This window comes from Stegodyphus dumicola, chromosome 4 (genome assembly GCF_044657685.1).
Source record: "Stegodyphus dumicola isolate Sdum_Otavi_A_Nest chromosome 4, ASM4465768v1".
In the NCBI taxonomy this organism is placed as follows: Eukaryota; Metazoa; Arthropoda; class Arachnida; order Araneae; family Eresidae; genus Stegodyphus; species Stegodyphus dumicola.
In genome coordinates, this window is record NC_140771.1 from 175,051,680 (window position 1) to 175,195,858 (window position 144,179).

Here is a 144,179-nt window from a genome sequence, read left to right on the forward strand (position 1 = left end):
TAATCCATATTAAAATCCAGCCTTTTTTAGCTTTGAATCGTCAATAACTTAACAAATTTCTGGTATGTTGGATGGTGGTGGTGTGGTGTATTTAATTATGGCAAAGCACACTAGGGCTATCTGCCTAAGGGAAGGGATGCCTTCGTGGAGGACTTTACATGGTGTTACTTAAAATACTGGTGAGCCAAAAGACCATTCGAGTGCTTCGGTGGTATGGGCAAACGGATGGCGGATGCTTGGATCTACCACCAGGATACTTTGCGTCCAAATTAGGGTGTAGCTGCAAAGTGGGACTATACCTGTAAAACTAATGATGAAATTTTGGTGTCTCGGCCACTTTTATCTCTACCTGTGAATAATTTGAATCGACAGTTTATATTCGTTATCTTATTTACATATTCCGTATCTGCAACTTTAGAAAGCCCTAGTCGAATGTTAAAGAACACACATGGATTTAAGTTAGAAATATATACCGCGATGTTGCTTTAAACATTACTTTGCATCTTTTGCTGAATTACTTATTGATAATGTTATGTTATTTACTAAAGTAAGTTTCCTCTATTTACAAAAGTATATTTCTTCTTTTTTATATCATTCTGAATGAATGAACGCTTATTTTCCTAACCTAATCATATCGTCTCTTTTATCGACATATCGTCACATTCACCTATCGTCTCTTTTATCACACGTTATACTCGATATAAGAATTTCAAGTATTACATGTATTCAGTAATTTTAATATCTGTAATGAAACGGTATTTTCATTATCAATAGAGCTCGTGATAAAATTTTAACAAGAGCAAAAATGTAGCAGACTGAAAGTTTTGTCAAGAAAGTTAATGAGAATTCTAATTTCTAAATGAATGGGTGTCTGAGCCTTAATCTCTATAAGAGCATTTAACAAGACTAGAAGTTTAAAGAAACTAGTAATATAGCTCCGTAGCATAATTATTAGTTCAAATTATTATTTTATGAATTATGACTTTAAGATTAGGACGTAACTCTTAATTAAAAAGACATAACATTCTAGAAATGCTTTTAAGACATCAGGTAAATGTCTACGTGTTATTAAATGTCTCATTTGATGCGGTAACATATTTCTAAACTTAATTATTTTAGTTTACTAATTAGATCCCGAAGATGAGATTTGTCATCTAGTTTCGAAAGACGCTAAGGGTACATTCAAGTAGCTAATAAATGAATTTCAGATTCAATGAAAATTGTTGAATAGTTTAAATCAAAGTAGTTATCAGTCTTCATTTCTGGAGTGCTACTTTCCGAGACTGCAATAATTTCAAATTTCATCTGCTAAAGTACTCAAACGAAATACTCAGTAAATATAGTGTTTATAAGTACAGAAAATAGAGAACAAACATTAGGTGAAAGAAAACCGAAATGCATAATAAAGAGCGGGTTTGCTCATGAAATTATGAGTCATTATAAATACATTAAGAAAAGTTAAGCTGTTTTATCTGCTGTACGGAAAATGTATAAATAATACATAAATAAAAATAGAAGATTATTTCTATCCTACCAAGATTATTGTTCTACCAAGTTCCACTGAAAATGATGCTGTGTAGCAAAAAAACTAACATAGCATATCAAACCTGGACTAGTGTTACTTACTGAAGGCAGTCAAGAATCAAACAAGACATGACGATAATAGTTCTAAATTCAGATTTCAACACTGATGTGTGCGAAGATTGCTCAGTAATGCATTGTATAAAATAATTGTTTGGTAATTAATTTCAAAAGAAAACTGAGTGTCTGCTTCGATTCATTACTTTTCCTTTCTGGTAGAATCCACTAGTAACATTCCAAAAAAATCTTCATTTAAATAGAGGACTAATTATTATAAATCCCAGCATTATGTTGAAGGTAACTTGCGCACGGCTTAGCATAAAATAAAGCAGATTACGACCGTTTCTAATATAATCATATCGTATGGGCTAACAATAAACAAAGATCAGTATCCTTTATGTGCGTCTGGGTTTCCTACAAGTTTTGATTATTATTATATAGCAGAAGATTTGCCTTCTAGCTATAATAATATTTTTACGATTCCAGTAATATTCTTACGATGAAAATTCTCCTTGGGCTTTGGCATGGTGATAAAATACAGTGCAAGTGGTTTCTTAGATTTCTTAAAATCTTAGTGCCAAAAAATTTAGAGATGCTATTCAACTTTTGCAAATGTACGTAGACTTTTCAAACTTCATTTTCCTTTCTCTAGTTTGTACAGGGCTTCCTTTTCTCCTGTAGGTGTTATAATAGATAGCTTTTGAATGTAATTTGTGAATGCAAATGCATAAAATTTTAAGGTATTTATTGCATTTCAACTTTATCAAGTTATTAATTAAATCTCATTATACAATACAGAAACAAACATATCAAGCGTAACATTTTCTCAAGGCATATTAATGGATTCACAAAATATGCAGATTCCAGCCATAGCAAGCGCAGTGATATGTGTTGAAAGAGCATACTGTTTGGGTGAGATGGGCGGCTCTACACGCATAAACATTTGATCGTCTTTGGAATATTGAACTGATAGTTTGTGAATTGAGATTTCTTCGAATAACAAAAATGAACTACACATAACTTTGCAAAATTGTGTGAAAAAGCGATTGAAGATATTGGATATCGCTTTTAAAGATGCCTAAGTACAATACTTTATGAAAGAAAAAATAATATTTGTTTTAAATATGTTTCAACAACTAAATATTCAAAGCGTGTTCTTTTTACCCACTTTCTTCTCAAACTCATCCTCGAAAACTGATTGCATGAAACTGGTCATGCAACCAGTTTCATCTCTTACTCAGCAACACTGAGCCGTAATACTTAGACCAATAACACTTAAATTTGTTTAGCACCTACTGGTGAAGAAATAATCCCAGATTAAACTGAAAACTATTCCTTTGATCCTTTATTTCTTTCATTAGTAACGCATTAGTTTAAATATTATTTTTGCCCTTTTTGAATGGCAATAATTTTCTCAATGAGCTCTGTAAAACCACTGCAGATTACATACAGGCTGGTGAACTCGGTAACCTTATCAAAATCTGATGGAAGGTAGGTAGGCCAGATTGTGAAAATACGATACTGCCTTTAACACAAAACACGATATGTATGTTTCTGTATATGCCTTTTAAAGATGCAGTGATATTAATTCAATATACTGAACAACTTGCAAAAATCATTTATCGAGGGTCTGCTTGTTTTGCAAGGGTGACCATCCTTTTTATGTGGTAACAGCAACTTATTTCCTGTACTGAAGTACATTATAAATTTGTCTATGGTCATACACAAGTTAATGAATGAAGCCAAGAACATTTTATTGTGTTTTTATTGTGTTTGTTTAAATGTGAAAGGAAGAGCATTCTATGATCAATTTTTAAAGTAATTGTTTCGTGAGAGACATTCAATAGGGACAGTTCCGTGAGCTTCTGAAAAGATTTCGCATACATAACTGATTTCGTATAGAAACATCTCAACATTTTGAAAACACGATAAACTCATATAGTTTACGCCTTGTTCATAATGATGATTTAAGAATGAGAAATAAAACTCCGTCCGTCAGTAAATGTTAAATTCAAGGATATTTGTCTCTAAAATTAAAAACATTATTCTTTTACATTTATCACTAGTAAGGAATAAAAACCCAATACCAGAAATGTTTGAATGGTTAGATAAGCCTATATATTCTAAACCATGAAGCACAACCAATGCAATCCTTGTTGTTTCTACCCAGCAATAATTTACTATCATTTGAAATACTGTGCAAAAGTTATTTCCTGTATTACCTAAGGACATGTGTTAGATGAACAGATGGATCCACATTATTTTACATTTAAAATATTTGCCAAGGCTCAATACGTAGTCCGTTTAATACTCACGATTTCCGAGTAAAGTTATACATGCAGCCACATCCGGCGAGCACAATTAAATCCAAACTTTCATTAACTTTGAGTGCAGCCTCTTTCCGGAACAAACGGAATAACAAAACCGACAAATAGCTCACTTCCATCCCACAAATATTATTCTCGTCACTGTATTGTTCTTCAGTTCATTTCGTATAGTAAGCACACATGCATATGCATGCCAGACATTGAAGATGCTTCCTTATCGGAATAATTCTCCACTGCGGAATTGTTTGAGTTTCTGCCATCCCAAGAATTCGCTTTGAGACAAAGGTAAGTTTTAATATTTGAATTGCATATTGAAAGCTGAAAGACTTGGCTGTCTCTTTCCACAACTCCCTATATAAACCCTTTTCTCTCCGAACTGCTGGGAGAATATTTTAATTACTTGGCAAGTTATTTAAGGAAAGAAGCGGATAATCGTTAATAAATAGTGTTTTAATAATCTACATTTAAAGTATAAAATTTTAAAGTGCAGCTTTTGGATGTATTTTAAACAATAGCTTAGAATTATTTGTTGATGAGAGACAGGCCAAAATATATCTCAAAACATTCTAAAAATCTGATTAAACGGTTAAGGTGGAGACAGGCGCTTTACACTATAGATTTAGTTAACTTAAATTTCTATATGCTTAGATAGTTTTAGTTCTACTCAGGATGAGTTTGCTCCTGTCGATAGCTCCCTCTGTCTAATATTTTTGTGCATCTTTCAAATCAGATAATGGTGGGTCAGTGAGTTCACTAATTTTAACACTTTTACATTGTTAACAATATTTTAATTTCTATATACAGAGCGTATTCTTAGGCCGCCGCCTTCAACATGAACAAACTTTATTCTCTTACAACTAAGCGAGCAACAGCGCCCTCTAGCCTTTTTCTTCAAATTACACAATACTCCCCACCTGAACTCGGTGGAGAGTTCATCTTTCAATAATATATTCTAGAATATTAAATTAATATTTAGACAATAAATCCTGGAGAAATGGTTAAATATAACAAACATGCATACATAATTATAAGCACATAAAATTTTACAAAACATTAAATGATACCTATCAGCAAGGTCAGGAGGATCAAACCTAAAAATACAAAATACAACAATTAGTTAAGTTCCATCTTATATAACAATTGTATAGGCCTTTTTAAGGTACCAGTAGGTGTTTTAATTATGCAAGATCTTATTTTACCATCTCTGCCTGGAATTAATTCCAAAATTTTACCTATTGTCCAGAGATTTCTGGGATGTTTGTCGTCATGAATCAAGACAATATCGTTGATTTTAAACTGAGATGCGTTAGAGTGTGGAGGACAAATATTGGCAGATCTCAGATTAAAAAGATACTCTGATCTCCAACGCTTCCAAAAATGATTTAAAATATCTTGATGGTATTTATATCGTTTAATAATTGAATTTCTTGATCCAATCAAATTATTTGATGTTATTTTATTAGCAGGCAGAGATAGGAATCGTCTACCAACCAGAAAATGAGAGGGTGTTAGTGGAGAAGGTTCATTGGAATCGGTAAACACGTAGGTAATTGGTCTACAATTAATCATTGCCTCGATTTCAATGAGCACTGTTTTAAGCTCTTTCACAGTAAGGGATGATCGACCAATAATTTTTCGCAAGCTGGATTTTATGGTTCGTACCATACGCTCCCAAAACCCTCCCCACCATGGACCCCTCTCAATAATAAATTTCCAATTTATGCCTCTAGCAGAAAATAATTCTTTCACAGATGAGTCACTCAAAGTTTTAAAAATATGTTTTAGTTCTTTATCAGCTCTTTTAAAAGTCTTGGCATTATCGGAGTACACGGTAGTACACAGTCCTCGGCGTGCTAAAAATCTTCGGAAAGCTAGCAAAGAACTTTCAGTGCTGAGATCAGTTACTATCTCTATATGTAAGGCACGAGTGATCGCACACGTTAAGAACAGTATGTAAACTTTACCTTGCCTGTCTTTCGTAAAAAATGGACCGGCGAAGTCCAACCCGGTCACAGCAAATGGAGGCGACTCTTGGATTCTGTCTGGAGGAAGTGGAGCGATATCCTGTACCCCAGGACGAGCACTATATCGTTTGCATATCACACATTTGCTGATGATAGTCTTAACACGCTGTCCTCCCTTAATGATCCAATATTTGTCTCTGATCTGAGTTAGTGTCGAATTAACTCCAGCATGGAATACCCTTTCATGCGAGTTCATGATGATCAACTCGGTAAACTTGCATTTTGAGGGTTTTAGAATAGGGTGTTTTAAATTCTCCTGACAGTCTGCAAATTGAATGCGACCTTTCAACCGAAGAATTCCCTCCTCATCAAGCCTTGGATTAAGAGAGTAGATGGAAGAATTGATTTTTTATTTGATAACTTAATTATTTCCGCTTGATACGATTCTCGTTGCGTAATTTTTACCCAATAATGTTCAGCTGCTTTAAACTCAAAAGCACTTAAAGGTCAATTCCCTGTAGACCTTTTCCGAAGCCTCCCAATAAATCTAAATACATAGGCAGTAATTCGAAGTAATTTTCCTAAAGAACTGAATTTTTCTATATGCAAAATTGGGGATTCATTGTTAATTACAGGTGCAGTCAAAATAACACTTTTTCTTAACTCCAGCGATTCTGAATTTGGTTTTAATTTCTTTTGTTTTGGAAAGTTTTCAGTAGGAAAACGTAACCAGTGTGGCCCATGCCACCACAGATCATTCTTAACTAGTGACTGAGCACTAATTCCTCGAGTTAGTAAATCTTAAGGATTTTGTTTTCCTTCGCAGTGGTTCCACATTTTTTTGTTGCATATACTCTGTATTTCTGTAACAAGATTGGCGATAAATGGTTTCCAATTATTTGGCAAACCTTTAATCCAAGTAATGGCGATTTCGGAATCACTCCAAAAATAAACATCAATTAAATCGCAAAACAAATTTTTCAAATATTTATACATTCGAGCAGCCACGAGTGCTCCCATTAACTCTACACGAGGAAGCGTGATTGATCTTAAAGGTGCAACTCTGCATTTTGCCATGATAAAGGAAGTTTTAATTTTAGAATCACTCGTACAATATCTGAAATATGCGATGGCTCCATATGCTTTAGGACTAGCGTCCGAAAATAGGTGAAGGCTTATATTCATTGGATCGTCATCAAAGAAATTTCGCTGTATCGATATTTCAGTTAAATCATTAATTTCCTCCCGCCAAATGTTGAATTTGTCCTTAATCTTTGCAGGAAGGACCTCATCCCAGTCAGAACCGGAACACCAGATTTCTTGCATAATAATTTTCGCCCGAATAACAAAGGGTGCAATAAATCCAAATGGATCGTATATTTGGGCGATGCTTTGCAAAAGTTTCCTTTTTGTAGAAAAATCGTTTCCAGTAGAAAAGTCAATTAAATTTTTTTAAATTTAACTTTATATCGTCTTCAATGGAATTCCAAATCATGCCTAAGAAATTCGATTCACTAGTTAATTTGTTGCCTGATTCCTTAATCCCATCTGAGACCCATAAATCGTTTAATGCTTTAAAATTAGTTCTTAATTTTCTGAAATTCATCCCAGCATCCTTAAATATGTTAACCGCATTTACAGATAACCGATATGCATCTTCAACCGTTCCTGCTCCAAAATATAGGTCGTCGACATAGACAGAAGAATTTAACATTTGGAAACTGTCCTGCATTTTATCTTTATATTTTCGAATGTGATATTTTATAGTGGCGGCCAAAATGAAAGGAGATATAGTCAAACCGAAAGCTACGCGACATATTTGCATAATCTTAAAGGAGTCATTATTTTCATTAAAACAAAGAAATTTTAGAAATTTTCTATTACCTTCAGCAATTCCTATCATCAAAAAGGCTTTTTCAACGTCTCCACAAAACGCTATCTTAAACTTACGAAAATTTAACATAATGTCTAGTATATTTGGATTTAGATTAGGTCCCGATTCAAGGCAGTCATTTAACGAATTCGTGTCCTCTGTCCTTGAGCTAGCATCGTACACAATTCTTACCTTAGAAGTTTCACTAGGTTAATTAAAGTGATTGAAGATAAATTAAAAATTGAAGGGGAGGAAAATTCGATTAAAGAATTACGAGAATTGTTTGAAATATTAACCGAAAAGAAAAATAATTTGAGAACGCTTGATGATGAAATACAAGAGTTAATTGATGTTAACTTAATTGAAGAAGATTGTATTATAAGCGAAGAATACAATGACAAATGTATAATTGCTTGTAGTCAAATTAAGCAGTTTCTAGGTGCGGTTACCGCAGTACCGCCAGCGAGGAATCCCCAAAGTTCTGATTTAAACCAGTCTAGTGGTAATGGAATTTTGCATGTAAGTTCCAGTTCTAGTGGGAGTAGTACGCTGAAATTACCTAAATTAATGATTGATAAATTTTGGGGAGACCCCAAACAATGGAATGAATTCTGGAATGTAGTTTATTCTGAAAGAATTAAAATATCTGAAGGGTTGTACGCAGTCAGTTCTGTGTTTGGTTGGGTTGCCGCAGGAGTCGAGAAAAATAAAACAAACAAAAATTGTTCTGAAAATTTAGCGGTAATGACAAACACTGTTGTGTTGAAAGATTTAAGATGTTTTTGGGAATTAGAACATATGGGAATTAATGATTCTGATGAATATTCCGATATTGACTGCGAAATAGTAGACCAGTTTGAAAGAAATTTGCAGTTTAAAAACGGAAGATATGAGGCAAATTTAATCTGGAAATACAGTCCGAATAACCTAGGAAATAATTTTGAGGTAGCTAAGAAACGATTCGCAAACCTTCACAATAAACTAAGTAAAACTCCAGAGAATTTTCAGGAATATAAAAATATAATTGAGAACCAGATATTAGAAGGAATTGTGGAGGAATGTCCGAATAATGATACAAATTTGGGATATTTTATGCCTTACCGAGCAGTGATACTCTGTAAGTGAAAATTGAAAGTAAATATTCGCCTGTCTAAATGAGGTTCCGTCTCTTTGAGATCTATACCCATGTCAGTTGTACTGCTAAAATTAGAGCACAACTGAAATTTCACTTAATTTTTTTTTAGAAAGGAAATGAAATTTCTTTATAAATTTACAGTTAAAAGTTGCATGAATAAATAGTAATAGATCTGTCAATCAGAAATAAAACTTTGAATTCTGTCAGCAATTAAAAACAAAATATCAGTTGCCTTTGAAAGCTTCGACAAATTAAGCAATGTGTGAAATTCTTCTTTTGCATGTAAAAATGCTTTTTCCACATATCAATGACAGATAAAGTACAAATAAAAATTCGTTAGCCTTCACTCTCCTGCTCCTGGCAAAATGTTTCAGAGAAGCATTATTATATAATTTCTGTTTATTTTGTTTAAAATAAGACTTATCATATTTGACAACACTTTTGTTTTTAACATGTATGTTCTACTTTATATACCTACTGTGTTCTGCAGAATTTCATTTACCTTATGGGCAAGCATCAGTAACAGCGTATCAAGTATGCTTTTAATTTCGAAGCACCATTACTTGTTCAAAGAGTGCGGAAGCTTCTCTTCTGCCTAAAATGAAAATAATTATTTAGCTTTTCTGACAATAAGTACGTCATTAGTACATGCAAAGTACCAGCTTTCGTCTTTCAAATTAAAGACACGTAACTAATTACCAGCCTCACCGACACAATATATTGGCTTCAAGTGCCAAATGATTGTTGTTAAAAATCAAAATAGAAGAACAGAAATTATTCTCAACGTCTTGCTAGGCACTCGTTTCAATGATGCTTGAATTATCAAGGAATATCCGACATTAAGGGATTTTAAGATTTTTAGATCCGCTAAGGTCTGGCAACAATTTTTACGGAAAGCAACGAATAGCATACAATAAATATATAAGTAGAAAACTGAGTTTTCATAAACACCAAAATAGGAAGAACGATTAAATTAAATTTTCCCAATAGTATGCTGTTTCGTAAAACTTTGTAATTAATATACTATTTTAAAAGAGCAAACAAAAGAACTTTCATTCATTCAAATATCTGAATAGTCAACAGTAAAATGCTATTACCCAAATATGATATCGAAAGTGAATAATTTTACTCTGAAAGAAGAGAGCTATATAAATATTAAACGTAAACATTTGTGTGTCTTACAGTAACGTTTTTCTTTTGACTACAAAGAAGTTGCTTTCATTATTAGATAAATAAATAAGTATCCTTGTGCATTTCCATCGATTTTAGTACCATTGGGTATATCTATGTTCCTAACGTTCTGAACTTCAGGTTAAACATTTTAATCAAATTTAGAACGTTTTAGTAGTTCATTGCATAAGTTGGTGATGTATGCAGATTACGATGTATAGCTAGGAATACTATTTCCTTAAATATCGATCTTATACGTGTACTTCCAGCGACTCGATATTAGGGAAAGTGGGATGGAAGACCCTCGAATTCCAAAGAATGTTCCTCAAACTGGGGCGGTATTATAACAGTTGGAAAGGCCCGGCGATACACAGTTATACGTATGTCTAATGGAAATACAAAGGTTCCGGTCTTGCTACTAACTGTACATGTATGTCGTTCTCGCTTCCCTGATTGGTATAAAAATGCTCCTGGATGCCGCATCGTTAGGCTCGAACTCGAAATGCAGAACAGGTGCTGATGTTTATATAGTTATAATGTTTTTGTTGTATGAAGGTACTCAAAATACACGACAAGCTGAAATTCCTTTTGATAGAAGAGAGAGTAAGGGATCAAAATTGGAGTGGAGTTTGATAACTGATGCTGCGGGCCTACCACACGTAGGATCAATGGCAAATTTCTTGTGCTGCGTTCTACTTATGACTCTACCTTTATGTAGCTTTCCGCAACTGCACTATTAGCAAAGAATTTTCCTATTAGGATACGCCTGTGGCGCATTCCAGGCAATATTATCGGCGATAAAACTGCTAAATAATGGGCATTCTTATTGTATGCTTTAGACCGAATATCCGGCTATTTTTCACAAAAGAGACTTCCAATTTCAGATACATTAAAGTAAAAAAAAACTTGGAAAATGTGGGGTCCCCCGTGTTCAAAATTAGTTGTGATGTTTGTGAATGAAGATTTTTGAAATTTGTCAAAACATTTGGGAAACCATTTAAGTAGCTAAAAGTAAATATTTTGGGTCATCACTATTTTATCCTCAGGAAGAAGTGTGCCGTTTATGTAATTTATTACTTATGTGTTAAAAATGATTTTTAAACTTCTTTCAACAAATTTCGTACTTAGAAATTTTAATAAATAATCAAAACCAATGCAAAAAATCAGTTTGAACATCCATAACTTATTAATTTTATTTTGAAATATTATTCATGTAAGCGTGATAAGAAATTTATCTTCTTTTCGTTATTTTTACGTAAGCTTATTTTTAATTCCATATCTAAGTAGTTATCATTTTTTGGGAAAGTTTGTGTGCCAGAATGTTTGTTGCAGATGGTTAGAAAATTAATACCATATTACATAAATAATTCTCGCATTTAAAATATTCACATCACATTTCTGCCGGCTATCCCATTTTTTTTTCAGTATTCGGAGCTCTCATTTCTCGAAACAAAAATAACAGATTCGTTTAAAGAATACATTCGTAGAGAAAGTAATTAGAATTATTACTAAATTACGCGCATATATTTGAAGATTTTATCTGATTTATATTTTCGTATTAATTAAATTTTAAAAATGTTATGTTAAAAAACCGTTTGTAATGATCATAATGCAAATTATTAGCTAACATATAACAAGTGACAAAAACTCCCATGACCGGATAAAACCGGTCATCTGGGTTTCATTATTCTGTTCAGTAAACTGTATAACCTCACAGATCAAAAGTAAAGGCTTAACAAAACCTGCAATAAAACTGCGTGTGATACGAAAAAAAGTTAGTTCATTTTCTCACTTAAAACTCCCAATACTATAGTTAAGTATTCATGTGCAATTGGTCATTCTGATAACTCTGGTAACTCTTTGAAATATGGAATAAAACAGACATACCAAAATAACAGAAAAACTCGTTTCAGAGCGATGCGTGAGATATTAATATTTAAAAAGAATGATAGCTATATTCTATGAATATTTTTACACTATGTTAAAGACCTCAGTATCTTGGAAACAACTTTCAGCAAAACAGTCTCTCAGGATATGATCAGCCTTATGGTGGTCCACAAGCCATTATCTTACAATAAAATGCGAGCTATCTACAGAGTGTGAAAACCACGGGTATTGGTCAATAAATCAACTTTCCGATATAATCGACATCCCAGCAAGCAATCTTGTGACGCATTCCCCATAAATACATCACTTCTCATATACTGCTACCACAGTGATCGATAAAATAGGTGATTACAGGAATTTTCGATGCCTATGTAATTTTTACCCGTCTTTGCGTGTTATGACTGGAGACATATGTCGCAATAGGTGGTCGTAATCATCACGAAATCCCTGAAATTAATTTGAGGATCCCCGTTTTCGTGAAGCGAGATTGTTCAAGCAATCGCGTGACTACGTCACTTTATTTTCGAATGATGATTATTCGTCATGGAGGGAAAGCTTAGTGATTAATGTTGCACGTTTCGTACTCTATAGCGCCCTTGCATAAAACACAAGCTTACAAACCCCACGAGCACAAAATAATCAGATGCTTGCACGCCAGAATAAAAACTAATGGTGATTGCTCTAAGTACAAAAATAACTGGCATAATTATAAATAAATTTTCAAAAAGCTATTTCATTTTCAATATTAGCTGAATTGCAGAGCTGTAAAGAATAAATAGAAACCACACTAAAGAGGAATAATTGAATCGATTTCTATTTTTAAGAAAATATTGTATTAGTTATTTTAAAGTTTCATTTAGCCTAATACTTACCCTTTCCTGAAAAACAAAGAACATCATTTTCAAACTTATTAGCAACTAACTGCTGTGTAACCTTAGCTATCAGTTCTCAAATATTACTCTGCTTTTGGAAATCTAACAATCGCGTGACGTATGTGTTGTTTTTAGATATAATTGTGCGTTTTTATCAAAAATAGGGTTTAGTGAATTAATCCTAATTACTGTTTGAGTGACGGATGCAAAACATATGCTTTCTGTACTTGGAGACATCCTAATATATGGTTAATGATATCGCCAGTTTCAAACAAGATTTTTCAGGTTACTATCCTAGTTGTAGGCCATTTGTACAATTATCGCGTTTAGTCCTTTAAATCAGATTTGTTGTGCCATCATATTTGTAGTACCTAATATTGAATGATTCGTACTATATTTATACTTGCTTCTCCATTTGATCGAACGGCAATTTTTACATTTTAGATGCATCCATGTAAACTCCATGGCATCAAACTATCCTGGGACAACTTTGTCCCGTCTACAGTAGATGCCGGAAAATGCAGTATGCATTCATAAAATAATTTGACACAAGATAGCATTTTGATTATTACAAACTGGTATCATAATCCTGCCCCCATCGCAGGATCAATTCAAGAATCGCATCTCCTCTACCGCATCAGGAATGCTTGCGAAGGTATGTGCAGCGATCTCAAAAAACAGTCAAAACGCTCACTAGTACAGTACGAATTGCGGTAGCTGTCACACGAGAGTTCTTTTGCAATAACGATACGTGGTGTTCGATTGCCACGTATAGACCCAGGATAAAATGCTCTGATTATTAACATTATCAGGGCATCTGAAACTCGTACGCTGCTGTACGTCCCATCGATGCTTATAGATAGCGACAGGAGCACGCAACTACCTACCGAACAGTAGTAAGATAGCATACCACCATCTGATCGCTACTGTAAGTTGCAAGAAATCAACAGTTTCCTGCAGCCATCTCATGCAAAGCTTAGAATGCGGTAGAAGGAAACTTGACCACTTCAACGAAAGCTATATTGTGTATCAGTTATGATACTTTGCTAGCAGTTACACAATATGCAACACTATACAGGATTATTATACAACAGAGTGAGCATCGGTTTCCTCCAAAATCTCGGGATAAACATGGAATGATTCTTACCGATTAGCTCAACAATTTGTGTCGAAATTAATAACTGAGTCTAGAAAATATAGAGTGACTTAAATAAGATATGAATTAAAAAATAATCCGAAAGCGCAAATTAAAAGCTATTAAATTCTCCATAAGCAAGAGAAATGACAATTTTCTAAACTGAATGTAAATGCTATTAATAACGTTCCAAATGTTGTTGCGAATAATGTGATAAAACAAGTAAACTGTACAACATTATTTGCTATATTATCTGGTGTACTTACATATATTGTAGAGACATTAGGTTATTTTTATACGGGAGACGTGAAACATAAGCAAGACTTCACCCGGACTCGAACCTAGACTTTTCGAATACGCACCGAGTGTGCTGACTGTTACCCCACGAAGGCATATAGAAAGGAGAAATAAAATGAGCTTAAATCTGAAACAGCGTAAACAAAGTCTGACCCGTTCATCACATAACCTCCGGCGAATTCCATGTTTTAAATAACAAAAAGCTTTTACTTGAAGTTCATTGCTATTTAAAAATGGCATTAGCTGAGTATTTGTAAGTAGTAAAAATTTAAATTTTCCGTAAGTGTGTCTAGTGTGTCTGTACACTCTTTTCCAGTCTTTTCTTACTTCATGATACCAATTTTCAATTTTTTAATAAAACGATAAATTTCAATTTTTTAGCATTATTTATTAAACTCCACATTCTTCGCTGTTACGCCACATAGAATTTAACAACAAAATCTCAAAATTTTCAAATGCAGTGTTTCTTTAAAATTTTCAATAGAGTGTTAATAGTTGTCATATTTCTTTCTCATGTTCGTTACATTTTTATATTTACTATATTATTTCATTAAAATAATATATAACGATGACATTTGGTGGCAGCATCTTTTTATTTGAAAAGTGATTCTACACAGGAAGTAAACGGGCACAAAACTGAAGAATAACTCTAATGTATTTAATTGTTTTACAACTAGAACTCGTCCTCATAATGAGTGTTTTCTCGTTGCATTTAGCATTATTCCAAGAATACATTTAATGCTTATAAATGTAATATATTGTTTTAAATCACATGCATGTTTGAAATACCAAATCTGAGAAGCTTTGGATTAGTTTATGTTTTTTAGTCCAAAGGGATTTGAATCCCGAAGGACTATTAGTTTCGTTTTGGCATTTTGCGTCGGACTCATAAATGTCGGTTCACTTTTCAAACTGTTGCCACAAAATGTTAGAGTCCTGCATTATATTTGAAGAAATTAAATAATGAAAAATCTGCATAAATGTATGTATATTTCTCGTATTGTGATAAAACAACGGTACATAGAGTCATCGAATTTTGAATAACGTAATCCTCCAACGAATATGAGCATGTGGAAGACCAAATTTGAAATTTGAAATTTGTTTTATGATCGATTTCCTATTTTTTAAAACTTTGACGAATTTTTGATTAACAAACTCAAGGATTTCAAAGCGAGCAATGGCAACGTTGTGCAGAAAAAACATTTTTATCTCCGGCGCGTGAGTCTCTGTATCGGAAATTCTAAAGATATGCTCGTTTTAAAACTATTTTGCGATATTGCTGTTGCACTGGATCTTATGGTTTAAGTGCGAGGAACATGATATTTAATAAAGAAAGGTAACACACAAAATGTTAAAAAACGTCCCTTTGGACGTAATTTAAAATCTGAAACATTTCAGATTTTCTTAGTATTATAATAGGTTATCCAACTTCCTATTTATTATTATTATTAATATTATTATTATTATTTTCGAAAATATTTTTAGAACTACAAGTAAAGTATCACTTCCGATTTATCAGTTGAAGCAAAACCTCATAGGTTGTTCCTTCCCATGTATTTAAATGTCTTACATACTAAAACATGAACATTTTGGATTCCATTTTAATATAACGTTTAAGTAAAAGCTGCTATTGGCTTCAACTAAATCACAACTTTCTGTAATCTATTAAAAACTGTTGTGCCCTTCCTGCTATTTCCCTCTGTAGAAACCCATTCTAATTAAGACCTTATATGAATATGGAAAGCTGAAATGGAGAAAATAGGTATGTTTGGAAGTTCCATATAAAAGTTATCGTAGATGATTCGTAAATTCTTCACACACTTAACACATAGGCAGGCAGACAGATATACAGGTATTCTTCTAAATTCGTTAAATCCTGTTGTGTGGACGGTTCTTATTCACTGAAAATTCATTATCAAAGTTTGGACCCAAAAACGTTACATTTCTTACCTACGTATACTTTGTATGTTGGCGGGAAGTAAAACGTTTATCTCATTTTCTTGCAGTGTAATGTTGTGTGGCACATTTCACGAAATCTACTTAAATAACACCAGGTTATATGAACATGAATATTTCGGATTTTATTGAAATAAATAATAGCACTTACAGTAGAGACAAACAGCCATAAATCAAGGGTGAGATAGACATAAGATAATATTCTTCAGATGTTACATAGCTCTGAAATGAGCTCTAAATATAACTAATGCTTTAACGCAACCTCATATATATAGCTCAGTTCAGGAAAGACAGCAAACGATTCTGGAAGGTTCTAGAAAAATTTCTTCAAGTACATTTTCTTAAAATTTCCGGAATGTCACCTTTTGAGCAATAAACTGCCAAAATTCTGAACTCAGCACTTAAAATTATCGCCAAGTCTCCATTGAAGGTTTTCTATTTATATCTCCGGCTCTACTTGAGCTGTTCCTATAACTGCCGTCATACGACACACAATATAAATTTGTAAAAAATAATAATCTGAGATAATCATATTCGAATTCTATAAGGAGATGTGAATTAAAGATCAAACAAACAGCTCACTAGCATCCGACCAGTAACACCGCTAAACACTAATAGCTCGACTCGAGTTTAAATCCCAGCAAACGGATTGGCATCAAAGACGCTTTCTTGTTTTTCTCCACCTGCAGCGTGAATACGAGTCAGCTTTCCTCAACATGTTCTCTACAGAGGCATCTCTCTCCATAGCCGAGTTGCCTTTGGCTCTCTTGGCATAAAACAAATAAGTAAAGTCTTAATGAGTATTAAAAAACTTGGAAAAGTAAAACTACAATTAATATAGTGTACAAAAACATATTAAAATTATATTACAAACAAATTATCTCGAATACTTACAAAAAATTAGATCTGTTTTATCCTTCTAATTCTAACTCAATAAAAAGGCGTACATGCCAGTTAAATGTTCAAATGAAGAATTTATTTTGACGACATACAATTAATAAAAATAAACTTTTCAAAAAACTACCACTATTATAGAGTCCATAAAATGAAAAATAAAATTTCTAAAAATATTTAATTTAATAATAAATTTATAGTTATAGGAATATATTAACTTATGTAAAGGTGTAACTTTGAGTTGGTTTAGACAGATGGTGTTGTGCCTAATGAAAACCACGTTGCTAAGAGTGCTACCCTAAGATAAGAGTTCCTGTCTTTCTGTCTTGCATTATAGTTACGGATATTTTCACGCTAGAAGCTTTAAGAGCCAACTTCGCGTTTGAATTACTCTGCATACTTTTGGCTGTTATATAGTTATATTTAGATTTTGCACTGAATTTCTACTCGTATTTTTGAGTTCTCGGCATACATAATAGCTAATTTATAAGCACCAGGTGACTTCTATTCAATTTACTTAGCTTAAATGAAAAGGTCTTTTATACCCTTCTCAAGTCTCTGGAGTATTTCCGAAGACGTGGCGATCAGTAGTTTGCAGTCGTTTTTAAGGATTAGCTTTAAGTCACATATAGTAATAGGTGCATTCCTTTACAAAACATAACGATATCCTTCAATTAAAGTGTGGACAGAAAAAATTATTTTAGTTAGCATGAGTCATTTTTCTGCAATTTATAGGACAGCAATTTAGTTATCCAAATTATTCTGCATTTGATACAATTCATTCATAGAATAAAATCATTCCTTGAGATTTAGCTAAAGATTCATTCATTATTTTTACCCTTTATGTATCTAAATAGATTTTTCGTCTGTGAATTTGAATAAAATTACTTAATCTAGATTTCCCCTTTTGATAAGATTAATAACTCGAGATAAAATGTTTAATGAGATTCTTGGTCCTATACAATATAACTGTTTCAACATAATTAAATAAAAATAAAATCTTGTATAAATTTGTTCTGCTTTCATTAGGTATTTAGCTTTGTACAAAATACTTTTTCCTTTTAAATAAATGTAACTAAAATTCTCAGCTTCATTTAAATTTGATTCAATGTTTTGCGTATAAAACTGTTTTTGTATTAAAATTCACCTGTCAATAGAAGCTTAAATTTGACTTACTAACACGCCAAATACCGATTATACCTTTAAACGGAAAACATCAACAACGTAGGGCTTACTGAGAATAAACGTACTTTTGTTAAGTCTAATTTATGTTTTCTCTTTTGCTATATTTCTGCTCAATGCATCAGCATAAATCACAGACTGCATTTTAGCTTTTGAATAGGACTGAGTTGGATTAGGAGAAAAAAGAAAGAAGCAATTCTAACAAAGAATTTTGTTAAGTTTTAGAACTTTAAAGATAACTTTTAATTTCAGTCAAGAGTTTATATTTCCGTCATTTCCTCGCCCTTCCATAATTTGATTTTAATTGAAGCAAAATTTCGATTAACAATATTGCTTGTAAATGCACTGTGCGAAACAAATAGAAAAATGCAAATGTTTAGAGCTCGAACGTGGGCTATAAAATTCATTCAAAAGCACTTATAACTTCAATATGTGCTATGTTCCCGTTTTACTTATTTATTTTCTTACGTTTTAAAACGTATGGTAAATAATTATGGCAGCTTCTTAGCAGGTTCAAGTGTGAAATTTTGAATATAGATCTATTGCGTTTGGAAAGCACTTTCTTTTAGCCTTAGAGATGAATTCAGAACCACTTTGCACGTTAATAAATGGTACTTTACAGGGTTTCTGTTCCTAACCAAATTGTTACAAATTTTATATCCAGTGTTATAAAAGAAGACAAAATGTACATTTAAAGATTGCCAGATTGTTTTTGTTGGTACTTATTGAACATTTTTTTTTGTTTTATTTTTGTAGTTTTGTATTTATTATAAAACTAAATTCTTTAGTTCATAATTTAAAACTAAGTATTTGAGCGAAGCAAGCGTCTATTTCGGTGCACCGAAACTAGAGTCTTTTTGCCTGTTGGTCGATTTGTTCAGTTTCGACGATAACATTTTAATTTTTGCTTAAAAAACCGGAGATTTCAATGCCAGAAGTCCCCTATGGAGCTCACATAATACGAACACATGAGGCCTTAAAGTACGCGAATTCATACCCAGCACTGGACTATCGATTGTCAACGAGATAGGGGATACACCAACCTTAGCAGGATTAAGGAGCAACAACTAGATTTACCTCACACTTATCATAAGTAGAGAAAGAACCAGGATGGATAATTGGAAGGTAACGGACGATTCAAACAATAACGATCATAATAATATATATTTTATCATCTCCAGCATTCATTTCTCAGCATGGCGAAGAACGAAAATTCAATGTACGACATACCCACTGGCTAAGTTTCAAAAGGGATGTCTCAAAATCTAGCAGACCCTAGAAATCTGACAACTGTCGAAGAAATCGATAATTATATAAGAGGTTACCACTAATCTCCACGAGATGTATCAGAGAACGGTTTTGTCACATAACTCGAAACCAAGACCGCGCACCTGCTCATGGTGGACAAAAGATCTTACTATGCTCAGGGAAAAGGTTAGAGCAACAAGGGAGAGATTTCAAAAAACAACTGGAGAGGAAAGGGCCCATAACAGGCTGCTTTACCAAAGGGTACGTGCACAGTATCGGCAAAAGATGTATGAAGAAAAGAAAAAAGCATGGGACATGACATAGAACAAAATTACAGTCAGCTCTCCGTTCGGAACATATTTCGATGTAGCCAAAGGGAAGAGCATAGATCCATTACAGATAGGTACAGTTCAAAAAGACGATGGCACAATGAAGAACACAATTGAGGATACAATTAGGGAAATAATGTGGTTCTATTTTCCAGAAGACGACCCCAACCAGGACTCTACATATCACGCAGATATCCTTGCCCAGTCAACCGAGATTCCAAACTCCGAAGACGATAAGCCGTTCTCGAAGACTCGAAGCCGACACTCGAAGAAATGCAACGTACGATAAACTCAACACGCAGAGGTAAAGCTCCTGGTCTGGATGGCCTCAGGATTGAAACCACAGAAGAGCTTAGGCTCGCGGACGACAAACAAATTCTAGCACGCTTTAACAAGTGCCTTGAATTAGGTTATTTACCAAAGGAATGGAAAAACGCAGAACTGGTCTTGTTCCAGAAAGAGGGAAAACCAAAGTCCATGTCCAATTCTTACAGACCTATCTGCTTACTCTCAGTGTGAAGTAAAGTCCTTGACAAGATGCTTACGTAGAGATTAACATATTAACTGGTCAAAAACAAACTACTAAACCCCGCCCAATACGGGTTTACTAAAGAGCGGAGCACCAGCGACACCCGCAACCGTGTTCAAGACATCATCTTAAATAACAGACAAAATAACCTCATACGTGTATACCATACGTGTATAAATAATCTCCATACCTCCATCGCTTGACGTACGTCAGCAATCAATAAGCTATGGTGGCCAGCTCTCAAAACAAAAGTAAAAGACCTGCGATGTCCAAAGAATCTTTACCAACTTATCAGAAGCTACCTCAGAGAACGTCAAGTGACCTACAAAAGAAACATCCTAAATATTACGATGAATTACCACAAAGGAGGCCCACAGGGGTCTAATATCGGATCCATACTGTGGAACATAATTGCAGACTCCGCGCTAATCATCAACTTTGAAGACAATGCCAAATTACAAGCTTACGCCGACGATATTATACTCATAATAAACGGAAGCAATAGGACAACAATAGAGCGTAAAGCAGACGGAGCACTCAAATTGCTTACAAAATGGAGTCAAGACAACAAACTGTGTTTCAGTATTGAAAAAACATAGATGATATTCTTTCCAAAGGGCTCAAAAATAGATGCGAATCCACCACGTATAAAGTGGGAAGGGCATCTACTGCGACGCCAGGATACCATTCAATACCTCGTATTCACGCTTAATAAGAAGCTCACTTGAGTATGACATCTTACAGAAGTCCGAGATAGGACGCATCGAATCATCAATAAACTAAACATGATAATCATAGACAAGTGGAGCCAAAAGGAGCGCCTGTTAAAACATCTAAACCTAAATGCAATTGAAAGCATGATCCTCTGCTGCCCAGTCTGTATGACTGGCACAACAAGAATATGTCAGAAACTTCAGAAAATACAGCGAGTAATCCTGCTAAAAATCACCAGTGCGTATAGCACCACATTAACCGCAGCACATTTGGTTCTAGCTACCCCGCTCCCACTCGACGTAAAAGCAGAATTAGAAAGATCAATCTACCAACTTCTGCATTACAAGGAAGACCTTCACACCAAAGAAGATTTATATCTATCCTATGCAAGCATAGAAAGCTTCCAAAAGCCCCCTGTCTTACACCCAGGAGATCTACCCATCCTTCCTTGGTGCAAATCACCACCCTCATGACAACTAAGAGAGATTTTCTCTGACGGATCAAAAATTTTCGGACGAGTAGGGTCAGCGTTCACGGTCTTTTCGAACAATGAAGAAATTTATCAAGCACAATTCCGTTTAAGCAACCACGCTTCAGTCTTCCAAGCCGAGTCGTTTGCTCTCAAAGGAGCAGCACTATAGTTAGGTGCGCAACCACCAGCTCACACTTCAATCTTCATAGATAGCATGAGCGTTCTGAATGCGCTGAATTCCTTTCCTCCACCTTCGACAGCATTCCTTTCCTACCGACTACATCACATGTCCTGTAAATAGACTGTTCAAAGAATATTACTGCAACAAAGGCATCTTAGACATAATGAAGCAAGTGAATAAAGATAACACTGTAGTGCGATTAGCATAATTTGGCGGAACAAGTTAAGTAAAGTGGCCATATATCTTTCCTGCTTCGAAATAACCTAATGTATCTACAGTTCCTAAAACTTTGGTTAAGCGTATTCTTACGATGATACGACGTAAATATGTTGTATTGAAATGTTAATGTTCTTAATATAACATTCCTTTAAAAAATAATTTTCACATGCGTAATGGATAAGTTATTTTATGAAATATTCAATAAATTATATTTATTTATTCATCGATTGAAGGAAAGGTGAACCTAACTCTCATTATCCAGACAAATTTGAAAACGCAAAAAATCCTATGACATATTGTTATTATTATGGATCCTTTTGAAATGGAATTATTTGGATAGCTCACATGAATTCGGGATAATCAAGATGCAGTAAAGGCTGTCGATAGTCCGAGCCTTATTCATCTTATAGGTGTTTGCCCGACATTTGCTTGACTTTATTACCGTTCTGATGTAAAATAGCCCCGAGAGCTTCTCTAGCGGTATTCCATCCTTTTGTTCTACCACTAACCTAAACAGGTAACGTTCAGCTCGATGGTATTTTAAATGTCCGGATGCCGCAAAGATTCCATATGCTTAAAGACGTCAGTGCCTTCTTCAAAATTCAAAATGTTTATTGCTAAATAAGAAATATAATTTTACATAATATATATCAAAATTTAAATAGGACAGAATTTGATAGTTTCTTGTCATATGAACGCAAGGTTCCAAGCCAGCTTTTAAGGGAGTTATTAGTAAGAAAATAAAAGGAAGAAAGGAAATCATTTCAAAAGTTAAAGAACTAAATAACATTAAAATGCGTTGGCGAACGAAATTCTTACATTCTATATATCCCTTATCTATTTTAGTGTAGGTGTATGTTTATTGGCCCGAGATAATTCAGTTTCGAAACATGAGACATCTCGGTACGGTAATCTGAAAATCATCAGATTACAGAAGTCAGTAAGAAAGATTTTAAATTGCTCTATCTGTGGATGCTTAGCCTTTAGACGCCAAAATAAAAGCGGCAATATCCGGTTAAAATAGCAGATTTCGTAGTTTCAGGAAAAGATTCAAGCTGTAAGCGCTGATCTTTTTCTCACAAACTGTGTATGTACATTTCATTATTGATTTTATTTTGGCGTTTCAAATTCTCATTTTCCTGAAATCTTGCAATTATTATTTTGATCTTTTTAATAGTGTTGCTGTTGTAACCTAAATATTAAGAATTAAGTGAAAACTTTGCTCAGATATTTAGACTTGAACACAACTAGTTTGTCATCGAAGTAAACTGAAACTGAATATTTCAGATAAACATTCTGCAGTAATTTATCAATAAGTTTAAAAATTTAATAATAGCATATTTAAAAATTCTAAAGGAGAATATTAGCAAAGATTTAATGTTGTTTTAATGCTAACAAGAAAACTTCATAAAATTTAAGATTAAATTAGTTGTAATGTTTAGTGAATCCTAGTGTTGCACTTAATGTTTAAATTTGATTCATGGGCCTCAATTAATCTATCACACGTTTCTCAGTTCTACATTAATAATTTTTCGTTGCGTTTCAAGGAAAAATGTAGGTCTAATGCGTAATTTACATTTTCGGAGCATAGATGCATATATTGTGTAGCGAGCTCATAATGGTGATTATCTATGCGGAGTTACCTTGTATGCCTTTGTATGATGAATTTCTTTTACGCTGTTATTTAATTAAATTACTCATTAATTTAGTTATAAATTATACTCAATTCAGGTGTAGCAGGAAAGAAGCAATTGGAGGAATAGAGTACATTAATTTGTTTCCATTTGCGTTTAAATGGCAATGATTCACACTTTTATTTTTGGCTGGGATGTTAACATACTCATATTTGTCGTTATATTGTTGAAGAATATATTAATAACCTAACATAAATTATGACATCTTAAATTGCTCTGTAATCTGTCTATTTTTAGGGCAAACGTTCGGGCTATTACTCTCGGAACGGCATTTTGCGCTGAATGACTGAAATCGTTGTATCACTTTTCAAATTGTTGCCACCAAATATTAGAGAATATTTGGAATAATGAAATTTTGAATAACGTTATCCTCTATTTTAACAAGAGTATCTTAAAGCCCAAATTTGCAATTTGCAATTTTTTTTATCGTCTCTTTCATATCGTGTAAAACAAAAGCGAAATTTTGATTAACAAACTTACTATTTCAAAACGAGCAGTGACAACACTGTACGAGAAAAAACATTTTTATCTTTAGTACGTGGTACTGTATATCGAAAATTTTAAAGACATGCTGTTTTGAAATATTTTTAGTCCAAGGGGGCATTAGCCCTAGTGCTCTAGAAACGTGTATATGTGTGCGTAAATGACAAGAAAGCTCATTTCGACATGATATATAATCTAAAATATTTCAGATGTATTTTTTTTTGTTTTCTTTCTCTCATGTGGTGGTGGTGTGGTGTATTTAATTATGGCGAAGCACACTAGGGCTATCTGCCTACGGGAGGAATGCCTTCGTGGATGACTTTCTAAGGGAAACTGGCTCGTATACACGTTACACATAGGGAAAACCATGAAAACACCCATGCAGCCAGCCCGCTCGCGGGATTCGAACCTCAGACCGAACTACCAGTGTTCAGCGACTTTACCTCTCGGCCGCTGGTGGGCCTCCTTTCTCTCAACCGCGAAAATTCCTGATATTACATAGGTATTGATGAAGACGTACTTTTTGTTAAACTAGGAGATCTCTGTTTAGAAGTATTTCAAATTCATCATTAAAATATGCAATGGTGAGTAAGAGGTCACTAGGGATAAGATACGAATTCAAGACTGAGTCCGTAATTCGAACATACTTATAGAAAAATTTCATAATGTTGTAGGTGTATAATTTCACTCCTGTTCTACATAGATCCGACACCTATAACACATGAAATTCATGATCAGATCAACAATTTAAATAACCATAGAATTGGAAATATGTCATTTCATTTCAAATAATTCCTTTGAATGAATCTATTTGAGACTTATTTAATTTTCTTCATTGTAAGTATCAACAAGAAGATAAACTCAACAACATGTTCAAATCGTATAATGAGCAGCAACTCGAGATACTGAAACAATTTTATTTGAAATATTTTGCAAAATTTATGTTGTAAACTAGAAAAACATTCTTTCCTCCCTAACTGTCCTATACACTTATACTTCATGCCTAAAGTGACTCAGGGTGATTATTGCCAACTGGAAGCATAGGACATTTGGTACGATTTATATATTATACAAAAAATATTTCTTAAGTAAAATTGTGCAATGTTCTGTATCGATCTAAGGGACAGACAACTGCGTTGATGTCACAACATGTAATGCTATCATTATAAATGATGTCAGTATTTTAAAGGTATTAGTATCTCTATTAATTTAAAACATGCATGGATAACCTTACCTGTAAGCACCTTGTTTCGGTAGTTAATGAAAAAAGTGTTTACTAGTACAAAATGATCAGAAGTTATCTTATTTTCGTCAAATAAAAACATCTTAAAAAAATCTGAAAGCTTTCAGATTTTACATTACGTCCAAAGGAGTGTTTTTCAATATTTTATGTGCTACCTTTAGTTATTGAATATAATTTTATTTGCACTTAAACCATAAAATTCAGTTCAACAGCAAGATCACAAAATAATTTGAAAGGAACATGTCATTAGAATTTTCGATAGACAGTCTCGCGCATTGGAGATCATTTTTTTTTTTTTTTTCATACAGTGTGCCATCACTCGCTTTGAAACCGTTGAGTTTCTTAATCAAAAATTCACAAATGCTTTACAAAATACGAAATAGATAATAAAACCAGTTTCAAATTCCAAATTTAGGTTTCCAGGTATCCATATTCGGGTGAAGACTACATTCTTCAAGATTTGATGGCTCTAGGTATAGTTGTTTTATCACTATGAGAGGAACATACATACATTTATGCAGGTTCTTCATTATTTAATTTCTTTAAATATAATACAGGGCGATAAAATTTGGTGCCAACAATTTGAAAAGTGTCTCAGATTTTCAAAGGTTGGACGCAAAATGCGAAAACGAAATTAACTGTCCTTCTGGGATAACGCCCTTTGGGCTGATAAGAAATATATTTTCCTTTGTTTTCTGTTTTAACTATCCCTAGATCTGCAATCAGTAGCTTCCATACTTCGCGATGTATTCCGACAAAATGAAAAGTAGCTGGTACTTTATCTTCGAATCTACGTGATTGGGCTGTCTGTATGAGAGTTTTCGTGGTTTCTTTCCATGTGAAACGTAAATAGGAGGCAATTTAGCATAGAAATTTCTCCACGTAGGCATCCTTTCCCTTAGGCAAATATCTCTTTCGTGCTTTCCCATAATCAAATAAACCAAACCGGTACAATACATTTTCGTGGCCGTCACTGAAGGGATTCTTCTGAAAAATACGTTATTCTAGTGCTTTAGATATATGCTGAAAACATTTTATATAATTATTTAGGTTTTATTTTTCATTTGGGAAAAATACATAGGTAAAGGAAACGTGCGTGTCAGTTTCAACAGTCGTTATCGGAATAGAAGGGAAAATCCAGAAAATAATCAGGGCGAGATGTTAAATTTATTGCGAACGTGCTTTTAGTAACATAAATAACCAATACTTACTATTTATTATCAGTAGCAATTATCAGTTTCTGTAATCTTTGAACAATAAAAATTTAAATCTATTTGCAAATACCTACGGGTACATAGAAGAGATTATTACTTTCAATAATGTTGTATATCTTGAGAAATTTCACACATATCCTTCTAGCTTAAAATTTCATAAAACAAATGCAAATCAACAAGAAATACATTTTGTTGATCTATGAATAGTTCGATGCAATAATATTAAATACTTTGACATAAGAAGAGAATATAAAAATACGACCATTAAAGTAATTAATTAGCTTACCATCTTACCAAGTAAAGTTATCAGTAACACAGCTAATCAGATAAATAATCTGTACAGAAATATCTGTACATCTGAAAAATATCTGTACAGAAAAATTGGCTATTTAAAAAAGAAAGTAATTATACTAATATAAGTTCTTTCTCATATATAATCAAATACCTTCCCATTTATTATTCATTTGATAATACTGACGTTAATTGTCAGATTTAATCTTTTAAATAGTAAGTTATGAAAGGCTTATTTTAAATCATCAACGAAGTATGTGACCATAGTAGTATTTACTTAAGTTGAAAATTTCCATGTTCTGTAAGTAATTTAAAATTACTTTAATGTAAATAATTCTGTTAATTGTAAAATTATTTTTATTAAAAAATAGGTCATTTAGTTTCTAAACTAGTTAAAGTAGTTCATATAACAAAGTTCCGAACGACAGCTACTTCAAAAATTATAAGAATGATTCTCACAAATTTGAGTAAATGAAATATTTCTCTCTTTGGATGGGATACAATCCGCATTTAATAAGATAATCTCAATAATATATATATATTTTTAAATTACACTTTTAAAGTCCATTCTTTTAAACTATAACTTCCATTCTGTTATCTTCGTTATATACTATCTAGTTCGACAATACATAAAATGGTTGAGCATAAAATGACATTTTAAATAAATTTTAATTTTAGTAGGCATGTTAATGAAATAGTACTTCTAGGCATAGACATTACATTCAATTATTCTTATTACTTCATTATTACTTTATAATTGGAGCAGTCTGAAGAAAAGAAATGACTCAGGAAGTCTGTAAAAAATAGTTTCTAAATTCTTATCTTCTTCTTTCTGCGGATCTTCGAAGCTAAGATAAGAGATGGAAGAAATAAAAATTTGCAGACTGTGACATCTTTCCACCGGCGTTGTTGAAATATGTTTCTTTCCGTAACGCCCCTTGAAAAATGTTCCAATTTTCTAACTGGAATGTCTGTCTCCGAGAAGAGCAGGCATTTGGACAGATCAGTTGGGTCTGAGTTTCATATTATGAAGCTTGGCATAAAGTCAGCAGTTTTGGAAACTTCAATTTGTTGTTGAGCAGTCTAAAAAAGTTTCTATCTGATATATATATATATATATATATATTTTAAAAGGAAAATAAAGGAGTCGCTGACAAAATATTTTGATGGAGAAATGCATTCTGAAAAACATATCTGGCTTTTTCGCAGCACGTTTATGTGAGAATAAAGGGTAGCTTCATTATACTATAAGAGATACATTGTTAATTATTTGTTTAAGTTTTTCCAAGTATTATGAATTATGGTAAATTTATTAAAATGTATCCCTTTAATTTAATATTTATAGTGGAATTTAAAAAGTAGTGTTTCCTTTTGTTCAATGAAAATAGTCAAAGAATTAGCAAAAGTTTAATCAAAACTGAACTACAGTATGCGGGCGAGATGAAAAGCAAAACTAGTGTACCAACAAACCACTACTCAAATTTCCTGCTGTAAGTTACATATATGCACTACAGAACATAAATTCATGACTTTATTTGAAACTTTCAAGGCGAACACTATGGCGTATTATGTCTTTTATCTATTATGCATTCGATGAAATGTACACTAGTGCCCTATTCTGATGAAAAATATTGAAATTGGATTCATCTATATATCTTCGGGGAAATAAAAATACCTTATTATTTGAAGAGACATACTACCTTTGCCATAGCCCATAAGGAAGTGTCTCTCTCCTTACCACGTGGCTTGTTGGTGTGACTAAAACGCACGTCTGGATAGCAATGGAAAGTTCTGGAATTCAAAACACCAACGAGAGCATTATACATTTTTCGCGTCTTCTGCTTTCAAATAAAATGCTTAATGGTTTCTTGACAGTCCACAATCTGAACATTATATTTAAAATATTTTGAATTCCTGAAAGATAATTTTTGTTTTAATTCGCTTAAGACCTTGTAAACGAAAAAGGTAATTAAAGAATATAATATGTACAAAACTTTTAGGCACACTAGTATTTTACCTATTTGTTTCCCAGTTATAAAAATTGCCATTACAAGCAAACAAATGCTGTACGTCAATCTTTTATGTACTTTAACCTAAATTAATAATGTAATTATGTAATAATAATGATAGTAACAATAAAACAATAACAATTTAATCAAATTAAATTATAGCAGGCAAAAAATGAAACATTTGTAATTTATTCAAATTACTAAAAATAATTAAGTATAGTAGAATCTATGAAATTAACCTGGACATAAAAGTAATAAGTAAATATATAAAAGAACACACAATATACAAATTATAAGTATAATTTGGAAAAAGTTGTATTATCGTTGATAGATTCAAACTTTTTCGAGAGGTAAGAATCTTCACTGGAAAAGCTGGAGTACTCTACGAACTATGAATTGTATTGTATAATTTAGCCCATTTTTAAACCTAGCAGAAGGAAATGATGCAAATAGATAAAAAAGATTTTTTTTTTTTTTTTTTTTTTTTTTTTTGTATAAAAGTAAAATTTTGTATTTTCTGTAAATTTGTTTACTTATTTTTCTACTGATGTTTCGTTGGGGCTTCCTTTGACTAAAAAATGGCCAATTTCAAATTCTGAAAAATCGCTTTTGTAGATGAAAAATCATGAAGATTGTTACGCTGCTCTAAAATTCTTTATTTTTATTTTCCTAGATTTCCCAGAATTTAATTACTTATTACATTTGCAAATTATAGTTCTCCTTTAAAGTATTTGGCTTCTTTCACCAAAATTTCTTGACGGATTAAAAATTGCCAATAGTAACACGAGTTTGTATTCTTTCATCTTCAACCAACCATTTGTAACGTACAGTTTTTATTTTATTTATTTATTTATTTTGACTTTTCAGCTTGGAAGAAAGTACTAATTTTCTTGGCCATTTCATCTATTCCTTTTGTATATTGACGGAAAATAGATTGAATTAGATGAAAGTTCAAGTTAATTTATAACAGATTGTAAATATTTCCAATATTTTTATCACTGTAATAGAATTTAATGCATAGAATTTCTTTTCGGGAGTTTAGTCATATTTTTATATACTTTATGAAAGTCTGATTCATTGAATTTCTCTTTGAATATTACAGTTTATTTACCATTGTATTAGCAAATTAGTTAATTAGAGGTGGCGTTTTTAATTTAGTTGATTTAATTGGAGACGAGAAACCATAACTGATACTGACAGAAAAGGCAATAATATCTAGGTGAAGAAAGCATCAAACTCTCGAAAACTTTCGAATATGACAATGATAATAAAACTTTTTCCTTATTTTATTTAAATAATTGTATTCTGTATTTTCTATATTTTAGCGTTATTAAGTGTCAGAGTAAGTACAGATCAATTTAATATATACTCCAAACTTTACTTAATTATTGTTTATAATCTGATTAAATCCCAACGGTTTAGTTCATTCTTTACCTGTTTAGATTTAATACAACTTACCTAAATAATTATTCTATGAAAATCCTTGTAACAATTGTAGAGATAATGTTTGAAAGTCCAATTTAAGTAATTTTTTATTTTTAATATTTTATGTATAGATATATTATACTATTAATATAAATATATTGGGCATATATGAGCGAGGCATATACTTCACCAACGTTCTTTTCTTCCATCTTTTCCATCCTAGGTACCTGACCGATCTTTTTAAATATTTTTTATCACTCATTCATAGGACCACCACCCATATAATTTTTAACATCCAAAAAAACATGGCGTTGCGCTTTTCGCTACACGAATTTAACTTTCATGAAAAAGGGAAATCGTTATCACTTCTTCAAGCAAATATTCATTGAAATGCTTTTGCTTGAGGGATAAACTGATGAAAGTAATTATTTCTTAATTACATTAAGTAAGTGAAAAATTCTCCAAGTGGGTTAATTTGTAATGCAATAGTTATAAAGTTTGTTGCATTATTCATTATTGGTATATTGAGCAATGTGCTTGAAATTTATGATTTCAGAACTGGTTGGTTTAACTAGTTCTAAAACTGATTAGTAATCGTTTAATTTAAAATTGTTCCAAGAGTTAGACTGGAACCGATATACAATTACAGATTAATTTTTTGATTCTCATGACATTCTAAGTTTTTTTATTGACAATTGAAAATATTTAATTTAAAAAACAAATTTGCCAAATTTTTCATTTAGATATCACATTGTGTTTGTTTTACAGTAGTACAATCTGTAATTGATAACAGCTGTACTTTGGCCTTCGTCTGGATAAACTTTTAATGACAGACTTAATCTCACAAGGATTAGACAAATCAGTTAAAGCAAATTTATACACTGACTACCAATAAGTATTTGGACATCTATGCAAATGACGATATCTGCTGTCCCAAGGTACGCCACGGACTCCGCCGGTATATATCGTGTAGGAAACAGCATCGGCTTTAGTCGCATGCAAGATGCCTCGCAGTTCGGAGCCCTCTGATTTCGAGAAAGGTATAATTATTGGGTATCACAAATGTGGCCGATTCTTAAGGGACATATCTAGCGATCTGAAGTACCCAATATCGACAGTGGCCTATGTGATTAAGAAGTGGAAGGTGAGGGGTGATTGTCGGAATGTGCCCCGAGTCGGCAGACCAACGAAACTGGGGATAGAGACCGACGACGAGTGCTGTTCAGAGAAATTCGGAAGAACCGCACCCAACCGATAGCCCTCATCCGCGAGGAGTTTCAACAGGCATCCGGGAGTATTGTTTCAATGAATACCAACCGTAAGGAGGCATATCTGCTTGGTTTTCATGGTCGTGCTGCTGCCCATAAGCCTTTGATCACAAAGTCCAACCGCGCTGCTCGGTTAATGTGGTGCAAAGCACATCGAAATTGGATCGTAGATCAGTGGAAACGGGTTCTTTGGAGTGACGAATCAAGGTTCACCCTTTACCGTTCGGATGGCAGGGTATGGGTCTGGCGTCTATCTGGAGAACGTCTCCTGCCAGAATGCATTGTGCCAACAGTCAAGTTCGGCGAAGGTGGAATTATGGTCTGGGGTGTTTCTCTTGGTATGGGCTGGGACCCTTGGTCCACATTCATGGTAAGCTCATCTCCGATGCCTACCGCACTATTTTGGATGACAATGTGCTTTCTACGTTGTGGAAGTTTTACGGGTTTGGCCACTGTTACTTTCAGGACGACAATGAGAGTTGTCATGTTTCGACGTTAACCAAGGCTTGGTATGGTGCCAATGGAGTTCATCGAATGGACTGGCCTGCCCAGAGTCCAGACCTGAACCCTATCTAGAACCTCTGGGACGAGTTGCATTGGCGAATTCAGGGCTGCACTATCCTTGCAAAATCGGTGAAGTAACTTCTATGTCTTCTCCAAGTCGAGTGGAAAAAAATACCACTAGCTGTCATACAAAGACTTGTGAAAAATATGCCTCGGAGGGTCCACGCTGTAAATACCTCTCATAGAGGCTCTACCAACTATTGATTTTGAATAAAGTTAGTTTTTCTTTTCTATGACAGGTGTCCAAATAGTTATTAGTAGTCAGTGTACTATCGCTACGCCAAAAATGGGAGGAATCTGGAATCCCTAGCACAAATAGCAGAATATTTTATGCATGTAAAATGTGCGTATGTTAAAATATGTTTCCTCATTTATATTTTATTTCCAAACTTTTAGGATCTTAATTTAAAAAAATCTGCCGATGTCTTGAACACCAGTTTGTGTTCCGAAATATATATATAATATCTTACTGTGTTATCTCGTGATATATAATTAAGGATACAGCAATTAAAAGAATGATTATTTCAAACTAATTTTGTAAAATATAGATAAATCATTGAAATCATCCTATTAGAACTTTCTTTAAATAACATAGTATAGCACTATTATTTGGCTTTCATTTTATATCATGGAAGCGTTTTCAGCTGCTCTACATTGCAGACGTTTTCCACTGCAAAGAAGGCAAAAGTAGAGAGAGATTTTTGGATATGGATATCCTCCATGAAATCTAGTTACCAGTAAGTTCTCGAAAATTTGCAGATTTCAATTGAGTTACTTGCCTTTCCATTATTAGCAGCTGAAGGAAGAGCTTTTTATAATAAAATATAAATTTTATAGTAAAATATATTTTTACAGTAAACTTTCTATTGTTAATATATCTAATAACGTTTGTTTATACTTACATTTACTTGGGATGTTATTATTTCCGATTTAGCAAAGCTCAATTCCTTTTGTATGTAAAAAATGATGCCAGTAATTATTTTCCAAAAATTATAAAAGTTTACTGTTTTCGCAAAATATATATTTAAGTTTCAAACTGTTCACTAGAACATTAGGTTTACTAGATTCAATAAATATTAAAGGCGTACCTGTTATTTCTTAATCCATAGAAGCAGTTAAGTTTTCAATATTCTACCTTATTAATATTACATGAAAGCATCCATTATTCAGTCTCGTATATTCCTTTCATGCGGTACTTTCAATGCAGATTTAATTGTAATACTTATGCAGTCAGTGCACTCCAGTGAAAGAGTTGATTTAATTCTACTCAACGTTCCGCAAGATGGCTGAAGCCGGTGGAAATTTCATTTCGAATTTAATTTCACACACGATTTAATGCTGCGAAAATACTCGTTTGTGAAGCAACAGACATTTTGTGAGTTTTATATGCAAATGAAGCTATCTGTAGAACATGATTTGATCATCTCTCAAAATGAGCTTTCGAAATACTGGAATTTTTCTTTACATCTCTGGTTCATGGAAGCGATAATCAGAGAAGCAAATAGTATTTGAAGTCCCTTATATGAATTTAAATAGAGCTTTAATATTTTTAACAGTAAGGATTATTTTAGAAGCAAATCAATTTAGTTTTGCATAGCCATGGGTGTAAGCAAATTTTTCATACTTTTAAAAACAGTAGTGTTTATCATTTTTAATGTGAACTTGCATTTAACAATGGTATTATCATTTTAATGTAAACTTGCATTTAACAATGGTGTTATCATTTTTAATGGTGTGGTGTGGTGTATTTAATTATGGCAAAGCACACTAGCGCTATCTGCCTAAGAGGAGGGATGCCTTTCGTGGAGGACTTTCTAAGGGAAACTGACTCGTATATACGTTACACATGGGGAAAACCACGAAAACACCCATGCAGCCAGCCCGTTCGCGGGATTCGAACCTCGGACCGAACTACCAGTGTTCAGCGACTTTACCGCTCGGCCGCTGGTGGGCCTCATTTTTAATGTATATAATAAAGATGCAATCGCAATTAACAGTAGTGTTTAAATTTGCAATATAAGCTGTATTATTACCTAAGTTTTCAGGTACGAAATTGTTTAAAATTTTGTCGAATATAAAATTATATACACATTCTGCTAGGAATATGTGTATATCATTTTGTATTCGACAACACTTATTGCTTATATTACACTTATTTGCTCAGTTCTAAGTATTTATTTAATTTATTACTATTACCTAAATTTTCAGGTGCGATTTTGTTTGTCGAATACAAAAGGATATACATTTATTGCTCAGTTCTAAGTATTTTACTTTTAAATGCTAATTAATAAAATTAGGAGAAAGAAAAAAGAAATTAATATAAACTTATTTCCCTTCAGTGATGGCTAAACGATAGTGATTGTTTAGGTAATGAAATTAAAATTTCCTCAACGAACAAAAATAATTTATTTCATTCATGAATTTCAAATAATTATAATTTAACCTTTGAAGGCACCCAAAGCTGTTCATTCCAAAATAAGAATTTGTACTTAATACAAAGGTTTAGAAATGTAATCAATTTAATTTAATTATTACATTTAGATTTTTTCTTTGCAATCTTCATTCTTATAGCGCTTGAAATGTTTTACTAACATTTTTGTTGTCAATACTTAAGACATATCCTTTAACACTGCCCGACAATTTAGACAACTTAGAAAACGATTTATTGACAACACAGATAAAAGCTTTGATTCTTATGAACTTCAAAATAAACGTATCTGTGTATGGGAGAGAAAGAGCTCTAGTTGTTGAGACTTTGCCTTATCTCATGTATTGTGATTTGTCTTTTTTATTGTCCGGTTGCTTTTAAACACAATTTTGACAGGTTTAGTAGACGATAATTGACATTTATTTCAGATAGTCAGTACATTTCTGCAAATTTTTATTAACCTATTAACTGAATTATATTTTATTGCGGTGAGAAAATAATTAGCTATTTAGATACAACAGAAACTTAGGGTCGCTACTGAAACTACTCTTTTGAACTCAGCTTAACGCATCGTTAAAATTCTAAATTTTATGTTCTATGACGTGATAAGAGTTTCATAGTTATTCCGTAAAAATATAAATGTTCTTTACTGCAGTAGAAAAATGTAATTTTTTGTCTTTTAAAATCCGATTTATTGGTGATGAAATACCTGATAAAGAAAAAAAGTAACGTATTTGTTCGCATATGTCTACACATAGCTTCCTTCCGCAGATTTCTCAACATATTATTTAACATTTATTTTTTTTACTTATGACAACAACAAAACGCGTGAACAGAAATAGGTGACTTTTTATATAAGGGAAGCTAATATCATTGAAATTAATATTTTTGTCTCCTTTCTTCGAAATATAGATTCCAGTAATGTTAGCACATCTATTTATACCTAATGTCCAATGTTCGTTATTTAAATCGACCTCTTAGAAATAGTAGACTCTGCGTAAATTCTGTCTTCTGCAACTTCACGGGGTAAATGATATAAAAAAGGAGAAACAAATACGAGGCAATAAAGTTTTCGCAAGCGTTATCAAGATGCCACACATTGTGCATAATTTCAGTAATTTATTCAATGGTAACTGCAGTAGTCATCCATACGATTCCCATGCGTAAGTTATGAGTACATGCATAGTACATACTATTATCTTGAAATTTAATAAAATGTGTACATAACATGATACGTACAGTATATAAAGGTGATTCTTCTAGAATTATATGAATCAGAGAATTTTTCCGAGTTAAATCAATAACGGTATGTATGAATTAATTTTGCGAGGAAATGCAAGAGAAGTGAATTGCAATTGTAATTTCAAATGAAGTTTTTGCGAAATAAGATCAAATATGCTTAAGGCAAAATTTTAATGAACGCAAATTTTCAAATCTAAAAGACATAATTTATATTAGGTTATACGAAAAAAAGAACTTGATTCTTTTTTATTATAATATCTTTAAATATCTCTCTTTTTTCATGAATTTTGTAGGCAGTTTTATACAATGAATATAAATATCACATTTTGAATAAGTATAACTGACAAGAATGAATTCTTACAATATGGTCACAAATATATTCCTATCAAAATAAAATACACTAGAGCTATTGACATATTAGTGATGAATTTAACCCGGCGGAAGTCGCACCAAGAAAAGTTACTAGAGTGGGCGCGTGGGGTATCATATACCCCAATATTTAAAATACAATAAAAATAGTATTATTTAGTTTTAAAACTGTTTTTTTTTTTTTTTTTTTTTTTTTTTTTTTTTTTGTTCTCGTGTATTATAAATAAGTGAATAATAACTGGGTTTCAAAAAATTAATTTCCGAAATAATCTTATAAAATTAAATTAATAAAAATTAACATAAATGAAAATAATAAACATCATGCCTCTAAGTTTCATTGCATCTCTAATACACCATGCTTATTTTATTTCTTCACACTTTGAACGAAATACATTCGTGTGTTCTTGGCACAGAATGTTTTCACATTTTACACATTGTATTCACGTTCTTCTGTCCTTGGCGCGAGGGCAAAAAATTTAACACATCTTTCATACTTAATTGTTTTGAATTTCATGTATTCGTTTCAATTCTTTATCGAAACTTCTGCTTTTGTTTTGCATGCAGTACGTCAATTTCTTAGAAAAATATTAATCTCTGATCTTTGTTCAATACTTTTTTTCATTAATTGTAATGCTAAGTCTTTAAAAAGCAGACTTCTGTTTCTTGTTGGTGGATTGGCAGTTGAATATAATATAGTTCAAGCATTTGTTACAGCAACATTCAGTGCAGGAAAGAAAATTACCATTGGCCACCTTCTTGTTATTCTGGCAATTGAATAATTGGCTGACATTTCATCCCCCATATCCACTGCTCCTTTAGTCATATTATTAAAACATATATTTCCTGACGTTTTATTTTCTCCAATAGTATCATCTATAGTATGATCCTTATATAATGTTGAAAGCATAAGAACAGTTTTTCCTTTTTTAGGAACCTTTTTTTCCTTTCCTTTTTTCCTTTTTTTAGGAACATCAGGAATTAATGTTTTATCTTTTTCGAATTCAAAACATTGTAGAAAGTATTCTTAGTTTCATCTTTAGTTTCCGAAATTCAATCTTCATCACTTTCAAATATTTCTAATAAATCTCTCATGCGTTTCATCTCCAGTTCACAGGGACTCATTCTTTTTACCATAATGCAGTTAGAAAGTTTTAAGAATTTAATGTCAAGTACTTTAAAATCACTTGCGAGTAGAAATATTTACTGTTACACTCTAAAAATAAATTTCTGAACTAAATATTCAGTCAGAAAAACACTTACACGGACATACCCCAGTTCCAACAAAATACCGATAAATCTTTTTCTGAAACACACAGGCAAAGAAAATGCGGTTCTGAAAGTCAACCACAACTAGAAACTCAGCTACTGAAAGTAGCACAGAATTTCAGTTTCACAAGTTAAGAATATTCCACTTTTATGTAGGGTTGGGGTATGATACACCCCACGCGCCTTCCCGCGGGTTAAACTGTATTCATGATAGTTGCACATTTAAGTATTTCAAACAAATAAAAATATACACAAATTTATAAATCGAAATCATGTACGAAAAGTATTCAATAAAAATATGTACTTTACAACTATTACTGGTACTAATTATTTTGTATTCGGTAATGGTGTACATTGGTATAATTATCTTCATAAAATATACTGATATTAAATATTTTATGTTAGGCAACGGTAAAAATTAAAATTTAACGCAAAAAGTGTCTTTATTTTAAGATAATATAAATGCTAATCTTCTATAAATAGCCGCTGATGAAGTACCATTGAAAGCGAAAAATACTCAATAAGACTCAAGCAATGTGTATAAAATTTACAGATTTGTTGGTAAGAATGACGTGGTTTGACGTGATGGTAAGAATTTTTGTTCACAAGCGAAATGTCGTCCTATTTGCGATTATGTTGATATGAACATGTTTTGATACACTATAGGTTTCTGTTTCCCTGTTAAAGACATTTTAACTATGCTGTTGTCTTTTAAATTTTTCACTGAGGACCAGCTGCCACGAAAGAAAATGATGACATAAGTATGGTTAAAGCAAACTTAAAGAAAACAGAAAGGACAGTATAAGAAGAACCTAATACTCTGTTTAGAGAAATGGGATTGAGGACCTGCAGTGAGCCCATGTGACCCATTTGATAGGATTGGATTAGCCTTATCAGCTCGTTATAACGTCAAGCAGAACTATCTGCCTAAGAGAATGGATAACTTTCGAGGATGACTTCTTAGGAAAACTGGATGGTATTCACCGTATTTGATAGGAATGGATATGGCAACTGGAATTCCTCTTTGGGAAGACGAATGAGATTTCATTACTAATGTGCTTTAAAATTATCTGCCACGTATTATTAGTAATTTCATTTTAAGGTAAGAATTGGGGAGTCATTACTAGAGTTAAACGATTCGCTGTAGACTTGATTAAAAGAACCGATCTACTTTACTAAGAGTATGAACGGTGATTTCACAAAACGAAATGATGGCTCCTTTACAATTCATAAAGCGTTCTTTTTCGATGCATGCCAGAAGGTTTGATTGTTCCTATACAAGCACTGGCTTTTTTTTTTTTTTTTATAAAGTATTTGATGGGAAGGTCTCTGACATTTTATGGGTGTGTGTTTATATGTGTTTGTATGCATGCGTTAGAGATGTACTATTCATCCACAAGCTAATACAGGAAACTGTACGAGCGAAAGCCTGATTCCTGAAAAATAGAGCTGTAACTCCTTCAGAGTTTACTCACCATAAGCGAGCTAAGGAAGCTCGATTCCCATTTCCAGTGAACTAAAATCACGTGAGAAGCAAATGATCTTTATCTTTCGTCCCAAATGCAGCTCATTGTTATCAGCATAAAAGTACATTTTTCAAATAAACATGCCTTTATATACTTTCATTGTTTTGCTTCTTGATGCATACGTCTGATCCTTTAGTTATCACTTATCATAATATTTAATATTTCTAATGATGTCTAAGACATCGCAAATAAGTAATTATAAATTTCTTTCAACTTGTAGTTGCGGAAATTTAATTATAGCACTACTACATATCCATTTCCATCTAATATTTCCAATAGTGTCTAAGATATCGTGAATAATTAATTAGATATTTATTTCATTAATGTGCAATTCGAAAATTTACATTATATACAATGCTCCCGTTTCAACCAAGTGAAAAGCATAGTTCATAAAAGGAAGACTACGAGGTATTGAAATTTTAATAACAATACTCAAATTCAAATTCCAAGGAAATTTTGCAGAATTAATTAAGTAGGGTTTAATCTCTTTGATATTTTCAAATGATTATAAATCTTCATCCTTAACATAATTTATAAAATGGATCAGGGGCTGATGAAGAATATTATTCTAATTGAATTAATATCTTATAAATTATTGTTTTAAAACTAAATGGCTTAAATCTCATTAAATATTCATTGAAGTAGCTGGTGTTTTGCATCAATTTGTGGAAAGAATAATTATTAAGGTTTCATAATTTATAAACTTAATCCCACTTACATATAATACTATGAAAATATATCTATAAAAATGAGAATAATTCGCAATTTTTAAACAAATTACGGCTTCTTTCTGAAACTAAATATTGCAAATAAAACAGGACATTGATATACAGTCTAAAATATATTTATTTAAAATTAAATCTAAAGAAATTCAAGATGTAAAATAAATAATAGAATGAAATTTATTTTTAAATGTATTCAATACTGAAATTTAAGGTACGAAAGATGGTAATCAAATCTTCAAAATCATTTTAAAAATTCATGAGCTCGCAGGTAAAAGGAAAGAACAGCATCATATTTCATTTCAGAAAATATTTCATAAATATTTTGCTATAAATCTTTGATGCAAGAAAGGGAAGAAATTGCTTCCAAAATGTTAAAAAAAGAATAAAATACTTTCATGCATTGCGTAATCTCAACGTATGTAAAATGCCATACTGGACTGCCGTAAAATCTATTTTTTTTATTGATTTCTTGCGAGAATGAGTGAAATTTGCTAACATAAAATAGAAAATATTTTTTGACTCTGTTAAATCCCATGAGGGTGATCCTGCCAAAGTCAGGCTTACCTTTATGGAAGTCTTTCTATGAAGGAAAGGAAAAGTCGCAAGTATTTGCGTTTTACTCTAAATGAAAGCTTGCAAACATCGCTGCAACTAGATCGTTCGTCGGAATTTTAACAAGAGGAGATATATCGATCCTCAGCGATTCTAACCACTCCGTCACTAAATCTTTACTGTTGAAAAATGAAGAATACATATGTGAGTATCTGTAATATGTATGTATGTATGTATTTATTGTGGAAACCCGTAACACTTACAGCCACTAGATTTTGAACACATCCAGTCCTCAACCGAAACATATGCATCTCAGAGCTCAAATTTAAAATTTTCGAATTTTTGATTCCTTAGTTCGAGCAAATAACAAACGTTTAATTAAAAATCTCAGCAACTTGAAAATTTTGTGCCGCCTCTCTGCAAAGTGAAATGGATTCATATCCAAACATTCAGCCGCAGATATGCAATCTAGTCGCGCTGAAAAAGGTACGAGACCTGTGGTTCAAATCCGAATGATGACATCCATCACATTTCAGTTCGCTTGCCATTAAAGAGATTATCTGATAATCAACCTAGAAAATATGAAAAATTAAAGCTTGCTTGTTTCACTCACCACTTATTTTGAATGTAAGTACGTGCGGTGTACTCTTAGAACAGACAATCAGTAAATTCCAAGATGTAGTAAGCTTTGTGTGTTCATGTGTGAAGGCTATTCCTAAATTATACTGCCATCTAGCATAATAGCCGCCCCCCCCAGTGATTAAATCTACAATTAGGGCGTATTACGAGTGTAAACTTTAAAAGCTCTCGTGTGTACTGCTACAGTTACTATAATGATTTCACTACATATCTTTCGAAATCCCGAAAAAAGTTATGAAGGACCCCTGCATTTCAAGAACATTTTCCCCAATGTTAATTCATTTTCGAAACCCAAAATATAAAAAACAATTAACCTTAAAAACGTTTTTCCCAATTAAACTCATGTCTTTAATCAATTGCAGTGTTTTGACATAAATATATATTTCTCATATGTATATATCCTTTTATAATCTTCAGGCTACTTCATAATGATATCGGAAACAGATTTTGATTAAAATACCAAGTTTGCTTTGAAGATCATGAAAGCAAGTAAAATTATTTATAAAACATCTTTTAATTTAACGAATTGTCCATAGTTAGCGAAGAAAATAAATCTAAACATAATTGAAGACAGTGTTCAAACCCACTTGCGAAATGCAAAGAAAAGAAGGTAAAATGGGCCTTAGAGTAATTTCAAAGACATACTGAATTATTACTTGAAAAGGCATTAAATGAAATAATTATTTTCTTGGCGTAAGAATATTGCACTTAATTATAAAGATTTTACTTCCAATTTCAAAATGTCAATGAAAAATGGTTGAAGTATGGGTTCTCTGTTTCTAAAAATGGCATTTTCTTCTTAAGAGATGCGAAATAAATCGTTTATAAATATAAAGTTTTATAAATATTTGTGTTTATTTTAATATTCCAATTACATGCGTTTTTGTAAAGTTCTTACGTTTTATTTGTTTTAGTGTACTGTATATGATAACTTTATTTGTTTTGAACTTATTTTTATTTGTTTATATAGTATATCTTGTATAGTGATACTAACGCTGAACTTCTATTCATCTATTATTCTGAAGGCCATAATATCATTTTCCATTAAAGAAAAAAAAATATTTTGCTTCCAAAAATAGAAAGGCAGATAGCTCTAACATGCTTTGCCTTAATCAACTAAACTAAACTAACCCAAAATAAAAATATTAGAAAGTGTGACTAAAACTATCCCAAACATTCTAAAAACATGATTAATTTTCCTTATCCACTCCATTAATAAATAACAGCATGCTAAGATTGTTGAAATAATAGCATATTAAGATTTGTTGAGATAACAACATACTAAGTTTTTTTTTTTTTTTTTTTTTTTTTTTGTATCCTTTTTCTTTTTACCAATATTTTTTTTTTACTTTCTGCTGTTACAAAAGCTTTGAAGGAGGTAACTAGTCACCAGGGAACACAATAGAAATAACTAATGAAAGTGAAGTAAGTCCTTTTTGAAGATTCCTTCCTGAAGAAGCAGTACCAGTCCTTGAAGATTATGGTACGCAATATGTTTTTAGAAATGCCTTGGAATTATTTCCTCCATTAAATGTGAGCAGAAATATTTTTCATATATAAAATTTGAATTGTTTAATTTATTTTACTATTCCACATGGTATCTCAAATATAAGAAGCATTTATGTGCAATTCATGACTTTGTACTTCGCGTTAGATTTACACAGAGCCAGATTTCGAAAACTAAATTATTAATTTTATTGAGCAGTCCAGGTTTTTCCCACATATCTTACCACAGGAATCTGAAACTTCGGGAGAGAATACTAGTTTTCATTCGTAATGAAAGTGGTTTTGAAGCTCTTGATTAGCATGATGTGCTTTTGAAAATCTAAACGAACTCCCGATGTGGTGCTCTTGGAGAATCAGGAACTGCTTGTTCCAGAGAGTTCGGGCAGTAACCGAATAATCTGTATAAGCCGCCCGGGTATCTGGTCCCGCTTTCATGTGCCACCTGTCCTTCCGAACACTTTTCATCCTGAAAACCCGCCAACTTCCTAACCCAGAGTACTTGATGTGTCAATACAGTCCCACAAAGCATACAGAACAACATAGCTGTTCTCTCCTTAGTTATCATGCCGGAGCCGTTGAGATCCTACATGGCTTTTAGTATGGCTTTCATGCATCCCTCGATTACCTATTTGCCTGACAGTCATGCATTTCGACCAGCAGTAGCTACAATATGAACCAATTCTGTATGATTATGTAATACTCTGGGAAGGAAGCCAACTCAGCAGATTTCAGGATTCAGTAGTTGCAATATTGAGGAATGATGAAGCACAGTACCGATAAGCCTCGATCCTGCGGCTTTCGAATTCCAATATGTGCTAGTAAGAGTTCCCTTCTCACACAAGGCATAACACGTTCTTTACACAAAGAACCAGCGTTCAAATGCTAGTTCCAAATGAGAAACCCGCTGTGTTAGTTTCCCATTTATACACAGCGTAGATGGCATCACTCATACCTGCCTCGTTGCTGGAATGCTAATGATTTGAATCTCTTAACATATAGCAACTTTCGTGCAAGTTTGAGCTTTGTTATATGCCTCCTTCACAGTGCAGCAAATTTAATGGCAAACAGTGCATTTTCCAGTATTTATACTTAAAAAGTCGCAAGTACATCATATGCATCATGTCTTGTATACATTTATAGATTTGACTCCTAAGCAGCGATGGGATAGGTATTTGAAATAGTAATTCAGTAAGTACTGGTGGATCAGTTTTATTTATTTGTATGACGTAATATTAAAAACGTTTTAATTCAGCTATCAGTACCTACTGTATGTGTATCTTAGAGCACTAATGTCAAGTTAAAGTTCAAAGGCAGTAAGTCACTCGATATAATGTAAGATTAAACAAGAAATAATTTCAACAATAAATGAGTTTTAGTTTTATATGCTATGAAAACGAGTTTTTAGCATTGGTAATGCTCAAAAGTTATTGATTAATAGCCCTGCACGGAAAAGGCACAAATCAAAGATAAGATTTTTAATAAAAGGGTTTCAGCTTTATTCGTATTTAAATGCTTTTCCTCTCAAAAATAGATATCTTTTCAATTTGTGCAGAGTTTTAATAACGTATGACGCTAAGTGATGTGTGTCTTTCGGAGGGTATAATTTATTGCAAGTTCTTTCAATTCATTCTACGAAACAAATGATGTTATTATTTAATAATTATCTCATCAATGTTACAACGTTTTTTTTTCTGAAAATTAATAAGCAACAACTGAATTTCTTAACGACCACCACTCATTCTTAAGCTCTTTTAAAGCATGCAATAAAATCCCTAACTTATAAGGAGAAACACTGTGAGCAACTTGAACCACTGGTGCACGAACCTTGCTATTCCGGTTGTCACTTTCCGTCACGTGGGTTTCATATCACCGGATCTGTAACGACTTTTCCTCCTCGAACCAATAGCCCTCCTTCTCGTACGCCATAAAGACGAGCACAGGATTTCGGATCACTTAAGGAAAGAGAGACTCGTATTTTGTCCCAGTTTATGGCAATTTTATTGCGACAGTGAAATTTGATATCGGAATCCTTTCATTTAATGTTGGGAAACCAAAACCGAAGAGAAAAAAATGTAAATGCATTTTTGTGAACATTATCTTGCCCTTCCTTCCTTCCACGAAAATCACTTTTGAGTAGACGTTCTACACATTTTAGACAAAAAATAAAAATCTTAAAGTACTTAAGCGCTATGTTTCGGCAACACTTCAGTGAACACGGTATCTAAGATCAAAAAGAATAAATTGCATTCCCGAAGTTTAGTTTTAAAGCGTTTCCTAAGAGGGGATATGAATAAATACATTTTAAATACACCTTTCGGAAATACAAAAAAGAGAACAATCATTAAAAGAAATCGAAATAACTCAATATTCCTAATATATGTACAAAACTATTTACTGACATTAAATGCGCCTGTTTACCATAGCTTATTCATATTAAGGAAGAAAGTGCATACCGCTCACTGTATTGTACTAATACTGTTCTCAAAATCCGGCGCAGGTCAAATGAACATTAGTAGCAAAGAATTAGAAAAATTTAGTAGCAAAGAATTCGAATCGATGGAAGAATTAAAGCTTCAATAACACAGAAATTTAAAAATTGAGTTGAAAATGTGTAACGAATCGACAAATTTTACAGGCTTAAAGACAGGCCTTGGAATTCATTTACACATACGTTTCAAAACGCAAACGACATATGAGAAGCTGTTAAGTAATACAATGAATAACTTAAAAACGTAAATTCTTTACACAAAACTTTTGACTCATATTTATTTCATGTTCAAAATATAAAGTTACCAGAGTTACGTTAAAAATCAATTCCATAACATGAGAAGGTAATAAAGAATCACATTGTAATGAACGATTTAACGGAATTGCTCATTGAAACATTTTATTGTAAAATTGTAATCCGGACTATTAAGGAAATCAGAACCATTTGAAAGACGCATCCTATTATCACATTTTCTTAAGCGACGCCACTTCTCTGCCATACTTTAAGAACCGATAGCTGTCCGAATTATCCAAAAACCAAACTTCTTTAAGTCCATCAGTTTTCAGCATAATAATGCTAGCCACAAAATTGATAACAGAACCCTCCACCTGCCAAAGACAGGATAAAATCTTCTATCGGGAACAATTCCAAATTTACTATGTCAAAATCTAAATTTTATTCCGAAACAAATATCAACGCTAATCCCAATAACAATTTCTTCCCTAATAAAACCCCAGTAAAAATTTCATTGAATTTTTTAGCTCAGTCTTTTGTAAAACATCTTCGAAAACATTAAATTATCCCAATTAACATTTCTTATAAATAACAGATTGCAACTGCGAAGAAGTGCTGAAATCCAAATGGAGAAAATGTACATTTGATTTCTAATTTTTGAAGAAATGAGTACACACCAAAATAGTAATATTTAAACATATGACTTGGTCTGATTTCTCTCCTTCGATATTCCGCCAGCACAGAAGTACAAACCGGATTCTTCGTTGTCCTCCTAATACCAATCAGTCAAAAACACGGTGAGTATTTGGGAAGGTGACCAGTATAGAGGCTTACTTCGAGCTTATTTCTCGCTATTGTATTGTCAGTATTTATTTGTCTACTAATATTAAGTGTTACATTTATATATGTAAATATAATAGTGCAAATATTTAAAATAAAATATAATTATTATAGTATAATATTAGGAAATATTGAAATAATAATATCCGTCTATGAAATATTTAAGCACGAAAATGAGTAATTGAAAGACGTAAAAAAGTTCCTGTAAATTTTAAAAAAAATGCATGCAATGCATACTGCAGAAAAAAAAAATCGAGAAATAAATAACAGCAAAAACTAATTATGAAATAGCAGATTTACACTTTGTACTTCAATAACATTTAAAGTAGGAATGATTTTCAGTGAATGAATTTTGCTAGCGCTCTGCATGTTTGCCTCACCGCGTACTTACTGGTTACGATTCGAAAGTCGCCTGAGACGGAGCATGTATGATAAACACTGTGTCTATGCGGGATAGCCTTTTTATCCTATACATCTTTTTTGATTAGTTCAAATGCTAAAATGATCAGTAATAATTAATAGAAATTAGTATAATATGAGTACATTTGCACACTGCATAACTACATGGTATAGCAGTTTCATATGCAAACCTTTAACATTATGAGGTTAATCCTTTTTGAATTAATGCGTGATACATACATACGTACATACAACACGAAAAAAACCTCTTCTGATTCCAGTTTAAATCCACTTTTCAATCTGTTTTGAATACCATCCCTTTGTTCTATCCATACGTACAGATGTCACGCAAAAACATCTTTTAAATGGATTCGATAGATGTAAAAATGGATATTTTCGATGAAATATGATGCCTGAAATTTTTCGAGATTACAATACTTCCTCTACTTTGTGCAAGGAAGTAAAAATCGCGAAATTTCCATTTAAATGGAAAGAAGACTAAACTTTTAACGCCGTCTGTTCACCAAAGAGTGAACAGAAAGCAACTAAGAGAAACCTTTTTTGAAAGGTTGTCAGTATAGAGAGATTATAATTGGTATCATTAAAATTATTATTGATAGAATTATATGGAAATAAAATGCCTCCAGGAAATCAAATTCGGTAGCGAAAGATGGTATATGAATAACTTTGGCAACAGAAATTTATTTCTTCTGAAACCATTGTTACAATTTTAATCTGCCTTCACACAGTGCGTTAAAAGAAGCCTTCCTGGTAATCCAGGTTTTCGAAAATATTTGATTGGTAGACGTAGACAAAAAATAGTTCTGTTGGAAAAAGGCTAAGAAAAACAGAGCTTTAATTAAAAGTTCTCACAATTCAGTAGCAAAATGTCCCACTTAGCTAGATGGGACATTGCTTCCCGCGAAACTGTTTCGGCTAGGAACAGTCTAGTAAGAGAAGGAGAACTTCGCGCCACTATTGCTAGACATGATAACACCATTACTGCATCCGAGAATTAGCATATGTCAGCTGTGTCGGCGAATGTTCAAGTATTTGAATGGTTTTATTCAAATTTTGCACAAATATGAGCAATTTGTTTTCCAGAAAATGATTCATGAACTAACTCTATCAGCTAGATAGTCCTTGAATATGTTCCAATAGTGTTTATTATGCCTCGGAGCTTTAGAGTTTTATCAAAGATTGCGGGCTTAATAATCAATAAATATCTAATTAAACTTTATTGAATTATTTAAATAAAAGTTTTTGTCTAAGATATGATTCACATTATAACAGCAAAAGTTTTAAGAAATATTTAAAAAAAATTATTTTAGGTTCAGTTTATTAAATATAAGAATGCAATAATTAAAAAAAAATTAGAAGTATTTTAGATTCTGGTTGATAAATCAATTTGGGAAATAGTTTAAAATGAACAAACGTGAACTGCACCAACTAAATCGAATGAAACTTAATATGTTAAAATAAACGGAAAGTTGAATATTTATTTTGTTCCACATATGTTTTAATTTGCATTAAAGAGCTATATGTTACTAAAAAATACTAAAATTAATAGAATAAAAGGTAATCGAAACTTACACCAGTAATGTCAAGATTAATTATTTGCGATATAATGATTATAATTCAATGAATTTTAACCATGTAATAACAAGTTCTAAAATATTATGGTCGAAAGGTTTCATGTTCAATACTCTCCTATTCGTTAATCGTCATTTGTCTTATGAGTTTTTAAATTTTTATGTCATGTATGCGCTATCTTCAAGATTATTCATTTTAAAAAAAGCAATCTGAACAGTGTGCGGTAAATTGTTTCCATTCATTCACGAGAATTCATTATTAAGAATAAATATGCGCTCAGCCGCATTAGAGACTGCACTACCATTGCTAAAAGCATTGCTGACAACCTGGAGTGACTACTTTCCTTGGACACCATGCCGTCAGCAGCCTGCTCTGTGCATATATTAATTTACTTGTCTTGTGTTTTTTTTTTTTGTTTGTTTTTGCGGTTTTTAATTATATTTAATATTATGATTAAACCAGAACTCATTTCATGTATTCCACAATTTGTAATGTATTTGGTTATCTTTACATCTGTACCTGATTTTTATAAAACATCCTTAATATAACTGTATGACTAACATGTACGATAATAGTGAAAAGTGTTCCACTTAGTCTCAGCAGTCCCCACCATGCACCTTCTTTCCATGTTCTGGTCTTTATTTCAATGTTCCTCGTTTCGTGGTCAATCCCCGGAGGACACAGTACTAGGCTCTTTATTTATGTTTATTCATGTACTCATTTTTAATTCCATTGACGGGATCTAACAGGCTGAAAAGCATCTAACCCAGTGGGCCAGCTGTTCCGTCGATGGTGGAAAGAAAGAAAAGTTCCTTTAAAACGAGGAAACGACCTTCCTATCGCTAATGAAAAATCTGGAGTGGACACCACATGACTTCCTTGTACGGCCTATTAATTTATACACATTTTTACTGCCCTTCATTTAAACTTTTTTTCTGAAATTATTCTAACGTACCTAATCGATCTCTGAAGGTAAGTTGAAAATGACATCAAAAACAGCAAATTTGAAATTAAATAACCAGGTTAATTTTTGTCGTACCTGAGTCAAACTTCTTAAAATTTTAGTTTTATGAACAACTAGTTGTTAAATTAGTCTCACATACAAAATTCGAAAGTTCTACGGCTAATCTTTTTTGAGTTAGGGGAGATACATACGTACGTACAGACGTCGCGAAAAAATTCGTTCTGAATCCATTTTGGAAAGAAGAGTCCTTCATTCTGTGTGTAGGTACAAATGTCATGCAAAATAATAGTCAAAATGTATTCGGATTCGTCTAGAATATATATTTTCACTGAAATATAGTACTGGAAATTTTTCGTGACTGCAGTCTTTCGTTTGCTTCGTACAAGGAATCAAAAATAAGAAATTTTGAGGAAATTAACATTTAGTTGCCAGTCTTGCGATTTGTCGCGTGATGAAAGTGAAGTCTTTTGAAGGCATTCTTGAAAATGTATAGAAAATTTTATAAAAAATGTGCTTTAACTAACTGATGTTTTAAGCGAGATTTATAAATACAGCAAGCCATCTATCTCTATGCCTTAAACCCACGATTTTCAGCCTAAATTGGTTATAATGGAGGTGGTTGCTTCAGATGTTCAATAGCAACGAATATTTCCATTTTCAGAAATAATTTATTTGCCAAAAGTGATCGTATTTGGAGATGATTACAATAACCGTCCGACTGCACCAACGACTCCATATAACAGGCCAGTATATTATCTCGTTGGACTGCACGGCCTGACTGCATGTGCGTTGCCGAGGAGTTCTCTGTATAACGTGGATACAAGCGAAATTCTATTATAGTCTTTCACAAAGGAATCTCTTCCCTTTAGGAGATGGTCCTCGTGTGCTTTGCTGTAATCAAATAAACGAAACCAAATCAAATATATATATAATCATTTCTTGGCATATACAGTAAAAATGCTCGTGTAAAAAAGCTGTGTGTGAGTTACAAATGTGATAATCCTTTGCAAGCATATTTTATAAAACATATTCTTTGATATTTTGTGTACTACCGCAATTAAGAACCAGATAATGTTTTTATATTTTCTGTACCATTATAAAGTACCATTAAAATTAAATTTATTACGGATGCAAATCACTTTATTAACACTGGATTTCTAATTATGCACATTTAATCAGCTTAAATGGAATTTTATTTAATATCTGTAGCAGTATTGCTCAAATGTTAACATTAAAGGTTGTTAACTTATACTGAAAAGGACTCTATATCCGGAAAGAGAGTGATATATTGATTATTACAGACTTAAAGCTTTAGATGTGAAACTCTATCTGCCGAATGTTTAATTGCATAAACGATCACATAAATCTTCGTATTCGTAACTCCCATTCCTATCAAGCCAAAACGCGCTTCCATTTGCATATAAACTAAACAATCGCAGATTACATAAGCATAAATCTGAGAAAATGGACTTTTCTGACTTTTGTAAATTAAATATATAATTTTCATTCTGAATGCCACATTAAAGATTGAAATATATATATTTCTAGACATCATGTGCTATAAGACAATTAGAAGCTGCCAGCTTAAAGGGTCGTCGTTTGACAAAGATCGTCAATTTTGAAGAGGTTTTGTTTACAGGAAATTTGGTGTATGTCCAATAATTGAAGTAAATGCCTTTAATGAATTTCCAGAAATTGTGTCAGAAATGATAATCAGGTCAACTTTCAGATAAGAGATAGGATATTAGATTTTAATTTGTTTGAATATTTAGTAATTTTCTACAATGCATTTTGTAAAAATTATCTTTTGACACCAATAAAGAATTTTAAAGAAAAGTATCTTTGGAATATGTATTATATCAATTGAATTGGCTTTTATTAAAAAGCTTAAAAAATTCTTAACAGATGAGACGTTATTAGGTTTCGCTATTATCATTCGTCTTTTCAGACGAATGTAAGAAAAATTACATTAGCCAGGTGTCGAAATACTAATGTAGTGTAATATATTGTTATTTAACAAATAACTATATTAATTATTGAAGTAGAAACGCCATATTTGTACGGTGTAACCGTTGCTCAGCAACAGAAGAAATTGTTTAAAAATCATGATTCTAAAGTTTTACCAGCTAGTAGTAGTATGAAAATGTTGCCACTTAGGAATTGTTATAAAATTTGTCTATCACCGTGAACTAGGAATAAAATTTATGTTCTACTACGAAGATCGTCTGTTTTATCATAAACTGCAAAATACATTACAGTAGATATACTTCTATTTTTAAGTTCGGAAATATACTTTGAGAATCAAAATGTGAATTTCATATCAAGATAAAACTAGACAGTTTTCATCTTATGCAGAATAGTAAACAAACATTCATTCTGTAATCTAAAAAATGCGATTTAAGCTCTATGAAATAAGACTAAAATGCCTGCCAAAATCTGAAATCTGATTACGCAGTGGTCTCGCTTGCCATCAGAAGAAAATATGGCTCATTTAGCGCCCAAAACTGAACAACACGCTTTTAGACAAGTCGCTATACACCGTGTCAGCAAAGTCCTTACTCAGCCTTTATTTTCATAACCGTTAACCGTTCATTTTCAGGGGCCGTATAAAATTTAAAAGCAGAACACTTGAATTTATACGCAACTTAAAATAAAATATCAGTTAGAAAAAAGATGTCTTGCGTTTAGAGATCATATGGCGTGCATTTCTATGCAGGTTATTGGGAAAAGTGTTGATTAGTTCAATTTTGTTTTTCAAAATGGAGATATTATTCACAGAATCTTATAGAATTCGCGTTTTAGTAGGCTTTAGTATTAGAACGACACATACTCGTAATATTACATGCATTAATTAAAAACTGAAAATTTCGCATCTTAATGAAATTTTTACGATTACCAGACTTTGAATATAAAGCAATAAAACTTCACGAGAATGTTAAAAATGTATTTTCAGACTCAGAAAACTTATAAATGAATTAGCTCTGGCATACCAAATGTAACAAATTAAAAATAAAGATATTAATTAATAACAATTAAATGGCATTTAAAAAAAATACTTTCTATTGCAATTCGAAGAATGGAAAAATTTTACGTTAACAAATGGAAAATACAGTGGTTCTCTTCATCTAAAAACAAAGAATTTATGGAATTAACTAAAATCACAAATAAAATTAAATGTATTGTTGCGTGCGTACGGATTCGTTACTAAATGAATGCACAAGTCCGATGAAAAATGAACCTCTTGCTTCCAGAAAGAGTGTCTAGAATGTCATCAATTCTAGGAAGAGGGTAACTGTCTTTCTTCGTAACCTCATTCAACCGGCGATAGTCGACGCAAAATCTTGTTGAGCCGTCTTTCTTTCTGACTAGGACGATGGGAGATGCCCATGGACTTACTGAAGGCTCGATGACATCGCTTTCTTTCATATCTTTTAACAGTGTTCCCACCTCTTCCTGTTTAGCAAACGGTAGACGTCTTGGATGTTGCTTGATCGGGGGATGATCGCCAGTATCTATTCTATGTTGTGTCAAACTAGTTCGACCCACGTTAGAAGACGAGCGGGAGAAAACAACATGAAGATCTTTAATGACGCGATCGGCAGCATTTTTCTCTTTATCGTTTTATTGTGCATTCTGCAATAACTCCGATGTAATGCTCTCTGAGGACACGGATTCTGGGATGTTACTCTTTCTTTCAACGCTGGTTACTGGAGTACATGTTGCAACCACTTCACCTTTCTTAATAACTCTCGACTTTTCAGTTACATTGGCGACTCTCACCGGGATAACCGTTCTGGATAGGTCGACGAGTGTTGAGGCTACTAGTACTCCTTTTGGGATATTACAGTTATTGGGATATTCTATGATGCCGTAGCGGAAATTTCTATTTTCGGCTATGGATCCAGGAAGTAAAATTTCTGTTCTTGCCGGTATTGTGATATAGTCTTGTGCTATGATTTTATGGACAGATTTAACTTCTTCATCATTAACGAGAAATAACGCTATGTCCTCAGATGTAGAATGCAATTCGTTATTTTTAAAATCCAAGGAAAAATTGTATTTCCTTAGAAAGTCCAATCCGAGTATGTAAGAATCAGTGATCTCTGCTACATATGCCGTGTGATGGTAAGCGGCACTTCCAAACGTGATGTTAACATTTACTTTTCCGTCGATGTCGATCTTCTCACCGGACACAGTCTGGAGGGTAACGCAGGGCGGCGTCCAGATAAGTTTGTTTCCTAGTTGTTGAGCCAAATCTTTTTGGATGATAGTGACGTTGGCTCCTGTATCTATAGTCATATTGCACGGAACTCCATTAATATGTCCTATTATGAAAAGTCCATTACTGCCGCCTCTCATTGCAGAAATCTGAAGCGCTTTAAACGGGGGCTTTTCATTATCTGGCAACCTCCGCCCCGCGAGATGGCCACTAATTAGTTTCCCTGCTGCTTGTTAGAAGCGGTCTTAACATCAGTACCCTGGGGTGTTTTGCAGTTTCTTCGTATGTGTCCTTCAGCACCGCAGTTCCAGCACTTAACGGTCGGTTTCTTCTCACCAATATTCCGTCTCAAGGCGTTCAGTTGTCTAGTTAAATCGTCAAGTCGAGCGGTGACTTGATCCCCTGGCTCCTGGACTTGAGCAGCTCTGACTGGGTGGCGGTCTCGACGAGTGGCTTGCTGGGCTGCCTCAAATTTCATGGCGTACACTAGAACACTTTTTAAATCTTTTACATCCGCCATTCGTAGAGCTTTCTGTATTTCAGTATCTCGGATGCCGTCGATAAAGTATTGCAAGTACAGGATTTCCCTTGTTTCTGTGGGGCATTCCGAAAAGGCGAGATGGGACAGCCTTTCAACATCCGCGGCGAGCTCCTGAAGTGTTTCGGTAGGCTTCTGTTGACGAGATTTTAATTGGAGCCTGCTGTAGTCTTTTAAACACTTCTCCCCAAAGCGCAACTCCAAGGCGCCGGACAGAGCTTCGAAATCTAACCTTTTGTTTTCGGGAAGAGTCTGAAGGATATCCGCTGCGTCGGCTCTTAGAGAAGCGGCGAGATGACAGGCCTTAGCTTGGGAATCCCATCCATTCGCATCCGCCACGATAGAAAATTGTGTCTTATACACCTGCCAGGAGGTCTTCCCATCATATGTGGATAGCTTCAGAGGTGGACGAGCAGGCATTGGTAAGAATTTAAAATCATCACTCCTGCTCCCTGCCGACGCTACGAATTTCTTTAAAGTATCCATTTCTTTGGCAACTTCAGAAACTCTCTCATCAATTTGTTGTTCGATTTGGTGTTGGACGGCACAAACTCTTCCTTCAATTCGTTCCTCCACAGTAGAAACTCTCCCTTCTATATGTTCTTTTACAGAAGAAACTCTTTCTTCTATTTCTTCTTTCACCGAAGAAACTCTTTCTTCAATTAGTCCAACTTTATTTTCAACTGTGTCAATTCTGCCTTCCATAGCTTCAAATTTATTTTCTATTATGCAGGTAATCTCTCTTTTCATTTCTTCTTGACCTGATTCAATCTTTTCTTGACCAGCTTGAACGGCTTTCATTTCGTCTTTAACAGAGTTGACGGCCCCTTCCATCTTTCCTTGGCTAGATTTCATCTCTTCTTTCATTTCTTCTTTAAACGAGGCAAAGGCTGTTATCAATTGCCTTAACTGCTCTTCCATCGCTCTTGTTATTGGCATTCAAACCCCACTCCTGACACCAAAAATTGTTGCGTGCGTACGGATTCGTTACTAAATGAATGCACAAGTCCGATGAAAAATGAACAAAAATTTATTATTATCACAACAAAAATGCTTAAATTTTCTCAAATTATCACGCAGTATTACAATATCTCACAGTAGTTTTCTTTTAACTACTCAAATGTCCAATAGAACGTAATTCAAAACAGCTAAAGAACGCTAATCCGCGAATTCGCTACAATCAACAACAGTAGTTTTCTAAACAACAACAAACTAAGCAACTACTACGAACTGAGATGTTTTCCTCCTTTTATAACATTTTAAAATCACGCGCTAGAATTTTCCAGTACTTTCTCGAAATGAAAAAGAGTTATTTATTTATTTAATGCACGCGTTCTTGTATTTTCAATTTTCCGGCTTAGCTTTCTTTTAATATTCGTCACGCGCTGCACTGCGCGAGAAATAAAACCATTTAATTTATAATTGAACTAACATTTGCTTTTTAAATACCAAATTCGTAACAGTATGAACAATATTGATGTTAATCAGGTTTTAACGGGACATGGTAAGTTTCCTTTCTATTTCAATCGATTTAATCTGCAGGAAAATAAATTATGTAATAGTTGTCAGTTTGATGGTGATGCTAGGCATTTCGTGTTTAATTGTATTTTAACAGTCCCTATTAGACAGATTTTTAACATTACTGATTTTAATGTAAATGTCATTAAAGTTTTTAAATTATATTCTATTGCTCTAATGAAGCTTATCAATGAAAATAGGGCGCTGGTAGGAATCTTCTGTTAAAATTGAATTTTGTATTTATATGGATTTTAGATATCAGTGGTGTTCTATGTTGTGAATTTGTGTTTATGGATTTTTTTTTTGTTTGTTTATTGGTTTGTAATTTTGTGTTAGATGTGCTTACTTATTTTTAATTTAGTATTTTTGTTTGTTGTTTGGGGGTGGCTGGGTTACTGGTTGCCCTCGTTTGTGGAGATACGGGGCCCCTTCTTTTGAGCTATGGGGATACTCGTGTCCAGGTAGGCTGAAGGGGCCTCCAATTCTTACAATTCTTATACTTCTTCAGTTCAACACTCCACCAACAGCTCTGAAAAGAACGCTTTTGTATGATTAGAATAACAATTCTAACAATTAAGCGAAAACTGTGCTCCCGTGATTTGAAGAAATGGGTGTAGAAAAAATGAAATGGCCTTCACAGGTGACAGATGACGGAGAGCGTAGACTCTTGATGTAGAGTAGACTCTTGATGTAGCGTAGACTCAGCAATTATACCAGAGATTAGCAGGTATTGTCTCCAGCCTCTTATCAGGAGTAAAATAATTTTATCATTGCCTGGCAAGAGTTAGAGTGCATAAATGTAACATTACATATCGTTTCTGGTACGTAATTAACAGTTTGGTTTCTTTAGCATTTTTTCTAATGTAATTACCACTTTCATCTCTAAATGTATGTCAACTGCAAGTGGAAAGTAAAAGACATAATGGTCGGGTGAGCCTTCTAATCTGTAATGCAGCTTATTTGACAAGCTAAACAACAAAAATGCAGTAGCTTAGCTTACTGCAGTTCTCATGAGTAGTTTCTGCAAACATCACTACCTAGTGAAGAAAATGCACTAACACGAAATTATGAGTGTACTGTTGTGAAAATTGGCAGACAGACGCAATAATTATAGAACTAAATCACTAAGACAATTAAATACAGCTATCCAATATCTTATGGAAATCGGTGGTAAGCGGAAACAGCTTTTGCGGCGATACAGTAGTGTCGCCGCAAGAGCTGTTTCCACTTTCGAAGTACAAATGTAACCTTTCGTAACCTTTCAAAGTGCAAAATGAAATAAAACTGGAGATAGTGTAAGAGAGAAATGCCCGTATAATTTTAAAATTTGCCTTGAGGGAGAAATGAACATATGCCGTCGAAATTCTTCCACCAATATCTCCCCCCCCCCTTAAAGCTAAAACAGATAAGACAGACTATTCTCAGTAATGTCGCACAAATCCTCACTAGATGTGAGATATGGAGACATCGCTGGTCAAGAAACCAGCTAGGTACTTTGCTGAGAGTATCTGATGATGAGTGCAGTCTGCATTATCCTGTTGAAAACAGTAGGTTCCAGCCGCTGAAACTAAGGTATTTCAAATGGCTTCGGTATTTCACTCATATCTTAGTACAATCATTGCTAGTGAGTCAGGCTAATGGATCAGGAAATGATACCTTAAACCATGATGCTGTTTTATCGATCTGGTTTAGTGTTCAACAATCACTACACAATTGAACTTTTCGCCACATTCTTCCCACAGCAAGAGTCATTTGTCAAAAAGAAGCAAAGCTTTTTGCTGTACACTATCCTGGCGCTATTCAGTAGTCCAAGAGAATCTGCTGCAACACAGTTCCAATCTTTAGCGTCAGTGATCATGCATCAGTAGCACGAAGTCGACGAAAAGGTTGATATGACTCCAAGTAATATGATTTTCAACTATTCTTCCAGAAAATGTTCTTGCTGATGCTGTATCTTGTAAACCTTTATGCATATATTCTTTATAATACCAGCAATATTGCTTTGTGAGGGTCGCCATCGCATGCCGTCAGATGCGTCCATATGAGGTCACTGATGTGAATGCAGATGCAAAAGTATCTATGTCATCATTCACATGTACTTATCCCCCTTCTCTAAATTTTTGCATGGTGGATGAATTGCCTTGCAGAGATTCGCAGCCTAAACGAAACCTCTTGTAAAAACGTGCGATAGCTGAAATGAAGTTTGATGTCATCTCCTAGGCATGTCAGCAATTATACATGTTTTCTAAGATAAAAAAATCGTAAAACGATGTTTAAACGACGACAAAGATTACTAACTATTGGCTGATATGAAATTTTTTCCTCTTTTCTCGTGTACTTGTAATTTCACAAATTTGTATAATTTAAAACGTTTTTTTAAGTATTCAAGAACCAGCAGCGTAGAAAAGTAGTTGAACACTTGTAGTTTTGACCCTGGGGTGCTCTCCTTCAAAACGGAAGTGAAAATAGATGTTCAGCCTCCTTGATTATCTGCCAACCATTCTTTCAGGAAATATGGACTAGGGATAAAGCAAACTGGTAGTTCCGACCTAGGTTCGATTCCAGGTGAACGGGCTGGCTGCATGGGCGTGTTCGTGGTTCACCCCATGTGTAATGTGTATATGATAAAATGTCCCGTAGAAATTCCTCCACGACGGTTTCCCCCCCTTTAGGCAGATAGCACTAGTATGTTTTGCCAGAAACAACTAAAACCAAACTTTAAATATTCCTTGCAATTTTCGTAGTTATCCACTTAAACCTTAACGGCGCTCCTTTATGTAGTTTATATCAAACGAAGATAAATAATCTTCGTAGATCAGTGCAGAATGTAACTAAGTGCAAACGATGAATTGAAATACTTGTATTATGTGCTACAGGAGTACTTAATTCTGCAGCAATGTGTATCTTCATCCTTGTGAATAATTAAGTATTTGCAACTTTGTGATTTTAATTTCTTAAATGGAAAAATGTGACGGCTTTCATTGCACATACGCTCATTTATAACATATGTGAAAGCATGCAAGTTTGTTTGAAATCAATCAAAAAGCTAATTTTATATTAATGATTACAACTTCATTTAAGTGTCAGTAAAGTAATTGTTCTCCCAAACATCCAAAGAAAAATGCCATATTTCCAGCAAACAAGAAATTTCTTTTTTCATTTTTATTTTAAATGCTTGGTAATAATTTATGACGAAATGTAGAAAATGTTCATTGTAAAACTCGACACGACAAAAGTTTTTACAAAGAAAAATCGTAAAAGCGAAAATTGTCACATTACAAGACACTTTTGGAGGCATTTAATTTATTCAGTAAAGAAGCAAAATGAGAGCAAGTCCTTAGTATTTTATCTCTTTCTTTTTCCTAATTTTACTTCCTCTAATATAATAGAAACATAAGGTCATTGATTTTTTTTTTATGTTTGAAAATAAAGAAGCACATGTCAAATAGCTAGCGACATAAGATGTTTTATTCATTAAAGCATGAAAAAAATGAAGCTTTTAACAGAGGTAAAATCTTATTTTATAAATTATTGATGAAAAATAAGCATTTTAGTTGGACTTAATTTTTGTTCCTACTGTTTCTGACGTAAGTAACTAATTAAGATAATTTAGAAATTATGCATTTTCACCTTGCATAATGCAGTGTTAACCGAAAAGCTTTAGAAGAGTAATTTAGTCTGACACATTTATGTTTTAGAATATAACTATGATCTTCTTGTTATATTTCAAATTATCGAGTGCTTAAATTTAAAGTTTAAATTAAGAATTTTAAAAAATATATTTTTATAGTTTTCTGAAAATGCTTTAATGAAATAAATTCCATGATTGCTGAAATGAGTATAATAAACTTTTACTGAGACGAATAAATTTTTCAGTATCGGTAATTTGCTTTAAAAGTGATTTTAATGTTGGCTCGGGGGATTTTGCAGCGATGTAATATTTTAAAGGATGAAATGCTTCACAACTTGATAGAATCACGTATTATATATGTAAACATACACTAAAGAACTAAAAATAAAAACAATCAGTGTAATGTGTGTATGTATGCACGACTACTGTTTCGGTGTTTAAATAAAAGAGAAACCATAAGAAAATTAGAAACCAAATTTGAGAACTTTCTTGTTAATTGACAGAAATTGGAACAGATGGCACCAGTTATTGATAAAAAAAATCAAGAGAAAACGACAACGAAGCAAATTTGACGGTAAAGAGGGATTAGAATTTGGATCATTAATTTGGATATTAACAAAGTTTAAAGACTTTACGTCACGTGAAAGCTTTTGGGAAATCTAATCTGTATGGTTTTGACTCCAAAGTAACGACAAATATTGTTTTTTGAGATTATATGTTCTGCGGAAGAGGATGTACGTCTTTTTTACGAAAGTAAATATCCCTCTCCTCAGGATGAAACTTCAAGTTGTCTTCCCATTTGAGAATATGTAAGTGGCACTGACAAGGAGGACTATAGATTTTCCGTAAATGAACAGGTGACAGATGAAAAAGGATCGGACATCCGGGCGTCTTACATAGAGTAATCGGGTATAGTCCGATCCCGCAACTGTTTGGTGCAACACCCCCGCCGCCTACAAGGAACGGATGGGGAGTTTATTAAGATGCTACATATGCTGATAAAGACATTAGACTATGCATTTTACACATTGCTCACACAGATACTAAATAACCAAAATATAGATACTAATTAAAACACAATAACACGCCAAACAAATACGAATTCAGAAGTCAAACAACAAAAATAAGCTTCATATTTTCAAAATTTCACAGCACTAGTTTCGATTGCTCGCACAGATACTAAATAACCAATATATAGATACTAATTAAAACACAATAACACGCCGAACAAATACGAATTCAGAAGTCAAACAACAAAAATAAGCTTCATATTTTCAAAATTTCACAGGACTAGTTTCGATGGTTTTACCGAACCACCATCCTCAGCTGCAAAATCACAAATGAGCAAAATAGAAAATAACGATTAGTTAAGATAAGAAAGCCTGGACAAGAATAAGCAAGTGACGCCATCTGTTGATGAAACCAGAACTAAAACATAATTTTTTAGAGGCCGAAGGCATAATTTCTTTAAAGGCCGAAGTATCTTTGAAAATATAACGCTGATATTTGTTGTTTGACTTCTGAAATAGATATTAAGTAAATCAAATTTCACAGGTAATTACGAATGTTAACAGACATTAAATATTAATGCAGACATTATACAGATACGTAGATAATACACTATTACATACTACACAGATATTAAAAACGAATGTTGACACAGCGCTTCTGGATACTAATGGAAATTGTAACACAAATCCAACAGATACTAAATACACTATTACATACTATACCAGGGTTGGCCAAACGTCATGTCAGTAATAGCCGAGTATTTGAATTCAGGAATGTTCCAGAGCCGCATCTAGATTTTCTAAAAGTCACAAGTTCATATTTACATCATTATAGAAGTAGTGGAGGAGATTTTAAATAGAAAGAAAACCCTGATAACTTTGTCAAAGGAGTCTAAACTAATTAATTACTTCCTTTTGAACACTGAACAGTTTTAGTTTACCATATTTCGTACATATATTTTATATATACGAGCCGCACAAATTGCTTGCGAGAGCCATATCAGGCTCGCGAGCCACACTTTGGCCATCCCTGTACTATACAGATACTAGATACTGATGTAGATACATATATACTCTATTATACTGATAAATAGATACTATATTACATTATTATTTACTTCACAGACAATAAATGCGAATGCAGAAATATTCTAAATACTAATTCAAGACATTACTCAGATATATAGATAGATATACAGACACTAATACAGATATGCAGATACGATAAAATAAGAAAGAACGCAGATATACAGACACTAAATATATTATTACAGAGATATTAAGTACGAATACCCTAATGCAAGTTTTTCCCATGAATGAACACTTGGAGTAAGATCTTTATGCATTGACCTGCGAATCTTTTTAATAGCAGGAGGAAAAATGGGGCGGAAATTAAACTTTACGTTAGCCATCGTAGCTACACAAGCGACTATGGAATATAACATTATGGAATATTGAATATTCTTGATATCTGATTATCCTCTCTTAAGACAACTGATGGGATCATTATATCAGCATATATTAACCAACTAAGATAAAAGTATGAGTGATTGACAGAGGGACTAATTATAAAAAGGATAAGTAGTAACACGCACGTTATGCAGTTACTTTTAAAATTTATGATCAGAATTTTTATTAACCCTTAGCCTGTCGAGTGATTTTCTGCGAATCCCTTTAAAACTGTCGCTAGTTTTGGACCGAAGTTCCCGTAAAATGTCGCGAAAATAACCCTAAACCTCTGAAAATTGTCAAGCAGTTCTTTTGTTATTTCCCATCCCTCCCAGAATTTTACTTCAATGATTCCGCTAAGTGAGATTGATTGCTATATATTGTTCGGTAGCTGTGAGCTCTCAAGAGAATTGCAAAAGGCTAGACTCTCCGTGATGATCGTCTTAATGCCGCAGGCTACAGCTGCGAAATTTGAAAGTTTCCTTCCCTTAAACAATCTTATCTCTACATATCTTCTCTACATATAATAAAAGAAAGAGTCTGTCTGTGTGTGTGCGCCTTTCGTTCGCGCTGAGCGTAAGCTAATAGACCCACGCCTACGAAATTTGGTACATAGGTACATCTACACAAGAGCCAGTGCACTTCGAAGCGATTTTTTCGAAATTCGAATTCGAATTTTTTTTATTTCATGTTTTGTGACGAAATCGTGTCATTTTGAAACATAATGGCTATAGGAAAGCGAGATTTTACTCTACTACTACATTTTCACATCTTCATGAAACGTAGGCACTTAGCTATTTTACGAACTTTAAATAAATTTTGTGTTTCAATAAATCGATTAAATACGAATTTATTTAACAAAGGGAGCTTAACACTTTTTCAATGGGATTTTTTCTAAAAAAGTTTATTTTTAAAAATGTACAGTTTATTTTTCTTTGATTTTTGGACACGTTAAACTTTTATCCTTGCGAATGCTTTTACAAAAAGAATTTTGGAAAAATGATAATATTTTGTATTTTTAAAAGATTTTTTAAATGAAGCTTCCGAGTACATTTCTCACATCTCACATCTTTAAAAACGTAATTTTGGCAACAATTTTCCTGTCTTATTGTTGTTGATAGATTTTTGATGAAATCGCATCATTTTGAATAATTTCATTCTTTTAGAAATATGGGTTTGGCAGCAATTTTTCATCGTATTTCTTATGTCACTTTTTTTAAGAGATTGGCATATTTCGTTGTCATTTTTATATAAATATAATATATTTTTATTGATTTTTTTTTGATAAAGTTGTTCTGTGGAGTAAAATTCTGCGCGGAATTTTATGTTTTTTGAGTTGCTTTCATGTTATTTTTTTGCTTATTTCACTGTTTATAAGATATTGAAAAGTTTTGCATGATTTTTGTTCTTCTACGGAAAGTTAGTTAATTTTTTAATTAGGATAATTAATATTTGTATTAAGAGATATAGCTTATTTCATTGTAATTGTTTCCCTTGAAAACATAAGATAAAATATCATTAATTATACTTTGCTTTTCAGAATTTTTTGTTTTTTGCATTCCTTTATTTTATTTATTGCTCATTTCACTGTTTTTAAGATATTGAAAAGTTTTGACTGATTTTTTTTTAGGAAACAAAGTTCTTAACTTCCTTTGTACCATTTGAGTTCTTAAGATTTTGCAAAGGGAATTTGGTTAATTTATTTATTAGGATAATTAATATTTGTATTAAGGGACATTGCTTATTTCATTGTAATTTTGTTATACGTAATAACTTTTTTTATGAAGTTGTTCTGCAGAGTAAAATCCTACGCAGTTTTTTAATTTAACGTTTGGAGTTCCCTTCAGTCATTTTTCCGGTACATTTAAAAACCAGACGAAGGCTCGCAGCCAAGCTGCTAGTTTTCAAATAAATTGGTTTTAAAATTTACCCGGTTAAATTTTAAATCATTACGCATTTTTAACCTAAGTAACCTAAATCTGTATGTCACTGATTATCACCGGAATTTCAATGTAGACTGATTAACTATCACTAAAATTATATTCTGACAAATATCTGGTGCAATTTTCATTCCTTCTGAGATATTGCTGAAACATTTCGTATTATTTCCGATTTTCTGTATTTTTGTCATTAATTAAAAATCTTTAAAACCTTCAGCATTTTCCTATATTCTTCAACTGCAGGCAACTATTAATTATTTTAAATAATTTCTTTTTTCCTTAATTATTACGTAGTTTTAAGAGAGTAATAAACGAAATATTTGGGTGTTTTTAAGGGTGATAATATTAATATTAAATTTGCATTTTACTTTTTCATATACATTCAAGATATTCAGAAAGGGAATTATAACATGAAACCGTTTTCAGTGTATCATAAATTTATTGATTCAAATTAAAAATTCTTGCATTCCTGTCCCAGAAACACTAGTAAATTTTATCTGAAATAGGAAAGATGAGACATATTAATTACAAACAAAGCAATTAATTTGGAAGTCAAAGAACAAAAATCAGCGTTATATTTTCAAATTTTCACAGGACTAGTTTCGATGGTTTTACCGAACCATCATCTTCAGCTGCAAAAGCGCAAATGAACGAGATAAAATATAATGAAAATTAGATTGTGAAAATTTGAAAATATAACGCTGATTTTTGTTGTTTTACTTCCAATTTAATGTTTGTTCGGCTTGTTATTGTATCTTAATTAAATAAAGCAATGTTGTTACTTATTAGCTTACAATATAATTTATTCAATATGGTATTTTTGTAAAGAAAGAGTGTTGCTGTACATTTGGTAAAGCATAAGCATTTCATTTAATAATTATAAAAGTTATTAATTGTTTAATAATTAATCATAAGAATATGAATAATTAAATATTTTTTCGGAGATATATTTTCCGGCGATATTTTTTTTCTAAGGATCCCAGCATACATTTTTGAAGCATTATGCTCTAAATAAATGTCTTGTTTAAACATAGCATTTATTGTTGACAAATCTCCAACCAAAAGAAATACCTTACTAGGGAGGATATTCAAACAAAAATTTTTATTAGAATAAATGTTTTCGTTATTTTAATACTACTAATAATATACAAACATTAGTTTAAGTTCACTATAGTTCAGTGAATAAGATTGCTGGATGTTGGTATTTTGTTGTTGGCAATCGAACAGTTTAGCTGCTTGTGGTCTTTATGATTTTCCTGATGTGTAACGTGAATTCAAGCCAATTTTACTTAGAAAATTGCCCACGAAGGTGTTCTCTTAAAGCAGATAACCCATGACTTCTTAAAAACTAAAATATAATCTGTGGATATTTTCCGTTATACGATAACACGAAGAAAATGATTTCCTATACGAAACATGTGATCAGCGCTGTTTTTGCTCGCCGTTTAATTAAATGCATCCATCTTATTCCCTACAATTAATTTTCCTTTTTCAAAGAAAGTTTGATTTCAGTAAAATGTACTATTTACAATGTGTCATTTTATTTTGCTCGTTTTTTATGCAAATATTCAAATTCAGATAGGTATTGCGTGAGTTCAGAAAGCCAACTAGTCTCCAAGCGGTAAGATAGCTGAGCACCGGTAAATTCTAGCGGCTGCATGGGGGGTTTAGGGGTTTTTCATAAGTACAATTGATTGTGAATTAACAGTTTGTTTCCCACAAAAAAAAATCTACCCCAAAGACTTCCTTTCCCTTAGACAAATAGGTCCTGTGTGCTTTATCATAATCCAAAATCTTAAGCATAAAAATCTTTTATCATAGCCGATGATGACGATAAAATATTTTCCATCTGATGTGTCAAGTTAGCATAATTGTATATTTCTAACGAAAATTGTTTGGCTCATGTTACCCTATAATGAAAAAAAGATTCAAATCGGTTTGTAGCTTAAACAGTATTTTCATTATTAATTATATTACGAATTTTATCAATAGTATTCTTAGTATTAATTGCAGGCATGTATTAAAGAATATAATATACACAAAGCTGTGTCAAATGATTACGGCTAATTTTTATATAAAATTTTATAGTATAAAAATTTAGGTTCATAGGTCAGCCATATTTGAAAGAGTACTTGTGTATTATAAGAAAAGAGAGAGAGAAATTTAAGAATCAAAAAATTTACCACGAAGTAATATAAAAATGCAATAGAATACAAAAGAGTACAATACCATTTCATGTTTTGTGGATATACTTGAAGACAGAAACATGTTTCAGCTGTATTCGTTCATCGGAGAAAAACTTTTCATATGAAGCTATTTTTTCAAATCTTTCAATATACAAGTAATACAAAAGCAGTATAGGAATTTCTTTTCTTAATGCCCAACCGAAGAGCTGAGGGGACGTACAATGATTAACATACAATATGTGCCGTGAATTATTTTGCTTTACATGCAGTTTCCTTATATATGTAAAACAAAATAAACTTTCACCCATTCCAAGATTTCAAGAACTCACAGAGAGAGAGAAATATTTATGACAAATTTTATTGCTGTCTGACTGATTGCTTCGGAAACAATAAGTCTTCCAACTCAAGCTTTCAAGCTTCAAGCTATTCAAATACGAACGCTTCTCAGCAAAGCCATTTGGACCGCATCTGCTTTGTTAAAGAAAACCTTTTGGGGGTAAAATCATCTACTTTATCGGGTTTTTCAAACAAAGCAGTCAGTGGTCCTGTTACTACCTGCTGATCTAGAGAAATTTCTCACAAACTTTTGTTCGAAGAAAACGAGTTTTATATTTTTAAGAATTTCCATTCTGACAGCAAGATTTTGTTATTTTTCATATATAGATGAAAAGAAACTAATTTGTTTTTAATAAAGAAGAAAAAATTAATAAGCTTATTTAAATTTTTTACACAGGACCAAGTAAGGAGACGAAATTTAATTTTCTTTATAAATATTTTTCTCAGACAATACTTTAGTGTTTTTCAAATTACGAGAATAGCGCGTTAGTGCATGCATTTTCAAATCAGATTTATTTAATTAATATATATGGATATGCCGAACAAACACACTTTCGCACACATACACTGTATATTAGTACATACATAAAAATGAAATAAAATTTGAAAACAAGCAATTTTAAAACTACTGTATTGAAAAATTATTGAAAATTTGTTTTTACCTCATTTTTTTTTCGCTATATACATTTACTTCAGTTTTTTTGTATGCATTTACTTAATTTATTTTCTTATATGCATTTACTTAATTTTATTTTGTTATATGCATCTGTTAGTGTTTTTGAAAAATTTTTAGATTTTTTGAGTATGGCAAAGGAAACGAGCAACTCGTTTCGAAAATCGAAAATTTTTCTAAATGTAAGAGATTTGCCGCTTAAATTCATTTTTCATTAAACAAAAAAAAAAAAAAAAAAAAAAAAAAAAAAAACAGAATCGCATATCATTAAAATAATTTTATTGATAATTCAGATTCTGAAAACAAGAACATTGTTGTTATAAAAAACAAAGAAAAAATAAACAACATATTTCATTCAACGGGGTCCAACTTTGGCGCATGAACTTTTCAACATAAAAATATTTGAAGCATGTTATGGATAAAGGTTTATTTGATTATGGCAAAGTACTCGATGGTTATTTGCCTAAGGTGAAGGATGCCTTCGTTCGAGGACTGCCTAACGGAAATTGGCTTGCATACATGTTACACATATGGAAAACTAAGAATATCATCTTGGCAACCAGCTCGTTTGCCGGGATTCGAACCCCGGACAGAACCACCAGTTGTTCCGTTAGACTCCGCTCAGTCGCTGGTGGGCTGTCCAATAACGGAAAACTTCAAAATTTCATATTACAGGAAATGTGGTAGCATAGTATAATTCGAAGTTATTGCCATTTCAGTAATGTGAAGAGATTTCAAGAATGTTTAATTATTTTATTTAGCTTATGACAAACTAAAGAAAATAATTAAACATTCTTGGAATCGCTTCAACTGATAACATACTGGTAGTTTGACCTGCATTCAAACTCCCGTGAACAAGCTGATTGCATGGGCGTTTTTATGGTTTTAACTTTTTGTAGTGCGAGATTTTTTCCCTTAGAAAATCTGTCACGTACCTCCCCTTAGACAGATCGCTTTCACGTGCTTAATAATCTAACAAGCCAAACCAAACACAACCCGAGCGAGGACTCGTAGTCAAGGCACGTCATCATGAAAAACTAACTAAAATTGGCTCATATTCACATTAAACATGCGCAACAAACATTCGCTAAAACTGATATGCAGGCAATCCATTCGTCAGGATTTGAACCCGCTTCAAACTATTAGTATTCAACGATTTTACCGCTACTTCGTTGGCGGCCTTTTGTAGTATCTATAAGAAAAGTAATCGCAAAGACACAATCATTGCATACCGAAGGATGAACAAAGTTCGGAATTTAAAGAATAACTTTCATTCGTGCTATTGCTGTTAGCATTGACATTTGGACAGATGTTAATTTATTTTAAATTCTTTTAATGTAATTAATTTATATCTTTAAATAATTGATCTTCTGACTGTAATTTTTTGTGCGCAGTATATCTAACCCTTTCGTACACTAACTGTTTTAATTAATTTTAAGAGATTTTATATCGATAGATTTCTTTCCAAAAATGTTTCAAGGATTACATATTTTTTTCTTTAGATTTCAAAACATTTTGTATTTAAAATCTTAATAATAAAATTTTTAAAACAAATATTTCTAGAAATTCCTTCGGCGTATTCATTTATTCCATTTAGTTGAAGTTTCGAGTAGAATATCTTCCTTTCAACATTCATATAATTTTTATGTGTCAGTTCGCCATTTCTACGGAGCATAGAGCCACACATACTAGTACAAAACTCAGGCATGCTGAAAGCACAGTTTTAACATTTAAGAATGTAAAAAGAAGAATATACCATTATAATAACGTGCATTTGAAATACGAAGGCAAACAAGAAAGCGGATTGCAAAATGTTATATTTTTTCCTAACGAATCAGAAATTGTAATCATTTTTCAATACCAAAATAAAATATTTGATTCTATAACATATAGGCATAAAGGCGTCCTCCGTTACAATTCTTATTTTTCTTGCTTCTACTAAAATTCGGCAATGTACTATAACAACGTCGGATCCTGTTTGACTTTCATTTGTATAAAGTACCACAAGGCAAACAGTTGTAAAACGATTTATCTTCTTTCGCAAACTTTTAGTCGGCACACAGATAATACATCCTGCTGTCTGACAAAGATACTTCACTCTAAGGACTTTTTCCTAAAGTGCTCTTTTCAAAGACACTTCACACCCTATTAAGACCTTTGTGTCAACTGACAGCCGCCTGCAGAAAGGTAGGGGAAGGAAGACCAGATCGCGTCGTCTAAACACGTCTTAAGCAATCTTCGCGAAATTCGGGCTTCGTGTATACACGTCTTAAGCATTTTTCGTGCGATTTAAAATTCGTGTAAAGACGTCTTAAGCATTTTTAAAGAAATTCCAAAAACGTTTAAACACGTCTTAAGCAGTTAAAGGGTTAAGCATGACTTTTATTTACGGTCACTTTCACATAAGTACACTTGGTGCCCCTCTGAAACAGGTAGTGAAAGGTTAGATATTATGTAATAATGTAATAAGAAACAACAAAAGAAAAAGAAGAAATGAAACGAAAAGTTTAATAGATAAAAATTAACAAGAAGAAGATTTTGAACTCAGATTCAACTTCTAAACAGGAAAGTGATTTTGCTTGCAAAGATGCTTATATCAGTTTTGATGAAGAAGAATGTGCGCAGTGCTTAAGATACAAAATGGAAGCGCACGTTTAATGTGTGACAGGAAACAATCTATCAATTGTTTGTGTTATAAGTATTTCTCCCGCCTTCTTAGGCTGCTATCACATATCGGTTTGTTTCGGAAAAACAACTGTTTGGAACAATTTTTCTGCTTTGTCACAACAGCCAGCCACCACATATCGCTTTGCGATTAACATAGGGGAAACTGGTTCACCATAAGCTGATAGCGTTCGAAGCTGATGGCTGATTGGTTGAAAACGAACAACTTGTAATTTTTTAGGAAAGGAAGGAAAAAGTCGCACGTCTTTCTTTCAATAGTAAACCAGGTAGAAAAATTGTCCGAAACAGTTGTTCGTATGAAACAAACGCAGTGTGATATGGGTCTTAGTGAGCCTTTGTGGTGTAGTGGTTTGCACGCTAAGCGCGTACTCCAGAGGTCCACGGTTCGATTCCCGCAAAGGCGTTGCTCATTTTTCATGTGTCTTGAAATAACCTAATAGCTCTACAAGTAGCGGCCGAACTAAAAAAGGTTATGGATGACGATTCTCCGCCACCAGAATATGGCAATTGGGTCCCCTAATCCTCAGTCGTTCTTTAAAAGGGGAGTACATAAGGTATTTCTCCGGTCTTCATAGTGTGCCTTCGTGGTGTAGTGGCCTGCACGCTGGCCGCGTATTCCAGTTGTCCGCGGTTCCAGAGGTTCCGCGGTTCCGGCGAAGGCGTTGCTCATTTTTCATCTCTCTTGCTTCGAAATAACCTAACAGCTCTACAGTGTTAACTGAAATTCTAATAAAGGTTGACTTTTATAATGATTTATTAAGTAATTTTCTCTCTGTTTTAATATTATTAAATGTCTCTATATCAATAAGTGTAATAATTATAGTAATAAGTTTTTTTTTTTTTTTTTTTTTTTTTTTTTTTTAATGTATCCGTACTTGCTGTTACTGTTTGTCCTAAGTCCGGCTCAAATTTAACAGACTAATTTTTGGGGAAAATATGATTTATGTTAAAGTGTTTTCAACTTTCGCGTAATTTGCTAAAGCGTTTTTAAAGTGTCATTTATTAGTTGATGAATGTTTGTTTCTGGAATACGATGAAGGGATAATTATGGTATAAATTCAGATGTTATAATCAAGGAAACAGCTAAATATTGTAAATATTACTACATAAATGTATTTTGGAAACAGCTAACTAAAAATATTGTATATATTGTTGCACAAATATATTTTGGAAACAAGTAAATATTGTAAATATATTTTAAAATATAAACAGTTTTCTAAAACGTATTACAGCCAGTCTCTAGTTCCCCACCCGCAATTTCAGTCCGATCTATTAAAGAACTCAGCTGTAAAAGATTACATCATTTTATATTTTTTTCAAGAATGAACTGATGAATGAAAATAAAGAATTATTAAATTTTATATGAAACATAAAGGCACAAATTTTTAGCAAACCATCTATTTTATTATTATATTTTACACTTTGTATGTCATTAAACTTTTTGAATTATATTTAATGCTTAGTAATATTGAATAACACGTATGAAAGTGCAGTAATTTGAATAATAAAACTTTCAAAATAGTTAAGGAGGAAATATTTTCAAAGAATAGTTTGTTTAAAATTCTAAGTCAACATTTGAAATTGTATTCATAAACATTAATTTTATATTCTGTGCACACGAATTCTTTGCACTTATTTAAGTATGCATATTTCAAATGCTACCTAAATGTTTTATTTTCTGTTTTACATTATCGTTTTCGCAATCATTATGATTTGTATTATCAATATAATTCACTTTTTTTGTATTACTTGCTATAACCTCTACCAGCCTGTTGTAATATAAATATTTGGATTATATTGGAATGTAGTTTGAAAACAGTCTATCATGTGTATATTTGTACTGTAAACGCATCATCTTGTACTACATTTTAATGACGACTTATATATTTTTGTTCCCAGCATTCTCAGACTTTTGTATTATCCATACATATTAGAATTCGATATATAAATCCTTTGCTTATTTTATTGCAAAGATTACATTTATGTATCATTTCATTTATTTTCTTTCATTTACAATCTATGTAGCATGGTTTGTCTCGTAAAATGTGTATAATAAGTATTTAATAACTAACTTTTTTAATTGTATTTTTCAAGCGATTATTCTATAATAAATTTAGCGAGATAAGAACAACAACAACAAAAAAAAAAAAAAAAAAAAAAAACTGCAATTGGAATTATAAGCTTTCTCATCGAGGTCTGAAATATCTTCCTCGTTTTCTACTTAATTTTTTAAAATATTTAAATTTACAGTCATAAAAATTCAACATTCGCCTAATTTGTTAATGTTATAGGATTTTACTTTTTTTTCTTCCAATGGGTATTTTTATTTTAAAACAAACCATTCCTGTACGCTGTCATTTTCCTACCAGAATGAGTTTTCAATATTACGCTTTATGCAAATACGGTAGAAAATAGTTTTTAAGCTGAGATCTGAGGTACTTCAGTTATAGAGTTAGAGGACAGCGCATTGTGTCTTTCGGCCACGTTGTTGCTATTAGTTAAAGCTTGCTATTCTACGAACGTACTGTCAAGTTATTATTTATAGAACACTATAAACATATAGTCATATGCAATAATTACTACTAATCATCATCACTGTATATTTGAATATTTTCATGTTGATACCTATATTGTAACAGGTAAAAGTGTGAATATGTTCAAAAATAAGTAAACATTTTCTCAACCAATACTGTATCAATCACAATAAATAATAATACGTGTAATTATCAGAGTAAAACATAAACAATAAAACAATTCTAAATTACAAAAAAAAAAAAAAAAAAAAAAAGGTTTGCGTGCGTTGTGATTACTTATAATCCATTCTATGACTAAGGTCCAGTGTAAAATAACTAAAATTAAAACAATACAAAAGTAAGTAAAATCAATCTTTCGTTTATTTAGAGACATTAAAGGTTTACAGTTACAATTTGTTTAATTCGGTGGGTGGCGGTCATTAACGTTAACATTTTTGGCTGACAAATCAAAATAAACTGGAACATACCTTAGAATGATTTAACATTCTAAAATTATGGGAGAGGACACCTCCGAATTATTCACTGGTATTCCTTACATTCAAATTTTTCATACTGCAATTGTAGGGTACATTACCGGGAAGAAAATCTGTAAAACAAAAGAACAAAATAACTGACTATTAGTTAAATGCTGATCACGAGGCGGCGGCCTGGAACTCCGCCATTCTGCAATTTCCCTCAGTCAAATTCTTGGGCTGTTGGTCCCAAACCGTCATGCTAATTTCGGCGAAAAATTAAACCTTCAGAGGCGCAAGGGTCTTTCCAGTGGATCTAGTGCTTTATACTCCAAGGTTCTGCTTTCTTCTCATACTCCACAGCCATTCCATATTTCTCATCTTTGTATGGAATTTTTTCGACTTCTAAAGAGGTACTGTGACGATCACGCTGCGATGTTTCTTGTTTTCGCTCTCTTCTTCCTCTTCGTCTCCCGTCATCCACTGCGCAGCAACTTTAATACCTGGCGCGCTTTTCAAAAAATTGGCGAAGTATGATGATCGGAAGAACGCCAAGCACAGCAACCCAAACAGAGAAATCTTTACGGGAAGGGGTTTCCCGACTACCAGAAAACGCCAACTAGCGCGGTTCAACTATTCGGCCTCCAAGGCCACTTCTCTGGATCAACCTCCTCTCTGCAGATGGAAAAGGGGGGAAAGCACTAGCCTCGCCCTGGGTGCAACTTCAACATTGCGAGCTTCCTATCCAACGACTTTTCACTCTCATAAACAACCTCTTTTTAGAACATATTCTGCTAGAGATTTCACAGCAAACGGGGTCCTGTTTAAGTAAAACCTCCAGATGCCGCAATTATCAGAACATGTATTAGAACGCTTGGCGAAAGAATTTCGGAGTTTAGTAATCCTCAGACAAGGAATTGTGAGAAATAAGTTCTCAGCCGACACTATGGAAAATGTCAGCACTATATAAATTGTTTCCTCAACAGAAATTAATTATACACACTCATTATTCAGATCGAGTTTGAAATACTATTGATTTACCTTACCACCAGTCAGAAAATATGAATTCAATAAACTTTAATAGAAAAGTTAATTTTTTTAATTTAATTTTAAAAATTAAATTAAAAAATTAACACATTAACACACCAAAAGTGCAGAAAACAAAACTTTAAAATTATTAAATTTAAAAGTTAAACAACCTTAAGGGTCAAAACAAAAATACAAAAACCGAGTAAACTTAAGTCCCTAAACTCAAATTAAAATTAAACACCATCAACATAAGAAAACTTTTAAAGCAACCAGACCTAAATTTAAAGTTTACAAAAGTTGCAGTTTAAACTTACAACCAATTTTAAACAACTAAAGGAAAAATTAATATCTTCAATTACTAAACAAAACTGCATTAAGTAATCAAAACTTAAAGCTTGAAAATAATAGCAATTAATACATAACAGTACTTATTACGTGTCTGTTAGTAATTAGCCTTGTGATTCTTAGTTAAGGGCCAACTACCCGAGACGGATTCTTTATTTAGTATTAGTTAGCTATACAAGGTGTGTCCTGAAAGTAATGTCATTAAGTCATTAATAATCATTTATTGAATTTATCGTTACAAGTGTTTGAAAATATGAAAAATAGTCCCCTTTTGCGCCAATACATTGGTTCCAGCTCTCGAATGCGTTGCGATCAGGGAAAAATAGATCTCTTCTAAGTCTTGGCTTTGACCAGGTAATCGGTGAGAATGAATTCACGGCGGGCCGGCGCATTATCGTGGTACAACTTTCTGATGCTTCCCCCCCCCCGACGTTTTTCTGTTTCCACGCCTCAAAACACTGCTGAAAGGCAAGCATTTTGGGACAGTGGCAACACCCTCTTAAACACAAGCCGCCCTACTGAAGGCTGGTAGTTTAGTGACGTCACAAACTGTTGGCTATGTCGATGGTGTGCGAAAAAGAGTCTCTTCTGTGAAACCGTTCTTTGGTCAAACCAAGGCCATTCAGTTAGTTAGCAAGTTAGGGGAATTTTGTCCTTGGTCGTAAGAGCACGCGTTCGTGAACCAAAGTGCTGTTTAAAAAGGTGTTGACAGTGAACGGAATCAAAGCAGCTTGCACAGCAGCATAAAAGGACATTCCAGAGGAGGACTACCGCAACGCATTCGTGAGCTAAAAGTTTCGCTGGAGCCGATGTATCGGCGCAAAATAGTCTATTTTGAAGATTTCTAAACACTTCAACGATAAATTCAATAAAAGATTTTTAATAGACTTACTGGCATTACTTTCAGGTCAGACCTTGTATATTTTCTATTTTGAGTTAAAGCTTAAGTGGAGGGTTCTTGTACGCCCGAGAGGGGCCAAATATAAGTCAGTTCTTGAGTTAAAATAAAGAGGATTTTTAACCCTTCTGTGGAGGTTTTACTTGCATACACGGATTGAGCGAATAGCCGCTACATAGTTCTTCAGTATTTTAGAATTTAAAGAACTATATATCAGCTATGAGATTGCAATATTTTCAAACTTTCCTCCTGTAGGAAATCACCGGTTGTTACAAGCATTTTTAGATTCTAGTTTGTATTCAGTAAATATACGAATATTTTTATTTACTATAATATAAAAAATAAAAATTTTGACTAAAATAATTTGTTAAATCCTAATGCCCTTCTGAGCTGAAGTTTACAGAAAATTTCTCAGAACAGCAGCTAAATCAAAGTTAGCAAGAAGTTACATTACTACCAGAAAATAATCGTTTTAATTCATAATTTTTTGAACATTATGGTTTTAAATATATTAGAAAATTCTAAAGTTTATCGATCTAAAAATAATGAATATCATAAATTCCCAGGTTCTCAGATGTTAGCAGTAAAATGCTGATATGTTTAATGATTTTTGATGATATGGAAATCACGGGTAAATAGGTCTCCGTACACATTATTGAAGAAAATTACTACATTTTACTTATTATCTCGTTTATAATTTATACCAAATACGTTATTCACAGAAGCTACAAAAGTGCACATGTACAGATATAACGATAGCTGTGATGCCGGCCTCCCGCTTACCCCATAAAGAAAATGCAGTAACAGCAAATTTTATGCTTTTCAAGTAAGAGGGTAGTGGGCAAAACCTGAGCAAAATCTCCAAAAGCATCTTTAGCAAGAGGGTCTTCTACCAGAACCTGGGCCAGTTTTTGTTACGCATTTTTTTAATATATTGTGACGTTCAGACATATGTAGCCCTCTGACATCCAGGTCCTTAATGAGAACTATCTTTATCTCAGCGACAGAATGCACAGCAGACCTTTGGAAGAAAGGTGCAGCGGAAAACCCCCTAATGTGGTTTCCGGACATAAGGGACTAATTATTCTCTTTCCAGGTTTTTAACAAAACGAGGAAAAAACTTTGTTTAAAAAGCTTTTGATGCTGTAAACGAGTGAAAGTAGACGCACTTTAGCGTCATCGCCGCATCAGCGGCCTTTTTATGAATTAAGGCTGTAATGATTTGATTATTTTAATATTTATTCAAGAATTTCTTATTAACTTTCAAAATAAATATTTTAAAAGAGAACCTGTCTTTCCTTTCACCCAACACGGGTGTTCTCACGTTACAATATATATGGGTGGAATTTACTTAAAACAAATAACGATTTCAACTTGATTTGGAAAACTTCATCTGCGGTACTGTTGATTTTAGAGCAAAAACTAATTAACTATAATTAAGCTATAAATAAATGTAGTTTTTAAATCGTTTACTCATTAAGAGCTTTTGCGTCGCCCAACCGGTATAGTGGTCAGCGTAGCTGACTGCCGTGCGAAAGGACTCGGGTTCGAATCTCAGAGAAGGCATGGATGTTTGTAAATGTGTAGTGTCCGTTCGGCATGGCGGCACTCTAAGTATGAGGCGAGCCGAAAGTCCTCTCGAGAGGTTGCTGGTAGGGAAGAAGGTGTAGTCGGACCCGTCCTTTCCTGGAGTACTCTCTATCAAAATTGGGGGCGGAAATAACATAAATTGTACTGTCACCTGTAAGGTGTTCAACGTTGTTGCCAAAGACTAGTGTAAACTTGCGCTCCTTGCCACAAGGAATTTCGTGGGCTTGGGCTGAATGTAAATCGGACAAGAGAGTATTAGCAACAACAACATCACTTTTGCAGAATTACTATCTGAAACACTTTTCACGCTTCAGTACATTCTTTAAGGCGAAAAATATAATTTCAGATATGGTCCAATTTTGTCTAGTCTATTTGAAATAATTTGGCGTATTTGAAATCCGACAACATTAAAGCCCGTGTAACAGCTTTAAATAGTATTAAAATCTTGTAGTTTAAATAATTTAAATAGATGAACATTAAGGTATTTGTGAAGGGCAATATTCGAAACCAGACTCGAGTGCCACGTGCGACTCTCGAACGAAGAATGTAATTTATTTTTAAATGTTAGAATATGTTTTCTCTTCTTGTTTGTATGTCGCCATTTTTGAGTGTTAAATAAAAGTTATTGCTGTGTTCCATCATTGGAGTTGCTTCATTTCGCCAAAGAAGTATTACAGACTTAATTATTTTGGAGGCACCGACCGAGATCGAATAATCGTGCGTATTTTTATTTTATTAGTTCATCACTGAACATATTATTAGTGATACAAGATTATTACTTCCTGTTCATATATAATTGCTTTATTTTATTAGTTCATCACTGAACGCAATATTAGCGATACCAGATTATTACTTTCTGTTAATAATAAATAGTCTTATTTTATTACCGTATTTGATTTTATATTTAATATTCATTTTAGTTGCCCAAACGTAGATATATATATTGCTCTATGTTACTATTCTTATTTTAATCACAATTAATGTGGTAGAGAGAATGAACTTCATATAACTTAAATATTTCATTTTTGAGGTATACGTACTTAACAAAGTGCATTTAATTTCGTGATTCCTGACTGCATTAATTAATTAAAGTAATTGAATTGAGCTATTTTGAGGAAATATAAAGAACACAGTGTTCGTTAATTTTAAACATAGAAACAATGTCTTACTTAGGAAGAGCTCGTAAGGAAGATTTGCAAAATCTCGCTGCTGAACTGGGAGTTCATGTGACTGCAGATTTGAAAATAGTCGATTTAAAACAGAAAATTGTTGAAAGTTGAGATTATGATGAAGTCTTCGTCAAAGGAGTCTTAGACACAATAATAGAAAAACGTAAAGAGAGGGAGAAAAGAGGAGTGGAAAGAGACGGAGGAAAGAGAAGAACGGAAAGAGAGGGAGGAAAGGGAAAGAGAAGAACGGAAAGAGAGGGAGGAAAGGGAAAGAGAAGAACTTAGGAGACAGGAAGAAGCAGAAGAGCGGAGAAGGAACGAACAGTATGAATTAGAGAGATTAAGACTTGAAGCAGAGACAAAGTCTCAAAATACCGGACAGATCCGGCCGAAAACGGAGCTGCGTCACCTTATGCAGAAAGTCAATGACAAGAAAGGAGATAGTCTATATTTGCTATTGTTTGAGAGGCAAGCAGAATGGGCTAAAATTGATAAAGAAGAATTTGTATCTCATTTACTAGGACTACTTCCTTACGAAGTAACCCAGTTAATAGCTAGAGAACCCTCCGATAAAGCTAAAGATTATGAACACGTGAAGAATTTATTGTTAAGACGGTTTAAACTAAGGCCGGAAAAGTTTAGGTAGAAATTTATGAAACATCAAAAGAGTACCGAATCCACATGGGTGGATTTCAATTATGAAATAGAAAATTATTGCAAAGAATGGGTGACTAGTCTAGGAGTTAAGACTTTTGATCAGTTGCTAGATTTGATGGGGATTGACCAACTTAAACGTCGAGTTCCTCCTGAAATTCAAGATCATTTTCTTGATGAGTGGGTAGAGATGATTTCATCTAAAAAATTAGCTGAAAAACTTGATGCCTATGAAAACGTTTGCGAAAACTTTCAAAAAAGGCCTGTAGTGGATCGGCAGAAAGAAAGATATAATGCACTAACTCAAGTTAAATTGAGTTCAGATAATAAAAATAAAACTGAAAAAAATTCATCAGGATTTAATTCGCAAAGCTGGTTTCATAGACCTAGAAGTCCACGTTCAGATGATAAATATGAAAAACGAAAGACGCCACAATGCTATCAGTGTGGGTCCTATCAACATTTAAGACCCCAATGTCCAAAACTTAAGAATAGTAATGAATCTCTTGCTAATCTTAACAGAATTAGTGCAAAACCAGAGGATAAATTTCTATTACCTTATACTAGTATGGGTTAAGTAAATGGTCATAAAATTCCTATATTAAGGGATTCAGGTGCTAGTATTGATATAGTTTGTCGCAAATACATCACGTCGGAAATGCTGACAGGTGAAAATGTGTGGGTGCAACCGCCATTAGATTTGAATCCAACCTGTTTACCATTGGCTAAGATCGAACTAAATTGCGATCTTGGGCGAGTAATAACTAAGGCTGCCATTCTCAAAGGAAAAGAAAAATAGCAGAAGAGAAGATCTTGGAACCGATGAAGGAAGAAAATAAAGCATCCAGAGATGTCTTTAAAGAAGAAGTTAAATCACCGGAATTAGGCTTGGAAGATGTTCACGAAAAATTGGAAAACTATAAAGAAATTAATATTGAGAATCATTTTGCAATGCAGCGTTATCATCATCTTTCGGCTTTTGATTTAATATCAAAGCCGCCACTAATAGACGCAGAAAACTATTCTCGAAAGCAAATGACAAATGAATATTATCCGAAAGGTGCAGATGAACTGAGGAAAGGCTTTGCTGTGAATTATAGCCGAGGAACTGGTCCACCATGGAAGAGATCTAGGCGCCGTCAAGGAAAAAAAGAAAGCTAATTTGAACACTGTCCATTTTCTTTCTATTTAAATGTGGTGTAAAAATATTTGTTTAAAACTTAAAATTTTCAGCCTGAAAATTTGGAAACTTATGAGAGAAGTTATCTTTCCTTTTTAAGCAATTTAGCAAGCCGAGCTTATAAACTTTCGAATTTTACAGAACTTTCCCCTTCGGTAAAAGTCTCTCCGTTGGAGGAGAGGTTGTAAGAGCTTTAAATAGTATTAAAATCTTGTAGTTTAAATAATTTAAATAGATGAACATTAAGGTATTTGTGAATTGCAATATTCGAAACCAGACTCGAGCGCCACGTGCGACTCTCGCACGAAGAATGTAATTTATTTTTAAATGTTAGAATATATTTTCTCTTCTTGTTGAAATGTTACTGATTTCTTTCCTGTGTGTATGAAATACCATTCAGAGTAACGCATTGTACTTTAAAACTGATTTAATTTGCTATGAACTCAGTTTGGCTTTTGCATATCTAAAACAGACATAATATTAACGCGCCCCGAATCTTATAATACATGGTGATTCACTTCAGGTAAATATTTACATTAAAATTAAATATGAAGGAACTCTTAGATTTGTTCTAAATTTGCCAAGCTATGGTTAATTCTAAATCTACACGGTTTATTATCATCGCCATTAAACCCCAAAAAAATCATTGCCTGCTACGTTTTAAGGTCACGATTTAATCAGTTAATACTCTCCTTTGCCCTTTAATATTTCCTTCTTTTATTTCTAATGTAAAAGGTGTAAATTAGCAACAGCAGTTAGGGAATTAAAGAAAAATGTCTGACTTGTTTGAAAAATAATAATGTGAAAGTTCCTAAAATTTTTTGCAGTATCTTTTCATCGACAACATATAGATTTACGTGTTACTTCTTATTGAAATAAGGAAAATTAAAAACACCAGCACTACCTTTTAAATATATCAACATGAATAAAATGTTGCTTCGAGAGCCACGTATGCATTAATTAATATTTCTGTTCTGATTTAAAGCGTCTGCTTAAAAATCGTATGATTATTCTTTTCTTAAATAACATGCAAAGCAGATGTCGATGATAACCTAAATCAGACATAAGGTAATTTACGCGACACAAATTATAGTAAAAATCTGCGCACTTGAATAAACTGCGATTATGAGAACTTAGAAATTCTCATATTAGCTTACCGTAACACAATCAGAAGTAAAGCAGCATTAACAAAGAAATGATTCAAACATTAATGTACTCATTCGAAACTCATTTGGACTAGTTTTATTATTTTAACAGCTAACTTAAGCAGTGCTTGTACAATTTTATTATGGCGCTTTTTTTAAAAAAATTGTTCTGAATTGAGGGTAAATAAATTGCGTGAGAAACAACATCTGCCAGATGCATTTTAGGATCGATCGCCTCCAGGCTTTTTCCAAAAGGAAAATTCCCTTGATACCTTAATCTTTCCTACATTGTTTCTCTTAGAAATGAAATTAATTAAGGCATGCTACCACAAATGCATTAAGAACGCTGAAAGAGAATAATTAAATTTTAACTCGCAAATATGTTTAACGGTACATGTTTTAGTTGGTTCATTGAATTTGCTAAAGATCAACTCTTTCAATTTTTCAAAATGCGAAAGCTTACGTAATGTTGATGTTGTTTCTTCGCAGGCTCTTGTAAAGTGAGAAATTTTAAAATATGTTTAACCCATGTAAGAGTTCGTAAAATTTATTAATTCTGACGCTTTGGATGGTACGTAGTCTTATAGCCAACGATAGTTTCGTGTATGCCTTTCATCTTCAGCCGAAGTGAGTTAATAAACTTTGGCGTACGAACTTTTGTCTGGTTTAATACGCCTAAATGGAGAATGTTGGTAATGCATTACGGATAACAATAAATTTACTTTTCTGCTTTTAGAAACATTTTTCATTACTTATATTTTTCTAATATTTCTATTAAAATTAAATGTGACCTTAATTCAGTATCATACTTTGTAAAAACGTATTTCCGTTTTTTATCTGAAGATGTAGAAATTACTAGGGTGTTTCAAAGCCGGACATACAAAAAACTAATTGTGCTCTTTCCTGGTTCAAAAACAGTTTGCAAACCATTAGCTGTACAAGCTACCCACTCACACCAAAAGTACGCGAACGAAGGAAGGCGATAATTCTTTACAAATAACAGATTCGTAAATGTCATGAAAATATCAGTGACAATGCATGTCGTGCTGGGATATAGCATAAATTCAAGATACCGAGTTATATAGGGTGGCGCATTTTGTATCTACCTACTTCGTATAGTAAGAAAAAGGCGGTAAGTGTAATAATTTAATGTAATTTTGAAAGAGCAGTATGCAAACTTAATCACAAAGTCATTTTCTACGCAATATAACAGTCAAAACGTATATTCACCTTCTCTTCAAATGCATTATGTTAGGCAATGAGAAAAGGCTTCTTTGATGACTTTCAGAAGGTTCAGTGGAATAATGATGGAGTACCGCCATACTTGTCCCGTAGCATCGTCCAGTTGCAACCAATAGTCTAGCTCATAATTCTATAGACCTTTATTGTTTTACAACAATACCCATTGAAAATTTGTGGCATGGTCTACTTTCTTCCACTGCAAGAAAATCCACAACTGTCTCGTTCAAATATCGTCAGCAAGATTGTCAAATTCGTCGGCGTCAATGCGGGCCTTAATTCATTTTTCTGCTACCCATGGTTTATTCGGAGAAAAGACAAAAACTACATAATTATAACACATTAGTAAAAAGTGGAATTCTACTTAACCCTCTCAGCTTTACGGCCGGAAAATTCTTAACAGAAGGTTGCCTTCCACATTCCTTATACATGAAAATTTCTGCTAGCTTTCAATGTATCTGATTTCAGGTTGGATGTATATTGAAAGAAAGGTATCAAGCTACAAAATGAAAGAGTCATTTTTTAAATTGAAATCAAGAAAATATCACTTATTCATGACATTTTGAGGAACTTTGAAATTTCAGGGCTAAAACCGTAACGCTCAGAGGGTTAAACCCGGAGATTCGACATATTTTTGAGCAAAGTATAAAACAAATTCAGAAAATTGTTTTTTATACAGTAAGTGGTATGCCGAGACCGTAGCTGTTTCCAAATATAGAACATATTCCTTGGTACATTATTCAGATATTAATTTAAAAAATAAAACACAGAATTACAATGACTCGCTTACTAAATTCATTAAAGCTGTTCCTGCTTTTGTTGGGAAGGTCGATGTAATTAAAACCGCGATAAATCCTATTAAAAATTCGAGAAATGTAAGGTTACTTTACATGTTTGAAAAACAGCGTATCCAGCTCAAAAGCATGTCATAACTTTAAAGTTATAGATGGAATATTTCTGAATAAACTGATTTTATAAACTTTTTAAAGACTTCTAACAAAGTGATGTCCAATATTATGTATGGGTGTTTAGTTGCGGCATTTATTCTCAACATTTACGTTATCAGGTTACTTACATTACGAAATAATGTACTATATGGATAATTTTCCAAAGTGTTCATTCTCTACCTATCTTATATTCGTAGAAAATATCTTTCTAATGGGAATTCAAACTAAAATTAATGTAAAATTTAAGAATTAAGTAATTCCAGATAGATGATGAGTGATATAGCATACATGATTTCTACTAGAGGCTTTGTTTAAAAATCAAATTGTTAAATCCATTTAAGTAATTATGAAGTTCTAGAATATATTTATCATCTTGATAACTATAATGTTCTCTAGTGTGTGTGTGATTATGGCAAAGCCTCGAGGGCTATCTACCTAAGAGAATGGATGCCTTCGTGGAGGACTTTCTAAGGGAAACTGGCTCGTATACACGTTACAGATGGGGAAAACCACGAAAACGCCCATGCAGCCAGCCCGTTCGCGGGATTCGAACCTCGGACCGAACTACCAGTGTTCAGCGGCTTTACCGCTCGGCCGCTGGTGGGCTATAATATTCTCTAAAATAACAAAAAAGTGTAAAATACAGGAAATAATTTATTTTCACATATTTTATTGTATATAAAACATTATAGAATATGAGAAAATAAAGTAAGAAATGATATATATGAATACAGAGATTGATGGGAGTCAAAAACAAACGTTACAAACTAAGCAGATGTGTTAACGTTAAAATGTTTAACAAAATCAAAATGGTAATTTACTTAATTTTTTTAAAACTTTTCTTTCTTTTAATCAGCCACACTTCTAATCAGTGCAAATCAATATAATGAAATTGGCTTTATCTAAAATGATTGTAAGTCGAACATGTTTGAACATGTCGAACGTGCAAACATTAAGAGCTGCGCAGCAGATTTCCAGACAAACCATTCCAAACTTTATTAAACATGATTATTTTTGAAAGCATTAATTTAGTTGATGCTTTAATTTCAATCATCTTATAACAGAAATATTTCAGTATTATTTCTAAGTTTTGTTTAATTTTAATTTTTTACCCTATATTTTATTATTTCAATGCTACAGAAAATAAGCAAAATCGTATTTGCCATATCTAACGTATGATTAGTGGCAATGATGAAACCTTCTGATGCATTAGTAGTTTAAAGTAACTGTACATCAAAGGAATCATTGATATGGAATCATATAGCAGCGCTTACAAATTCAAAAGTTACGGATGTGTAAGCGCTGCTATTAAAGGCATTTATTAAGCCATTGTACTACACTAAATATATCCTGAATATTTCAAATATTTCATCGGAACCGCTTCGTAATCATGTGGCGTCATAAAGATTCCGACAAATATATGCAATAGAAAATTTTGCATGCATTGCTTCATAGGCATAAAAGTACATGAACCTATGAAGATAACATTCTCAAATTAGAAACTAATCATCATAAGGTTGCGTATCGTTATCATTGGATACCTTTATGAAGGTCTCTGCCTCTTTTCAGAGTGGCCGATTACGCAGAGATTCTGAAATAATTTTAGGATGAGGAATCATTATAAAAGCGTCCTATTTCATCACGCATTAGTGGCTCCGAATTAAGGAATTAATCACATAAAATAGGCTTTGCAAATAAATATAAAAAAGGTTTTGTTAGTTTTAGTTACATGATACTTTATAATATTAAACTCATAAATTAATAAATAAATAAATACGAAATTATTATTAGTTAAAATATGCATATTAGCCCCATTTTCAAAAACTCTTTTAATGAGGAAATTCATTTCATGTTGTAGCGTTGCGCGCCTCCAACTTGCACGCAACCAAGAGGTGACTGTTGAAACTGGATAAAAGACAGAGTCTTGTTAAGGGTTTAAGTCCCTTTTTATTCAACGTAATAAATTACAAGTGCGTGCTCTTGACGCTCACAAACTACGCCAACTCGGCGGTCAAATAAAAATAATAACCTGAAAAGAAACTAAAAACAAGACTCTAACTACGAGGCTCTCTAAAAGTAACTAACCTCACAGCGTTTTACAATACCGCTGCTAATTCAGCTTGACGATTAACAATTCTTCCAGGCAAGCACACAGGCCGAAACGCGGGGTTCTTCAATTTCTGGCTAACTACCTCCGCGCTCGTGAAGTAAGAACAGCACACCTCGAACTCGTTTCCTTTCTATTTAACTCAGAATACTTCCGCTGATAATTTGAATCCTTGCGCGTTCTACTAAAATTTACATACTCTGGCATTGGCAGTTCCAGGGGAAAGTAAGGCTTGACAGGAAAGGTAGTTTAAACTTAAAATAAATGTTAGTTAAAATAAATATAAACCCTACAATGTAACTAAACTAGCTAAACAAAGAGCCCACACACTCAAACGGCAAAATATCCACAATAATGTGATATAACCTATTCAAGCAAGTTTCCAAATGTAACTTTCGAAAAGATAATTTTTGCCTAGGAAAAATGTGAACTTATAAACATACATTTCATATTCTCTGACACATTAAGATTCTAAAAATATCATCTGACAAAATTCGGTTTTTCAACATCCCTTAAAATCATAAGAGCAATTCACAAAAGCATAAACGCTGTAAAGTAGTATTTAAAATTAAACAGAAAGGAACACTTGAATTGGACAGAAATAGAGTGAAACTCCTATCGATTTCAAGAGCGGCAGACATAGATCCATCTTCATTAGGATCAAAATCCCAGATTGTTGTTTCGTGCCTTTTTAAGAAAGATACGGTAACAAGAATTTAAATTTTCCTAACTGATTAACCTAACTCAAACTTAAATAGTTATTGCGTTGTGTGTTTTAATTCCGAACAACTTTTTTTTTTTTTTTTTTTCAAATTAAATTCTTATATGGTGAAATGTCAGTAATAAAGTTAAATAAAACATACCAATAATTAATCTAGAAAGTATGACAATTTATTTACTAAACGGCATTGTTAAATTCACTAATGAAGAAAAGAAAACAAAACAGAATATGATTTTTCCGGAAAAATCTGAAGAAAAACAACATAAGCTTACTATACTATTGAACGTTACTATTTTGTGTTACATTCTCAGATACAACTTAATTTTCCAATGTATCAATGCATTAATTTGCTTCGGAAGAATTGTTGCTAATACCTGGTTTAACGCTAGAAGTACTAGCCTAATAGCACATAGATTCAATCATTCAAGAATATAAACTTTAACAAATCCATAAGAGATATTTAACTTTTAGTATCAATTTTCACACTGGAGTTAATATACCAGGACTTATTATTGCACATACAAAATCAATTTATCATGAAGAATGGAAAATACTTTGTAATTCTCTAGTGGTAAAACAATTTAAAATTTTACAGTAACAAATTTTTATGAAACATTTCATAACTCTTTAGGCGAATTTGGTAATTACTAAGATCTTTGGGATTTAGAAATTATTCATTTTTTTGGAACACGCCTACAGCTCCATATAGTAACACATTGATTATTAATAACCTTGTCACTAAGGAAAATTGCATTGACATTTCCTATCCAAAATTTCATCGAACGAAAACAAAGAATTTAAAACAGACTTAAGGTGATTAATTCTATGGAAATCAGATTTTGTTTTTCAGAAGAAATATGGGTGAGGATTTAACAAACTAGAATTTTCAAAAAAAAAAAAAAAAAAAAAGAGCTTATCTAATCGTGTCAGGTTCAGCCAGAAGCAGGATCAACCTTGTGCCCGGAGCTGGACCCGAGAAAAATTACAATGTAACCATCTTGATGATAGTGCAGCCCAGGAGCATAAAGCAGCTTAGACGACAAAATGTAGCGTAGATGGAAGAATGCAGCAGCTTAGATGACAAAATGCAGCAGCGTAGATGGAAGAATGCAGCAGCTTAGATGACAAAATGCAGCAGCGTAGATGCCAAAATGCAGCAGCATTGCAGCAGCGTCAATGACAAAATGCAGCAGCTAGCCTCAGCAAATCATCCAGATGCAGAAAGCTCTTCTGTAACCCACTCCAAACATCTTCTGGGACCTTGGGAAGATGGTTATGGTTCATAGATCAAAATAATAACTGCAACAGGTGGATGAAGAAAAAACAGACAGAAAAACTAGTAGCGGCCAAGAATTGAGAGGTAGGTTAGATTACAATTTAATGTCCGTGAAAATCTTGCAATGAGTGAATGGCCACGTAGATTCGGCGGAAAGAACCACCGCCATTTCGTAAAGTCAAAACCTGAGCGTGCAAGAGCACGCGACACAATCGAGCAGGAATCGTAGAGTGACGAAAAAGTGACCTTCGCCCCGAAATCAACCCGTTTTAGATGTGACGGAGCAGTTATCTTGGCTAAGCCCTCGTCCGCCAAGGTGAAAAAACCTGTTGACTAGACTCCAACCTTACGACATGTAAAATTTCTACTATTTCCGCAACGTTGAACCGAAAGCGAAACTCAATTCTCGCCAAATAGGCGCCAAGCGAAGGCTACGTCTAAACACCTGCACGTTTAAAATATGGCAACCATATCCGCACCCTCAAGAAGGCTTGTCCCAAGTCTCAAAAGAACGCACATTTTTTCGTTAAAAGTTAATTCCTCCCCGTCTTAACCTTTTGAAGACGGGATGGCCATTATAGTGGCCATAGAGTCCTCTCTTTGAAAAGACAGGGTTGTCCGCTTTATTGGTCATGTCTTTTTCCCCCATTTTCAAGGCTGAAAAGTGGGGTGAAATGTCAAATTTGACGTCCCTAGGGTTTTAACCACTTATCTCTTTCAAAGGTCTTCCTTTTGCTACATAGATGCACCCCTCTGAGAATCCATTAAACTACACACAAGAATCTTTGTTGCAAATAGGAGGTATTTTCTTAAAGGGGGAAAAGCATTCGGCTCAAGATTCCCCGTCCACTGGTAGCTTCTACTGCTACCAAAGGCCCGGCCTCAGAAGGTTGAGCCAAACAATGGGTTTTGCAAGTTTTACGTTAACTAAATGGCTATAACCTAAATTCTGTTGAAGGAAGAATTATGAAAGTAGTCTCAAATTAAAGTGCTAATTTTTCTGCATCTATTGATATTTAATTTTAAGGGTTTAACTTAATTTAAATCATGAAAATCCTAGTTAAATTTACCAAGATCCATTGTGTGAGTAATCGTGAATACAAGCAAGAATGAATGACGCTAGCTAAAAATTTTCGTGCAAGATCAGATAATTAATTGACCAAACAATACTAATAATTAATTGAACAAATAAATGTTGTGTAGCATAAAATTTAGAATAATTAATACATTAAATTTTGATAGCTGTAATTAGATTAATTACGTTAATTTGCTACACAATAGTATAAAGGAATCTAATACTTTCGCATTAAATATTGTACCTACGTCGCGACGTGTCCATCTAAGGAATTATTGCAGTAATGATGCATGAAGTAGATGTAAATATTGAAAATTATAAAAGTGTGAGGGGATAACAGCATACCTGTAAAGAAATCGCTTAGAAGAACTTACAAAAACCAAATGTAACGTAGTCTGTAATGAAAGTTAGAAGTCTAAGATGTGATACTTTTGAAAGTGTAAGGAAGAGACTTTATTGTATATATCATGAAGTAGAAACATCAGGCAAAATATTTTATATAGCATAAACATGATAATTTTTAAGACACAGATCAACATAAACCAAAACCAAATACTATAAAAATTTAATGGGATGAAAAGGGGTTGTTAATTGACTTTCTTTGTTGCAAACATGATTAGGGATGTATATTACTTTTGTTAAATGTGTCATGTGACAAAACGTGTTATAATTTGACAGCGACCTTGATTCATTTCATAAGCTAATCAAACTCATAGGCAGTTTATAACCAAGAAAGTTTTCATAGCCAATTTTTCATAAGATAAACAATAATTTTTCATAAATTAACAATAAACTATAAGCTATAACTACTAACTGTTCATTTCATAAACAATACTGCATTCATAGTATTCATCCACAACAAATAATTAATCATGCAATCATTTTAGCGTCTTTTCGTAATACGCAACTAGTTATGTTTGATAAAAAAAATCCCCAGGTCATATTATTTCATTATTTATGGGAGATTATGAACTCTTCCATTGTTGTCAAATCTTCACTTTTTATCTAGTTCCTTACATTTTTTAAAAATATTGCTAACCATTCAAGATTGGCTTAAATTATCTTTTAGTTTAGTAAGTGCTCGTATCTGTTAGTTACAGTAAATCTTTCCCCATTTACTCGCAAGGACATATTATTATTTTTGCATTAAAGATACTTCTCAGTTTTCTTTAACTTCTTAGTAAACAAAGTATTTTAAATTTTATAATGATGATTCCAGAGCAAGAAATACGAAACGCTCAAAACATAAATGATATAATGCGTTATTTATTTGATTAGTTCAAATCAAATAAATATAATCATTATACCAGCTTGCATAACTATTTAGGAAAAGAAACTATTTTTGCATACGATAAAAAAAAGTTGTTATTACTTTAATTATAGCCTTACTTACTTACTTAAGCTACCGAATAATGTGATTAATAACTTCTCTCATTGTTTTTCCCTTACTTTTATTCTGATAATTTATTATAAATTAATTTTAGTTTATGAGTGTCTAAAGGAATAAAAGAGGGTCGTAATATATTTAAAATTATAAATTAGTGTAGATTATTTATCTTAAATGAAAAATGTTTTATTTCTTCTTCATAATATATATATATATATATATATATATACAGATAGATAGATAAATAGGTGGATATAGATATAGGCATTGATATAGTTATATACATATTATGTTTATTAAGTTTTTGTCATATTTGTATATATCTATGTAACAAACTCTTAATTTTAAAAAATTAGCAAAAAGAATATACTATCCTGGAAAATTTTTAACAACTCCTAATTTAAAAGTATTAAAAAAAAAAAAAAAGATGCATAGAAAGTGTTAGTTTTTAGAACGAATTATTAAGAAATTTGAAAAATCAAAATCAAATTGAATTTCTTTTATAAAAAAATAAAATTAAAAGATTGCATATTTCTTATTCATATTTTAATGTTTCAAATCGACTTATCAAGAGGTAGTATTTCAAAATAGTATTAAAGCTCGAGTAATTAATACTGCATACACGTTCCGTTTCTCTTGACAATTTCAGAAAAACTTCATATATGATCATTTATATACTGTTAAAAATAAAGAAACACGCCTGGCACAATTGTTTTGATGACGAATAAATACACATTTCATTTTTAATTAAATGAAAAAAAATAATATCACTCCAAATTTTGCAAATCGGCAGTACAGAAAACAACAACAATGGTATGATCCTTAAAGTAATTTATTCAGTTACTGATTTGTGTTAAAACAATTCAAAGCTAAATAAGTCATTACAAACTTTTCGTCCTCACGTATTTGTCTCCGCAATTGCTGATGATTAATGTGTTGTATTGAGTTCGCATTCGAAACATATACGTGACTTACAATCCGAAGAAAAATAGTGAAGTGTAGAAATATATTGAAAAAATATGTTATGGAGCTATTTAAATGCCATTTTACATTTTTAATGCATTTAAAAAAAATTCTATTCTGACTACATAAATCTGAAACCTGTTTGGATAAGAATAGGAGAAAAATGACTGGAGATATCATTTTTCATACAGATTTCCATTTCTGAAGTAATTTGAAAAGGAATTTTGCAGACTATTTTAGAATACTTTAATTTTATTTATTTGTTAATTTTTTGCTTATAGTTTTAGAACTGAAAATGTCTTCTCCGTTATAAAAGATGATGTTTTAAAAATATATTTATGATTCTTAAAGTGTCAAGCATTCATAGAATAGAATTCATTCATTTCATATTACATTGAACTATTCACTTTACAAAAAATAAATAAAAAAAAGATAAAATAGCCTTTTTTAAACATGTACAAAATTATTTTTTTTTAACTTCCTTGTGCGACGTAAAGGAAATATTACAATCACGAAAAATTTCGCGTATCATATTTCAAAAGAGGCCCACCAGCGGCCGAGCGGTAAAGTCGCTGAACACTGGTAGTGCGGTCCGAGGTTCGAATCCCGCGAACGGGCTGGCTGCATGGGCGTTTTCGTGGTTTTCCCCATGTGTAACGTGTATACGAGCCAGTTTTCCTTAGAAAGTCCTCCACGAAGGCATCCCTCCTATTAGGCAGATAGCCCTCGAGGCTTTGCCATAATTACACACACACACACACACATATTTCAAAAGAAAATCCATTTTCACGATTCCCGAATCTATTTGGACGACTTTTTTGAGTGATATCTGTTACGTATAAAGCTTGTTAATAATTAATTTACGTTAACTGTCTGGCTTGCTTAACTACTCTTGGTGCCGCGACAAAGAAAAAAACAACGCTACTCTCATAGAAAAAATATATCTGACCTCTTTACTGACTGGTGATTGAAAAAAACTAAGATTTTAATTTAGACAAATTTATATAAGTCAGCAACATAGTAAAATAAAGTTTATCAAATCAACGCTCATACCCTTTGAGTCAACAAAGAAAGGATAAGATCTCTGGATCCCGTATTCAATCCCGAAAGATAAGAGGAAGAAAATGCAACTGATCGTCGACTTTTGACCCCCAAAGTGGCCGCTCCGTAAGAACGGAAAACCTGCCTTTTAGCTGGTACCAAAACTTTTCTGCTAACTGAATAACAGTTTTACCGTAATCAATTGCAAATGTATTTAAAAAAATTGTATTAGAAATTAAATTTCAAATATGAACATTACAATTTCACTATTCACTGCAAATTAATATATTAACTAAGCACTATAAATTAATACATAACAATTCAACACAACACATCTGTATACGTATAGAAAGAATAGAAATACTGTTTTTTTACCTAAACGAATTGTGAGATGTATTTAAGGGGGCTCATACACCTTAAATCCCTTATGATCTTCGAATATGCGACTATTGCAAGAATTGGGATATTTTATTTATTTTAAAAGTAATTACTTCCAACCTTTTACAACTGACTACATAATATAGCTGCTTTGGAAACTAGTAACCAGAAAGTTTGTGTTGCCTCAAATATTTTTGTAATTTAATTCTCTTTGTGACAAAATCTTTCGCCATGTTTCCACCTTGCGCGCATGATATTTTAAAAATGGCTAATGGTACATACTTGAAATTGGATGGAATTCTTTATATGGGCAATAATTTCTAACTGAACCAAAACCAAAAATCTGTTGAATATTTTAATATTGAAAAATTTTATGGACGAAAACATTACAGATTTTTTTAATAAAATCCATTTTATAAACTCAACTCAAAATAAAATAAAAATGTAACATGAAATTTTTAGAATTTTAGGTTCACATTAGTTTGTGCGCGCAAGGTGGAAATATGACAAAAAAATTTGTGACAAAGCAGACTAAATTATAAAAATATTTGTGGCAACACAAACTTTCTGATTACTATTTCAGAAAGTAGCTATATTATGTAGTCAGTTGTAAAAGGTTGGAAGTAATTGGTTTTAAAATAAATAAATTATCCCAATTCTTGCAACAGTCACATATTCGAAGACCTTGCGGGTTTTAAGGTGTATGAGTCCCCTTAAAATGGATTAAAAAGGAAAATTTCTACATACGTACCTACGTATATATGTATGTATATAGAGTCAGTCAGTCCCTGAGATAGTTGATCGTCAGTCTGTCTCGAGTTGCTCGTAGGCTGTATCGCGAGTTGGTGCATCGAGAGTGTGCATCGCTAAGGCTATCGATAGTATCGTTGCGTGCATCGTGAGTCGTAGCGTGGAGAGGCTCATGAGTACGTTGAGTTCCGAGGACGGCCGAACAGAGTCGGGAGCGGAGCTGTACTCTAGTGCTTTGACGTGAAGCTCTTTCCACCGTTATAGCCTAATAGCCTGAAAGCTGTGCTGCTGATTGCTTCAGCGTGGTTGACGTAGTTTTCCGACAACTGCAAACGTGTTTTTGAAGCTGTTCTCAGTAGTACTCGTACTTCCTAATAAATTGTGTTTTCATTTTTCATCAAGTGTTGTCGTCAATCACACCAAATCCACAAACCCGTATGAACGCAACAACTTGTATCAGAAGTGGGATTTGCCAGTGAATGTCAGTGACCGCCTGCAGGATAATGCCATGGTGCAGGAAACGAAGACTTTGATGGACTTGTTAATAAAGATGAAAGCAGGACAAGAAGAAATAAAAGCCGGACAAGAAAAGTTGCAAGAGAAATTCTCACAGATGAAAGTGGAACAAAATAATATTAAAAGCGATATCGTGGAGCTTAGAGAGGGAAATGGATCAAAAATAGAAGCTGGGGAAGATAGATGCAAGAAAAATTCAGAATGTTCCAGAAAGAAGTGGATGTTTCGAAAGAAAACCGGACTGAGTCCAAGAACGAGCCTGAAGGTTTCAAGGTTCCTTCAGTTTCTTCTTATAAGGTAATTAAACCAAGCACTTGCGATGGAAAATCATCATAGAGCGTATATAAGACCCAGTTTTCGATCGTGGCGGAAACTAACAAGTGGGACTCCCACATAAAAAGTTCGCAGTTGGCTGTATAACTCCGAGGAGATACTGGAGACATCTAAGGAGTTCACTCCGAAGACCAGATTTCAAATTTCAATGCCCTCTCGAATGCGCTTTAACTGAGATTTGGGGAAAAGTGCGCAAAGGACTGTAGCCGCCTGCATTTGAAAACTCGGCAGCAGAAAATCACGGAAAGCGGCTGACATCTAGAGGGTGGCGCATCAAGCATATACGGAATGTCCACCTGATGTCCGAAAAAAACCGGCCCTGATACATTTCGTCGATGCAGTCAGGGATGCGGAAATTCAAAAGGCTTTCCGATTGGCAGATCTGAAAAACCTAAAATCCGCCTTTGGCTACGCCATGATATTCGAGTCGGCTCAACAATTCGAGGCGACTCGAAAAGATCGCCATTCTGTTAGAGCGGCTCATAAAGAAAATCCAAGTTTTGATATAGCAAAACTGAGAAAAGAAATAAGAGAGATTTGGGAGACGTTAAGAAGGCCGAATAAAAGCAATACTGGAAAGAAGACAATCTAGTGCTGGAACTGTGGGTTGGAAGGACATCTCCACAGGAACTGTCACATGAATCTAGACAGGGAGAGAGCTCCCTAGAAAAAACTCAGAGATACGGGACCCTCGTTAGAACAGATGTAGCACGGGAATTAAACGGAACTTTGCCCTGCACACCGCTCTGTGTGACTTTTCAAACAGTGACCATATCAATTTTTGCTGTGTTAAGGAGAATTTTTTTCCTTAACGTTATAAGTACTAAATCCCCAAAAAGCTTATTTTTAGTCTTGCATCATAGAAAAATAAACCTACAAAAACACGCACTCAGATCCTACAAGAAAGAAAACCAAAAATCTGTTTTCGTAAGAGCGCCCAGATCATTGCCACAAATGTTAATAATAAAGAATAAGACATTACCTTATAAGGTATTCCACCTGCCTTCTTAGCATGCCTTCGTGGTGTAGTAGTCAGTACACTTGACGCATATTCGAGAGGTCCGCGGTTCGAGTTCCGGCGAGGGTACTGCTCATTTTTCACATCCTCTGTTTCAAAAAATGGCAAGTGTCTCTACAGTAGCACCCGAACTAAGAAGGTGGTCGATGATGATTCTCCACCACCATGACTTGGCGGATGGGCCTCTTAATCCTCACTCGCCCTTTAAAAGGGGGAGTATGTAAGGTATTTCTCGACCCTTCTTATCATGCCTTCGATATATAATTGTCAGCACACTCGATGCGTATTCGAGAGGTCCGTGGTTCCAGTCTCGGCTAGGGCATTGCTTATTTTTCACGTCTGCTGCTTTCAAAAAATGCCTAGTGTCTCCACAAAAGTATACAATATCGTATGTCAGTTAATCTTCTTATTCAAGACTAAACAATTTAAATCTACAGCAAGACAGTACCCGACAGTCACCTTAAACATGGAAGAATCAGAGAACTTCAATCTGCTAGTCTTCATTCTAAAAATTTATTTCAAACTAAATTTATTTGTTTCGCTTTGACATCTTCTTGAAATCATATTCATAATTTTATTGAATTTTTAACTTTTAAAATAATATACGCTAAAATTTCAGATATTTACGCACGTAGTATAAAGTCCAATAATCTGTCTTGCCTGCAAAATGATAAAATTTCTGAATTTTGTATTTGCTCTGAAGGATATTATATATGATGTGAAGTGCTGATTTTATGTGTGATATCAGACATTTCCTTTTCCTTCATTTTACGAATTTTTTCACTTTGATCATTGAAAGCATATCTGCCACCGTTTTTGCTTATGTTCATCATCCGTGATTCCAAATCTTATTTGAAAATTAATAAAATATTGCGTCAGTTTCACCTAAAGCTATTCCATAATTGGAACCTTGAAGAAACTAATAATGGCTATTATAGTTTCTTCGATATGTGTACTGCAAAAATGCTGGACATTCAAGAATATGATTAGTTAGAAATCTTCAGAATGAAACTAGTTAAATTCATATTAACGCGTGGTAATTTCATGTTTTATATTTGCTCAAAAAGATGTATCATTTCTTGATAAACGCTACGCATAGAATAATGTGCATTATCTGCAAAATTTTTACTTCCTTGTTATGGGTGTCCACATTACATTTTTATAATAAATGTCGTCTGTCAAACGAATATAACGCAAAAGCTGGTTTATATCGTGTGGAAAATGAATATGGGTTAGTTTAGTGTGGAACATCCATTACGAAGACATTTCTTTCATTAAGTATTGTAATCGTAATTAGTAAAGAAAGTAAATTAAGTATTGTAATCGTAATTAGTAAAGAAAGTATTGATGCGAAAAATTTAAGGTATCATATTTCAACAAAAATATTTATTTTGAACGCTCTCGAATCGATCTGAAGAATGTTTTGCGTGACATTTGCACGTAAGGGCAGAATAATGGACTCGTTTTCCCAAAGCAGATTGTAAAATGGATTCAGAAGAGTTTTTTTTTTTTTTTTTTTTTTTTTTTTTTTTTTTTCCGTAAAGTCAGTTCATACGTATATATGTTTCACGCAGAACCCAAAAACGAGTAGCCTCAGAACTTACCTATTTGTTGTGAGACTGCTGTAACATGTTAGACGTGCAAACATATATATACTCACTCTGTTACCCAGCTACTAAAAGTTTTTATTCTTATATGTTAATAAATTGTGCATTTTTTACTTTAAAAGTGATTGAATTAGGTTGTTCATATGTTCCGGTTAACGTTTTTATGGTTCAAGTTAATCTGCATACAATAGTTATAGAATTATAAATAATTTAAAAGTTGATTAAATGGCACTAAGCGTAATGAAGTCGCCATTTGTTTACCTTTGAAACTGTTATTAGACTAGTGAATTATGTCAGTTTGTGCACCACCTTTGGTGTCGTTTTGCGGAGTGGGACAAAACGTAAATTTAAATTTTGTGCACAGAATAATCTGTCTTCTTGTTGCTAGCCTAATTGCTTGTTTTTGCGCAGAAACTATAATTTTAACTGTAAAATTATTTTTAATTGTTTTTAACTGTATTTGATGTTTTATGTTTTTCTGTATTTTCAATTTTTTATGTTCTGAGTTTTAAGTGTTTTACCTTGTTGTGAAGAGAGAACTGACTTAACTGGACGATAAATATATTTCTAATGAAAGTCGAGGAGATAAGTTTAAATGAAATGCAGTAAAAAATTTGTATAATTTAATAAGTCTCACAAAAAAGTTATGGGGTGTCTACATTACATTTTTATAATAAATGTCGTCTGTCAAACGAATATAACGCAAAAGCTGGTTTATATCGTGTGTAAAATGAATATGGGTTAGTTTAGTGTGGAACATCCATTACGAAGACATTTCTTTCATTATGTAAATAGATTGGAATGATTTGCCTAACTGAACTTGCAGATAGTATTGGGATTTTCGCTAAAGGATATGCTAAAATATAATTGTGTCGAATATTAATGTTTCCCTGTGGTTATTCGTTCTGCTAACCACTTACAGATCGAGAACAAGCCCAGGGGAACACAATAAATATTTTTTATCTAAACTTTTAAAGAGCGACTGGAGAGAAACATGATATAAAATAAATCAAGTCTAGATGTTCACAATCAACACATACGGCATTTTACTTGTAGTTAGGAAGTAACTGTAGGGATCATAAATCTTTGAAGCACGGAATATGAAACAAATTGCGCTGCCGCTGTTGATTTAATTGTTCACTATGTTGGCTAGAGACTTCTTAACCACTTACAACATGGGAGCAATGAACAGCGGAATGTAATATTTCCTTACATTTTACCCCACTTAGAGGGCGACCTGAGACAGACACGAAATTCAGCCGAATAAATCTGAGTACTGAAATATCATCAGTGACTACATTTTTATTTCAGACGTTATCTGAACTGTTACAGCTTGTTGAGGTTTTAAGCTAGAAAGTGTGAAAAATCACTTCTACATTATCAGGCTTCGTACGATGAAAATATTCAAAACTCCGATATATGCGCTAATCACTTAAGTGATGAAAACATGTATGGGAGTATGCAACAATTCCTTTCATTCTTTCCCAAATAAAAAAACGACAGAGAAGATTAACGAGTCCCCTTTCCGCCAGATCCAGGCGGAATATCAAGGTCAAGAAAGAGGATCATGGTCAAGATATTATCCATTTTAGTGCTGATGTCATTGCGCTATTAAATTTTCAAAGCAGAAATGAAAAAAGTGAACTGTGTGCTCATAGCAAAAAGAATCATAAACCTTACAATCATTACTTTTAACTTAAATTGTCAAATTATATCGTAATAGCGTGAAAAGAGATAATGAGGTTTTTCTGAGAGACTTAGCAAAGAAATGGCCAATTGCAAACGTAGTTATGGAAAGAAACGTCTTTTTATCTCATTGTGAGATACTGATGAAATGATAATATCATAATGGTGCTATGTGCCAAATTAACGGAACTAAATTTGTTGGGTGCAAAGATCACAGCACAAACTTGTTACGTAGTGGGGTTTTTCTGGTGACGTAATAAAAACTTAACATTCCTGTTCTAGAACTAGCAAAACAGGAATGACAAAGACCGAGAAATTCATCTTAGTCAAACCTCTAAACCTCTAACCTTTAAGCGGTTAATACACGCGTTGTGTTATGACCGGGTTCGCGCCGGTTGAATGGCTAGACACACATTTGCAACAGACGTTCAGACAAGATAGCTAAACGTTGTGGTAAGCATAATAATGATATTCATCACGAAAAGTAAAAATAAGAATAATAAGCTCAAAACCGTAACGTACTCAGATTTAACATTTACTTTTCTGGGTTTATTCAAAACATTTTTCTCTGTGTTAAGCAAAATACAACAGTCATTCCTGAGATATTAAACAATTCTTAATTAAGGTTAATAGAGTATTTTAGACTGCACAATAATTCATGTATACAATTCCCTTTTCCTACATATTTCTTACAATCTTGAACCTACACGTGAAAATTTCAACATCCAGTATGGCGGTACTCCCTTTTTCCAGAAATAATCGAAATTATAGAGTTGAAATTTTTAAGTGAAAATTTAATTAACCTAAGGCAAATACATCTTTTTTAATTATTTCAGATAAACACTAACAGTCATTTAGTTTCCCGGAAGAAGGAACAAAAATGGAAATATAGTCAGTGTGTGTGATTAAGGCAAAGCCTCGAGGGCTATCTGCCTAAGAGGAGAGATGCCTTCGTGGAGGACCTTCTAAGGGAAGTCTCGTATACACGTTATACATGGGGAAAACCACAAAAACTCCCATGCAGCCAACCCATTCGGGGCTGGTGGGCCGGAAATATAGTCAGATCCTCAGGCGAAGGAGGATATTCAGTTAACCTTACTCCTTACATTAACACATTAATAGAATGACAAGAATTCATTCTAATACACAATCGACGCACCTTAATAGAATGACAAGAATATAATTATGCTTAAGGAATGAAAAAGAAATGTTTAAACAATTTTCGCGATAATTTAGATACCAGTTATTCCTATGTTTTTTGTTTTAGATAAAACAAAAATTTAATTCTTCTATGATCTTTTATCCAATTAGAAATTAAATAAAAAAAATAATCCGTTAACTGCAGTTGTACTAAAGAAAGAAAGAAAAGAAGATAAAATTATCTTCAGGCCAGGCACAGGAGTCATTTCCGGTTAAAGCAGGGACCCGGCGCATCTTACAGTAGAAGCTTTTCCTGTCGTAGGAAATTTCACGTAGAAACGTTTTCTCGAAGAAAACTTTCACATAGAAGAATTTGTACGTAGAAGGGAACTCGCACATAGACGAATTTCACGTAGAAGCATGTGCACGTAACAGAATTTTCTCGTAGAAGAATTTTTAAATAGAAGAATTTGCACTTAGAATAACATTCACGTAGAAAAATTTGCACAGAGGATCTTCACGTAGAAGAAACACAAGAATTACGTATCAGCCGCCAAACCTTCAATTTTAGTTTATCTTCCATGCTCACCTACGTTTCCCTGCTCAGGATGCACAATAATCTTAATTTCGACACATGGTCCTGAAACAGCCCGTCCCAAAGGAACGCTCACGCAAGGGGGAGGCCTGGAACAGTAATTATTTTTTCTGCAGTCTCGTTGGCTGGAAGCATTACGCTCCTCAGTGTCTAAAACCGAAGCCAGTATTACTAAAACTTTCCGCGGAACCCAAAAAGGGCTCTTTGCCAAAATCCCAAAATTCGCTCCCCTCTTTCACACAGCCATTCACGTTTCCCGCCAAAATCTATCTGAACAATCTGCGTGCAAATCAAGGCCGAAGCAGAATTTGGCCATGCCAAAAACCCGTGGCTTCTGAAAGTATCCTATCAAGCAAATCTCGACTTTCATAACGGTTATGCACGTACGTACCCCCGAAAACAAGGTTAACAGCAAGAAGAAATATTCTAGAAATTAAACAGATGGAAGATGTTAGAAAAAGGCAAAAAATGTTACGCCGGAAAAATTTAAGCCACCCTAATTTTTCTACATTCTAAAAATATTTCTTTTAATTTTTGTTTGTTTTCAAACAGGAATGAACAAAATAACTTTGAAGCACTGGTTCCCAAGCCTTAACGTAAGAAAATAACATTTTGAGAATTAAAATCCCCAAATAAACAAAACGTAAACGAAGAAATTTACACTAGAATGAAATCTAATCTCCAAATAATTACAAATATGAAATCAAATTCTTTAACTATTAAACTCTCGAATTCACTACACAACGATGGGAAACTCATGCGAAAGAGAATATAAAATTGTTTACTTTCAATTTTGATCAGGTGTCATTTAGCTTACTAAGCCAACAATATGCTTTTTATTATTTTAGTTCACTCTTTCGAAATAAAATATGTAAAATGCGTTTAGAAGAAATATTATTTTAAACATTTTCGGTATATTTTTGGTAAAGGAAGACAAAGCCTTACAATAATCTACTATAAAACATATTGAATACCTGAAACAAAAAATACGGAGAAGTTCTTTTTTGCTTCATTCCTAGAAGAAATGAAAGCAGAACAATCTGAATTTTCTTTCTGCTCTGAAAACTCCAAAAATTTAATTAAATATTCGAAGTTTGATTTCATTTTCTTTATAAATATGTGAAGATGAAAGATAGATGGTATGACACAAGATTTTGACTTGCATAGAAAATTAAATCGAAACGTGTGTTTTTAATCACAACTCCTAAAATGCATTCTTTTTAATTTAGTTTACAAAAGAGAATGCTATCATAAAAATGTCTGAAAATAGTAAACTCATCAGATCTTTTGTGAATTGTTGGGGAACATAATTTTTTCTTGTAATTTCGAATTAGTTCTGGATTGCTATTGCTTTTTTTCTTCTTTGATCACTTTCTCTTGGACGTAATTTCTTATTAAATGATACGAACTCAGACTTCATCTAATGTTAGAGTGACTATTTTTAAAATTGAAGTCATTTTTCATCATTGTGTGCATTCCAATTCATGCATTCCCGCACTTATTGAATCCAACTTTTACAGAAAATTATAAACATGCATTTGATAGCTTTCCACTACGTGTTTGGCTTTCGTATCGTCTGTTTCTTCTTCAGATCTCTTCATCCATCTATGCATGTTGCGTTTGTTAAAGATATTGTCTCCGTAAACCAACTGTAACCTTCTGTGGATGTCAACAAGACTGCAATAACCCTTTATCAAAAAAGTTGCTTTATCAGGAACTCAACGATTGTACATTATTTGCAACTCGTGTCTATTATCACCTTGCACGAAAGGAAGCATCACATGCTTGAGTAGACAGAGCGAAAGACAGAAAGAGACTCAATCCAACATTATGACAGCTTTGGAAGATCTGTATCAGTTACCACTGTTTTTAGTTAGTAAGGTTGTTACTGGTAATATTTTTACTTAATTTTATTAGTAAGTTTTTTACTAGCAGTAGTTTAAGTTATAATGACTATTTTTTAATTCCTTGTACTTACATGTAAAGAAATTATTATAATCGCAAAAAATTTCGGGTATTATATTTCAATGGAAATATCCATTTTTACCGCTCCCGAATCCGCTTAGATGATTTGTTTTCATGATGTCTATACGTGCGGATAAAATAAAGGACATTTATTTTTTTCCAAAACGGATTGAAGACAGGATTTAAAATGGATTCAGAAGGTATTATTTCGTGTTGTCTTCACTACGTACGTACCTACATATGCATGCCCCTCGCATAACTGAAAAGCGATTAGCCGCGGAATGTTGTCATTTTGCGAATAGGATTTATGTAACATGTAGTTGTAAGCCTCTCTGTTTTATTGTATTTGGCATTACCAACCGTCTTGGACAGACCCACCCACTTCCAAGGTATTTTCGTTGGTCTTATTCATGTACTTCTAATTACAGAAGTCTTTTAAAAGACAAAATTATTCATGTTTTAGCAACGTCAAATTTAAAAAATAATAATTTTAGACAAATAATGAAATCTAACTTAATGCGGTCTCTTGATTCCTGTACATATATCGGGGAATGTTTTATACTCTTCATGAAAAAAAAAATTATAAGGAGTTTGAAAACCTTGCGACAAAAATTAACCATGTAATATAATTAACCAGGTTAAAATATGCAAATTTTATGTCATTTTCAACTTGCTTTAAGATATCAATAAATTAATTCGAGAAAATAAGCTTAAATAAAAATATGTAATTTAATAAGTCGCTCATGGTAAACATGCGGTGTCCATACCGGATTTTTCTATCTTCGGTACAATGAAATACATTCCAAAATATTTGACTAGATAAAATAAATCTGTAAATTACTGTAATAAATGTAAATTAAATGTAACTTAAAACATTAATGTAAATTAAAACTGTAATGTTAATAATATGTAATATAATTAAAACTGTAATTTAACATGCAAGTAATGTCAATTAAAACTGTAAATTAGTACGAAGAATCAGAAATATTGCTCAAATAAAGGAAATTCCACAAAGTTTATAGGTAATAAGCAGTTTTAAAAATTGTTTTATTTTACCAATGGAATTACATCTTTCATATAAACGAAAATTCATTTCTGTATTGTGTGCCAGTATTTTACTTTATTATTATAGCATTCGGAGACAAAATTTAAACACCTGCTGTTCATATTATGGCCGTTCGTACTATGCACTGCACTACGTATACACTACGTACTATGGCTATAGTAAGGAGCTAACATGTCGTAATGAACGACTTTAGGTTTAGAGTTTGATTATTTACGGATCCAAACCACGACGTCGTTCAACCTGTTTAGGACTGTTTACAGACAATCCCAAGGTGACTGCAGTTTCGGACAGAGTCTTTTCCGTCGAGTCGGATTCCATAACCACACCTAATCTCCTTCGTTGAATCGACGCCAAGTAGGTTCTGGTGTCGTATCGGGTCTTTGTCTTCTTCGCCAAGTTGACTCGCTCTCGTATAAAGTTGTGCATCACTTCAAACCGGGCCTGGAGATTTTGAATATATTCCTCAGGCGATGAAGGCGCATCCGAAGGACGACCAAACCAAAGATCACAAGGCAGACGAAGGTCAAGACCGATGAGTATCGGAGATGGGGAATAGCGGATGGTCTCGTGAACAGTACTGCGGTAAGCCAGTAAAATTAGTGGTAACTTCTTGTCCCAGTCCTGTTGGATTCTGGAAACGATGAATGAGAGGTTGTTAAGGATGGTTCAATTGGAACCTCACTACCATGCCGTCCGACTGGGGATGAAAGGACGTAGATTGGGTTTTGTTAATGCCGAGTACTTTGCAGAGTAAAATTCCTTCCCTGATCGGAATGTAACTGAAGAGGCACTTCGAACCTGGAAATCCAGTGCTGCATCATCAATTCTGCTACTGTGATAGCCTCTTGATCAGGAATAGGAAAGGCTTCTATTTGGTGAAGTAATAAATGACTACGAGGGTATATTTGTTGCCCTCAGCAGTGGCAGGGGTCCCAAGATGTCAAAGGTTATACGTTCAAAAGGCTCACCTACGTTGTAACGTTGCAGCTTGCCTCGGCTGCGATTTCTCGGTTCTTTCCGACCTGCGCAGGCAACGCAAGATCGACACCACTTCTGCACGTCATCCTATTCATTATTCCAGTAGAAGCGGTGAAAAAGTCTCTGCAAGGTCTTCATTATTCCGATGTGACCTTCTGTAGAGCTGCTATGTAGTTCTTTAAAGCCATCAGGAAACCGGGATCATGGAAGTACGAGTTGTCATTGTCTTCCCATAATCTGTTTCAAATTTCCGGTGTAAGACGCCGTTTCGAATGTGAAGTGAATCCGAAAGAGCGCAATATTGTTTTGCCGTCGGACTATAGATCGAAATGTCCTGCCAGGTAGGTTTTCTGCTAGATGACTCAATTAAATCAATCAGGGTTCAATGTCGACGTCTCCCAGCTTGTCTTTCCTGAATTCTTTGTCACTCCACGGATCTCGATCAGCCGGAGTTCATATAATTTTTCGTGCGACCGGAATCAGCAACTCATATTTCGCTTCGACTCTAGAACAATATCGGCAGCTTTCTGGACAAGGACTGCTAGATAGGGCGTCTGAGTTTCCGTGCGACGATCCCTTTCGGTGACGAATAGTAATGTCATATTCCTGGAGTCTCTGTATCCACCTGGCTATTTGACACTCAGAATTCTTGAAATTTAAAAGTCAGGCCAATGAGGCATTATCCGTGCAGAGCAGGGACTTTCGGTCGTATAGATAATGATGGAAATGTTGTAGGGCTTTGAATCAGGAGAGCAACACTTTCCTGATGATAGAGTAATTCCTCTCGGGCTTAGACAGGTACTTGCTCCAGTAAGCCATTAAACGTTCTTGAAGCCAAACAGCACTTCTATTTCTTGAAACGAAACAGCACCGACATTTTCATTGCTCGCGTACGTGTCGATAATAAATGGTCTGTTGAGTTGAGGATACGTCAGGACTGGAGCAGATGTTAGAGATTCCATTAAGTTGTTAAAAGAATCTTCGCATTCTTTTGTCCACAAGAACTTTTGCTTGCTCTCTGTCAGCTTACGAAGGTATCTTGTGATGGAAGAAAAGTCCTTTACGAATCTCCTATAGTAGGTGCAAAGTCATAGGAAGCTTCTCAGCTGATGGATATTTTCGGGACGTTAGCAAGCTTCAACGGCTGACACGTTTTCAGGATCCGTGCACACACCTTCAACAGAGATGACATAATAAATGCAGTCTTTTCTCGGTCATGAAGATGTATTTCTACCTGTCAATACATACTCTTTAAATCAAATGTTGAGAACCGTTTGCTCACAGAAAGAATGTCCAGAATGTCGCCAATCCTAGGAAGAGGGTAACTGTCTTTCTTCGTAACCTCATTCAACCGGCGATAGTCAACACAAATGAATGTTGAGCTGTCTTTCTTTCTGACGAGGACGAAGAAAGTTGCCCATAAATTTGCTGAAGGCTTCATGACATTGCCTTCTTCCATATCCTTTAAAAGTTTTCGTATCTCTTTCTGTTTAGCAATCGGTAGACGTCTTGGATGCTGCTTGATTGGTGGAGGATCATCAATATCGATTCTATGTCTAAAATAATTCGACCCACGCCAGAAGACGAGCGTTAGAAAACATATTAAAGATCTTTAATGACACGTTCGGTAGCATTCCTCTCTTCAGCGTTTAAGGTATCAACTTCCTTGGCGATTGAAGTAACCCTGTCATCAATTGGTTGTTGAACGGCACAAACTCTTCCTTGAAGTTAAGTGATTTCTTATTGGATAGAAAAAACTCTGTAACCTATTTGTTGTTCCACGGCCGAAAGTCTTTCTTCTATTCTTCTATTTGTTCTTTAATAGAGGAAACTCTTTCTTCAATATGTCCAAATTTCTTTCTTTAACAGAAACTTGGCCAGCTTGCATCACTGCTTGAATAGCTTTCACCTCTACTTTAACTGATTCTTGTCCCGCATTAATCTCTTTTTAAAGAAGGCTTGGCCAGTTTTCTTCTGTTCTTGGAATGGATCAAAATCAGTTACGAGCTGCCTTAATTGTTCTTCCATCCCTCTAGTTATTGGCATTCAAATCCTACTTCTGACACCAAAACGTGTTGCGTGAGTACGGGTTCGTAATAAATTTAATGCACAAGTCCGATGAAATGTGAATAAAATTTATTCCTATCCCAAGAATAAATACAAAATGCTTACATTTCCTTTATATAGCAATATGTCATAGTAGTTATCTTTTAAACTATTAAAACGTTCAACAGAATTTAATTAAAAGCACAGAAAGCAAATCCGTTTTAACCGAGAATTCACTACAATCATTAACAGCAATAAGTAAGAAACTGAATTGAGATGATTTCCTCCAGCTTTTGTAAGCTTTTTAAGTCACGTACGAGAATCGTCTCGCATTTTCTTGATTTATCTGGATAGCAAAATAGAACAATTACGAGATATTTATTTATTAAAATTTTCAATGCGCGTGCTCCTATATTTTAATTTTTCGGCGAAGATTTCTCTTCAAATATGTGTCGTGCTGCATTGCACGGGAATATTAAAAAAAAAATAATAACTATTTTATTAAAAATAGCAAACTAAATAAATACAAAAACCGTAACAATATTCTTTAAGAAAATCTATTTACCTTTATAAATAGTTTTATCGTCCAAGTTAAATTTTATCGCAATTTTCTGTCTGACGTATAACTTTTCATTGCTTAGTATCAGCACCTGAATTCTTAGTAGTAAAATTAAAACACTACATCAGCTAGAAGAAAATACAAATACTTGTTTTAATACAAGACTTAAAGTTATTCTTCATCAGTAAATCCGTCTTCTGTATTTCCTACGTATTTATTGAAATTTCAAAATAATGAAATACGTTTTATTTATAGGATATCAAGATGAATATTCCATAACTATAAATGTAATAGATTCAGCTATAATTATAACTGGGTTGGAAAAGGAGAGTTTTTGTTGAAGCGCAGAAGCACCCTCTACTTGCTTATCTCTATTACATGTTGTGTATAAAATAGTAAAATCTCTTTACAATAGCATTTTAATTTTGTAAAAGGCAATTTTAATTTTTTCGTACTTCATCCCTAAGGAATAGAAGTTAATAGTAGATTGCTTTCTTATCATATCACATAAGGAAATCTTTCAGATGTTTGTGGAAAACTTCACTGCTTTATTTTAGAAACACATATTTCATATGCAAAGTTCTGGAAGCCCAGTAATTATATTTGGTTTCTCTATTCATGCACAAATAACTTTAGCGTCATAAAAACATACAATTCAAATTAGTTATCGAACATTTTTCATTTTTTGAAGGAATTCCTAGCATCGAATACGTCACGTTGATTTGTAATTTCATGAAAGAGAAGTGAGTGCTTGAAAATGAAAAAAAAAAATAATTTTGCTGTCTATGTATCGTCCATTATTAAGTACAGTAGCATTATTACATTACTCTAATTTATTTATAAGTTACAACAAAGATTACTGCTCGACATAATAATCAAATAATTATACTGAAACAAAACGAAGAATTATATTTCGCTGATAAACTAGATAATGCATTTAATAAACTAGATAATGTCTATAAACTAAATAACATATTTAATAAACTGATTCCTATTTTTTACCGATTGATGCCTGATATTTCTAAATGCTAAAGATTTTACGACATAATGGTTTTGGTTTATATTTTAAGCTTTATTATTATTTTGAAAATGTTTTCTCAAGATTTAAAGTTAAATCCATAAAAATAATTTTGATGCATATTTATGTAAATATTTATCTTTTAAACTATTATACATCTTTATACTGTTATTTATCATTTATATTTAGGGCCCACCAGCGGACGAGCGGTAAAGTAGCTGAACACTGGTAGTTCGTCCGAGGTTCGAATCCCGCGAACGGGCTGGCTGCATGGGCGTTTTCGGGGTTTTCCCCATGTGTAACGTGTATACGAGCCAGTTCCTCTTAGAAAGTCCTCCACGAAGGCATCCCTCCCTTTAGGCAGACAGCCCTCGAGGCTTTGCCATAATCACACACACATTTATATTTGTTTTAGTGCATTTTATGTAATAATTTCACTTTGTCCTTTTAATATGATTGTAGATGTTGTTTTCCTTTGCTATTTTGTGGGTCTTGTAATTCTGAACTGATCGATGCTTGAATTAAAAATAGTTCAGTTAGAACCCAAAGTATGTTAAAAAACTTTAATAAAATCTCGGTAAGAAACACAAATAATCTCTGAATCATCAATGTCGCTAAGTGTTTTCGAAATTCAAGGGCCGATTTGTTTCAAAATTACTAATTCGCACACATTTCATAAATTATTTTTACATGTCCCTAGTTCTGCATGATTTTGTTCTTAAAAAATGTTTTCTGTTTTAAAAGCGAACTTTACCTGAAGTTATTATCCACATATGTATTCTTTAGTGAAATTGCACATTTATGTAATTTACGTATCATTTCTTTTTCAGAGGGCGGGGGAATCTGCATGTACTTTTCCCCCTGCAACTTATTATTACATCATATAGTTTACGTGTAATCTGCAGAAACTATTCTACAGTATTAGAGATCATGGTTGTGTATTCACAACTATTGAACATGCACGTTATCATTCCCTTTCCCATGCCATTTCTCAACTTCCCGACTTTTCTATCTCTTATATTGAGTATTACCAGCCTAAGAGTCAGACTTTACTTCTAGAACATTTTCACGTTTCGATAATTAAGCTGTTTGCTTACTTAGTTTGCAGGAAAAGTATACTTCTTTCTAATAATTAAGTATACGCAGAATTGGCAGCGAATACTTTCGGAGACTGATCAAAAGCATTTTTTAGATGTAATGTCAGTTTTCTGCACCATATGCAAACACATATTTTTTACATGCATTTTACTAGCCTACGAAGATGAAGCCTACGACATCGCTTTGTATTGCATTCAAACTTTTAATGCGATATAAAATTTCTGTGCAATGTAGAATGCACATTCAATGTATGTTATATTGCACTGAAAGATTAGACAGCGGCTGACGCCAATAAAAACATTTCAGCAACAGATTCTTACAAACGTAGTAATATTTTAACTCCAAACTGAGTTTTGAGACAATAAAACACTTAATAACCATCAGCATTCTATAAACTCCTTCTCATTTCTTTATCCACTAAAGAAAATGGCCGTTTCATGGAAAGGGAAGAAACATTAGTGTGAAAGTTTGAAAAATATATTAATTGTTAGTGAAAATAAAATAAAACATATAAATGAACCATACTTTTTGAGGAAGTATCTACTTTCTTTCTAATATATTTCAATGCGTTTATTTAAATTGACATATCTTAAAAAATGTGTTATTTAATATTATATGTCTAAAGGCATAACGAAATCTCACAGGAAATTACTGAAATCCCCATGTTTATTAACACTGCAGTAAAAATTTTAAAAACTAAATAGAAAACTTCCAGTTTATCCGATTTATTTGAATTTCCCTTCTGGTTCCAAAATATTCTCATATTTCGGAAGAAGTTAAATCCATAAAATAAATTACGCAAAATATAATTTAATTTACGCAGTTAAGAAAAATGCATTTGCTCGTAAACATTTGCAAATTTGAAATGCAGAATTGGGCTACAGTCATGCATTGCGCTTAATTTAACGTGTCAAATTTCATAATTTGTAGACTACATTCTTGCTTAATGGGAGAACCTAAATCATTTTGATTAGAATCATAAAAATGAAAATATCTATTTAGTTTCGCGAGTTAGATTTCAGTAGCAGAATTTGCATTTGCTTCAACAACCATGTGTATAAAATATCAACTCCACGAATAAGCTATGATAACAGCTCTTTCAATAGAATAATATATTTCTAGCTCAAAATAAGGCTGTTTATTTCTTATTATTGTAATTCATTTAAAAAAATACTTTTAATAAAATGCGATAAAATTTATTACTGTACGCCAGTTTTGTATTAAAGACAAATTCATTTATTTACGTAAATAATTATAATTTAAAGAAATTTATGGCTTGTTAACTAAGTATATCAGTAAAAGAATAATTGATTATTTATTTTTCTTTCTGTTACACTGATTTCCTTTAAAGTACAATATTTGAAAATACGTGAAAGGAAAAATACGCTTATTTTTTTCTGAGCTTCTACAGTAATGTAGCAAACATACGAGTATAAACAATAAAAAAATATTATATGTAAGCATTAAATCAGATGTTGTGGACTATTAAGACCGATACCTGAAGAATGAAAACAGTTAGCAGAATTTTTTATTTTTAATTTTACCTTTATTTTACAAATATATTATAACAGAAATATATTCAGGGAACTTATAGCATTCGACGGTATGGCAGTCTATATGCATATTTTATTTATGTGTCTGAATTTGTCTTATTGGATAACACATGTTGCACTCAGTCTCTCTGTGGCAATTAAATAGTCGCTTTTTGTTGAGGAGAGATCTGGATAAGTCTCTGTCAAATGCAGGAGTAAACAGCCTGTGTGTGGAGGAAACACGAGAGGGAGAGGGCAAAAGCGGTTTTGCACTGCTCTGTTGACATGTGAAGCAATGGATGCTACAAAGATATGCCTTAGCTGCAGGCATTGTAACCTCAGTAATGAATTGATGGTTGATCAAAGTTTTGTATATGCGGACTGAAGGCGAACGGAATTGTATACTCAGTAACATACTATACCGTTAATCTAGTATCACTATATCATGGGGCAGTATCACGATAGAAAACGAAGCCTCTCAACATTTGTTCCCCTTAATTCCTGTAAACAAAGTTACACCATCATGTTGCTGCAAATAAAAGCAGAGCTCGGCAGAAAGGAATGTAGCGACATTGCGACCCCCTTTTTTTACGTTGGAGACGTCAAAAATGAGCAATGCCCTGTCCGGGACTCGAACTTCGGAAATCTCGAATACGCGCCGCGTGTGCTGACTACTATACCACGAAGGCACGCTAAGAAGGCGGGAGGAACACCTTATAAGATTATGTCATGTTACGTATGAAATGGCGTGCATTTTTTAATTCACCATTGTGGGTGTTGAGTACTACGTTATGGCTCGCGTCAAGGAAAGCTTAAGCAATAAACCGCTTTGCTGACAATTAGCTTTGTCGCAGAGAATGTCATCCGTGTGTGAGCATACATGGAGTTGTTCAATACACCCAATTTTCTGACTTTCATAAGTCTATACGGGTTCCATTTTCCATACCAGTCCTTGAATCTCAACCAAAACGAATAGCAGTCCTTGGTTGATGTTCACAATAAGCCCTTGATTGCTGTTGTCACATCATAATGTATGGTACCGAGAACTGTGTACTACATCCAATTTCCTGACACTTGAAAAGACTGTAAGATGCCAAATTCTCACAATAGTCTTTGAATCACAAACAAGGCGGACAACAGGTAGTTGCGCCGTACGATACTTCCCAGTTCACGTGTAAACTATCACTTGCCCGTTGTCGCATTCGCAGCGTGTTGATCAAGTTCCGACTTCTTACATGAAATGTTGAACCATTAGCAACACAAAAAGCATTGGGTAAACTTGATTTCCGAATGAAAAACTATATTTCATTTTGAAATTTCATATTGATTCATTGCTGCAATAGGAACAAAGCGTGAAAAACCAATCATCTACCTACCACAGCATCTCCTATTTTTGAAGCAAATTTTAAGTTTGTTTCGCTCTTCCTTAATTGTAAAGTTACTAATGCTCACTAGTATTAATTTACCTTATTTTCTTAAATACGACAAAATCTCTTTCACATAGCTGAATAATGTGCCGATTTTTTTATTTGATAATCAATTAAAAAAAGAGATCTCATAAATTCTTTCAAAATAAATCCTTCTAAACATAATTAGATATTTCACTAAAGTTTGCGAACCAGTAACTTTAATTTCTACTGATCTGATCTTTCTGTTCCAGTGTTGCCATTGTGGGACTTGCATAACATGTCATTACAGAATACAACATCACGAGGAATTACTATGGATAACAAGTCTTGTCTAGTGATATCATAGGCAGAGACTACATGTGACATGCAGTATACAGTGTCCTGCAAATCTTGCACAAGGTGTTATGTTAGAGGATGCCAACAATACGTAAGTGATCTGGCACTTTATATTACTGGATTCAAATTCTTGTATGAACGCTGGAAGAACATCGAAAAGAAGTTCTAGTAATATATTTTGTAGAAAGTTTCCGCCATCCAAGCGATAGGTTAATGTACCGTTCCGAGTACTATGATATCTTGAACATTAATAGTGAATCATTCTAGGAGGCATATGATCTCGTGGTGTTTAGATTATCATGTGCCCAAAGGTTAGATTTGTTACTATTAAACATATCTGTAAGTTCGTACATAGCCTAATCTGTGAATTAGATGTACGAAGGGAAGTCAAGATTTGCTACAGATTTACTAGAGACCAATTTAACACGGAGCGGATAATCTCCCGATTTCAATACTTACACTCTATTCAAATGGTATAGGTGCATTACTTTCTGAACTAAAGTCTCCTAAACCGTTGATCGGCTGACACTCATCATAAATCCAATAGCTTTTGTGCTTGATGCAAGAGCATCCTCAAGTATACATGTTACAAACTCTTCTACCGCGTGAGATTCTGCGATACATTCACTTGCTATCATAACTCCTGAAAGTATGGGATAATCCATTGTCGCTTAGCTCATCGTTTAACATTTGAGCGCTGGCCATTCGGTAGCTGTTTGCTTCGAAATCTTTCTCTAGCAGCTATTGCATTACAAACGGAGCCCGTTGCACCTAAAATGCATGTCGTGTAACGAAGCATGTAGCTGAAAATCTTTACTGCTAATGGACTGCTCACCTTTGGGCAGCTTTCGGCTAACGATCTCAGCAGCGGTCTCTAAGTCAGAGCTTCATATCTGCTTGCACATTACTTGAAATATGCTTATTTCTGTCCCCTCTACTTGCACTACTACTTTTTCTATCTATGTTGGATTTCCTTTTGTAGTCTGCTTTCCTTTCACTTAATTTAATAGAATGCAAACTTCATACGGTCACATAGTCTTAGTATGAAATAGGAAAGAAATTGCGAATAATTGAGAGCAAATCGTTTATATATGCTTCGCAAAAATTAAAGCCAAATACAGAAAAATTTTTAATTCACATCAGATCCCAAATTTTCTATATTGAATGCCCTTTAGTATTTTTATTGAATTCTGTATAAGTTCGCATTTTTAAAAACTTTCAAACTGTTGGTTCGCTCATACCCACAGTGAATTCAACAATTCTCTTGCTCATAACAAAATTATCCTCGAATGTATATTACGTTCGAGGATTACTTATCCTCAAAGTTATCCTGAGACATCATCAGAGTTCTCGTCAAATATACGTTGCCCATTGTGATTTTATTTTCAAAACAACGCTTATTTAATTTTCATTATTTTGTTTACTTTATTTTCAATATGATGTTCAGGATTTATGAAGTAACTGTTTAAAATTATGTTTATAGAGATTGTTTTGTCTAAAAAGCCGTTGAGCAAAATATACTTCGAAAATAGTAAAGTGCACCATAAAAGTCTGAAAACAATATTGTATGTTATCTATCTTCAAATAAAGCAAAATGTTAATAAAACAAATGGCATTTTAATAAATTAAAAATTACATTTATATTTCTCACAAACATTTTATTTTCAGTTTTTTTAAAAGTTCTTTACTTTTAGACCAATTCATACGCTTCCTCGCGCAAGCTGTAGTTCGATATTTAAATGAAATTTATATGTAACATCTTGCTCTAAGTAAATGAAATAAATTTTAGACTCCAGGATTTTCCTCAGTTTTAATAAAAAAAATTTAATGAGACTTGATTACTAAGTTACAGAAACATTCTAAGTTATGGATGGAGTTTTCTTTGACATACGTATAACAAAAGGATTAACAAAATAGAAAGCTATCAGAAATATTCTGCAGGATTTCGTACCTGTATAAAAGATTTACGATAGTTGTATTTGATTAAATATTGGATAGAATTACCTATTAGATTTGAATAATATATTTAATATCCCCACGTTAACTAAACATGTTTGCTAGACGTTAACTAAACATGTTTGTTAACTAAACATGTTAAAGCCGTAGGATCACTAAAGAAACTGTAAGTATTTTTCAAAAATCAGAAATATTTTAGGTCCTAGAATTACATAGCATTAGGAAAAATGGGCACTTGATTAAAAAGACATTTAAACATATACATTATTTAAGAAGCCATATAATACTTCGCAAATATCGAAATTTTTTAAAAATGCTTATTTTAACTTCTGTTTGATTGCTAATTTAATTAAGAATACAGCGAAGCTGTAAGTGTTGGGGGAAGATAAACACTTGTAAGTTAGAGTAAATAATTTGCCCATTTGTCTCACAATGTTCCTCCAAATTAAAAAAAAAAAAAAAAAGTTATGAAAGCTAATAACTTTAACGTACGTTCATTGAACTTAGCCAATGCAAAGCAAAAATTTCAGTTTCTGATGTTTGAACTTTTAAGTTTCAGTTCAGGCATTAGTGAATGCGCAAGAAAAGCGCTTAAACTTTGGCGTCTGAACGAAAATCTGGTGAATGATTAGCTATTTTTACCTTTATTTCGCCTAGTGGACCTCGTGGCTCTTATCAGTCGCTCTTTAACCGGGGTTCATGTAAGGGATAATCAAATTTTCCCGTACGAGCTCTCGCTGTAAACGATTATCACATCAAGCCACCAACCTTGAAGATCTATGGATCAAATTTATATGCGGGCTTATATGATTTCTGGTGGTTAGATCTCCAAGAGAAGCCTGATGTTGCTTCCTATGGCATATAAGCTAAAATGTGGTGGGCACTAACTCGTGTTACGTGGATTTCGTTAAGCAGTTATTGCGCCTCTCCTCAGTCGCGCTTTAGGTGGAAAACAATGTTATCAACCCGTGAGGGTGTTTGTGGTTAAGCGTTTGTCCCTTTCATCAAACAACTGCAAGATCGGTGGTTCGGTCGTTTGAATGTCAATTGATTTATCAGACTTCTGCTCCAAAAACACGTAATATTTTCTATAAATATTTTCTTAAATACACGAAACAAATTGAATGCTGCCTATTATTTGCCAGTACAAGCAAAAGTTTAATTAGTGTCGAATGCTTGCTTAAGCACTGTTTGTTTTGCTCCTGGAATAAATAATATTATTTATGTGTGAATTTTGTATCAGCATTACCATTACAAAAATATTTTATTTTCCTCAAAGTAAAGAATACAATTATTTGATTCTAACTTTAAATGAATATTTTCGCTTTATTCTTCCTAAATTAGTATCTGGGCTGCATGTTGCAATACTTTCTTCCCAATTCCCACTTCTCTAAGAATTCCTGAGAAGATTACAAGATTTTATCTCTGATTTTGAAAATACAATGCGAAGTGCAAAAATAAATGCGAAGAATGTAACGAACTGTTAAAAAAATGTTTTATTTTAATCAGATAGAAGAAAAGATTTCATTCGCAGTATAGAATTAAATTTAGCATAATCACAAATAGTTGCAACTCCACAGCTCCTTAAACGATAGTACTATAGATTTCTACAACATTCCTTTTCGTTTTCTTCTCGGCATAACTTAATAACATATCTGATTTCGATAAACAAGGAAGTCTTGTTGTGTTTGAGAAAGGAAAGGAACATTTGACTTTTTTTATAAGAAATAAAAGAAATGTTATGCAAATTACAGAGCTTTGGGTCAGAGAAAAGTGAAACAGAACATATAATCAAATAGTATTTTCCATGTTTATTAAATAATGATTCGTTGCTCCAAAAACACACATGCTTTGTAACTTCTTTTTGAACTAATATATATCACGTTGAGCAAAATGTTAAAATCAAAACACTCGGGAAATGAAAACCAAGCAAAGCATTAAGAGAAAAATATATAAATAACACATACTTATTCTGAAAACTTAAGATGTTTTACTCCATATTTAAAACTGTCTCCTCGAATTAATTCCTAAAATATTCATTAGACATTATTCTGAACAAAACAAAATCTATTTCCTGCGTCACGTCCAGGAAATAGTTTTAAATATTTAATATAAACCCTATAATGATTTTACAAATGAAGGTAAGCATAATAGATATAAAAAGCTAAAATTATTATTATATTTTTATTTATTTATTGTCTGAAATTTTATTGCAGGTGAGCTGAATGATTTTGGTAACTTCTAGTAAGGCAAAGATTTGCAAACGAAATACAGCGTATAAGAATACAATAGAACATAGAAGACTCAGATAACAAAAACTCAGATAACAAAAGTTTTAAGTGCTACGAAGAAACTCTAATATGATCTCGAGCTTCCCAATATTGCTTAAATAGAAAATTCTTCTTTAAAGTATGACAAAAAAAAAGGAGGTGATCGCGATCTATTAAGCCTGAGCTGCAGAGGAAACACTCATAACCTGAACCCTAGTAACATTAACATAACCTAGGTAAATTCATTTTTATAATTACCTTTTATTTAATTTTAACCTTTCAAATTTATTGTCAGGCAAAAAACACTTTGCTATGCTTAATAGTAATATTTGTCTACTAGCGTTCACTATGGTACAGCGAGATGAAGTGAAGACTCCAATGCAGACAAGCATCATCCATAAGCGTCCAACCTGTATACATTGCAAGAGTAGTTGGACAAACGTGTTTGGGTGAAACATGTTGTATCAAAATTCCAGTTATGATCAACTAAGCTCAGAACGCTATGGACGGTTGTTTGTTCTATATCTGGCCATCTGCACCTGTACCCAAATTATTCATCCGTAACGGTTACTTTCCAAGACGCTTCATGAATAAGTAAATCCAGGGATATTTAGAAAATTAATAAATTGTGCATTTAAATTTGATCAAATTTCCAAGAATAATTTAAAAACCAGTAAGTTTACTCTCGTAACTACCAAAATGGATTACTTAACTTCAGCTTTACATGCCAGGAAGGTAATAGATAAGGATTAATCATCATGGCCGATGACACAGTATGTATAACACATTCATTGGCCATTGTTCTGTTGTACGTGGTCAACGATGAAATACTTGGACATTTGATGAATTCTTTATTGTAACTCCAGTGTAAATGTAGCCCCTTTTCTATAAGCAACTCAATTACAATATATTTTAATAGCTTTGTAATTAAACTATTTATACTCGCAGTTACGTCTTAATTCAGTTAATTATAAATAATTTTATTATTGATTAATGTCAAAAATTTTAATCATTCTTTCCCTCTCATTATTTAACCAAAAGTAATTACTTATTTTTATGTGGATTTATTTGTGTCTTTTACTAAATGTTTTCTGCATCTCTCTGTATAAAATTAGCTTTTCAAAAATATATATTATAGAAAAGTGTAATGCATGTAGTATATTGTATATGAAAATAACTTTATAACTAAGCTACTCATCATATACCTCTTGCAAATTACTTTTAACCTTCTAGTAGAATAATTTTAAACCTGGATGCCAAATATTTCGTTAGTGAGCTCTTGATTTACTTTACAAAGACACTGCCAGTTAAAGTAATAGACAAAATTAAGTCTGAATTACATTAATGTTCGATAGGTTCAATAGATTTAGTCACTCTGAATTCAAAGTGATATTCTAGGATATTATCTGAATTCTAATTTTCTGAAATCAAAGTGAATTTCATAATGTTTTAATTATAGTAAAACTTAATTCTTGACGTTGCGATAATGACTCAATGTAGTTTTAAAGATACCAATATATTGCAAAGCGCTTTATTTATTTAAAATCATGTATTCTAAGATTGAATGTATAATTTTTATCTATTTTTATTACCGAACCGTTATTAACATAAATATAATAGCGTGCAGGATTGGAAGGAACTCTTTTTGTAGAGTAAACACAGATGAAGCGGCCATGACAACAAACAAAAATGAGTTTATCAGGTTCAATGTTCCGGCTTACTTTCTTTGGGAACATGCAAGGACCTGACTCGGAACAGAGCGCTTACTAAAGCTATGTTCAATAACTGTGGGAAGTAGACAGGATACACAAGAAGGGTATACAAAACCCTTTATTTTTTTCTCTTTACAATAATTTCCGTACTTCGGAATACAAAGACCCACTACTTGTGTTCTAAACGTAAGAATATAAAAATATAACGAAACTCTAACTTAATTTTGAAATAATAAACATGGAATATTGGCCTTATATTAACAGGAAGCCGTATGTAGTACAGAGAACTGTTAACACTACAATACGTTTAAAAAATTATCACGAGGATTAAACCTCTGGCCTGGAAGGCAACCAGCAACTGAGTAAAACTTCTAAGGTAAGCGGCCTGCTTCGACTAACTCCTTCCTCGTGTTCGTGAGCTCTCTTTTCTGGACGGTGGAACGGCTTCTTTTTCTTGTTACCTTCACTTTTCCCGCGGGGAAACTTTCTTTTCACTTGCTCCTGCATCTTAATGGCTTGCCCTTGTACTTGTCATTGTTCCACCTCTGGAGCTTGTGCCTGCCGTGTCTGCCGCGCCGGATCCTGCAAAAGATCTGTAAATATTTGCATTTTATTACGATCATAGTAGGGTTTGATTTGATCAATGTTAGCGGAGCAGGTTTCACCATTCTTGGCTTTTAACACTACTACAGCGTGAGTTATTTTTTCCATGACATATGGTCCTTCAAATGGTGGAAAAAATTTGGCAGTTTTATCTTCTGCTGCTGAAGAAAGTGAATGCTTAATTTTTAACACTTCATCCCCTACTTTATAAGTTACTCCCCGTCGTTTCAAGTCATAATACAGCTTTTGTTTTCTCTGTGCTACTTCAGTATTCTTTTTTGCTTCTTTAATTAGTTTTTCTATATCACCCATTTTAAATTCTGGGGCTCTTTGTTGCACATAAAATAATTTATCTAACGGCGTTATAATCTTTCTGCGTAAAAATAACTCAGCAGGAGTTTTGCCCGTTGTATCATGTTTTGCGGTCCTAAGGGCGAAAGCAAATTCATTGACATAGTTATCCCAGCTTTTATGAAAATTTTTAACATAACTACGGATAATTTTCACTATATTTCTATTGACCCGTTCTGCTATATTTGATTGCGGCCGATACGGGACCATTTTTAAATGACGTATGCCCAGTTTTTGGCAGATGTTTTCAAATACATTACTTACAAATTGAGGAACATTATCCGATATAACTTTTAGGGGCACCCCGTATTTTAAAATATATTTATTTAAAATAGAATCAGTAACTAATTTCGCGGAGGCTCGTTTTAAGGGAACAATTTCGGTCCACTTACTAAAATGATCAACCATAACAAGGAGATAGTGACTTTTATTTAACTGACTTTTTGGGAAAGGGCCCAATAAATCGATGCCAATTATTTCATTTGGAAATTCGGATTTAATACTATTTAGAAACCCGGCCGAGCGGAAATTAATATAATTAACTGCTTGACATGTTGGGCAGGACTGGACATACGCCCTTGTTAACTTTTGCAGTTCAGGAAAATAGACTGCCTCGCGTACGCGTTGGATAGTTTTTCGAATACCAGCATGAGAAGCTAAAGGGCTGTCATGGAGCTCCTGCAGGATATCTAATCTAAGACTAGCTGGGATAACAGGTCGAAATTCGTTGTTGGAATTCGTAGTTTTTGTATAAAATAATAGACGATCTATTAGTTCGTAATGGGCCGCCCTATTTCTTATCGCCACAATATCTTGGTGGCTAAAATTTTCGGGATCCTTTAAATACTCATAAATGCTTCCAAACTCAGGATCCCTACCCAGTTCGGTTATTACAGTTTCTCGGGAATTTATTGTACATGCTGTGAGCATTGCCACCTTTACAGTATTACCTTCTTCATCTATTTTAATTCTGGATAGGGCATCTGCTACGATATTTTCCTTTCCGGGGGTATGCTTAATTACCAGATTATACTCTTGTAACTTGAGTGTCCATCTTATTAACCTTGGGGATAAGTTTTTTCCTGAGTACAATCTAGTTACCGCCGCATTATCAGAGTACACTGTTATTGGCGCCTTTCCAAAATAGACTCGGAAATTTTGCACTGCTAACAGAACTGCAAGTGCCTCTCTCTCGGTCGCGGAATAGTTTCTTTGTGTTTGATTTAAAGTTCGGCTAAAAAATGCCACGCGCTGCTGATTTTGCGAAAGTACCGCTCCTACCGCATAATCCGAAGCATCCGCTGAAATTTCTAAATTCTCATCCTTTTCAGGAAATTTCAACACAGGGGCTTGCGTTAATGCTTGTTTTAATTTTTCGAAAGCACTATTGGCTTCGGCCGTCCACTAGAATCTTGCCTTTTTCATTTTTAATTTTAACAATGGTTCAGAAATAGCTGCAAAATCTTTTATAAAGGACCTATAATATGAACAAAGTCCTAGAAAAGAAGATAGCTTCTTCGCCGTGTTTGGAGTCGGATACTTTTGTACAGCGATTATTTTTGATTCATCTGTCTCGATTCCTTTCTGAGATATTTTGTAACCTAAATATTTTAATTCAGGTGCTGCAAATTTGCACTTTTCGACATTAACTTTTAGACTGGCCTCATTTAATAAAGAAAACACCTGTCTTAAATCCTGTACATGTTGGTCGAGATTATCACTAGTAATAATGATATCGTCTAAATAGATAAATGTGGACTTTCCAAGAACAGGCCTTCACACAATGTCCATACATCGCTGAAATGTTGCCGGTGCCCCTGAAAGGCCAAACGGCATACGCAGAAATGCATAAGTGCCAGACTTGGTTATAAAAGCAGTCTTAGGCACGTCCTCAGGCCTAACCCCTATTTGAAAATAACAAGTCGTTAAGTCTAAAGTCGTCATATATTTGGTGGATGTTATGTTCCTTAGAATTTCTTCAATAATAGGTAACGGATATACCGGATATTTAGTTATGGAGTTTAATTTACGGTAGTCAATTGCGAATCTCCACCTTTTTGGATGTGTCAATGGATAGTCATTATTTTTCTTACATAAAACCACCGGGCTAGCATAACTACTTGAGATGGGCGTTATGATCGTTTTACGTAGCATATCGGTGATATGCCATTCTATAATTTTTTTCTTATTCTTATCATACCGGTATGCTTTGTGGCGAACTGGCATTGAGTCTCCGGTGTCAATACTATGGTTAGCAACCTGAGTAAATCCTGGAATATCACTAAATAACGAAGCAAATTCACTTACCACTTGTCGGATTCTTCGTTGCTCTTCATTAGGCAGATGGTCAAGGTTTAACATCGGCGGTTCAGCCTTTTCTTCACGAACTTGTTTCATTGTCAGCTTAAGGGACGCTTCATTAAAATCTAGCGTTGCCTGTGCCTCTGAAAGAAAATCTATTCCTAAGATAATATGTGCTTGCCGATTCTTTACGATAAAAGACATAACCTTTACTTGTTCGTCCTTGATACGGACATACAGCGGTAATTTACCTATACACTTACATCTTTCTCCTTGCGCCGCTAACACTGTCGTATTATCCGAATTATATATGCGGTATTTCCGAAAATACTCCCTAAAAAAAATCTTCTGCCACACAGGAACACTGCGCGCCTGTATCCAGGAGTGCGGCGGCTGGGATATTATTCACCAACACTTCAATCTTCGGAAGAGTCAAATTTTTCACCATTACTGTATTTAACTTGAAGGAAGAGAGGTTTTCGTGGCCTTCGGATTTCCGCACCCTCCCGTCAGCAGAAATCCGTTTTATCTTAAATTATTTTTCATTTCCGTGCTTTCCTTCTTTTTCCACTGGCCTTGAGACTTTTTTTCCTGAATTGCTATTGAACTGTCGACGTTCGCCGGCTGTTTTTGAATGCTCGGGTTTCCTTGCCCACTGATTCGCTTTGCTTCCGTAGCCCTGTGCTTGAGTTTGCTGTAGTCTTGGCGCACCAAATTGGTTTCGCTGTTGATATTGGCGTCTTCTTTCATTGTCCGCCGTTCTTCTACTTTCAAACTGGATTGCTAGCTCAAATAACTTTTCCAGTGTAGTCGGATTTCTTAATTCAATAAAGTCTTGCACTTGGGGCAGTAACCTCGGCAAAATCACTTGAATTATTTCAGGATCCGGACGGTTTCCATACAAGAGTTTGAAGACGTGAATTTTTCTTAAAATAAAGCTTGAGAGATTTTCGGTTCTTTGTTGATATATGCTGAAAAGTTCCGTTTCTAATTTCGCACGATCCCTTACGACAGGGAAGGCTTTTACTAGGGCAGTCTTGAAATTCTCGTAAGTATAGGTGGGACTTCCTGCTTGACCCAAGAGACTTCTGCCTATACATTTGAACCAGTTAAGCGCTTGGCCCCTCAAAGCGCTTGTAGCTAAGGTAACTTTTTGAAACTCGTGCACGGGGTAGAGCATGAAGTGGTCATCCAATTTTTCCAAAAAACTGGTTACCGGTGAGTTTCCATTAAATGTTGCTTCTGGTTTCATCGAAGCGCGCATGGTCTGGACGATGTAACCAAATCCTTCCAGGGCGGCAGCTGGCATTTCTGGATTCTGAGCCGCTTCTGCAGGCAGCACAGGTTTTTCTTGAAACTCGGCCATGGTTATTCTTCTTCGTTGGGCGCCACTATCAGGTTCAATGTTCCGTCTTACTTTCTTTGGGAACATGCAAAGACCTGACTCGGAACAGAGAGCTTACTAAAGCTATGTTCAATAACTGTGGGAAGTAGACAGGATACACAAGAAGGGTATACAAAACCCTTTATTTTTCTCTCTTTACAATAATTTCCGTACTTCGGAATACAAAGACCCACTACTTGTGGTCTAAACGTAAGAATATAAAAATATAACGAAACTCTAACTTAACTTTGAAATAATAAACATGGAAGATTGGTCTTATATTAACAGGAAGCTGTATGTAGTACAGAGAACTGTTAACACTACAATACGTTTAAAAATTATCACGAGGATTAAACCTCTGGCCTGGAAGGCAACCAGCAACTGAGTAAAACTTCTAAGGTAAGCGGCCTGCTTCGACTAACTGCTTCCTCTCTCTCGCTTGGCAAAAAGCTACAACTTAAGTAGTTGGCGTTCGCCAGACAAATTTTGCATAAATAAGTTAACGCTTATAATTCTGGCCGGAAGTAGAAAATAAGAAATGATAGTAAAGATTTAAAATAAAATAAACGTTAGTAAAACTTAAGATCCTTACAAGTTAAACGTATAAAAATATTGTACGATGTTATAAGGAGGAATTTTTTTATGTTTCTTTATTTGACAAATTTCCTGTAAATATTCAGATTCCTGTCGTTCATTTCCATAGCGTGTAAAAATCGTTGATAATTTTTATTAAATGTTCAAGTTAAAATGTCACTTCGACTAGCGTATATATTTGCCCCTAGAATTAAGAAGGTTTCAGCCATTTTATGAAGTCAGTTCTCAGACTCCTAACTCTAGACAAGGGTTTAAATATCATTTTATTCCAACTCAAAAATATAGTCGGCCCCTCTCGAGAAGCCTCCACTTAAAATAGAAAATACAAAACTAACTAACACTAAATAGATTTAGTCAGCCGAATCAGTCTCACGTAGTTGGCCTTTAACTAAGAAACACTGGCGCAAGCTAACCAGTACGTAATACGTACGGCCGTAGAACAGCAAGCTTTAAGTAACAACGTGGCAGAAAGGCAAAACATGCTATCCTAATGAAGTAATTCAGTCCTCAGCTTAAACACAAGTTTCTACCTTATTTGCTTAAAGCATAAAACTGAAAACTTCTGTTAGGAAAATGAGAGCGTATAGCTAAAAAAATAACTATTAGAAAAATAAACCCTTCAGTATCTCTAATTGGTGTAATTCATATAATTTATTTATATGCAACTGGCGATTTTCATAACTATCTGGGCCAAGATTAATAAGAGGTGAGTTTTATGCCGTGTATAATATATTATCTTACTGAATCACATTTTGTGAAAAATAAGAACAAATGTTTAGCGATTTGCAGGGAAAATGGTGTTCTGTTTTGCATCTGACGGTTCAGTGTATCACATGGTGCTCAAAAGAGGCTTTCAAAAACGACAGCAAAACTTATTTACAAGAAAAATATAACGAAAACAAATAGTTGAGGATATATTATTAGGCACTTTTGCCCTCCGCTTTTTTTTTACGCCTATAACATCCTGCTTGCTACTGGCTACACAGCCACCTCTTGTCAAATGGCGTGGCAACTCAGAAACGTTTTGAATACCGACTTAAAATCTTGCCGCAAATTAAGTGACGTTCAGTTGACGACATTAAGAAGTGTTTAATTTATAATTTTTCATTTGACATGTAATCGCCAATAACCAATAACCAAACGAATGTCACTGAAGGGATAGACAAAATAAAAACTTCATACTTTTTTATATGTTCGTGGATGTAAGTTTATAGGAGTCTCCTCTGTGTAAGTCTAAGTTACCGTTGAAAGTGAAGAATCTTAACAACTGATAAGCGAATAATCGCTTGAGTTCGTGTGACAGGTGACAGGTGACGGAGGACGGGGACGTCTGAAGTTTAACAGAGGTTAACAGGCATATGTCCCGCGTCCTTCCCTGGAGTTTATTTAATAATTATAAGTTTGGATACATGGCCATACAGGGGCAACTGTTCAACATCTGGCATTTGAAGTACATTTGAATTAACATACAGGCACGAAAAAAAAAACACTTAATAAGTTATAACAAAAGAATAAAATTAAACACCTAAAAATGGTGTTCACTTTTCTTCTGCTCCCTATGCAGTCAGAGATTAGATGGTAGAGCATTAGAGTGCATATGTCAGTGCAAGTAATGCATATAAGCCCTATTACTATGGTTGACAGAAGTCCTGCCCATATGCTGCAATGGTGGTTATTACTTTGCAGATTTTATTTATGGCCGCTCTGTTTTTGGCTAGAAACTTGTGAAATGCTGAGATATTGGCTGGTATCGGGAAGTGGAACTGTTCCGTGAGTGGGCACTGAAAGATATAATGGTCCGGTAACCCCTCACCCCCGCAAACACAGCGATCCGTGTTTGAGATGGTGCGGCGGTAGAAGTAATCTGGGAAAGGACCATGACCAGTAATGAAGTTGGTAAGGGGAGCAATTGCCATAAGGCGCTCCGTTGTTACTTTTGGAAAGAAGCTATGCGCTCTCCTTCCCGTGTCGCCCTGATCCCATTCTCTTTGCCACCACTGGATAGCGGCATTTCGCAGTTGACTTTTGAGGAAAGATGGTGGTGCTGATACTGATATCGGTCTGGCATTTTGGTTCGAAGCAGCCTCCTTAGCGAGTTCATCCGCTGTCTCATTACCCATGTTACCTGCATGGGCTTTAATCCATACTAGGTCAACATGTGCGTGCCGATTATCTTTTAGGATATACTGCAGTCGTATGATCAGCGGGGAGGCGTGACTCTGTTTGTCAAGAGCAAGCAGTGTCGACATACTGTCTGTATAAAGCTGCACATGTGTGATGTTGTTGAGCGCCACGTATTCAATGGCAGCTGTTATGGCAACTACGTCTGCTTGAAAAATGCTATTATTTGGATTGAGGTGCCCTTTCCAATGGTGTGCAGCATGGCCTTGCCTGTAGTATATAAAAGCACTACCTACACCCTCAGCAGTTTTCGAGCCATCTGTGTAGAACGCGTGCATATTAGGGTTTTCTTCTGGTTGACGTCGTGACGGTTTGAGGATAGTGTGAATGCCAAGTCCCTTGTGTGCTGGGTGGGTGTTGAGAGAGTTCGTGTGACAGGAAACAACAAGATAGAAGGGTAAAATAACCCTTTATTATTCCAATCAAGTGTAACAGAACTCCGTCTTGGAGTTGTACAATAAAGCAGACACCTGGGCTTCAACTGAAGAAACTAAGAATTAAACTAAACTAATCTTAACCAAAGAGATATAACCGAGGCTATCAAAATTCTAACAGAATTGGCCCCTTAACGCTAACTGACTGCGAAGCTATCAAGGGCCTAAATTACGGCCGAGCGTAGTAATAGTTTACGAGAGAGTAGCCTAAAAAGGCGGACGCGAGCAGCCAGAATATCTGATATATCTCTCACGAAGACACTAGAACTTCGCGGTTAAATACCGCTCTTCCTCATTAGCATTCAGACGTGATTCTAAAATTACGTTTTGGCCGGAAGTGGTAAGTTGAAATTAAGAAGCGATAGGAAAGGAAGTTTAACTCAAAATTTAACTTTTAAATTTAATAAAATTAACATAATTATTACAAGTTGTATGATGTTTTGTTTTATTGCAGTAGCAATGTTGTAATTTAAGTAAGTCTAATAAATTTTCAAACCTGTTTCAACTATTTTAATTAACATATGTATAAGCTTAAGTTCTTGCGAAATATTAAAAAGGTGTGTGGAAAACTTCATTATAATTATCTACTTTTAGGATTTATATTCAATATTATGGATAAAGGAGTTAACCACAACATTGTAATTTATAATACAAATTAAACGGAATTTCCATAAGAATAAAGAACTTAATTATTGGATTATTTACATGAGTTCAGATAGTTCAATATATATAACATCAATAGATCAAAATCAATTCCATGAAAAGTATGAAGCCTCATTCATTCTGCTAGCGCAAACCTTTAATATTTTTCACTTTGACTGAGGGCACGAAGAAATACATCAAATAAGCCACTAAGCATTAAAAAATCATTATTAGGTTCATTCAACACTAATCAATCATTAATATTTAACTAATGATCTACAATTAAACTATGTTTAACATACGCGTATTATTATTTTAAGCAATCTAAAAATTAAACATAATAAGGCTAAGACTAAATATTATTCTAATCTTTAAAAATTGCCAGATGCATTTTTACCATGCCATTTCCTTGAAACCTGGTAACAATAGTTAACAACAAAATAAAGTAATAAAACTTGAGTAAAAATAACTTATATTTATTTATCGTAAACTTACCGGAAGCTAAATAAAAGTTAACAAAACTAACATTAAATTAAGAAACTGAAGAAACACAAACAGCTAACTAAAGTTCATAAAATTAACTTCCGATGAAACTGAAATATGTGACTGAATAAATAGCTGAATAAAGTTAACAAAATTAATTAAATTCAATTAACAGTTAACAAATTAACTTCTCACACTTATACTTCACACAGAAAAATATAATTCAAGTTATTTATGATGAGCGAGATCGATAAAAGCTGGCAATAAGAGAAAAGTTTCATAAGGTGAGGTTGACGTTGGTCCTGTTTCTCAAGCTCAGATTTTAGTTTCCTGTTTGAATCCACCTCTGGTGAAGCAGATGAAACACTAAAATTGCAGGAAATATTATACATATTAAAGAACGTGCTAATAAAAATAAAACTTGGAAGAAGATAAGCTTTAAACTGCCTACTTGTAGAAATTTTACGAATAATATCAAACAGAAACGAACTAATTCATATTAGAAATCAATTTCATCTTCATTTTCGCAATCCTGCTTTTACATATTAGGCAATATACGAAACGCCAACATTCTATAGAATACCAAGGCACTTCATAGAATGCTTGGCGTTTTTAGGCAAAGTGAGAAATATATGAATCATTATATACTTTCCTTTGACGTTGTATATAATACCTAGACGTTTCTTAGAATGCTATTTATTCAAAGTAGGAAAATTTAGTGATAAAGCTATTATTTATTATTTCTCATAAACTAAAATTTTAGTTTGAAAAACGAATGAAATGTGCCAAAAAATTCATTTAAAACACGTAAGGAAAAATTAAGAGTGTAAAAAACAAAATTCATTCCTTTCTTATTATTAAAGAAAACGATGTATGAAAATGTATGAAGTATACAGAATTATGGAAGAAATGTATTAAATGAATAGTTTATATATTACATTCGAAATGAATCGGAGATGTATTTCACACTTTGCAGGTTTTTCATTTGGCTACGCACATAATGCCGAGGACGTGTATGAAATATTAAGCATTTTATACGTTAACGGCCAGGTTTTGGTGTTTTATAAAATGCCTAAGCTTTCAATAGAATCATGCAAAGCAACAGCCTCGTGTTCGGCCTAGGGTTTAAACTAGCCTCGTGTTCGGCCTAGGGTTTAAACTAGACTATCGATTTACAGGGCACACATGTACAGGTGCCTCTTCACCAGGTACAAAGAAATGCTGCCAAAAGATGAAGAGAGATTTGTACTTGTTCACACTCGAAATTGATACAGTCTTCATTAAAATCAATGCCGACCACTAGGTTATTTGTTTTGCTATTTATGTTTTACTTTGGCGTGTATCTTCATTTTCGATTCTATATAATGCCGGCTTTCATACGTTGTCGGTAACATCTGTAACTAACACAAATAGGCTTGAGAAAATGTCCTTTTCTGATTATTTTATAATTTAGGAACTTTAAAATATGATCATGATCTAGGAAACTACTCAAATTCTGAAACATTAGTATTTCTAACAGAACGGAGAAAATTTATATGACAGGAAGAATGAGATAAAAAAAGTCTTAAGTGGTGCCATATTAAAAATAAGAATTTGGGCTATAAAAATTCTTTTTAAATTTTTCTGCAAGAAGAAAGGAATAAAGTGCACCTACAACATTTCTTTGCTGTTTAATGCTGCGGAAAGAAATTTCTGCTCAATTGAACTCTTAAGAGTTAACGTCGAAGCCTGTGTACTCATAGGCAAATTGTTCGTCGAGGGATTATTTATACTAAAAATTCCACTTTTTTCCCCGATTGCTTTTTACCTCTAAAATGCAACACAAAGCCATTATCTCCAGTTCCAAAAGCATTTACTTTTATTTAATAGATTATGCGACATACTTTGATCAAGATAGAGGGAAGCAGAAAAGATGATTATCTTCTCTGGCATTCCATTTCCATTTCATGGTGCTCAAATGCAAGATTATTTTTTAAACTCAGTACGTGTTTTAACTTATTAAATTTTATTGTGCTCCTGCTGGATCTACTTTCTCGAAATTCAGCAGGTTAATAAGACCTTAGCAGTATTAAGTTCTAAAATAAGCAGATTACTAAATAGTTAATTGTGAAAACGATGTACTTAGCTGACTAGGCTGTGAAATTTCTACTTGCCTAACTATTATTTAAGTAATGGTTATTATCATTAAATAGTATTTCATCAAGTATTGGATATTTAATTGACGTTTATTTTTCCTTATTTTGTAAAACTTTAAATGGTTTTGAAATATGCATTATTATCATTTTATGATACCAATTTATTTTCACTTATACTAGATTATTAGGCAATATTTGTTTAATAAATATATATTTTTTTTACAAAATGTGATTCTTCAGGTTAATCAGAATTCCCTAGAACAAGCTTATAAAGAATTTTTGGAGTCATCATTTTTTCTTTTTTTTAATTCTGGAGATGGGAAATGGGAAAATGAGCAATGCGGTCTCTGGGACTCGAATCCTGGAATTCCCGCATACATGTCGAGTATGCTTCCACGAGTGCCTGCATACCAGGAGTGTATGTGCGAAGGGAGGAGAAAATAACTTTGTAAATTACTTCCTGTCTCCTCAAGCATGCAATATCTGCAGGGATGTCAATCATGAAATTATAATGGATGATAACTCATCGATGATTGGTTATAGTCAAAGAGGTCATATGGCTCTGCCCACTCGACCTTTAAGACAAAGAACACGTAAGGAAGTATGTTATCCCGCTACAAACTTCTCGTATTCAGACTACAGAGAGTACTACAGAGTTCTCGTGCATGTTCTCGTATTGTCAGGGTTATCTGCAACCTGAAAATCCATGGCTTGAATTCCATCGAAGCCAAAGTAGATTTGTTTTACGTTTTTGCTGCGAAAAATGTTATAATTTCTGCAAAATCTGTTAAAATTCCTGATAATTCCATTCAGCTAACAATGTAACAATTGTTCCTTATAGTTATGATTTCTATCAGCTGATCGAATCTTAATGTATTACTAAATAACAGTGTTGCAGATAAACTGCAAATGTACAATACCTGATCGAAATTGAACAGCGGTTCATTACCTGCCAATTAAATTTACGTTGGGTTTACTAACAAATCACTCAAATTAGATTCATAATTGTTAAACTAATTTATAAAGCAAAGCTGCAGAAATAATTAACTTGAGACTGAATTCTCTGTTTAGATCATGGTTCGATCGTTAAACCCGAAACTTACTATCAATGCCATACGCAAGCTTATTCTGGCGTTAAAAGTGATTTATCACTGCATATGGCAGCATTTGTCCAAATCATTTCCTTTCAGTCGCTCACCGAACGCCCTGATATCATTTGATGTTACCGATGCGATTAATTGCCATAATATTTGCTGTTTCGGAATGGCAATTTCGAAATTGATCTCGTTTATTTGAATAATAGTACCACCTGCTATTTTAAAATGCACTTAATTACATGAAATATCTTGATCGTAAGCTGAGGATTTGAATTTTTTAGGATGCTGTTATTACTGCTCACGTACCTCTTAAATGATTTTCTTCTCCGCTTCGCTAAAATAGAAAAGAAAATATTTAAATTGCTTGATCTTTGTAACGCACTTTGAAAATTAGGAATTTCTGCACTTTTTCCGCCAAATATAATCGCCTTTATTGCTTTTAAAAAAGTAAAGAAATAAAATGTGCGTTGTTTCAAACGTCGAGGGATATAGAGCCATCAAATTTTGATTAAAGTAGTCTGTCACATGAAAGTGGGCACTTGGAAGTCAAAATTTTGATTTTCAAATTTAATTATTTATTTCATATTTTGTGAAACTTTCGATGAATTTCGATGAACGATTCGACAACGAGCAGTAGCAATATTATTCATATTTTCTTCAGCGCGCGGAACTCTCTATCAGAAATTCTGAAGATGGGTTGTTTCTAAATCCTTTGTAATATTGTTGTTGAATTGAATTTTACATGCGTAAGAGCAAAGAACGTGACATTTAATAAACAAAATTAACTCAGAAAAGGTTATTAATATAAAGAAGTCGCAAGTCATCTTAGTAAGAAAACTGTACATTGATATAATAAATTGAGATAAGGCTGAAAAAATAGGAAAACTGTATGCCAAAAGTTTCCTCTGCATCGGGAAATACAAATATGCTCTTTTTTTTAAAGTTTTGGGACTTTTGCTGTAGAACTGTATATTGCGTAAATATGAAGAAAACGATGCTTAATAAGAAAGCTAAAACGTGCAAAAAGAAGAGGGTTAGCTGGAGTGAGTGCAGCAGCCGACTGGTGGACTGCGAGCTCAGCGAGAGAATAAAAAATTTTACCAACCCCATTTGGCTGATTGTTAAAATCCGAACTCTTTCAGATTTTTTCTTTTTTTCCTTTATCTAATTTATAACATTTATTTTATTTTATTTTTTATATTTACTAAACTTACAGCCTCTCGCTTTGTTTGTGAACACAAACTAATGAAAGCTAGCAAATTGCGTGAGTATTTATCCTCAAGTCTCAATCCATTAAACGCCAAAACTACAAGGAATGTTTCTTTTCTCATGAAAATAATAACAAATATAAAATTAAGCATTTATAACATAAATTTACATTGAAAATAAAAAAAAATGCTCTTACCTGTGGAAAAAGCGAGGGTTACGTTCGCGCAACGTCAGCGGCATAAGACTACGGATGTTTAGTGAGTAGAATTGTACTCGCGTGATGTTTCTTTTGAGTGGAGCGCATGATTATTTTTTAGCTGTATAACGTTTTATAAATCTACAAATCACTTTACTTGTAATTAATTTAATATTAAAATGTACATTTTTTTCTTTTACAAATACAGATTATTTCATTTGAAAGATTCAAGCATGAAAAGCTTGATTACAATCATGGTGTAAAGCTACATTACATACTTTGCATCTATAAACAGTCTGGCTATGGTACTCTTTACAACAAAGTCTTTTGTTATCAACGGACTTTAAGATAAAATGTCTATCATCTCCATGCAGTGGTTTTTGAATGCTGAATTTAATAGGTCTTCCTGTTGCTGATCTATTTCTGGCTAATTCTACACTCTCAATAGGAGTTTGCAAAAGGAATAATGCATTCTCGTGTCTGAAATCTAAAAGAGACTTTATATTTCCAGTAGTAAAAAGTGGTGATATTTAGTAAGTTTAGATACGGTCTCGCCTCATATAATTTATCAGTATTGTCAATTTTACTATTGTCAAATGCAAATTCTGTTTCATATTCCTGTACTGCAAGCGTGATATCAATTTTCGTGCCACAGGAACAGAAATATCCTTATCAAAAGACCAATACATTTTTTCTTGAGGTAAAGAATGATATCCTGTAAGCAATAATATTCCAATAAATCTTCTCATATAGGCTTATCAAAAATCTGTGCACTAGTTTTTACTTTGTGTTTTGTCTTTTATAATTTCTCTCCTATCTCTTTTTTCATGTTCTTCCTGATTTTAGTCTTCTGCTTTTTAGACTTTTTAGTATGACTATAACTGCTTTTAGAAGGCTGAAACTTACTGGTTACGTGAATTTCAACTTCCCCAGCAGTACCATTTGGTAAAATATCATTATCATTATTTAAAATATCGCCATTCCTTTCTTCTTCGTCACTAGCCTCTGCAATTTCTGGGGGAACAACAAGAATATGAGTTTCATTCTGGTCATTATTAACATTATCATCATCTGTTTCTTCATCAAAAAATCTTTGAAGTCTTCTTCTAATGTAAGATACCTTGTTCTAGGCAATTTTAAACAACCAGAACATGAACCAGAACATCGAAAGGAATGAGCGAAAAAGGAGATTGACTACCCGTTTCCTGCTGACGTTGCGTCAACGCAACACCTGTTTTCCCTTCCTTCCCAACACAAATATAAACATGTGACTGATGTAATGTTCTGATAAACAGTGACCTTGACTAAAAATAGATCACTCATAAAGACGGCGATTCTTTCGTTAAATATTTTCAGCAAAAATACCTGGTCGAAAATTTTGCATTAATTTTGCTTAAAGTATTAGATTAATTATTATTACGAAATGATTGTTGAAGGCAAATACTTTTTGCAGAAATAATCTTCATAATATCCCCTGCACAAAATCATCTGCTGGTAAAAAATATCTTACGTAGTTATATTTATATACGCATTTATTTTGACCGTTGCGTCAACGCAAAACCAGCGGCTAATGGGTTAAATATGACAAAGTCCAGAGAAGAGGGTAAAGAACCCTTAAGTAACTCAATATAAATTTCATAGATGACACCGACCCATGCTTACAGAAGCCAAAGCTTTTGGCTTAACTCAAAAGGTAACAAGTAACGTAGAATAGAATTAAATTAGACTAATGGCCTTTCACTGGTTAGTTAACGCAGGCTGGCTCTGACTCGTAAAATTCGGCGTAAACATACTCAATGGCTAGAAGCTCTCAAATCCGCAGAAATCTAATCTCTAGTAAATTAAAAATAAAATCGTAGCTTTCACGCTGGCATAACACGCTCTAAATTAAACTTCCGAAACCTTCCCTTGAATATTACTTCTTTCTAACTCATTTGAATACACACGCGCTAAATCATTAATATTCTGGCAAGAAAACATGGGTTGAAAACGAGAATAAAAGGGGAGTTGCTTTAAAATAAAATTAACTATTAGATAAATTAAATGAATCCCACAAAATATTATGGAGCAATAAGTGCCTAGACTAATTATCATTTATTTCCACTTTTTTGTTTACTGAAATTCATTTCATATATGCAATATGCTTTTTCCTGCAAAAATTGGATACACGCAGAAACGATTAAAATTATATTTCCTCTTCATCGAAATATTTCAGAAAAATTATCAAACATGTTCCTACTGGAGTTTTAGAAATTTTATGAGCTAGTCTCTGATATAAGATTATTGTTTAACATTTAACAATGAACACAAATATAATAAATTATGTTTATCATAATTCTTCATTTCAGTAGAAAAAGTATAACGCATGTTTTGTTTATTAAATAAGTGCTTTTGATATTACATAAATATAAGGAACATTTCTTTAACATTAGAGCAGCAATTTTATTTTACATAAGAACTTCGGTTTTACTTTACTTTTCAAAGTAATTTCCAGCAAGTTAGGCATTTAATGTTTGTGCGATCATTTTTTGAGTTTTATTTTCTTATAAATGTGCTTTTTAATTTGGTAATCATTTTAGTTCCACTGTAAGCATAACTTATAACATTCTCTCTAATTCCATTTATAATACTTCTTGATGCTTGAAACATTGTAGATGAAGACGTAATCTTAAATTTCCGTTTTTTTACCTTTTACACCAGGTTTTTGTAACATATTAACTTTAATGATAAATTGCACCATTTCATAAGGTTTACGATTTCATTTTTGTTTAGCTAAACTGTCTCACGTTTCAAAAAATTATTTGAATGAAATTGTGACAGAACTAACGGAATTAATGTTCACCATGGATTACAGGGATGGCTTTTGATTTAAGATAGGAGACCTCTATGAGGATGGAATTAAAAAACTGGGCCTACAACACGATAAATAATTCAATATAGAGGCAGAAATTATGTTGAAAACAAGATTAAAATCCAGGTACTTAAGTAAAAATAAAATTCTTCGTGTCTTTATGTAATATCGAAATGGTGTTCATTTAAAATGCATGTCTAATAAAATATAAAGTTAATTTTATCAATCGAAAACAAAGCCAAAAACAGTAAAACCTCATTCATTGTGCTTTGCTAAACTTCGAAAACTTAACATTATCGTAAAAGAAATAAAAAGAATCGAAAGGAAAATCATAATACACTGGTGGACAATTGCTAATGGTGCATGACAGTAGCAGCGACAGCAACACGGAAGGCAGGAAAATGTGGAAATAAGAATAAGTGCGGTATACATTTAATGATTAGTGCGTATGAAAATTTCGGATTGCCGAAGTGGTTCGTCACGTGATGCGTTGCTAACAAAGATAAAGGATTTGACTCTTTTTGACCTTTGTTATTTAAAAACAAAATTTAGTGGGAAAAATCAATTGAGGAATTTGCAATTGTCGGCATGTCTTCCTGATATCACTCAGATAATTTTACACGTGGCCGTATTATTGACAATACTCAAGAAGGGCGAAAAATAACAGATGTTGCTAGGAAGTTCGACGTCAAGCACATTGTTATTTCAAGGCATTGGAAATCATATAAAACAGATGGAATGTGTAGCAAACGACACAGAGAGGTCGTATTCATACCGTGCCACGTACAGAAAATAGGTGCACAGCGCTATCGACAAGAAGAACTGGCGCAGCACAGTTATTGAGTTTATACAGTTTGATTTACCAATCAGTTACTTGTTACTACTGGCGAGAGAATCTCCCGAAAAACTGTACCCAGACGTTTGCATCAAGGAGCCCGTTGTCCTGTGCATTCCATTTCCTAGACAGTAACGTACAGTCCGTTTGCAATGGCATCGCGAACATCGTAATTGAACTGCGCTTGTGTACCATTCTTAAAAGAGAGTAGTTTCAATTTCAGTTTGTTACCGGATTATAGAAGCGAACTAATCTGGCGTGAGAGTGGTACTGCTTATCGTCCAGAAAATATCAAGGAAAGGACCGGTATCCTAGATGCAGTATCATGGTATGGGCAAGCACTATGATCAACAGGCGCAAGTACCTACAGTTGGGACTATGACTGGCCAACGGTACATTAATGATGTTCTGATGCCTATGTTTCGTGGCGCTGGCGGTGATAAATTTGTTTTCGTGAATGACAGCGCAACATGTCCTCAAAGAGTCGCTATCCAGAAGTGACTAGAAAGCGACGATGTTCAGCTTCTCGTAAATCCAGTATATTCTCCAAGTCTGAATCCCACTGCAAATCAGTGGGATGATTTGAGAAAGAGACCAGCTGGTCGACAATGCCATCCAATATACAAGGGCACCCTTATCCGTGTACTGACAGGGGAATGGGATAAGTTCCTCCAAAGCTGTTAAATAATGTTGTGCAAAGTATGATACGACGTGTGGAATCTTACTTCGCCCTCCATTGTGACCATACCCTAATCTGAAATTTTACGCCAGAATGCCTGTGGACAGTAATTGCATTTCTTTCACTTTCACGTATTCAGCACAACATGACCATTTTGTTCCTTGTACACTTTTTAAAGATTTCTACGTCTCATACCACAATAAGTTATCTTTATTGTGTTATTCTGGAATTATTTTATTTCACGTGGCATCCAAACACACCTAATTTTTAACGCGCTATATAGCAGTTCGTGATCCGTCTTTAGTGTGCAATTTATTTATCGGTGCAGTAGTCTCTTATTAGATAGGAAAAGTGCAATAATTATATAGTTTTGTATTTCATAACCATATATATATATATAATATTATGTGATGTTCAGTTCCTTTAACTTCATCCTGAAATCTTGAAAGCATTTTAATTTCCTTTTAAGTGCTACATTGATTGTATAATTTGTTAAAATTTATGGTTGATAGGTTTATTTCTTACCGGTTAAATATTGGTTTCATGGAAGAGTACTGCTGATTGGTATATTTATGGTTTATATGCATTTTCTTACCTCCAGGGAGTATATAACGCTTGTAAACTCACTATCTCATTAATATCTAAAATAAAATAAAATAAACTTATATTTACAATAGTAGTTGCTTTATTTTATTTTATTTTTATTTTATTTTTATTCTGCCATCATTAACTAGTACTAGATGGGGCTTGTTTAATTAGAACACAGCGTAATACCTAATATTATTTTCATTTGGAATTCTTGAAAATGTTTGGATTTTTCTTTATTATTAAATGTCTAACCGGTTATTATTAAATTGGTAAAAGCTTATTCCAGTTTTGTCATTCATTAACCATGAAGCTGGAGTAATAACTTGAAGATATATAAAGTGAAATTTATTCTCCTCGAGATAACTGGTTACCCATTTTTTAGTTGTACGGACGATTCAAAGGTACCACTCCTTTTCCGCTACAAAACGGTAGTCGTGCGATTAAAGGTTGCTTGATACTAGTAATTTGTCGCGGTTTGAATCCGGGTAAATGGACTGTCTGCATGCTCGCTGTTTGTGTTTTCCTCTTGCAACATGAATACTAGGGAGTTTCCCTTGAAAAATCCTTTACGATGGTTTCCCTACTTTTAGACAAATAACCCTCGAGTATTTTACAATATTTATATAGCTTAAACTAACCTATCAGTATGAGAGTTTCTATTCATTTCGTTTTCTTCTGGACAGCCCAACTGTTTGATAAAACTGACAAAATATCGCAGCGTTAAAAAATTATTTCAGATAACCTTCTTTTTTAAGCACCCTTCTCGAAAATAAAAATTCATGAGGTTTGTATTCGAATTATCCCGCTCTTAATATAACCATGCAAGTCTTATATTAAACAGTTTTTATTTAATAAATCTTCCTGTGTTAAAAGTATTCTAGTAATCGGGACTGACGAATTATCAGACTATCAGAAAAAAATAGATGTTATATATATATATATATATATCATTTCAAAGAGGGGGATATAAATGCTAAGAAATTGAATGTTCTGTTAGTCCTTTACAAAATTTCAGGCAAAAATAACATTAAATTATTAGAAGAATGTGTGCAGTAAAGCAAATAAAAATTTTTAGGTTGTAAAATATTATTTACACATAAATGTCGTGGAATAATACATATTATTTTTAGAACAACTTTATTTCCAGAATAAAAGAGGACTAGGAATGCATTTACTTCCACGGCAGAAACTAAGAACTCTTTCGCAGAATTGGGAGAAGGATTTCATATCTCCTTTGTTCCAACTTCAAGAAACTGAGAGCCCAGAAGAAAGCAGAATCCTTCGAAGTACTGATCGATCATTCGAAATTCTTTCGAAATTTTAGTTCTTTTCCGCTTTCCTTGAATCCTGAAGCGAGTGATGGAAAGAACTATAAAATAAGTATCTCCATGCAAAGAGACATATTAGCTTGTTTAAATAGCAAATATTTATTACATTAGAGAGTTCAACAAAGATCCTTATTTTAATTAGCTTGGCATTTTCTGTTATTTATAAATAGTTTATTCACTGTAAAATATATATAAATTAGTCAAACTCGGTAAAATTTGCTTGCACAAGTGTCCACAAGAATTGACGTGAAACGTCAAAAAACTTGAAAACTGTTTTAGAAGAAACATATTACTTCTTATTTTATGTTATGTTTTGTAGAAGTGAGAAAGCCACCTAATATTTACCCTAAGTAAGCAGGTATTAGCCCTACACACTAACTAGAAAACTAATAACATTCTGGCATCATTCCTCGAGCCGTGATGGAAATTGTGACTCCAGTGAGCACTATAAGTACTGCCATCGGCGGAGGCATCAACGGCACTCCTACCTTTCAGCGTTAAATTAGCTTAAGTAATAGGGATTAAATTACGTGATATACATTGTGAAATACATAGTTGTGCAGGTGCATATTTCAAGATGTTATCTATTGTAGTGGGTACAGGCAACATGTTTCAAGACATTCTATATTGCATTAGAAACAGGCGAGATGTTCCCACGTTACAAATCATTTTTGTAAACATGATCTGTTTACTATCAGAATTAATTAAGAGCTATATAATTGTTTACAAAGCTTACATTTAAGTACTGTTGCAAAGTTGTGCGGAAACTTTAACAGTTCAATTTTGACGATTCATTATGTGCTGTAACGTATGTTTTTGTGTTGAATTTCAGAAATTATACTATTGTCTAGCAGTACATTGTTATTTGCATGTAAAAATTGATCATGACATTATAAATTGAGGTGGCTAGAAGCAACTTATTTCTAGTATATAGATCATGCCCACAATCATGACTTGTTTACATAACAGTTTTACAAACAGCTGTCAAAAATAGAAAAGGATATAAAATAATAAAAAAGACATAAATAAATAAGTCTGAAAACAAATAGCTTCATCAGCATACGTATGCGTACTACGTACTTTTAGATTATATCTGCATACATATGCTGATACATTGCCAACTTATTTTTGTCAGTTCATTGTATGCAATTACGTGTGTTTTTACAATAATTAGTTTACATGTGTGTGTGTGTGTGTGTATTGAGAATACGGCAAAGCACACTAGGGCTATCTGCCTAAGGGGAGGGATGCCTTTCGTGGAGGACTTTCTAATGGAAACTGGCTCGTATACACGTTACACATGGGGAAAACCACGAAAACGCCCATGCAGCCAGCCCGTTCGCGGGATTCGAACCTCGGACCGAACTACTAGTGTTCAGCGATTTTACCGCTCGGCCGCTGGTGGGCCATTAGTTTACATGAATTACACACTATGATACATTACATTGTTGATACTTTACCAACTGAACGCTGGTTATTTATTATATATGTGTTCATTTATCAGGTAATGTGACCTTATGTTACATAGAAATGTAGGGGTCAACTATTACTGACCCGAAGTAAACATATAGGAGCCCCTTACCCTACTTGTGAGTGACCTATTCTGTGCTTCATATGGTTTGCGGTGCTTATTTCATTCCTATAAAGGTCCCGCGTACATTATATCTGCATTTAATTGCTTTATACTATTTCTGGAGCATTTCTTTGAAGGTTAAATTACACTACATAGCTCTTGACATCTAACAGCCAAGAAGTCAATAACCTTCGTAATTTTATTCTTCAAATGCTTGTTTTTAACTGCATATCTTAGAAATGGGAATAAATCCTCTTCTGAATTTGGCTACTTTAGATGAAAGGAATCTGTAAATGGGCAGGAAAATAAATGTTAAACCTACAAATTAAGCTCAGTTGAAACAACGCGTTACTCTCTCAAAGAAACTAGGCCTTCAATAAAATGTTCCTTAGATGCGCGAATGTATTATAGAGACATTAAGTATTTTTTTTTTTTTTTTTTTTTTTTTTTTTTTTTTTTTTTTGAGGCCGGAGAGATCAAAAATGAGCATCGCCTTCGCCGAGAATCGAATCAAGGACCTCTTAAATACCAGCTCAGTGTGCTGACCACTACACCACGAAGGCACGCTAGGAAGATGGGAGAAATACCTTACATACTTCCCCTTTTGAAGGGCGACTGGGGTTTTTAGGGAAACCAATCGCCAAATCCTGGGTGTGGAGAATCATCATCCAACACCCTTTTAGTTCGGGCGCCACTGTAGAGGCATTAGGATGTTTGGAAGTCGGAGAGATGAAAAATGAGCGTCACCTTCGCCGGGAATCAAACCACGGACCTCTGAATTACCGGCTCACTGTGCTGACCACTACGCCACGAAGGCACGATAGGAAGATGGGAGAATTACCTTACAGTATGACAAAGCATATGCTATGTTAAGAATAAAATTACTTACTGAGCGGCCATAAAATAAGATAAAAACCCTTTCTTCTGCATACAGCTATTTTATAACATACTGGCTCGTTGATAATGGAAGAGTAAGACAAATAATCTAAAGAATGTATTGATAGCTTTAAATGAAAATAATGCATGAAATTTTAAAAGGAGTTGTACTCAGGAATTCATAAAGAAATTTTCAAAATAATGTTTTTTTAAAAAGAAAGTAGAACCTTTTCCTGAAGTAGAAATAGTCAAAGAAGCACTGAAAGGGGGTTTAAAATTGGTTACAGCATTTAAGACCATATAATTTGCGTACAGATAATATGCAAGAAGCGCATAATCCTTATATACAAAATATATGAAATTATTCTCCGGTATGAAAGACTGATAATCAGACACATTCCAGGACAATAATGTCGGATCATAATATGTATCAGGTTATCAAACTAAAACTGTTCTTGATCGAAATGAGTTTTACATTCTATTTAATACCTTTAATGGAACAAAATTCCATGTATTAAAAAGTATTAGTAAAAAAACGTATTATATTAAAAAAGTTATTCATATTTTAATAACATTTAATCGACTTTTTCTGTGAAACTCTGATCTATTGCCAACATCTAAAATCTTCTCAAATATCTTTCGAACATTCCCCTGCTGCTTATATACCAATTTTCCTAAGACACTTTCTGAAACGTTTCTTGAATGTCACGAGTATTCTTAACCTAGTCTCAATGATTAGTATAGCGGTTAACATTGTTAGCAGCCCTATTGTTCGACCCAAGTTTGAATCCAGAGAAGGCTTGGATGTTTATGTTTAAAGTGTTTTCGTTGAATGGAGACCTTAAAAATACATGGCGAGCTGAAAGTCCTGGCGAATAGTTTGTTGTTAGAGGAGAAGAGATGGGACACCTTTGTACCTACCTGTGCCCCTCTTCGTCAGAAGCAAAGAAGAAAAAATTACTTTTGCTGACAGTAACGGCGCTACCTTCTTGTTCGATTTACTTGCGGAAGATAAACACAACCGTTACTCCCACAGCTTTCCAGTCTTAGTGATTACTTTGCTTCTGGCGAAAAGGGACCTGTACCTGGTCTCTCTCCAAATGGATTGAGATCTTGACATAAATCTAAGCCAAACTCCAAGTTGTTGTAATTTTATATCTGACATATAACAATCAAAAGCAAATTATTACCAATTGTAAGAATCATAAGAATTCCGGCTGAAAATTCTTCTTAAACCTATTCTTAAAACTTCTTGAGACCTGCCACAGTCCAATATTCAGATTGGTTTGTGGGAACACGGAGAAAATTAGTCAAAATTTTCTTCGCCTGTGTAACCAAATTTGTTCCATTTGGGTGCAAATTCTAAAAATACTTGAACGACACGATTTCTCGAAAACATAATACATTCCTTTTAATGTTTTTAAATGTTACGTTAAAAATTTCTTAAAAGTGTTTTCATATTTCCCAGCAGCGAATTTCAGTGCGATACTAATATTTTACAGAGGTTCACAATACTAAACCTTACTAAAATGTTAAGTAATTAACTTAATCCAGAACGTCTTTTTAAATTAAAGGAAAATCTGAATACATTAAAACAGTGTTCTTGAAGTTCAAATCACGAGCTCTATTAAAACTGTGTATTTATTCAAAATTTAAAATGCTTGTTACCGAAAAATACAAACAAATAAGGAAACTATGGAACATTTCAATAAATTTATTTTGATACTTTTTTATATTTGATACTTTTTTTGCATAAAATAATTTACATATTTTATACAATTAAGTTTGTATAGTAACTATTAAAGTTTGCTTATTCCTTCCGTGTCCGTTACTTTTGATTTGTTGCAAAAACACATATAAATACCTTTTGGAGTACACAGATTGAATCTATCTATAGCAAGATATATTTACAGTCGTATTTTCCGAATAATTGCATCCTTATTTTTAAACAGTTTTGCATCTCTAAAATCAAGTGAGAAACATTTCAGGTATTATCATTTATGAGAAGAAGGTTTAAATCAAGTACAGTATTGGCTAAAAAGCACATGTAAATGAATATGAACTTAAATTAATGTATTCTGCATTACAAAAATGCTTGTGAAAGTTAATAAATTTCACTAATATTATTTTTACTTACATATTTCGCATTCTTGTCTTCCCACATTACGATGTCATTATAAAACAGAAATTTTTAAATCGTAGACTATGGAAGCTACGATAGAAGACGCTAGAGAAATATGCGAAAGTTGGCAAATATCCAGCAAAAGTTTTATGTATTGTGTTACGTTTTTGAAATTATAACTATTTTTTCTTTTATTTATCTTTAATGCATTATTTACAGGCTATGGATTAATTGTGGCAGAAAAGTTGTGTATCCAGTTCTGATGGTGAAGCAAAACACAATCTAACTGCAAGATTTAACTAGAAATTTGCATACTAGGGGGAATTAATCTTTGCAGCTTACAACAGCATCAGATCCAACCCACAGTCTAGCAATTCACACTGTCAGGAAACATAAAGATTGTTGAAAATGCCACGTGCAAAACGTACCTAGCCGCTACAGGAGATTAAAACTAAAAATCTCATGTGTACACCACATGACTTCCTTGTACGGAATATTAAATTATACGCATTTTTTCTTGCATTTAATTTAAGCTTATTAGATTGAATTAAACATACTTCGCCGACAGCGCATAAACCACAATAGAATAAATGCATTCTTTAAAATTCACTTTGTTTACCATAGCGACACTCTGGCGCTAGGTTTACTTAACAGTATTATATTTCGTTTATATTATAACTCAAAATGCACAAAATTTATATCATTTAAAGAATTACCTAATCGTTGCCACATGTTCTATTCAAATACTATAATAAAGGTAGAACTATGTATAAAAGAAATTAAGCAAACAAAACAAAAAAGAAACATTTTTCCACAGACGATTGAGTATTTCTCATTCAATTAATTCAGTTTTCACTTGGCGACAAGGCAAAAATACATAAAAACTCAAAATATCTGTATTAAAAATTAGGAAGTAAATCTCAAACGCTTATTTCCTCGAAAAAATTCCAGAAAGGATTAAGCATGATTTAAATAATAAATGAAGGCGTTATCTTTGTTGTTGCGAAGCTAAGGTTCTCTAGATTGGCAACAAATCCGCTGTCCTGCTGTTTCAAATGTAAACAATCAATGGCCGCCATAAAAAAAAAGACTTAGCAGCACTGAAACAACTTTAAAATTGTTGATAATTCTAAAAATATTGCATACAGCTTTACTAAAGGCATAAAAACCTTAACCGGAAAATAAAAACAACATAATTCAATCATTTTTAAAGCAAAAAATGTACAATTTACAAACATATAAGAGTAAAGAAACTGAGATCACTGAGCCGGGTAACAGAGTAGATATATATATAAATATATTTATATACGTTTGGTGCGGCCGATTGCAACCAAAATACGAGGTGCACATCTACATGTTATAGCAGTCCTATATACAAAATTTCAACGTTCTTGAAACTACTCGTTTTTGAGTTATGCCAGATATATACGTTCGTACAGACGCCACAGAAGAGTGTTTTATTCTGCCCTTAAATACAGATATAACGGAAATACATCGTTAAATTGCATTTGAGAGATGTCAAAATGGGATATTTTCGTTGAAATATGCTGCCTGAAACTTTTCGCGATTGCAATACTTCCTTTCACTTCCTTGTACGAAGTAAAAAGGAAGTATTGTAATCGCGAAAAGTTTCAGACAGCATATTTCAAAGAAAATATCCATTTTGACCGCTATCGAATGCAATTTAACGATGTTTTTGCGTGATATCTGTACGTAAGGACAGAATAAATACGCATTTCCTTCAAAAAAATTATAAAACTGCTTTAAAATAAATTCTGAAGACAATTTTTCGTGGCGTCTGTACGAACGTACGTACGTATGTACGTATCTCACATAACTCAAAAACGAGTAGCCACAGAACGTTGAAATTTTGTATATAGGACTGCTATAACATATAGATGTGCACCTCGTATTTTGGTTGCAATCTGCTGCACCAAACGTATATAAATATATTTATATATATATTCACTGTGTTACCCGGCTCAGTGATCTCAGTTTCTTTACTCTTATATGTTTGCAAATTGTACATTTTTTGCTTTAAAAACGATTGAATTATGTTGTTCTTATCTTCCGGTTAAGGTTTTTATGGCTTTAGTAAAGCTGTATGCAATATTTTTAGAATTATCAACAATTTTAAAAATTGGGTACTTTTCCGTTTGGCCGGCGCAAATCTTGCCAAGCAGACTTATTGGCGACAACATACAGTATACACATAAAAAATATTTTTTTAAAAATGTTAGTTCTAAGAATTCTTTTTTTGAAGGCATAAACATTTTAATATCGCTTAAAATTTTATAAAAAACCAATAAATAAAGACAATAAATTTGTAAAAATACATTAATTTAAGGATTTACTATGCTTTCATGGTTCAACAGCCTGATTCGCCAGTTCATATCACGTGACCCCAAGCGATCTCATCTCACGTAAACTAGTCTACAAAAATCTAATGCTTTCAGTAATTATCTACATTAATTTCAAGTTAAATCTTAATTTGGAACGCAAGTTTAAATGCAAGAAATATTTCAATTCGTACGAATAGCTTACTCAGAAATTATGTAAAACCGCAGTACTTTACTTCGCTAATGCATTCTCATTAGAATTGATGAAATTAACCCTTGACTGTACCTTTTCTATATTTTCGGCTTCGGGTAAGCGCTGTGATTGCATCCTTATTGACTTAATTACCGAAAATGGCCTTAGACATAAAACTGAACTATCTGATAAATATTCTATGTAATTATATGCCACTATTGAAAGAAACAATCAATCTGATAAGAAAAAGGTGCGACTTGTTTTGAAATTTAGGCGTAAAAGGTTACCAGCGAGAATATTCCGTTTGGCATCGGTTGTACTATTATTGGCGACTTTATCGCTTGCGCTGGCAA

At 33.4% G+C, this 144,179-nt stretch overlaps 1 long non-coding RNA gene across 1 annotated transcript; it reads left to right on the top strand.

The window, feature by feature from the left end:
• The first annotated feature begins 22,895 nt into the window (after positions 1 to 22,895).
• LOC118190127 (uncharacterized) lies at positions 22,896 to 116,235 on the top strand. The gene is made up of 4 exons (XR_004758364.2): positions 22,896 to 23,052; positions 110,810 to 110,985; positions 115,067 to 115,356; positions 115,461 to 116,235. It is a non-coding gene; the product is annotated as an uncharacterized LOC118190127 (long non-coding RNA).
• Positions 116,236 to 144,179: the final 27,944 nt, after the last annotated feature.